General features: G+C 48.5%; 1 protein-coding gene across 7 annotated transcripts; it reads right to left on the bottom strand.

The window, feature by feature from the left end:
• Positions 1–22,383: 22,383 nt before the first annotated feature.
• Positions 22,384–120,271, bottom strand: FAM120B (family with sequence similarity 120 member B). 7 transcript variants are annotated; one of them, XM_055433095.2, is made up of 11 exons: positions 120,164–120,271; positions 99,455–100,672; positions 94,261–94,441; positions 77,087–77,188; positions 74,134–74,306; positions 68,979–69,071; positions 59,767–59,973; positions 58,399–58,507; positions 55,786–55,878; positions 49,526–49,577; positions 22,384–25,783 (listed from the first exon to the last, which is right to left on the bottom strand). In XM_055433095.2, the coding sequence occupies exons 2-10, from the start codon at positions 100,649–100,651 to the stop codon at positions 49,537–49,539; spliced, it is 2,196 nt and encodes a 731-aa protein (XP_055289070.2). In that variant the 5' UTR covers positions 100,652–100,672; positions 120,164–120,271; the 3' UTR covers positions 22,384–25,783; positions 49,526–49,536. The 7 variants fall into 7 exon arrangements, with proteins under 7 accessions (XP_055289070.2, XP_055289073.2, XP_055289067.2 ...); XM_055433092.2 differs by lacking the exon at positions 22,384–25,783 and adding an exon at positions 43,386–49,379; XM_055433093.2 differs by lacking the exon at positions 22,384–25,783 and adding an exon at positions 43,386–49,359.
• Positions 120,272–124,572: the final 4,301 nt, after the last annotated feature.

Below are 124,572 nucleotides of genomic sequence, written 5' to 3'. Positions count from 1 at the left end.
CATCACCAACTCAATGGACATGGGTTTGGGTGGACTCCGGGAGTTGGTGATGGACAGGGAGGCCTGGCGTGCTGCGGTTCATGGGGTCGCAAAGAGTCAGACATGACTGAGCGACTGAACTGAAGTGAACTGAAAAGATAATGATCATATTTTAAAATATAATCACAGTTTCATAATCATATTTTTAAAGATTAAATATAATTTCTTTAAACTTTTTTTTATTTTTGGCAGTCCTGGGTCTTTGTTGCCTTGTGCAAGCTTTCTCTAGTTGTGGGAACTGGTGCTACTCTTCACTGCGGTGCTTGGGCTGCTCAGTGTGGCGGCTCCTCCCCTGGAGCACAGGCTCTAGGCCCGCAGACTTCAGGAGTGGGAGCACGCAGATTCGGTAATTGCAGCTCGGGGGCTCTAGAGGGCGGGCTCAGTGTTTGTGGCCCACAGACTCAGCTGCTCTGTGGCATGTGGAATTTTCCCAGAGCAGAGATCGAACCCAGGACCCCTGTTGTGGCAGGTGGATTCTTATCTACCTGGGAAGTCTCTTAAGTTCAACTTCTTAACCAAATTTCCAGTCTCTGTTCAGATTTCGTCAGCTGTTCCGTGTTCACAATCCCTCATTCACACCTGGAACCAGTCTCTCCAATCTCCCTCTCTTGACAGGTCTCTCTGTGTGTCAATCTCTTTCAGTCTCTTTCTCAGTTTCTTGAAACTCGATTGTCCAGAAACCGGGTGATTTGTGCTGCAGAGTTCCCCACTTCCTGGTGGTTGCTGATTGAATTCCTATAGTTTATGTTTTTGTCTTTTCCTACAAATTGGCAGTTAGCTTTAGAAGCTTGATCACATTCAGTTCAATTTTTCATCAACAGAGTAATCTATTGATAAGTTTACATATCTTACCGTTGCTTAGATCGGCAAATTTGACCTGTTGCTGTTCAGTTCAGTTCAGTTCAGTTCAGTCGCTCAGTCGTGTCCGACTCTCCGCGACCCCATGAATCACAGCACGCCAGGCCTCCCTGTCCATCACCAACTCCCGGAGTTCACTCAAACTCATGTCCATCGAGTCGGTGATGCCATCCAGCCGTCTCATTCTCTGTCGTCCCCTTCTCTTCCCGCCCCCAACCTTTCCCAGCATCAGAGTCCTTTCCAGTGAGTCAACTCGTCACATGAGGTGGCCAAAGTATTGCAGTTTCAGCTTTAGCATCAGTCCTTCCAATGAATACCCAGGATTGATCTCCTTTAGAATGGACTGGTTGGATCTCCTTGCAGTCCAAGGGACTCTCAAGAGTCTTCTCCAACACCACAGTTCAAAAGCAGCAATTCTTCGGCGATCAGCTTTCTTCACAGTCCAACTCTCACATCCATACATGACCACGGGAAAAACCATTGCCTTGACTAGACGGACCTTGGTTGGCAAAGTAATGTCTCTGCTTTTTAATATACTATCAAGTTTGGTCATTTCTTTCCTTCCAAGGAGTAAGCGTCTTTTAATTTCATGGCTGCAATCAGCATCTGCAGTGATTTTGGAGCCCAAAAAAATAAAGTCTGACACTGTTTCCACTGTTTCCCCATCTATTTCCCATGAAGTGATGGGACCAGATGCCATGATCTTTGTTTTCTGAATGTTGAGCTTCAAGCCAAACTTTTCACTCCTCTTTCACTTTCACCAAGAGGCTTTTGAGTTCCTCTTCACTTTCTGACAAAGGGTAGTGTCATCTGCATATCTGAGGTTATTGATATTTCTCCCGGCAATCTTGATTCCAGCTTGTGCTTCTTCCAGCCCAGCGTTCCTCATGATGTACTCTGCATAGAAGTTAATTAAATAAGCAAGGTGACAATATACAGCCTTGACGTAATCCTTTTCCTATTTGAAACCAGTCTGTTGTTCCATGTCCAGTTCTGACTGTTGCTTCCTGACCTGCATACAGGTTTCTCTGCATACAGGTCAGGTGGTCTGGGATTCCCCTCTCTTTCAGAATTTTCCACAGTTTCTTGTGATCCACACAGTCAAAGGCTTTGGCATAGTCAATGAAGCAGAAATAGATGTTTTTCTGGAACTCTCTTGCTTTCTCCAGGATCCAGCGGATGTTGGCAATTTGATCTCTGGTGCCTCTGCCTTTTCTAAAACCTGCTTGAACATCTGGGAGTTCACGGTTCACATATTGCTGAAGCCTGGCTTGGAGAATTTTGAGCGTGACTTTACTAGCGTGTGAGATGAGTGCAACTGTGCAGTACTTTGAGCATTCTTTGGCATTGCCTTTCCTTGGGATTGGAATGAAGACTGACCTTTTCCAGTCCTGTGGCCACTGCTGAGTTTTCCAAATTTGCTGGCATATTGAGTGCAGCACTTTCACAGCATCATCTTTCAAGATTTGAAATAGCTCAACTGGAATTCCATCACCTCCACTAGCTTTGTTCGTCGTGATGCTTTCTAAGGCCCACTTGACTTCACATTCCAAGATGTCTGGCTCTAGGTCAGTGATCATGTTATCGTGACTATCTTGGTCATGAAGATCTTTTTTGTACAGTTCTTCTGTGTATTCCTGCCACCTCTTCTTAATATCTTCTGCTTCTGTTAGGTCCATACCATTTCTGTCCTTTATCGAGCCCATCTTTGCATGAAATGTTCCCTTGGAATCTCTAATTTTCTTGAAGCGGTCTCTTGTTTTTCCTATTCTGTTGTTTTCCTCTATTTCTTTGCATTGATCGCTGAGGAAGGCTTTCTTATCTCTCCTTGCTATTCTTTGGAACTCTGCATTCAGATGCTTATATCTTTCCTTTTTTCCTTTGCTTTTCGCTTCTCTTCTTTTCACAGCTATTTGTAAGGCCTCCTCAGACAGCCATTTTGCTTTTTTGCAATTCTTTTCCATGGAGATGGTCTTGGTCCCTGTCTCCTGTACAATGTCACGAACCTCCGTCCAGAGTTCATCAGGCACTCTATCTATCAGATCTAGTCCCTTAAATCTATTTCTCACTTCCACTGTATAATCATAAGGGATTTGATTTAGGTCATATCTGAATGGTCTAGTGGTTTTCCCTACTTTCTTCAATTTAAGTCTGAATTTGGCAATAAGGAATTCATGATCTGAGCCACAGTCAGCTCCGGGTCTTGTTTTTGCTAACTGTATAGAGCTTCTCCATCTTTGGCTGCAAAGAATATAATCAATCTGATTTCGGTGTTGACCATCTGGTGATGTCCATGTGTAGTCTTCTCTTGTGTTGTTGGAGGAGGGTGTTTTCTATGACCAGTGCATTCTCTTGACAAAACTTTATTAGCCTTTGCCCTGCTTCATTCCGTGCTCCAAGGCCAAATTTGCCTGTTACTCCAGGTGTTTCTTGACTTCCTACTTTTGCATTCCAGTCCCCTATAATGAAAAGGACATCTTTTTTGGGTGTCAGTTCTAAAAGGTCTTGTAGGTCTTCATAGAACCGTTCAACTTCAGCTTCTTCAGCATTACTGGTTGGGGCATAGGCTTGGATTACTGTAATATTGAATGGTTTGCCGTGGAAATGAACAGACATCATTCTGTCGTTTTTGAGATTGCATCCAAGTACTGCATTTCGGACTCTTTTGTTGACCCTGATGGCTACGCCATTTCTTCTAAGGGATTCCTGCCCACAGTAGTAGATATAATGGTCATCTGAGTTAAATTCACCCATTCCAGTCCATTTTAGTTCACTGATTCCTAGAATGTCTACGTTCACTCTTGTCATCTCCTGTTTGACCACTTCCAATTTGCCTTGATTCATGGACCTAACATTCCAGGTTCCTATGCAATATTGCTCTTTACAGCACCGGACCTTGCTTCTATCATCGGTCACATCCACAACTGGGTACTGGTTTTGCTTTTGCTCCATCCCTTCATTCCTTCTAGAGTTACTTCTCCACTGAGCTCCAGTAGCATACTGGGCACCTACCGACCTGGGGAATTCCTCATTCAGTATCCTATCATTTTGCCCTTTGTTACTGTTCATGGGGTTCTCAAGGCAAGTATACTGAAGTGGTTTGCCATTCCCTTCTCCAGTGGACCACATTTGGCTGTGGTCCATGTGATCAGATCGACTAGTTTCCTGTGATTATGATTTCAGTGTGTCTGCCCTCTGATGCCCCCTCGCAATACCTACCGTCTTATTTGGGTTTCACTTACCTTGGGCGTGGGATATCTCTTCACAGCTGCTCCAAGAAAGCGCAGCCGCTGCACCTTACCTTGGGCGAGGGATATCTCCTCAAGGCCGCCCCTCCTGACCTTGAACGTGGAGTAGCTCCTCTCTGCCCTCCTGCGCCCGCGCAGCCACTGCCTGTTGGACGTGGGGTAGCTCCTCTCAGCCGCGCCTCTTTGCGTGGTCGGTTGTGCCGCCGGGGCTGGCGTCTCTCGCGTCTGTTGCTGTTAGTTAAATAATAATCTACTGTGATGAAATATCTGAGTATCACTGCTTTTGTTTATGCCATTAGAAGATAAACTTCAGTTTCTAAAAAAGCCTTCTTTCAATCATAGGTCTCAAACTCAGACTGAGCAGAGCTTCAAAAGCCTTCTGCTTGTGCAGGTCAGATGTTTCTTTCCACCTGCCCTGGGGTGGGGGGGTACCTGGTCTTTGCACAAACTGCTCCAGGGATGGGGGTTCCTCCACCCAGCCTGGCCCCTGGGCCACAGGAGGCACCATCACAACATCTCAATTTCTCCTTCAGGGCAGTGCATTTTCTTCCAAGGTTTTTTTTGTTGGTTTTTTGTTTTTAAACAGGGTTTTTATCAAGTTACCCTGCTCTGTGTTAATAATGTAAATATCACTTGCTTCTCAAAGAACGAACTTCCCAGACTGTCTGTCCCCGGGTGGCCAGGCCCTGGACGGAGGGTGTTTTGCTCTTGTGGATCTCCTCACAGTTCAGTGTCCATGTCAGCACTCTGTCTCCGGGGCCTGCTTGTGGTCACCAGCTTCATTCGCAGAAGACAGTGCCCCCTCGGCCTTCACCCTCACTCTTCCTGTTGGGCTGTTTGGGGGGAGGGCCCCAGGGAACCTGCCATCTGAGTGTCTGTTCCGGCCCATGAAGACGGCTCCTCCGGGCGCAGGGGCAGAGAGTCCGTGTGACGGGTCCCTCTTATGGGAGGAGGCCCAGGTGATAAGGTTCCCTTTTAGAAATTTAAGTCCAGCTATTTGCAGTGGTGACTCCTTGAGCTCCAGCTGGCCGCCTGCTCCTTGATGGCAGGGCTCAGATCCCTCACGGCCTTAAAAGGAGAGTCAGGCAGTGGGCTGCACAGGTGGCTTCTCTCTGAAAGCGCCAAGGGGATGGTTTGAGAGAGTGAGAGGGTGGCCTCCCAGAGCTTGGCCTCAAAATAGCCTGGTCATCTTGAGCTTCCCTTAATAGCCAGCCATGAGTCAGTCATCCACAGTCTATGTAAAGCCTTTGTAAACCTATTTGTATTTGTTTGTGCCACTCTGAAGAGCAATTAAATTCAAACAATTACCTGATTATTCTCTTATTTTCCTTAAACTAAAGCCATCTTTAAATTTCAAGGGTATCCTCTTGTCTCTCTGATCTGGAATTGGGTGACAGGTGACATGTCACACCCGCCTGTGAATGTGCCTCAGGGAGGCCCCGTGACACCAGCTCATTGTCACCTTCACCTTCAGATGGAATCCTCTGGGGGACTGCTTGTTGCCCAAGTGACATCAGTTTCTGGGCAGAAACGAAGTGTCTCGCCTTCTGGAGTCTATTCCATCACTTCCCAGCCGTGTGGCTCAGACATCCTTACCTGTGAGATGTGTGAAATATTAGTGCTTCCGCCCCAGGAGGAGTAGGTGATGTGCGTGCTTAGCCCGGAGCCTGTTGTACGGCAAGTCCTCAGTGAATCGCAGTTGTGACTAAGCCTCAAGCTGTTCCCGTTCTCCGGAGGGCCCACAGCCCTACCCTGTCAATCTGCCTAGAAACTCTTGTCCTCCTTCAAACCCTTCGAATCCCGGCTCAGGGTGCCTCTGGGAAGCCACCCAGCCTTGCTCTGGCCTCCTCCGTCCCCTCATCTCCCCCTGCTGGGCTCTGCTCTGTGAAGGGTAACTGCTCACTGAATGGTGACTTCCGGCTGCTGCCCTGGAGGGCAGAGACCTGACCCCTCTGCACTCTGTCTGTCCATCCATGTCTATCACTACTGCTGAATAAATACTTAGCTTCCCTGGTGGCTCAGAGGTTAAAGCATCTGCCTTCAATGAGGGAGACCCGGGTTCGATCCCTGGGTCGGGAAGATCCCCTGGAGAAGGAAATGGTAACCCACTCCAGTATTCTTCCCTGGAGAATCCCATGGACGGAGAAGCCTGGTGGGCTACAGTCCACGGGATCGCAAAGAGTCAGACACGACTGAGCGACTGAACGGAACGGAATGGAAAATAATTAATTAAACTAACTCAGGGTTTTCTTGCATAAAACTTTCGCTGGAAGCTATAAATGTCTTTGATTCTTGAAGAATTCTTTGTTACTAAATGCAATTTTGTAAGAAAAAAACCTTCCCAACATAGGGTGTTGGGGGCATGGGGGTCAATGGGGGGATGGGGTGGAAAAGATAAAAAGAATTCTTGGTTGTAGGAAGTCTGAGGAGCTGCTGCACTGGCCTCTCCTCCCATCCCACTGGGAGCTTGACTCCAAACTAAGCACTTGTTTCTGAGCTTAGGCGGCAGCATCTGCCGCGCAAGGTTCGGGTGCAGGGCTTCCCATCTGACCAGGGCCTTCTGTCCGTCCTGGCCTCTGCTGGGCGTGTGCCCCTGCTGGCCTTCTGAGGACTAGCATGCCATCCCTGGACACTCTCTAAGGCACCTTGGAGTCCCTTTGTTGTAAATGGCCCTCAGATTTGGTACCAGCTCCTCTCACTTCTGCTGCTTGGCAGTTCATACTCTATGCAGAATTTATAAATGACCTGGCACGATATGGTAACTACATTTTCAGACCCCCAAACTGAGTTTGTCAACCTAAGATTGATTTTGAATTTGTGAACTGTTTTATACAAGAAGTCTTATAAAGTTACAAATATTAAATCATATTTTATGATGTTTTCTTTTCTTTCTTTTTTTTTAAATGTGGGCTATCTGAAGAAGACTCTTGAGAGTCCCTTGGGGAGCAAGGAGATCAAACAAGTCAATCTTAAAGGAAATCAACCCTGACAATTCACTAGAAGCACTGGACAAGAGCTGACTCACTGGAAAATAGCCTGACGCTGGGAAAAATTGAAGGCAGGAAAAGAAGGGGGCGACAGAGGACGGGATGGTTAGATAGCATCACTGGCTCAATGGACATGAGTTTCAGCAAGCTCTGGGAAATAGTGAAGGACAGGGAAGCCTGGCGTGCTGTAGTCCGTGGGGTCACAAAGAATTGGACACAACTGAGTGACTGAACAGCAACAGCAGCAAAAAGGAAGGAAAAAATCCCACTGTTAACATCAAATTTCAACGTTTTAATTTACTTCTTTTCAGGTTTCTGGATGTGTATTGTTTGCCTGTTTCATATTTTTACAAAACTCAAACCAAACTTGCCGTCTTCACCTCAAGTTTAAAATTTAATAGTGATTATGAGGCAGCGTGTCAGAAGAGCTCCCATTTATAATAGGGTTTGTGTGGGGATCCCTGGCAGTCCAGTGTTTAAGACTCAGGGCTCTCACAGCTAGGGCCCAGGTTCCCAGATTCAATACCTGGTCAGGTAACTGAGATCACCCCAAAAAAGGATATAGTGTGAATTTGTGGATCTGATTCCTGAAGCTTGAATATCTTCAGATCTGATTTTATCTGTGGGCCCTGTATTTTGGATATTCTGTATTGGTTCTACATTTAAATCATTGTTGTTGCTTAGTCATGTCCATCTCTTTGCGACCTCATGGACTGTAGCACACCAGGCTTCCCTGTCCTTCACCATTTCCCAGACCTTGCTCAAATTCATGTCCATTGAGCTGGCCATCCAACCATCCCGTTTTCTGTCATCACCTTCTTCTCCTGCCTTCAATCTTTCCCAGCATCAGGGTCTTTTCAAATGAGTCAGCTCTTTGCATCAGGTGGGCAAAGTATTGGAGCTTCAGCTTCAGCATCAGTCCTTCCAATGAACACCCAGGACTGATCTCCTTTAGGATGGACTGGTTTAATCTTGCTGCCCAAGAGATTCTCAAGAGCCTTCTCTAGCACCATAATTTGAATGCATCAGTTCTTTAGCGCTCAGGCTTTTTTATTGCCCCACTCTCACATCTGTAAATGACTACTGGGAAAACCACAGCTTTGACTGGATGGTCTTTTGTTGGCAAAGAGACGTCTCTGCTTTTTATTACCCTGTCGAGGTTTGTCATTGCTCTCCTTGCAAGGAGCACGTCTTTTAATTTCCTGGCTGCAGTCACCACCTGCAGTTATTTAGGAGCCCAAGAAAGTAAAGTCTGTCACTGTTTCCATTGTTTCCCCATCTATTTGCCATGAAGTGATGGGACCAGATGCCATGATCTCCATTTTTTTAATGTTGAGTTTTAAGCCAGCTTTTTCACTCCCCTCTTTCCCTCTCACCAAGGGGCTATTTAGCTCCTCTTCAGTTTCTGCCAATAGGGTGGTGTCATCTGCATATCTGAGGTTATTGATACTTCTCTTGGCAACTTTGATTCCAGCCTGTGCTTCATCCAGCCCGGCGTCTTGCATGATGTACTCTGCATAGAATTGAGTACTCCTTTCCCAGTTGGAACCAGTCTGCTGTTCCATGTCCGATTCTAATTGTTGCTTCTTGACCTGCATACAGGTTTCTCAGGAGGCATGTCAGGTGGTCTGGCATTACCATCTCTTGAAGAATTTTCCAGTTTGTTGTGGTCCACACAGTCAAAGGCTTTAATGTAGTCAATGAAGCAGATGTTTTTCTGGAACTCTCTTGCTTTTTCAATGATCCAAAGGATGTTGGCAATTTGATCTCTGGTTCCTCTGCCTTTTCTAAATCCAGCTTGAACATCTGGAAGTTTCAGTTCACATACTGTTGAAGCCTCGCTGGGAGAATTTTGAGCAATACTTTATTAGTGTGTGAGATGAGTGCAATTGTGTGGTAGTCTGAACATTCTTTGGCATTGCCTTTCTTTGGGGTCAGAATGAAAACTGACCTTTTCCAGTCCTGTGGCCACTGCTGAGTTTTCCAAAGGTGCTGGCATATTGACTGCAGCACCTTAACAGCATCATCTTTTAAGATGTGGAACAGCTCACCTGGAATTCCATCACCTCCACTAGTTTTGTTTGTAGTAATGCTTCCTAAGGCTCATTTGACTTCATACACCAGGATGTCTGGATGTAGGTCAGTGATCACACCATCGTGATTATCTGGGTTGTGAAGATCTTTTTTTGTACAGTTCTTCTGTGTATTCTTGCCACCTTTCCTTAAAATCTTCTGCTTCTGTCAGGTCCTTACCATTTCTGTCCTTTATTGTGCCCACCTTTGCATGAAGTGCTCCCTGGTATCTCTAATTTTCTTGATGAGATCTCTAGTCTTTCCCGTTCCACTGTTTCCCCTATTTCTTTGCACTGTTCTCTTCAAAAGGCTCTCTTATCACTTGCTGTTTTCTGGAACTCTGAATTTGGATGGGTGTATCTTTTCTTTTCTCCTTTGCCTTTCGCTTCTCTTCTTTTCTCAGCTATTTGTAAGGCCTCCTCAGACAACCATTTTGCCCTTTTGCATTTCTTTTTCTCGGGGATGGTTTTGATCACCACCTCTTATACAGTGTTACAAACCTCCATCCATAGTTCTTCAGGCATCTATCAGATCTAATCCCCTGAATCTATTTGTCACTTCCACTGCATAATCATAAGGGAATCAAGTTAGATCACACCTGAATGGTCTGGTGGGTTTCCATACATTCTTCAATTTAAGTCTAAATTTTGCAATGCGGATTTCATGATCTGAGCCACAGTCAGCTCCGAATCTTGTTTTTGCTGACTGTATAGAGCTTCTCCGCCTTTGGCTACAAAGAATAAAGATAATCAATCTGATCTCAGGATTGACCATCTAGTGACATCCATGTGTAGAGTTGTCTCTTGTGTTGTTGGAAGAGGGTGTTTGCTATGACCAGCGTGTTTTCTTGGCAAAACTCTGTTAGCCTTTGCCCTGCCTCATTCTGTACTCCAAGGCCAAACTTGCCCATTATTCCAGTTATCTCTTGACTTCCTACTTTTGCATTTCAGGCCCCTATGGTGAAAAGGACATCTTTTGGGGTGTTATTTCTAGAAGGTCTTGTAGGTCTTCATAGAACCATTGAACTTCAGCTTCTTTAGCATTACTGGTCAGGGCGTAGACTTGGATTACTGTGACACTGAATAGTTTCCCTTGAAAACTAACAGAGATCATTCAGTTGTCTTTAAGAGTGCACCCAAGAACGGCATTTTGGAGTCTTTGGTTGACTGTCAGGGCTACTCCGTTTCTTCTAAGGGATTCTTGCCCACAGTAGTAGATATAATGGTCATCTGAGTTAAATTTGCCCATTCCTGTCCATTTTAGTTCACTGATTCCTAAAATGTTGATGTTCATTCTTGCCATCTCCTGTTTGACCAATTCCAACTTACCTTGATTCATGGACCTAACATTCCAGGTTACTATGCAATATTATTCTTTACAGCATCAGACTACTTTCATAACCAGACACATCCACAACTGGGTCTTGTTTCCACTTTAGCTCAGCCTCTTCATTCCTTCTGGAGCTATTTCCCTGCTCTTCTCCAGTAGCATTTTGGGCACCTACCGACCTGGGGGTTCATCTCTCAGTGTCCTATCTGTTTGCCTTTTCATACTGTTCACAGGGTTCTCAAGGCAGGAATGATGAAGAGGTTTAACAATCCCTTCTCTAGTGGAGCACATTTTGTCTGCACTCTCCAGCATGACCCGTCTATCTTGGGTGGCCCTACACAATATGGCTCATAGTTTCATTGAGTTAGACAAGGTTGTGACCCATATGATCAGTTTAGTTAGTTTTCTGTGATTGTGGTTTTCATTCTCTCTGTCCTCTGATGGATGAGGATAAGGGTCTTGTGCCTCCTGATGGGAGGCACTGGCTGTGGGTAAAGCTGGGTCTTATTCTGGTGGGCAAGGCCATGCTCAGTAAGTCTTTAATCCAATTTTCTGTTGATGGGTGGGGCTTTGTTTCCTCCCGGTAAGTTTGGCCTGTGTTCAGTCTTAGTAGCTGCAGCAGAGGTTAATTGCTCCCTGATGTGTAAGATCATAGCTCCCTGACCAGGGATCAAACCTGTGTTGCTTGCATTGTAAGCCAGATTCTTACCCACTGGACCACTAGGAAAGTCCCTCCTTTTTGCTTATCTGTACTAATTTATAAGTAAGCAAAGACATTAAGAAAAATAAATAGATGCTGTTAAGCGGTGTCTGCCGCATAAGTTCTGGATGATACTGGGACCTGCAGCCACATTGCAAAGCACTGGTGTCTTTTCAGTTTTTTGCCTTTCTTCTCCATGTCTTTTCTTGGAGCCCTTGTGATGTTCTCTGTGCAGAATGCACAGCGCCAGCTGGTCTTACCCGAGTGCTCAGATTCCCAAGTCCACACTGGACAGCGAGTGCCCCCGTCCTCCCATGAGTCCTTCACGGGCCCTCCTGAGAGTCAGCCAAGACTTGTTCTGTGTGAAGACGATGCAGCATTTTCACCCTAAAAAGGAGCTTGCCTGTGTGAAGGACCCTACCCCTCTGAGGAGGGTGCTTGGGCAATGCTGCTGTGTGGCCCTGCTAACTTCACCACGCCTTCCTCCAGGTTGCCGACGGGGGCTCTGGCTTCAGGACAGCTCAGGGGAAGTCCTCTCTCTTAGACCCAATTCCAAAGTGAATAAAGCATTTCTAGCTAAGTTTTCACAAAGATGGAGGGGTGGAAGGCATAGTATATTAATCTTAGTGGCTGAGTCCCTCCCATATTCCACATCTTTCTATTATTTCTTACCCATTTCAAGTTCCCCACCAGTTAACTTGTAATTAAAGATTTTAATGAAAAAAATTATTTTCATTGGTATTTAATATCCTTATATTTAAATTATAAAATCATATTCTGCATCTCATAAAATCAATTCTTCCCAAACACATGGCTTTTTTTATTCTGATTGGCTGGATGGGAGAATTCACACCACACACACACACACTTCTATGGAAAAAAATCTATTTTCTTGGAAAGACCAAATCTATCTCTCTATTCTCGGAGAAGGCAATGGCAAGTCACTCCAGTACACTTGCCTAGAAAATCGCATGGACAGAGGAGCCTGGTGGGCTGCAGTCCATGGGGTCACTACTAGTCGGACACGACTAAGCGACTTCACATTCACTTTTCACTTTCACACATTGGAGAATGAAATGGCAACCCACTCCAGTGTTCTTGCCTGGAGAATCCCAGGGACGGTGGAGCCTGATCGGCTGCCGTCTATGGGGTCTCACAGAGTTGGACACGACTGAAGCGACTTAGCAGCAGTAGCAGCAGCATCTATTCTTAGTCCTAAAATAATCATAAGACTTATTGAAACTGCTTTTTCTTCCCTAGATCCATTGAAACTTAATTCCTAGTTCCTGCTTGTCTTGAACCCGGATGACTCCTGGGGTCTCCGCGCCAATCTCCAGCCCCCACGTCCTTGCTGGTCCTTCCCACCCTCCACAGACAACAGAAGCAATCTTCCTATAATGCAGTTCTGACCATGCCAGTTCCGTCCTTAAAATTATTTATTGCTTTTTGCTTTTTATTCACTTTAAGAATATTTATATTCAATAAATAAAAGTAACTCTTGTGGGATATAAATTAGAAGATAAATTTGGGATTAACAGATACACACTATTACATATAAAATAGGTGAAGAACTAGGGCCTACCGTGTAGCACAGGGAGCTGTAATCAATATACTGTGATAACCTAAAAGGGAAAAGAATCTGAAAAAGAATACACACATATATATTGATGAATAACTGAATCACTTTGCTATATACCTGAAACTAACACAACACTGTAAATCAACTAGGCCTCAATAACAAGACAAACAAAACATTGTATCTTTTAGGTGCGAGTCACTTTGTGTTTTGACAGATGCACACAGTTGGTAACTGCCATCACTACAGTCAAGGGGTGGACTAGCTGTTTCAACCCCTCCCCCCAAACCCCCTGCGAATCTGGCAATCGCTGATCTGCTTTCGGCTCCTTTAATTTTGCTTTTTCCAGAATACCATATAAATGGAGTCATACAGTATAATAGCCTTATTTTATAATTAAACTTGTTACTTTGAGGTAATCATAGACTCAACGGAGCTGAAGGAAACGACACAGAGACCTCAGGCCACTGACCCTGCTTGTGCTTCCAATCTCCCCTTCCCTGCGGGAGCTGCCTGCTGGCCTCACTCACACTGGAAGGGAAGCGCACTGTAGGGCCGCTGTCCATCTTCCCAGGTCTGTGCTCCCGTCTGAACCTTTCTTTCTTCACGGCATCCAGATAGAGCTGGGGAAGGTCTTCCCTCCTGACAAAGGCCAGTTTCACAGGTGTTTCCACCATCAGCTCTCACTGACCAGGGCTTCCCTCCTCCGTCACACTCTTCCATCCTGAACGCGATCATGCGTGGCACTTGATCATCCTTATGGCTGAAGAGCTGTGCTGCAGGGTCCCCATGTAAAGAAACGGGAGAAGCTCCCTGGCCTCCTCCTCCTGTCCAGCTACTGTTCCATTATCCTGGGCCTCTTTACAGCCAACGCGCCCCAAGCACGCTCTCTAAACACGGCTAGAGCCTTCCCTCCACGCACCCTCCTGCACGCTGACGCCGGAGTGCTCCTGTCACGGCACTGCGAATGCTCTTGGGCCAAATCTAACAGAGCTCCCTTGCTTGGAACACTTCCTTTTGCCTGTCTCAGCTTTGTGACGCTGAGTTCTCTGGAGTTTTCTCCTGTTTCATTAGTTGCTTGTTGGCTCTTGGGGCCCTGGATCCTTTCTCATTCTCTATCCAAGTTCTGGCTGTGGGTGTTTCTTAGGACTCTTGGAGGCCACTCTTGAAGAAAATTGGATGTCCTTTTCTTATTTAAGATTTTTGGGATTATACTATGCTACATGAATATATCTTTTAATTTAAAATCCACAATTACATAAAGAGTCAAAATTCCATTGAGTACTCACACCAGCCCCATTCTCCTCCACAACTAACCACGTCCCAGTCCTCAGGCTCTGCCAGCCCCTCTAGCCTTCCCCCCCCGCCAGACAGATGTCTTCACGCAGTTATGAAGAGCTTCCCTCAGCTCTTTGGCAGTTGGCTGTCATCTTTGTCATCTACCCTGTCTGAGTATTTATTCTTTTTCAGAGCAAAGCGATTGGTTTGTTCCTAGTAACTAGCGTAGTCTGCAACTGTCTACCGACCTCTCTAAGAGGGCAATCTTACTCAGTCTTTGCTGTGAGAACAAACCCTCTGGAGGCAGCGACTGTGAGCCCTCTAGTGTTTCAGTCCCAGTGCTTGGAGCGCACAGGGCACACGGAAGCAGCACAAAGCACACTGACAGCCTCAGTGCAGCCTACGCTTGATGCCCATCTCACACGCGCATCCCCAGAAACTGCAGGTGTGTGTACGTGTGTGCACAGTCACCCCCACTACCCATGGATCTTGTACTTGTGAATTTGTCCACTTGCTAAAAAGTTCCCAGGGAGGAGATCGGAGCTGCACAACCTCCCAGAGACAAAGGCAAGTGAGAAAAAAAGCACAGCAAGTGCACGCAGCTGCCACCAACACGTGAAGCGCGGCAGTGTGAGCACCGCGCTGATTCCCACGGTGGTGGTTGCTGCTCAGTCGCTCAGTCGTGTCCGACTCTCCGCCACCCCACGGGCTGTAGCACGCCAGGCCTCCCTGTTCTTCACCAGCTCCCGGAGCTTGCTCAAACTCCTGTCCACTGAGTCGATGATGCCATCCAGCCATCTCATCCTCTGTCATCCCCGTTTCCTCCCGCCTTCAATATTTCCCAGCATCAGAGTCTTTTCTAATGACTTGGCTCTTCACATCAGATGGTCAAAGGATTGGAGCTTCAGCTTCAGGATCAGTCCTTCCAATGAACACCCAGGATTGATCTCCTTGCAGTCCAAGGGACTCTCAAGAGTCTTCTCCAGCACCACAGTTCAAAAGCATCAATTCTTCGATGCTCAGCCTTTATGGTCCAACTCTCACATCCACACATGACTACTGGAAGAACCATAGCTTTGGCTAGACGGACTTTGTTGGCAAAGTATTGTCTCTACTTTTTAATATGCTGTCTAGGTTGGTCATAGCTTTTCTTCCAAGGAGCAAGCATCTTTTCATTTCATGGCTGCAATCACCATCTGCAGTGATTTTGATGCCCAATAAAATAAAGACTGTCACATTTCCATTGTTTCCCCATCTATTTGCCATGAAGTGTTAGGACCAGATGCCATGATCTTCATTTTTTGGATGTTGAGTTTAAGCCAGCTTTTTCATTCTCCTCTTTCAATTTAATCAAGAGGTGCTTTAGTTTCTTTTTGCTTTCGGACATAAGGGTGGTGTCATCTGCATATCTTTTACTGATATTTCTCCCAGCAATCTTGAGTCCAGCTTACACTTCATCCAGCCCAGCATTTCGTATGATGTACTCTGAACATAACTGAAATAAGCAGAGTGACAATATACAGCCTTGACCTACTCCTTTTTCCCCCAAGTTTGAACCAGTCCATTGTTCCATGTTGGTTCTAACTGTTGCTTCTTGACCTGCGCACAGGTTTCTCAGGAGGTAGGTAAAGTGACCTGGTATTTCCATCTCTTGAAGAATTTTCCAGTTTGTTGTGGTCTACACAATCAAAGGCTTTGACATAGTCAATGAAGCAGATTTTTTTCTGGAACTCTCTTGCTGTTTCTATGAGCCAATGGATGTTGCCAATTTGATCTCTGGTTCCTCTGCCTTTTCTAAATCCAGCTTGAACATCTGGAAGTTCTTAGTTCCTCTGCCTTTTCTAAATCCAGCTTGAACATCTGGAAGTTCTTAGTTCACGTTGAAACCTAGGTTGGAAAATTTTGCGCATTACTTTGCTAACATGTTAGATGAGTAATTGTGTGGTAGTTTGAGCATTCTTTGGCATTGCCTCTGTTTGGGATTGGAATGAAAGCTGACCTTTCCCCGTCCTGTGGCCAGTGCTGGGTTTTCCAAATTTGCTAGCATGTTGAGTGCAGCACTTTAACAGCACCATCTTTTAGGATCTGAAATAGCTCAACTGGAATTCCACCACCTCCACTAGCTTTGTTTGCAGTGATGCTTCCTAAGGCCCACCTGATTTTGCATTTCAAGATGTCTGGCTGTACATGAGTGATCACACCATCGTGGGTCATTCAGATTTCCCATGGTGGAGAGCCCCAAAACCTTTCCACATGAAGAAACCTTCATTTCTTTTAGCTTCAATAGGTCATGTTTCCAGAACTTTTTGTTGTCTTTTATATCCTTCAACAGTCTTATTTTTATTTGCTTATTTTTGGCTGTGCTGGGTTTTGTTGCTGTTCACAGGCTTTCTCTAGTTGTGGTGCGTGGGGACTACTCTTCGTTGGGGTGCACAGGCTCTGGAGCACTCAGAGCTCAGTGGTCATCACACATGGGCCTAGTTGGCCCGTTCCCCAAGGCATGTGGAATATTCCCAGACCAGGTGTCAAACCAGTGTCCCCTGCATCGCAAGGTGGTTTCTTAACCACTGGACCACCAGAGAAGCCCTAGACTTGCCTCTTTTAGAGGAAAGAAAAAGTGCCTAAGAATCTAGCTACTGGAGATCTAAGCTGGTGACACGTTTTTCTGGAATCTAGATATTCACAAATGTGGCAATGAGAGTGACGAAAGGCATGAAAACACTTGAGGACACGGGGGTCACTGCTCTCTCCCTTTCTGGGGCCCCCTTTCTCCCCAGGGGCCATGGGGGATGCTCTCAGAAGACATTTCTGGAAACTGACACACTTACTCTCCGTGGCGTGCAGATTAGAGGACTGTTCCAGATATCATCCTTCCCGCTGAGCGTCCTGTCCAGAGCACCTGCCAGGCTCCAGGCCCCTGTCCCCCTTCTGGGGGGTGGGGGCTGGGCCTTTTCCTGCTCTGCTGTAAACAGCAGGCACTCAGAGAGCCTGGGCCAGAAATACAGGGTAGGCTTCACAGTCACCAAGCTGGGAGAGTGGGGAGCCAGGTTCCTGCAAGCAGGCTGGAAACTGTGTGATGCCTTATGTGTGCTTGGAAAAGAGGGTCCCCTGTCTCTTTCTGGAGCACCAGCCCTCTGCCCTTGTTTCCTGCTGCGGTGCCTCTGCAGTGTCTGTGGGTTATAATCTCGTCCCCTTACTGACTGCAGCCAAAAGGTAAAGCTTCACCTGTCTTGCTCGCTTAGGTGGGTGCCTGGCACTCAGGGTTCTCAGCAAGTACTTTTGGTGAACAAGTGGGTCCAGACACTGGACGGTGTAGAGGCAGGAGGGTGGCGTCCAAGGGGACAAGGGCCCCCAGAGGGTTAGGGTCCTTACAGTCCCTTGTCAGCTCCTCTTAGCCTGGAGCCTCAGCACTGACCGGAGGGCCTGTCTTCTGTGAAGACTCACTCCATTTATCCTGAAGGCAGCCCATGCTTTGTCACACAGAGAAGCCTGGGACTCAGAGGACTTAGAGCCTTCTCCAGAGTCACAGCAGCTGGTAACGGGAAGAGGTCCAAGCTGAGTCCAAAGCCTAAAAGGTTACAGATCTCTTAGCTCCAGACCGTTCCCTGAAAACCGCGAAGGACCGCGGTTGCTGGGCGCTCTGGCTCTGGGGTGAGGACGCAGGGGAGACGCCTGTGCTGCCCTGTGCCTGTTTCCACGTCTGTGGAACGCTGCTCATGGTGACAGCGTCTGTGCACGGGGCCCAAACTGAAAACCACCTGATGTGGAGCCAGGGACCGATAGGCGTCGGCTAGCACTACTGCAAGTCACAGAGCTATCATTAATACAATCAGGATAAAACCCGCTTTTCCCGAGTCTCCTCGGACTCTGTTCCAGATGAAAAATCAGTGCGGGCAAGGTGCTCAGCGGTCAGTGCCGGGCGCCCATGCCAGTCCGGGGTCCCAGCTCACCAGCCTCTGGGCGAAGGAGAGCGAGGCAGCAGCGGGGTCATGCCCGTCACTGCTTCCAGCAGCACCTCGTTTCTCTCAAGTTTGGGGACTAACTCATCAAGCTAATTTGTGCAGCCACTTTGAAGAAGTGAGAAGGACCAGGGGGTCCTTTCTAAGGACCCCCCGGGAAAGCCAAGGGCCGGGGAGGCTGAGGGGTGGAGACTCAGCAGGTCAGCCTGAAGCTGAGTGCCTCAAAGGCCTGGAAGAGGCTCACCTGACGCTTACCTGGGTGCCGGGGCTCCTGTGGGTGAGGGGCCGGGCAGCTTTCAGACCCTGGGAGTTTGAGGAGGGACAGTCCCCGAGGACGCGGCTCCTCAGAAGGGCGGGTGGGGACCTGCGGCCCCTCGAGGGCAGCCCCTCGCCTGGACCCCGTGTACCTCCAAGCCCCCCTCCCCCAGTCCCTGCGCCTCGGCTCTGGTCTCAGCCGCCCACCTCCTGCCACCTGTCCGTCTCCAGCTCCTGCAGAGAAGCTGACCGTGCCCTCGGTTTCCCACCAGCCACACGGGCCTTCTGCCTCTCGGGCCAGAGGCAGACTCAAACGCGGTCCTTGAGCTACGGATGACTTAGGAAGAGCAGCGAGCACTGCTGGGGCTCCCGTGTGTGTCTCTTGGACAGCCAGCGCCAAGCGGTGAGGCCAGGTAGCAGGAGCACGACTGTCGGGGTGGAGCAGAGAAGAGGTCGAGAGAAAGAGGAAGAGGGACGGAGGGACAGACAGACAGACGCACGCAGGCGCAGAGGCAGGGGCGCAGGGAGGCGCGGGGAGGAGAGGCGCTGGTGCTGCTGGGGTCCCTCTGATCCCACACAGCCTCCTGGAAGGTAGGCCCCCAGTTCATGATGCGGAAACGGGGCAGCTGGCTTTGCTCAGCTTGTCTGGCCCCAGCCCTCTGAGTCTCCTTATTCTCTGGGAAGCGATGGAGGAAATTCAAAAGTAGGAAATTGCGAGCGCAAGCTTACAACGTTTGTGTCGGGCCTGAGTGCACGTGCAGAAGGTGACGGGAAGCGCCTGCTGTCTGAGGGGCTGTGTGTCCCCAGGCCAGTCAGCAGCGGAGGCGCCCGCGCGGCCACGATGGGGGTTCCTCGCGGGGGCCCAGGCGGTGGAGGCGGTGCTGTCTGTGTGATTAAATCCCACGGTGCGGTCTGGAGCAGGGGGCACTGCGGGAGATTCTGAGCGCATTTCACGGGGCCTGGCTGGGAACGCAGCTGCAGAGCTGAGCAGACACACAGGGCCCTCCAAGGGGCAGCTGTGGAGGAGGGCACAGACGGTGGCCCAGGAAGGCTTCTTGGGGCTCTGGGATCCCCCTCCATCTGGGGCCCACGTACTGAGGGTGCCCCCACCCCACCAGAGGGCAGGGAGCAACGCTAGGGAACCAACCAGGGAGCACAACACCCGAGACAGGTCTGAGACAGGTGGAGGGGAGAGAGGAACCCGCAGGAGGGAATTCCCAGCAAACAGCTCGGAAGACGGGGTAGACAGCCAGGCAACGGCGTCTCGATTGTAGTGCTCGTGTGTGTGACACGTGGAAGTGTCTGATCTCTCGTTCTGTTCTCAAGACCAGCCTTAGATGTAGTAAGCAGCTCCTGCCGTGACAACGCTGTGCACCAAGTCTCTCAGCGCCGGCTGGCTTGGACAGTAAGTGTCCTTCTTCACACAGAGTGTGCAGGCCGCGAAGGCAGCCCTGCTCTGGGCTGCAGGCAGAAGGCTGCAGGTTCCCTGGGGAGCTCTCAAGGCCTGGTCCAGGGTGCCAGGTCCACACTGATCCTCCTGTGAAGGGGAGGGTTCGGGGTGAGGACTTGCTGAGCAATAACTCAGCTTGTTTTACAGCTAAGACGAAACAAGGCCCGAGGGTGGACTTGTTCATCTTCACCCTCAGCAAGATTGGGCCAGCAGCCCCGTCAGTCAGTTCAGTCTCTCAGTCGTGTCTGACTCCTTGCAACCCCATGGACTGCAGCACGCCAGGCCTCTCTGTCCTTCACCAACTCCCAGAGCTTGCTCAAGCTCATGTCCATTGAGTCGGTGAGGCCATCCAATCATCTCATCCTTTGTCGTCCCTTTCTTCTCCTGCCTTCAATCTTTCCCAGCATCAGGGTCTTTTTCCAATGAGCCAGTTCTTCACATCAGGTGGCCAAAGGATTGGAGTTTCAGCTTCAGCATCAGTCCTTCCAATGAATATTCAGGACTGATTTCCTTTAGGATGGACCGGTTGGATCTCCTTGCAGTCCAAGTGACTCTCAAGAATCTTCTCCAACACCACAGTTCAAAAGCATCAATTCTTTGGTGCTCAGCTTTCTTTATAGTCCAACTCTCACATCCATACATGACTACTGGAAAAACCATAGGTTTGACTAGATGGAGCTTGGTTGGCAAAGTAATGTCTCTGCTTTTTAATATGCTGTCTAGGTTGGTCATAGCTTTTCTTCCAAGGAGAAAGCATCTTTTAATTTCATGGCTGCAATCACCATCTGCAGTGATTTGGGAGCCCAAAAAATAAAGTCTGTCACTATTTACACTGTTTCCCCATCTATTTGTCATGAAGTGATGGGACTGGATCCCATGATTATGGTTTTCTGACGGTTGAGTTTTAAGCCAATTTTTTCACTGTCCTCTTTCACTTCATCAAGAGGCTCTTTCATTCTTTGCTTTCTGCCATAAAGGTGGTGTCATCTGCATAGCTGAGGTTATTGACATTTCTCCCAGCAATCTTTTTTTTTTTTTTATAAGAACATATTTTTTATTTTTTTTTTTCAATTTTATTTATTTATTTTTTTCAAGTTGAACAGACTAAATTTCTTTAAACAAACTTACTTATACTCCAGAGTCCTTTAAAAACTTAATAGCATTTATACATTGAAGGTATTTGATTTTCTTGTAACTAGCACTTCAAATGCAACAAGCATTTGAAGCAACAAGCATTTGACCCAACAAGTAAAACTTTCTACAGTTCATAACTTTTATAAATAAAATAAATTAAATGTACAGTGAATAAGTTCTCTGAAATATTTCAATATTTCTGCAGGTTTAGTAACATCGTAAAATACATTTCAACTAAAATTCACAAATCTAAAAACCTGTTAGGCCTTTTTAGGCGTTTTAAGATGGAAATGAAGACCAATGTTACATCGTAATATGCCAATTACAAATAGTACTTCAAATAGCAAATACTACAGTTTGTCCCAAACTTTAAAAACTATTCATGAACTCAACACTGAACTATTGATGGCTATGAGAATTGTTTCCTAGCCTTTTTGAAAGTTTCAACCCATTTACGTTTAAGGTAATTATTGATAAGTACGATCCCGTAGCCATTTTCTTTATTGCTTTGGGTTCAAGTTTATACACTCTTTCTGTGTATCCTGTCTATAGAAGATCCTTTAGCATTTGTTGGAGAGCTGGTTTGGTGAGGCTGAATTCCCTCAGCTTTTGCTTGTCTGTAAAGCTTTTGATTTCTCCTTCATATTTGAATGAGATCCTTGCTGGGTATAGTAATCTGGGCTATAGGGTATTTTCTTTCATCACTTTAAGTATGTCTTGCCACTCCCTTCTGGCCTGAAGAGTTTCTGTTGAAAGATCAGCTGTTATCCTTATGGGAATCCCCTTATGTGTTATTTGCTGCTTTTCCCTTGCTGCTTATAATATTTGTTCTTTGTGTTTGATCTTTGTTATTTTGATTAATATGTGTCTTGGAGTATTTCGCCTTGGGTTTATCCTGTTGGGGACTCTCTGGGTTTCTTGGACTTGGGTGATTATTTCTTTCCCCATTTTAGGGAAGTTTTCAACTATTATCTCCTCAAGTATTCTCTCATGGTCTTTCTTTTTGTCTTCTTCTTCTGGGACTCCTATGATTCGAATGTTGGAGCGTTTAACATTGTCCCAGAGGTCTCTAATATTGTCCTCATTTCTTTTAATTCGTTTTTCTTTTTTCCTCTCTGTTTCATTTATTTCTACAATTCTATCTTCTAGTTCACTTATCCTGTCTTCTGCCTCTGTTATTCTACTGTTTGTTCCCTCCAGAGTGTTTCTGATCTCATCTATTGCATTATTCATTGTATATTGACTCTTTTTTATTTCTTCTAAGTCCTTATTAAATCTTTCTTCCATCTTCTCAATCCTTTTCTCCAGGTTATTTATCTGTAACTCCATTTTGCTTTCAAGATTTTGAATCATTTTCACCATCAAAATTTGAAATTCTTTATCAGGTAAATTCCCTATATCTTCTTCTTTTGTTTGTGTTGGTGGGCAATTATCTTGTTCCTTTACTTGCTGGGTATTTCTCTGCCTCTTCATCTTGCTTATATTGCTTTGCTTGGGGTGGCCTTTCCCTCTTCTTGCAGTTTGTGGAGTTCTCTTTATTACGTAGTTTCTTCGCTGTGTGTGGGGTTGGACGGGTGACTTGTCCGGGTTCCCTGGTTAGGGAAGCATGTGTCGGTGTTCTGGTGGGTGGAGCTGGATTTCTTCTCTCTCCTTTAGAAGACAATGGGCTGCTTTTCTGGGAGCCTGATGTCCTCTGCCAGTATTCAGAAGTTGTTTTGTTGACTTTACTCCGCGTTCAAATGTTCTTTTGATGAATTTGTGGGGGAGAAAGTGGTCTTGCCATCTTATCCCTCCGCCATCTTGTTCCTTCCTCCCCAGAACACTGGATTCTTATATTCCACTTGGTCGTGGAGTATCTCTTCCCAGCTGCTCCAGCAAGGCGCAGCCGCTGTACCTTACCTTGGACGAGGGGTATCTCCTCAAGGCCGCGCCTTCTGCTTTGAATGTAGATCAGCTCCTCTCGGCCCTCCGGTGCCCAAGCAGCCACCGCCTCCTGAACGTGGTACAGCTTCTCTCGGCCACCGCCCGAACCCTGGGCGCGGGGTAGCTCATCTCAGCCACGATTCTGCACGTGGTCGGTTGCGCCGGAGCCGGGCGTCTCCCGCGTCTGCGCCGCTGGAGCAGGGCGTCTCCCGCGTCTGCGCCGCCAGAGCCGGGCGTCTCCCCTCCCAGCAATCTTGATTCCAGCTTCTGCTTCATCCAGATCGGCATTTTGCATGGTGTACTCTGCATATAAGTTAAATAAGCAGAGTGACAATAAGCCTTGATGTACTCCTTTCTCTATTTGGAACCAGTCTGTTGTTCCATGTCCAGTTCGAACTGTTGCTTCTTGACCTGCACACAGATTTCTCAGAGTCGGGTCAGGTGGTCTGGTATTCCCATCTCTTGAAGAATTTTCCACAGTTTGTTGTGATCCACACAGTCAAAGGCTTTTGGTGTAGTCAATAAAACAGAAGTAGATGTTTTTCTGGAACTCTCTTGCTGTTTCTATGATCCAATGGATATTGGCAATTTGATCTCTGGTTCTTCTGCCTTTCCTAAACCCAGCTTGAACATCTGGACATTCATGATTTACATACTGTTGAAGCCTGGTTTGGAGAAATTTAAGCATTACTTTGCTAGCATGTGAGATGAGTGCAATTGGGTGGTAGTTTGAGCATTCTTTGGCATTGCTTTTCTTTGGGATTGGAATGAAAACTGACCTTTTCCAGTCCTGTGGCCACTGCTGAGTTTTCCCAGTTTGCTGGCATATTGATTGCAGCACTTTAGCAGCAGCATCTTTTAGGATCTGAAATAGCTCAACTGGAATTCCACCACCTCCACTAGCTTTGTTTGTAGTGATGCTTCCTAAGGCCCTCGCATTCCAGGATGTCTGGCTGTAGAGGAGTGATCACACCATCGTGGTTATCTGGGTCATATAGATCTTTCTGTGCAGTTCTTCTGTGTATTCTTGCCACCTCTTCTTAATACCTTCTACTTTGTTAGATCCATATCGTTTCTGTCCTTTATTGTGCCCATCTTTGCATGAAACGTTCCCTTGGCAGCTCTAATTTTCTTGAAGAGGTCTCTGGTCTTTCTGAGTCTCTTGTTTTCCTCTGTTTCTTTGCACTGATCACTGAGGAAGGCATTCTTGTCCCTCCTTGCTGCTCTTTGGACTCTGCACTTAAGTGGGTGTGTCTTTCCTTCCTCCTTTGCCTTTAGCTTCTTTCCTTTTCTCAGCTATTTGTAAGGCCTCCTCAGACGACTACTTTACCTTTTTGCATTTCTTTTTCCCAATTGAGGGAGTCTGGGAATTTTTGTCCCGGAGTTCAGCTACAGATACCTAGATCTATTTGAGCCGGTTTAAGAAGACTTAACTCAGGGGATGGTACTTCCAGAATAGTTGACACAAGCAGAGAGCAGGCTCTAGGGTTCGCCTCCAAAACAGCCCCTACCTCACCCGTCAGGATGGGCCCGGTGAGACAGCTGGCGCTTCTGCTTTCAGCAGTCGCCCAGCCACGCCTGGCTTCAGGGTTAGAATTCAGAAGCATCACGTGACGGTGGGCACACAGACCTCAGGAGAGGGCGCTGGTAGTTCTGGGTTTCTGGACAAGGCCTGCCTCCAGGGCTCTCCAGGCCCCACCCTCCTTGTTTTTTAAACAAAGAAGAGTGACTCTGGGGACTCGGGGCTCCTCTGCTAAGTGACAGCAGCAGAGTCTGTACGATAGGAGCAGAAACCCCAAGTCTGAGCCTGGACACTCGCTCTGTGGCCACTGTGCCTACATGAAGGTCTTCGTGCCTGGGCAGCCTTCTGGGCTGCCCTCAGCCATGAGCACATGCGTGGTGTGTGCATGTGTGTGCACACTTGAGCATAGACTTGGGTTTGGATTATGGCTTGGAATCGTAACCCACCATTTGTTAGCTGTCATTTTGGTCAAAGGACCAGCTTCTCAGACCTGTCTACTCACTTGGGAAGCAGTGTCTGCCAGTTCACCACGATACCGGGCCGCCTGAACAGGAGTCTGGGACTTTCCCAGGGACTGGGAGATGCTGTTAGGGTCTCCAAAAGGCCCCTGATGAGCAAAAGGCCCCTGACAAGGAGCCCTCTTCTGCATCTGGTTCAACTAGGATGAGACACCCGCCCTGGGTCCTGGGCCATCATGGGCTGTATGTAGCTCCAGCCACACCAGCACCACCCTCTGTGAGAAGACAAACCGCATCTTGTTGAGAACTGTGCTTAGGCTCACAGATACAGGGCTCTGCCACAGGGCTCCTGTGAGTGCAAAGGACACGGTAAACTCAAAGGCCAAACGGACGTGACTTGTGTAGGACTGACTTTTCCAGTGGGACGTGGGAGGACCTTTCACTGGGGAGGAACTGACTACAGCGCCACATCAAGGGGGTGCAGACGACCCACGCTTTGCTGAGTCTATCAAGACTGCCTTCCTCCTCTCCTCCCCATGGTTTCCTGAGTGCCGGGGTCATCTCTTCCAATCACATACCTGGGACACACCCCACCAGGTGGCCAAGGCGGGCTCTCATTCAACCTTTCTTTCGATGCACCACTGACTGTGCTTCGGACTTCAGCGGAAGTTTGGGGCTGACCAGTGAGACCTCACCTGCCAGCAGGGGGGGTGGGGGTGAGTCTGAGATTCCTGACTTCCCTGGGGTCACCTGAAATGCTTCACCTTGCCAGATCACCACGCAGCCTCCTCTGAATGTTTCTGAGTAGGATGAGAGGCCAGGACCAACGGTCCTCTTCCTTTTTTGCTGCCCCAGCAACTGGTCACTGACCAGCAGGACAGCTGCACCCCGGGCGGGCCTGATTGGCTGGGGAGATGAGAGAGGGGTTGACATCCCTGAAACTGGCCCGAAGCTCCCACTACTGAAGATCACAGTGCACTTTCAGGCATGGTCACTTGAGAGAAGAAAAGAAAAACAAAACAAGACAAATGAATAAAAACAATGAAAAGGAAAAAGGAAAAACACCAGAGTCAGTTATCTGCTATTCTTTCTCCCAGGTTGTCTAGTAAAGGTCATTCCCCCACCATGCTTTGAAAAACCAAGAAAAAGATTTCTCTGAATTCTGAGCGTTTGTGGCAAATTATTTAATATACGAAGGGCCGCACTGAACGAGTCGCCATGGTGAGCGTGTCTTTGCCGTTACTCAAGTCTGTGTCCTGTTTAATCCGCGCAAGGACTTTCACGTGCCTTTCCACTTGATTCCATGGTAATGTTTGCAGCAAAGGTTGCTGAATGTACCATTCAGCTTTTTAAAATGAGGAAACTGAGGGGATTCATAATTTGTCAAGGTCTCTTTAAGGAACTTAACTTAAAATTCATGGGGAGCCCATGAATTCTCACAGAAATACAGTGCAGACAGCGAAGAGAGGCAAGGAGGCTGGGGGTGCAGGTGCGAGCTGAACCCCAGGGTGACAGCTGGGGTGCAGCAGTGGCAGGGGCTCCCTGAGAGGGAGGAGCCGTGTCCCTGCGTTGGAAGAGGAGGACGCCAAGGGGCAGAGAGGCTAAGGAGTCTGTCCAAGGGCACACAGCCGGCACCGGCTCACACCGGGCCCCGTGCACTCCTCTGCCTTCCCCTTGCCCAGGAAGGGCCGGAGTGCGAGTGGGAGCACGAGCCCAAGAAGGTGGGAGAACATCGGGAACGAGGGCCTCTGGGGTCAACCGACCCCTCATCTTAGTCCTTTTTCTCCTGCCTGGTGGGCTCTGAAGGGAACCCCTGCCCACATCCTGGCATGAATCACCAAGGAGCCCTGGTGTCCCATCGGGCAGCTTGGACCAACCCCTACTGGCAGGAGGGGCCTTGGCCCCACGGGCTCTGGTCCACTCACGCAGTCTGCAGTCCTCCTGGCCGGGAGGGAAGGATAGAGGATGCACCTTCAGATTCAAGTTTCTACTCATAACCAAGTCCTCACAGAAGAAGGAAGAGGGACTCAGATAGCGCTGGGAATCAGTAACCGGATAGGGAGCTTTGAACCTGCACAGACCACCTGTGGGACTCTGGCCAGCCAGCCTGACAGCTGCTTGCTGAGGAGTGGTCTCACTTAGGGCAGAGGGGCAGCAGTGTCTGGTGCCCACCGTCAGCTGGTACCTCTGCTGAGAAGCGGTCAAGGGCCAGGGTGCCGGGCTGCCAGCCCATGCGCGTCAGTTCTGCTCCTGAGTCAGAGGAGCAGCTAGTGAGCGCCGGCCAGAGCAAAGCTGCCTCCCCGGGGCAGAGGCGAGAGCGTGCGGCCTGAGGCCTGTCCGGAGCGGGACCCGGCGTGGGTTGCAGGCGGGGGGGCCCCAGGGAATGGCTCAGATGCATAGTCGCTCTGTCCACTGCTAAAGGAGGGCTTCTTTGGAATTCTGTCCACTTGGCCTTCAAATCACTAAGACCGCCTTTGACAAGCAAAGATCAAGGGTAAACGGTGTAGCTGTGAGTCAGGCTTTAGAAAAAAATGTCAGAAACAAGTAATCTTGTGGAGGTATTTTTCAGGTTGGTAAATTTTGAATAGAAAATTGTTTGTTCTAGGGAGGGATTTCTGTTGACAACTATCTCACTAGTTCATGGTGTGTAGCAGACAATGTTGAGACACTTCTCATAGACAAAAATCAAGTTCTGAAATAGTATTTTTGCAGGATTTGGGCCACAGGGCTCAGGTGAACTACAGTTGCCTGCTGTTTGCTGGCTCTGGGAAAACTGCTCAAACAGCTCTGGGGGCGAAGCACCCAGCTACTCAGGTAACACTGCAAAGCAGTGATGGCAATGAGCAGAAACAACTAACATACATCATTCGGAGAGTTTCTGGTGAATTACCGTTCCATGACAGAGGCTAATCCCAGGAAGGTCAAGCATCAAATCATGTATTCAATGAACATTTATTGAGCACCGAGCACGTGCAAGCGATCCTGAGGGCAGTCGCCCTGCAGGAATAGGCACCCCCAGCCCCACACTCGGCACCGACTAACAGGCGGTTTTGGGTGACCGTGCTCATGTCTCCAGGGCTGCAGCGACACACTCCATGGCCAGTTCTTGGTTTCCCAACTGAATGGGAAACATTCAGGGAGTCTGGCTGCATGAACAAGTCCAGGCGCTCCAGCTACTGGATTAGGTCTTCAGGCGTCCGTGCGGCCGAGGCGCCCACAGCTCTCCCTCCCGTGTGTCCTCCTCTCTCTTATCCTTCCAGTCCTGGCTCCCTGTGGCAGTCTCACCAGTCAGCCCTCTTGCCTGGCTGGGGAGGGCGGCCCGGGGCGGTGCAGTGTGTGAAAAGGACTAGAAGCCTCAAGCCGAGTGCCTGTGAGGCGGGCCCGCTGCAGGGCAGACCCCACAAAAACCTTCTGTGCAGGAAGGCCCCTTTCATCTTGTCCTGGGAGTGGCTCCTGGAAGCCACTTTTGAAAGCTCAAACTTGTGCACCTTTTCGGTGGTGCCCCCTGTCATGGGGCCAGCCCCAGACAGCTGTGCATTGCCATCTGGGGGTGGCTCCTCTGATCTCAGACCCTCTTCAGGGTCATTTGTGCACTGAGATGGGGCCGCCTCACTTCTCAGCCTGCTGTTGATGGCTTAGTTCCCAGAGGTGCGGCAGGGAGCAACCCCAGAAGCCGAGAGCAGCCAGGCCCTGGTGTTGGCTCTCTCAGGGGGAGGCGGGCGAAGGCTGAAGCTTCCATTTGACACCTTCATACCCGGAGCTGCCTCCTGTTTCAACCCTTCTCTGGCTCCCGTGCACAGACTTTAGCGGCTTGTGAGGGAAGCAATCTAAAAAGCTCATTGGATCCAGTCCTCTGCTTCAGGAGAGACCACACGCAGGAGCATCGGGGACAGGCTGTGGAGGGGCAGCCCCGCTTGGTGGCCAGCCTTGCCGTGCCAGGTGGGGTGGCAGCTTTAGGCTCCTGCTGGCCCCTCTGTGCAGACCTGTGCTGGTGACCTGCACGCCCAGGCTTTGGGCCCTGGTGACAACTTCGGGCCTATAAGCAAAGCCATCCGAGAACATCTGCTTGCCTCTTGTAGGTTTAAAAAGACAGCAGGCACAGTGGCGAGGGCCCCTTCCCTCCTGCCCTGAAGCCTTGTCCTCTGGGGCATGGACACCGCTGTCTGCCCTCACCTCCCTCTGTGAGCACGCTGCCTGCAAAGGCAGCCCCTGGCTGATCTTGGTTTTGCTTTTAATACAAGTTTTGCCTGTAGAGCAATATAATTTGACATCTGTACACACTACAGCGTGCTCACCACCTCAAGTGCCGTTTGCAGCCGGCATGATACAGATGAGTACCTGTGAGCTTGCTTTTACTTTTCAGATTCCACATGAGTAAAATCACACAATATGTCTTTCCCCGTCCGACTTATTTCACTTAGCATAAGGTCCATCCATGTCACAAAAGGCACATTTCTTGCTTTTTTACGGCTGAGGGTATGATTCCATTTCATGTATGTGCCACACCATCTTTATCCACTCATCCACTGATGGACACTTAGGTTGCTTCCATGTCTCGGCTATAAAGACAGAAATAGAGCTCTACAAAAACAGAGCTGTGATGAGCACAGGGGAAGATATGAATTTTTGCATTGCTGTTTCTGTTTTCTTCAGATAAATACCCAGGACCAGAATTTCTAGAATATATGGTAGCTCTCTTCTTAGTTTTTTGAGGAACTTTCATCCTGTTTCCACAGTAGCTGTACCAATTTACATTCCCACCAACAGTGTAGGAGGGCTCCCTTCTCTCCACACCCTCTCCAACATTTGCTATCTCTTGCTGCTTTGATAGTAGCTCCCAGGCTGATTCCTGACTCCACTTCTGTAAGAATGTGGGGCACATGGGAAGTAACTGCCCCAGCCCCTTCTCCCTGAGCCCTCCTCCCAGTCCGGCTATGACACCAGCGTCTGCCCCTCTTCAGGGCACACTGAGCGACCTGTGGGCACAGGTGCTGCGATACTGTCCCCACAGGGCCAGGGAAGCCACTGTGAACCTAAGTGACATTTCTGGGGGCTGGTCTCTCTCTCCCACACCGTTCCTCTTCAGCCCTTAAGAAGCCCTGGCCGACTGGGTTGGGAGCCACCTCTGTTATGGGCAGGATACCCCACCTCCTATGTCAGGCTCCCAGGTCGACTCCCACAGCTGCCAGTTGCAGGCAGCCAGGGGACAGTTTAGGGGCAGAGAGAGAGGAGATTCTGTTACCAGTGGTGACATTTTGCATGTCATATTATGTGTGGTTTTTCTTAGAAAATAATGCAGCATTTCTCAGGGGCTGCTGCGGGCGCTGCTCTGTGCCAGGGCTGTGGGAGCACACACATGGACAGCCACCAGGCTGCCTGTGACACAAACAAGGAGGAGACGTGGACACGCCTCGTGGTCATTCTCAGTGACCACCCAGCTAGCTCAGCCCCTGTGGGTGGGGCCCCCTGAGCCCAGACTGCCCTGGGCCCAGGTCAGGTCCCCAGGACAGTGAGGGGGCCGGTGTGAGGCTCAGGGTCTCTGGAGGGAAAGGCCCTCCCGGATGGCCTGTTACCAGAGGCTCTGGGCTCGTGATGGGGGCTCACAGAACCACTGAGCATTCTGGGGTCACAGCCGCCCCAAGCCAGCCCCTCACACCTGTGTCCACGGATCTGAGTCTCAGGTGCGGACTCTGGTGGCCACGACGCTGGGCTCCGTGCTCTGCTCGGCAGGACTGTTTGGTGGGCAGGTGACCGCACCTGTATCGGTGAGTACAAGCAACCACACTGTGTGACTGTACCTGTGGACTACACCCACAGAAACAGAATTCTGAAGGACATGACCAAATTTTCTTCCCTTCAGAAGGGATGGATTTTGCATTGGCACCAAAGGCACAAGCGGCCCCCTGCCCTTAGCATGACTGAGAGGAACACGGTCACTCGGGAAGTTTTATGAGAAAAGCTGGGCGTCTTCTCATGTGTTTAAGGGCAACACACATCTCTTGCTCAGGTGAGCTCCTTGCCTCCTTTTCCTTATTGACCTACTAGTCTCTTTTTTATTGATTTATACAACAGAGAAACTATTCTTTGTTACTGATATGACTTTAAATATTTTTTACCACTTACCATGTCTTCTGATTGGCTTATGGTGAGGATTTTGATTAATGCAGCGTCTCTTTCATTCTTGGGTAAACTTTTTTTTCCTAACATTATGGCTTCTGGGTTTTGTGCTATATTTAGGCCTTCCACTGCTGTTAATGTGCTAAGTGGTGTCCAGTTCTTTGCGACCGCATGGGCTGCAGCACACCAGGCTGCTCTGTCCTCCACTATCTCTGGAGCTGCTCAAACTCACGTCTATTGAGTCGGTGATGCCATCCAACCATCTCATCCTCTTGTCGTCCCCTTCTCTTCCTGCCCTCAATCTTTCCCAGCATCAGGGTCTTTTCCAATGAGTCAGCTCTTCGCATCACGTGGCCAAAGTATTAGAGCTTCAGATTCAGAATCAGCCCTTCCAATGAATATTCAGGATTGATTTCCTTTAGGACTGACTGGTTTGATCTTGCAGTCCAAGGGACTCTCAAGAGTCCTCTCCAACACCACAGTTCAAAAGCATCAATTCTTTGGTGCTCAGCCTTCTTCATGGTCCAAATCTCACATCCATACATGATTACTGGAAAAACCATAGCTTTCATTATACAGATCTTTGTCAGCAAAGTGACATCTCTGCTTTTAACATGTGGTCTAGGTTTGTCAAAGCTTTTCTTCCAAGGAGCCAATATCGTTTTCATTTCATGGCTGCAGTCATCATCCGCGGTCATTTTGGAGACCAAGAAAAGAAAATATATTACTGCTTCTACTTTCCCCCTTCTATCTGCCATGAAGTGAGGGGACCTGATGCCATGATCTTAGTTTTTTGAATATTGAGTTTCAAGTCAGTTTTTTCACTCTCCTCTTTCACCCTCATCAAGAGGGTCTTGAGTTCCTCTTCACTCTCTGACATTAGGGTGGTATCATCTGCGTATATGAGGTTGCTGATATTTCTCCTGGCAGTCTTAATTCCCGTTTGTGACTCATCCAGCCTGGCATTTCATATGATGTACTCTGCATAGAAGTTAAAGAAGCAGGGTGACAGAGTGACAAGTACAGCCTTGACTTACTCCTTTCCCAAATTTGAACCAGTCCATTGATCCATGGCCAGTTCTAACTGTTGCTTCTTGACCTGCATACAGGTTTCTCAGAAGGCAGGTAAGGTGGTCTGCTATTCCCATCTCTCTAAGAATTTTCCAGTTTGTTGTGCTCACACTGTCAAAGGCTTTAGTCAGTGAAGAAATAAACATTTTCCTGAAATTCCCTTGCTTTTTCTATGATCCAACTGATGTTGGCAATTCGATCTCTGGTTCCTCTGCCTCTTCCAGCTTGTACATCTGGAAGTTCTTAGTTCGTGTACTGCTGAAACCTAGCTTGAAGGGTTTTGAGCATAACCTTGGTAGCAGGTGGAATGAGTGCAAATGTATAGTAGCTGGAACATTCCTTGGCATTGCCCTTCTTTGGGATTGGAATGAAAACTGACTTTTTCCAGTCCTATGGCCACCGCTGAGTTTTCTAAATGTGATGACATACTGAGTGCAACACTTTAACAGCATCATCTTTTAGGATTTGAAATAGCTCAGCTGGAATTCTATCACCTCCACTAGCTTTGTTCACAGTGATGTTTCCTAAGGCCCACTTGACTTCACACTCCAGGATGTCTGACTCTAGGTGAGTGATCACACCATCGTGGTCATCCAGGTCATTAAGACCTTTTTTGTATAGTTCTTCTGTGTATTCTTGTCACGTCTTCTTAATATCTTCTGCTTCTGTTAGGTCCATACCATTTCTGTCCTTTATCGTGCCCATCTTTGCATGAAATGCTCCCTTGATATCTCCAATTGTCTTGAAGAGATCTCAAGTCTGTCCCATTCTGTTGTTTTCCTCTATTTCTTTTCACTGTGCCCTTAAGAAGTCTTTCTCATCTCTCCTTGCTGTTCTCTGGAACTCTGCGTTCAGTTGAGCGTGTCTCTCCCTTTCCCCCTTGCCTTTCACTTCTCTTCTTTTCTCAGCTATGTGTAAAGCCTCCTCAGGCAGCCACTTTCCCTTCCGGCATTTCTTTTCTTTGGGGTGGTTTTGGTCACCGCCTCCTGTACAGTGTTACCAGCCTCCACCCATAGTTCTTCAGGCACTCTGTCTTCCAGATCTAACCCCTTAAAGTGATTAATCACCTCCACTGTACAGTCATTAGAAAGGAAAGGGAAGTCAATCAGTCGTGTCCGACTCTTTGAGACCCCATGGGCTGTAGCCTACCAGGCTCCTCCATCCATGGAATTTTCCAGCCAAGAGTACTGGAGTGGATTGCCATTTCCTTCTCCAGGGGATCTTCCTGATCCAGGGATCGAACCCAGATCTCCCACATTGCAGGCAGATGCTTTACTATGTGAGCCAGGGAAGCCCTGGTATAATCATTAGGGATTTGATTTAGGTCATACCTGAATGGTCTAGTGGTTTTCCCCATGGTCTTCAATTTAAGCCTGAATTTTGCAATAAGGAGCTCATGATCTGAACCATAGTCAGGTCCCAGTCTTGTTTTTGCTGACTGTATAGAGCTTCTCCACCTTCAGCTGTAATAATATAATCAATCTGATTTGAGTATTGACCATCTAGTGACATCCGTGTGTAGAGTTGTCTCTTGGGCTTGGAAAAGAGTGTTTGCTATGACTAGCATGTTGTCTTGACAAAACTGTTAGCCTTTGCCTTGTTTTATTTTGCACTCCAAGGCCAAACTTGCCTGTTTTTTTTTTTTGGTATCTCCTAACTTCCTATTTTTGCATTTCAATCGCTTATGATGAAAGGGGCATCTTTGTGTGTGTGTGTCAATTCTAGGTGTTACAGGTCTTCATAGAACCGTTCAACTTCAGATTCTTCACCATCAGCAGCTGGGGCTTAGACTTGGGTTACTGTAATGTTGAGTGGTTTGCCCTGGAAATGATCTGAGAGGACCATTCTTCATTTTTGAGATTGTACGCGAGTACCGCATTTCAGACTCTCTTGTTGACTATGAGGCCTACTCCATTTCTTCTAAGGAATTCTTATCCACAGTAGTAGATATAATGGTATCTGAGTTAAATCTGCCCATTCCCATCCATTTAGTTCACTGATTCCTAAAATGTCCATGTTCAGTCTGGCCATCTTCTGCTGCTCCTGCTGCTAAGTCACTTCAGTCATGTCCAACTCTGGGCAACCCCATAGATCGCAGCCCCCCAGGCTCCTCTGTCCCTGGGATTCTTCAGGCAAGAATAATGGAGTGGGTTGCCATTTCCTTCTCCAATGCATGCATGCATGCTAAGTTGCTTCAGTCATGTCCAACTCTGTGCGATCCTATGGACAGCAGCCCACCAGGTTCCTCTGTCCACGGGATTCTCTAGGCAAGAATACTGGAGTGGGTTGCCATTTCCTTCTCTGCCACCGTCTGCTTCATCACATCTGATTTACCTTGATTCATGGACCTAACATTCCAGGTTCCTATGCAATACTGTTCTTTACAGCATCAGACTTTCCTTTCACCACCAGGCACATCCACAACTAGGCATTCTTTCTGTTTTGGTCCGGCCACTTCATTCTTTCTGGAGCTGTTAATAAGTGCCCTCTGCTCTTCCCTGGTAGCATACTGGACTCTTTCCAACCCGGGGGGCTCATCTTCCAGTGTCATGTCTTTTTGCCTTTTCATATTGTTCATAGGGTTCTCAAGGCAAGAACCCTGGAGTGCGCTGCCGTTTCCTCCTCCAGTGGATCACGTTTTGTCAGAACTCTTCACTGTGACCTATCTGTCTTGAGTGGCCCTGCAAAGCATGACTCAGAGCTTCATTGAGTTACATAAGCCCCTTTGCCACAAGGCTGTGATCCATGAAGGGAAGGCCTTCCATACTTCCAACAGAAAAAAATCCTCCTGTGGTTTCTTTCTGTACATGTCTGTTTCTCTTTTGCATTTAGACTGTTGATCTTTCTGGAATTTACTCTGATGAGGTATAGACCTAACTTTTTAGTTTTCCATGATGTTTGCCCACATGACATCATTACAGGAAAATCATGTTGCCCAATGATTCAAACACTTTTTATCATAAATTACATGTATTTGGGTCTGTTTTTTGGAATTCCTAATTATTCACTGGCCAGTAACAGAAGTTTAAAATGTAACTTCATAATGTGTTTTAACATCTGATGGGATTAATTCCTCCATTATTTGTTTTTTCTTTTAGGTTTGTCCTGCCTACTTCTATTTTTTGATACAAATTTAGATTTAACCTGTCTAGTTAAAAAGGGTCAACACTTCAGCTGGGAGCGCACGATGTGTGCAGATGAACTTGCAGCAACTGGCTTCGCCACAACATGTGCTCCAGCTCCCGTGCACAGGCGCTGCTCCCTCTGACCCTGTGTTTCTCGTCTCTTTCTGAACAGCATCAGATAGTTTATCTTTTTTTTTTTTTTTTTGATGCTGTGATAAATGCAGCGTTTTTTTTCTATCATAGTTCCTAGTGGTTTCCAGACCGGCTGCTGATTAATTGTCAAATTCTCTTTTATTTTGTACATTTCCCCCTGGCTGCTTCTCTATGGTTTTCCAGATATACAATGAAATAATATATGAGACATCACTTTATCTCATCCTTCCCCATCATGGTACTTTGGTTCTTTCTTTCGACTAAACTGCACAAGCTGGAGCCACCAGAACAGTGTGAAGGTGGCCGCTGGATTGTGTGGGCCTGTCTTCTTTCCAATGTTGGGGTGGGGCTGTTTCCAGGGTCCCCAGTGTGCAAGCTTTCAGGCTGAGACAGCACTGATGACACTAAAGACATACTCATCAACCTCTATTTTATTAGAAGCATTTTAAAAGCACAGAGTGTGTGTGTCGAATTTCATTCAATGTTTGTCAGCATCTACAGAGACGTTATTTTAATCTTTTGCTCCACTAAATGGTGATTTATATCTAAAGACCTAGTATTGACCCATTCCTACTTCATTGGGAGAAAATGCTTAGTCACTCACTAGTATATAATCCTCTTAACACACTGCTGGATTCGGTTCTCTGATTATTTATTTAGGGTTTTCACACTGCTACTTATACATTAGATTAGTTGACAGCTTTCCTTTTGTTGATCTCTTTGGTGTCAGTGCTGTGTTTGCTTTCTTCCTATGTCTGTGATGGCTTAAACACTGTCGGAACAGACGGGCAAGCGGCACGGTGGGAGTTAGCCTTTTCCACCCAAGTGACCTGGAAATGGGTCTTCTATGTGCAGCTTTTGGACGTTAGAAGGTATGCAAGCTATGACAAAGAAATTTCTATTTTTAAATCAGGTGAGATAATAAAGTCTAAATAGGAGTTTTGCTTTTGGTAAAATTCCACGTTTGACTTGCTCATAAGGCCATTTGGTATCCAGCAATACTTGTTGGTTAACTTGGAAGCTGAAGGCCAGATTTTAATTTTATTTAAATAACACTATGCTCTCAAGCTGTAATGGTGAATGGCCAAGAAAACATAATTTATAAGCAGCCAAGCACCTGCTTTCCTGTGTCCAGAAAGCTGCAGGACTTGCCTGCTGGCAAGCACCAGGTGCTGCGTGTGTTGCGGGTTTCGGAGGAGGCGGGCGACCGGAGGTTGAAGGGCGGTGGGAAGGAGGCAGCTGGGGGCCGGGTCAGAGCGCAGCCACTGAGCCCTGAGCAGTGTGATGGGGAGGCCAGGCTGATGAAGCGGCCGTGGGGACTGAGACCTCGCAGTGACACCGAGCCCCTGAGTCTCAGAGGATGCCACGTTCTAGAGTCACAAGTGAGCCTTTGCAGCAGATTCTGTGAAACTCAGCTACTGGTGCACACCAGGCAGCCCAGGGCTCGAAGCTGGGCAGGCACTTCGGGACGGGCTCAGGGATGAGTCTGCCCATGAGATCACTCCTCCCAGAGGTGACTTCTCCTTAGCCCGCATGGACTCTCTCGGGGCCCTTGACTTCCCAGTGACTCACAAGATGCCCCAGGTCTTGCCTGGGCATCCACTCCTGCCCACACCAGATCCGGCCACACAAAGCACTGAAGGGTCCCAGAAACCCCAGCCTGGACCTCGTGCAGCCCTTCTGCCTGGTCCTGGCTCTGAGTGACCACCAACATAGAAAAAATGAGAGGGGCTGCCACGCTCTGCCCTCTTCTGATAAACCTGGGGGGTGGGCTCCACATGCAGTCTGAGCAGGGCCAGTGGCAGCACCATGGACACACACGCCCTTCCTGACGGACACAAGCAGCTGGAGGGCAGAGCTGGTCTCCCCGAAGAGAACCAGTGGGAAAAACAATCGACTCAGTGTCCCTCAGTTCTCAGGGCTCAAAAAATAAAGTAGCGAGGCAGACAGGGTGGGCTTCCCAGGTGGCACTGCTGGTAAAGAGCCCTCTTGCCAGCGCAGGCAGATGTGAGAGATGCGGGTTCAATCCGTGGGTCGGGAAGATCCCCTGGAGAAGTAAATGGCAACCCGCTCCAGTAGTCTTGCCTGGAGAATCCCACGGGCAGAGGAGCCTGGTGGGCTACAGTCCATGGGGTCACTAAGAGTCAGACACAACTGAAGTGACTTAGCATGCACGCACGCACAAGCAGATAAGGCAGGGATCCCAGGAGAAAGAACCAGGCATGGCTTTCTTACACAAGAAGCCAGTTTTGGCCCAAGGCTTTTGTGATCTGAGCCTGGACACAGTGCCTGACTTCAAACAGGTCTCGGTATTTAATGATCTCCATGAAGATGGGGAACGTAGGAAGCTCACCAGGAAAGGAACCCAGTTTGGGGGACTTAACAGAGGTCTGGTTTTGCCTCAGATCCCTCCTTCCCGCTGGGGGCTCTGACGCCCAGGTGGAGGAGGGCCGAGCCTTCTGTTGGGGCTGGGACCCCTGCACTCCCTTCAGCAGCATCTCAGTCCCACCTGAAAGCACCGACTCTCTCGGAAGCACCGCAGCTGCCACGACAGGGCCTATGAAATGGTCCTGCTAACGGCTGACGAAGCCCACCCATTGGTTCCATTAAACCAGCTCCCTGAACTGCACGGGTGGCAGACGTTCGCTGGCCGGGGGTCATTGTCCTGGCAGCTGGCGCTCTCCCTGCGGGCAGACACACCCTCAGACCCCGGCCCGAAATCTGGGGAACGGTCCACTCTGGAGTCACCTCCCAGGTGCCAGGTGAAGAGAAACACGCCGCCACCCAGCTCTCAGGTTCGCTAACTCCCAACTGTAGCTGCTCCGCACAGGGAGGGGGTGGGGGGGGCACTGAGGGAGGGGCCGGAGGCCAGGAGGCGGCCTGACCCCTCCCAGCCCCATTCCAGAGCACAGATAAAAGTGAAACCGGAGCCGGGAGTGTTTGTGTTGCCACCGCCAATCAAGGCCTCTGTCGTCATGGTAACAGGGACACTTCGGCAGCTCGAGCAGATGGTCAGTGAGCAACAGGCAGCATATGCTCCGCAAGCCCGGCCACGGCGCAGATGGAGGCTGGGGGGGCGCGCCTCGGAAGCCTGACGTTTCCTCCTCTGCTCCCCGTCACGGGGATTAGCGCTGTGTGCGCAGCTGGGCCTCAGTTAGCAGCGCCGGCCACTGGATGGCCAGGGCCCAGAGCCTCGTTAACAGTCCTGCCCCTCCTGGGCTGGTTCCTGTGGCCTTTACAGGAGCAACGCACTTCCCTTCTGGATGGGGTGGGGGGGGGCGGATTAAACACCTCTTGAAGCATTTCCAGGGCAGCAGTGGGGCAAAGACATTTCCTTGTGGGGACTTTTTAAACTCAAGGTTGGGAAGCATGTGGTGAGCCACTTGGCCACGAGCTGGTGCGACCCTGAGATTCTGTGTCTTCTGCTGTTTGTAAACATTCACTGCATTTTGTTATTAAGCCTCCTTTCTGGGAGGTTTAAGTATCAGCCTCCACCCTGGCCTACAGAATACCCCTGTGCCGGGGAGAAGGGGCCTCAGAATGGCTGGTGACGACCAACAGCGTTACAGCAATTGCCCTTCAGGGTGCGCTGGCTACACCCAGACACTGGAGATGCCTCGGGATGCCTGAGGCTGAGGCAGAGGCGAAGCTGGGATGGCCATGCGGGCCCCAGGGCTTAGGGCTATGGCCCGTCCTCCTGGACAGCCGCCTGGGCCCCTCCACCAGGCCTGGGCCGTGGTCACACCTGGTCCCGGGTCTCGTCTCCTGCAGCCTCAGCCCGGGGCGCACAGTAGTTGCTTATCTGTTGTTTAAGTCTGACCCTGTGACCCCACGGACTGCAGCCTGTCAGGTTCCTCTGACAATGGGATTCTCCCAGCAAGAACAATGGGGTGGGCTGCCGTTTCCTTTTCGGGGGATCAAACCCGCATCTCCTACAGTGGCAGGCACTATGAATGAACAAGTGTCCATCCTCAGGGTTCCTGGAGCCAAGCTTCAGGTAAAATTCGTTCAGAAGACGCTGAATTGGAAACACCCATCACTGAGAGAGATGTTCTGTGACTGAAGTAAAAGTTGTGGAAAGCAGACATGACTCAGGCACCCCGGCCACTGCTGTGAACTCACCGGGCCTGGAACCCTGCCTGGGCCAGAGGCAGGGGAAGAGCAGCCATCAGAAGGCCTGAGCGCCGCTGGCTACAAAAATAAACGATAACATTTATTCCAGGTCAAGAGGCACGTGTGGTCCCCGCGGAGAGGGAGACGCAAACAAAGGGACGGACAGACAGGAGACAGGAGGGAGCTGGACACCCACCAGCAGTCAGGGAGGGCCCATCAGCACGCGCTTGTAATGCGCCTCAGCGTCAGTGGTCTCAGGTCTCCATCACAGTTACCGAAGCTTGACTCTAAAAGCTGCTATAAGCTACTATACACTGGGTGACAAACGAGATCCTACTGTGTAGCACAGTGAACTGTATTCAATATCCTGTGGTGAAGCATAATGGAGAATGTGGGATAAAATGTATACCAACAGGTTAACAGTCACTTGGCTGTACAGCAGAAACAACATTGTAAATCAACTACACTTAAATTATAAAAGAAAAAAAAGCATGTGTTGCTTTCTTACCGGTTTGTTTTAAATGGTTATTAGGCTTTGCAAAAAAAAAAAAAAAAGAACCCACAAAAGTTTAACTAATATTCATCCCTAGTAAAAATGATGTAAATAAAATGCTTTGAACTCAGCAGCAAATGGGAGGAAGCAGTCTTGATGTGGCCGGCACTGGGGCGGGAGGCGGACTATTTTCTAGCTGCCATGGGGCCCGTGTGGAGGGGTGCAGGGCCCTCCACAACCAGACAGAAAACCTGCCCGAGGGCGAGCTCTCCAAGCAGAAGTGAGGACTGTGAAGGGCAGCAAAACCAGATGGATCTAAGGGCTGGGCTGTCATGGTTGATCTGCCTTTTTAGAAACAAACTTACCTGCATGAAAGTCTGAAGTCAGAGGTGGTTCTGAATCGGTTGCCCTGGATGTCTCATGTAACTTGATCCATTTCACAGCCCATCAAAGGTCCCTGAGCTTGGGCTGCATTTGCACAGAGGGAACCACGGCACAGGACGGTCACCTTCTGAGAACAGCCCCACTTCCTTCCTTGGCTCCTGTGGTTGAGGCCGCCGCTGGCGAGGCTTTGGGATGCCTGCTGCTCCTCCCTTGCCCTCAGTTCTGATGCTTTCTGGCTACAGAAGCCAGGCCGTGGGGGCTCTGACCACGGGCCACGGAACGGACTAGTGCGGTGTGGGCATGTCGGAGCCGAAGGGAAAGAGCCGACCCCACACAGCGGCCCTGCGACAGCACGCGGCCTCTGTGGACACGGCCCCTGGCAGAGTCACTGACTCCTACAGGCCCTGTTGAGTCTGCCCGGCGGCTGACAGGCCTCGAGTGCAGAGGGGATGAGCGGCCCCAGGCCAGGCTCAGAGGCAAGTCCCCTGGAAACTCCCGGTGGCCCCAGCACCTGCAGGGCGAACGGAGATAAAACCTGACCCCAGCGGCCCCACCTCAAGGGGCTCTGACACCTTTGCTTCTCAGACAGCATCTCTAAGACTCAGCTCTCCGGAGAAACTCTAGACAGCTGGGGAGCTCAGGTCTCGGGCGTCAGGGCTCCAAGGTCAGGTGTCAGCAGCCACCCTTCCCAAAGGTGCCCTGGAAGCAGAACACGCCACACGTTTCTCAGTTCCAGTTACTCTGAACACATCCTGAACCCCAAGTCGGACGCTCCCTTCCCTCAGGCTACCTGGCTCAGAAGCAGCTTTGCACAGGCAAGAGGAGAGTCAAGTCTTACCTGGACCCTGGGGACAGAGTCTCCCATACATGTCATGTTGGCGTGGCTGCCCACAAACGGCTGCACCATGCACGTGACCCACCGTGGTCCTGCGCCCTGGGGCTCCAACCCCTCCATCCAGCCTCCTCCAGGCTGCCCTGCGAGCTTTTGGCCCTTTTGTCACAATTTATACCCTAAACTCTTCCCACATTCCATCTCTAGAGGTCCTGAAGTTGTCATTTCAGGAAAGCAATACAAAAACAGTTTCATTGCCAATGATGAAATTTGAGATTTCAAGCAAAAACCAGAGTTCGGAGACCTTGTGAGCGCCACAGCTGCCAGAGGCTGTTCTGCGTGTGCTCTGCACGTGTGTCCAGGTGGACAGACGCATGCCCACACCCTCCTACATCTTCCCTGACATCACTCTCCTCCCATGAATTGTGGAATGTAGTACTTTCATCATTTCTAAAAGTCATTTTGATTTTTATTTCCTCAATAAAAATGTACTTGCCTGTCAAAGAGGGCGTGTGTATACAGAATGTACAGCAAGCAGAGCTGTCACCTGTGGCTGGGATCAGGGAGTGTGGGGAGCTAAGCAGAAAGGCCCGGGAGACCATGCAGCTGGTGGGGCCCGGGGCCAAATTCCTTGAGGCTGGTGAGCACTGAGTACATGGCAGGGCTGGCGAAGGCCACAGAAAGGGAGCGCGAGGGGCTAACATCAGGCTGCTGGAGGGACGACGAGTCAAGGCTGCTCAAATCATCCCAAGAGTCATGCTGGGAACACTGAGCCAGGAGCCCACATCCGCAGGCTCCGAAGGGCAACAGGAAGCGTGGTGGTGGGGTGGACAACACGAGAGCTGAAGTTCACGGGTTTTATGGGGGGCAGTGAATGCTCCATTAAGGAGACTATTTCCACAAAGGGTCACAGCGATACTCCTGTCTCCTATGCTCTTCCAGAATCCCACTCCTTTCCCACTGAGAGGAAAGTCTACTTCATCTCCACCTGAAGCTGGATTCCCTTCTGGCTACCTTATTGGACAGAATATGGCAGAAGAGCATGACTTACTAGGTGATAAAAGGTGACGTGGCTTCTGCCTGGTTCTTTAGACCGAGGGGCTCTTCCCTTGATATCCAGTTGCCATGCTGGGAAGAAGCTCAAACAAGCCCCTGCTTGTGCACGCGTCTGTGTGCTGCGTGTCTGCACGTGTGCCGTGCACGTGTCTGTGTGTGCTGTGTCTGTGCGTGTGCTGAACCATCACTTCACATGGTTATCATTTCTGTGTTTGTAGGGGGAATGAGAACATTCTCTTAGCAAATTTCAAATATATATTATATTATCATCAACACAGTCGCATGCTACACATCACACCCCAGGAACTCATTCATCTCATAACTGAAAGTTTGTTCATTTTGACACATATCCTCCCATTTCCCCAACCTTCCAGCCCCTGGCAACCACCATTTTATTCTCTTTAAAGTTCAACTTTTTTAGAGTCTACCTGTAAATGGTATCATGTAGTATTTGTCTTTTTGTGTTTGGCTTATTTCACCCTGGTGGCTCAGAGGTTAATGCGTCTGCCTCCAATGCAGGAGACCCGGGTTCGATCCCTGGGTCGGGAAGATCCCCTGGAGAAGGAAACAGTAACCCACTCCAGTATTCTTGCCTGGAGAATCCCATGGATGGAGAAGCCTGGTTAGGCTACAGTCCACGGGGTCGCAAAGAGTCGGACACGATTGAACGACGGAACGGAACGAACGGAATGACCTACAAGTTTATCAACATTGCCACAAGTAACAAAATTTTCTTTTTTTAAAAAAAGCTGGATAATATCCATCAAATGACTGAATGAAGGGTGCTTAGGTCACTCCCATAGCTTGGTTCCTGTGAACGGTGTGGAGATGAACACTGGAATGCAGATGTCTCTTTGCGATGCCGATTTAGTTTCCTCTGCATATGTACAGCATAACTGGGGCTGCCGGGTCACATGGTGGTTCTAGTTTTGATTTTTAGGAGACCTCTGTACTGCTTTCTACGGGAGCTGTGCCATTTTGCATTTGCAGCAGTGTACAAGGACTCCCTTCTCTCCACATCCTCAATGACGTTTGTGGTCTCGTCTTTCTGATGACAGCCATTCTGACAGTCGTAAGGTGATATCTCCTTGTGGATTTCATCTGCATTTTCCTGATGTCAGTAACACTGAACGGCTTTTCATATACCTGTTGTTCATTTGTATGTCTTCTTTTGATAAGTCTATTCGATTTCTTTGTCCATTTTTTCACTTATTTGCTTCCCTGCTGCTGAGTTGTGAGAACCCCTTATACATTTTGGATACTGCCCCCTCCCCCCATTAGGTACGGTTCGCAAACGCGTAAATCATTCTGGAGGCTGGCTTCTCATTTTCTTCACTATTCCTCCTGCTTTTGTTTGATGCACTTCCACTGGTTTATTTTTACTTTTGCTGCGGTGCTTCTTGGTGTCATATCCAAAAGAAAAAAAATGACTGCCAAGATGAATGTCAAGGTTATTACCTACAGTTTCTTCTAAGAATTTCAAAATTTTAGGCTATTAAGTCTTTAATCCATTTTGCATTGATTTTTGTGTATGCTCTAAGGGTTCAATTTCACTGTTATGAGACTATCCAGTTTTCCCAACATCATTTATTGATGAGACTTCTTGGAGACCTTGTGGAAGATTAGTTGATCATGTTTGAGGGTTTATTTGGGGGTTTTTATTCTGTTCTACTGATCTGTATGTCAGCTTTTATACCAAAACTGTAGTTTTGGTTACTTTAGCCGTGAAAGATAGTTTGAAATCAGAAAGTGTGACCCTCCGAGCTTTATTCTCATTTCTCAATATTGCTTTGGCTATCTGGGGTATTTTGTGGTTCCATGCAAATTTTAGGATTGTTTGTTCTACTTCTGTAAAATGCCATTGGAAATTTGGTAGAGACTGTATTGAATCTGTAAACCACTCAGGGAAGAATGGACATTTTAACAATGTTAATTCTTCTCACCCGCGAACATTGGATATCTTTCCACTTATTTGTGTCCTCTTCAATTTCTTTCATCACTGTTTTATAATTTTCAGTAAACAGACCTGCTACCTCTTGGTTAAACTTACTTCTGAGCACGTCATTCTTTTGATGCTATTATACACAGGATTGTTTTCCTAACTTCTTTTTCTGATACTCTGCTGCTGTTGTTGTTCAGTTGATAAGCTGTGTCCAGCTCTTTGCAACCCATGCGCTGCAGCACGCCAGGCTCCCCTGTCCTCCTCCACTGTCTCCCAGAGTCTGTGCAAATCTGCCCATTGAGTCACTGATGCCATCAACCATCTCATCCTCTGGCGTCCCCTTCTCCTCCTGCCTTCAACCTTTCCCACCATCAGGGTCTTTTCCAATGAGTCAGTTCTTCACATCAGGTGGCCAAAGTATTGGAGCTTCAGCTTCAGCATCAGTTCTTCCAATGAATAATCGGGGCTGATTTCCTTTAGGATTGACTGGTTTGATCTCCATGCACTCCAAAAGACTCTCTAGAGTCTTCTCCAGCACCACAATTTGAAAGCATCAATTACTTGGCACTCAACGTTCTTTATGGTCCAACTCTGTTGTCAGTGTACAGAAATCCAACTGTTTTTTTGTATGCTGATTTTACATCCTACAATCATTTACCAGTTCTAACACTTCTTTGGTGGAGTCTTTAAGGTTTTCTATATATGAGATCATGACACCTGCAAACAGGTTTTACTTCTTCCTTTCCAATGTAGATGTTTTGTATTTCTTTTTTCTTGCCTAACTACTCTGGCTACAAAGTCTATGTTGCATAGAAATAGTGACAGTGGCACCCTTGTCACATTCCTGGTCTTAGAGGAAAAGCCTTCAACCACTCACCATTATGTACGATGTTAGCTGTGGGTTTGTCATGTATGGCCTTTATTATGTTGAGGCACATTCCTTTTATACTTAATTTGTTGAAAGTTTTTGTCAGGAAAGGATGTTAAAATGGACATATATAAACAAATATAAATGTATAAACGTAAATATATAAGGAAAATATTAACAAAACTAAAGAGAGAGACAGATAGCAATGTAATAATATCATAACAGTACTGACAATAATAATTGCTTTTAAGAATGGGTAGTAGAATCATCCAGAAAGAAAATCAATAAACACTGAACTTGAACTGTTTTATATCAAGTGGGCTTAACAGACGTATATAGAACATTTCCACCCAATAGCAGAATATACAGTCTTCTTAGGTAAAAACAATATAATATTCTCTAAGACTGATATGTTAGTCCACAAAACAAATCTTAAAAATTTAAGGCTAATGTTACATCAAGTGTATTTTCTGATAACAATGGTTGTTGTTGCTCAGTCACTAAGTCATGTCCGATTCTTTGTAATTCCATGGACTGCAGCACACCAGGCTTCCCTATCCCTACCATCTCCTGGAATTTGCCCAAGGATAACAATGGTATGAAACTAGAAATCAATAAGAGGAGGAAAACTGGAAAATTCACAAATCTGTGGCAATTACCACATTCTTGACTAAGCAATAAGTCAAGGAAGAAATCGAAAGGAAAATCAAAATGTATCTTCAGGCAAGCAAAAACGGAAATACAACATACAAAAACTTAATGCAATAAAAGCAGTTCTAAGAGTGAAGTTTATAGCAATAAATACTATATTAAAAAAGAAAGATCTCAAACCATGTAACGTTACGCTTAAAGGAACTAGGAAAAGAACATACTAAGTCCAAAGACAGCAGAGTGTGTGTGTGTGCATTGTTTCAGTCATGTCTGACTCTGTGCAAGCCTATGGGCTGTAGCCCGCCAGGCTCCTCTGTCCATGGGCTTCTCCAGGCAAGAATACCAGAGTGGGTTGCCATGCCCTCCTTCAGGGGATCTTCCAGACCCAGGGATCGAACCCAAGTCTCTTATGTCTTCTGCATTGGCAGGCCAGTTCTTTAACACTAGCACCACCTGGGAAGCCCCAACTTACCAAGACTGAATTACAATGAGATAGACAGTCAGAACAGACCAATGAGTCAGTAACTAAAAACCAATGAGTCAGTAACTAAAAACCAATGAGTCCAACAAAAGCTCAGGACCAGATGGCTTCACTGGTGAATTCTACTAAACATTTAAAAAAGAATTAATGCTAATCCTTCTTAGACTTTTTCAAAAAACTGAAGGGAAAGGAACACTTTCAATCTCATTTTACAAGGATAGCATCACCCTGATATTCAAAACAGCCAAGGATATCACAAAAAAAGAAAAATCACAGGCCAATATCCCTAGTGACTATTGATGCAAAAATCCTCAACAAAGCATGTGTGTGTGCTCAGCCGCACATTCGTGTCCAACTTTTTGCAACCCTATGGATTGGTCAGTGCAGTGGGGGTGCAAGAAGTTGTGCAAAGGAGACGAGAGCCCTGAAGATGAGGAGCACAAGGGCCAGCCATTGGGAGTTGACCATGACCAGCTGAAAGCCACCACTGAAGGTGACCTTCTTACAACTACATAAGCAGTTGCTGAAGAACCCAACATCAACCATTCTACAGCCATTTGACATTAGCAAAGCGGGATGGTGGAAAACACGATAGAAGGGCGCCTCATGAGCTGACCAAAAACTAAAAAATCATCATTGTGAAGCGTCATCTTCTCTTATTCTGCACAACAATGAACCATTTCTTGGTTGGATTGCGACATGCGATGAAAAGTAGATTTTATACACAACTGGTGATGTGCTTCCCAAAGCCAAACTTGCACCAGAAAAAGGTCATGGTAACTGTGGTTTGCATTTACCATGGTGGTCTGCTGCTGGTCTGATCGACTACAGTTTTCTGAATCCAACTAAAACCACTATATATGAGAAGCACGCTCAGCAAATCGATGAGATGTACCAAAAACTGCAACACCTGCAGCCCACATTGGTCAATACAAAGGGCCCGATTCTTCTCCACGACAATGCCCAAATGCACATTGTACAACCAACACTTCAAAAGTTGAAAGAACTGGGTTTTATGAAGTTTTGCCTTACCCGCCATGTTCATAGCAGGTGAATACCAACCAACTACCACTTCCTCAAGCATCTCAACCATGTTTTGCAGGGGAAACACTTCCACAGCCAGTAGGAGGCAGAGAATGCTTTCTAAGAATTTGTCAAATCCCAAAGCATGGATTTTTTGCTACAGAAATAAGCTTATTTCTCACTGGTAGAAATGTATTTATTGTAATGGTTCCTATTTTGATGAATAAAGATGTTTTTGAGCCTAGTTATAATGATTTAAAATTCACAGTCCAAAACTGCAGTTACTTTTTTCAACAACCTGGTATTAGCAAACTGAATTCAATAGTACATTAAAAAGACTGTACACCTTCCCTGGAATTTATCCCAGGGATGCAAGGATGGTTCAACATTCCCAAATCAATCAATGTGATATACCACATTAACAAAATGAAAATGAAAAAGTATAAGATTATCTCAATAGATGCAGAAAAGGCATCTGACAAAATTTAACATCCTTTTTCTTTGCAAAGATCCCAATATATTGGATGGTAAAATGTCTTCCAAATAATTTTTTTTAAGTGAAATGACATTTCATTATGAATAATAATACTTTTATTTTCATTTTAAAACTGACATATGGAACCTTCATCAGAAGACTTAACTTATACCACCACCAAACTTACAAACAGAATCACCGCACTGGTTTCCAAACGCAGGAAAGATGTTAGCAACTCAGTGGCTTTGCTCAAGCATGCTAAAGGAACATAAATATCTTTCTGACAAGTTAGAAGTTACTTATGAAGGGGGGAAATGACATTCATGGAAGTCTACTCTTCCAGTCTAAGGAATGAGAGATTTATTTCTAAGTTATACAAATAAGCAACAAAGAAATGAAACTTCTAGAAGCAGCAGTGGTCTCAAATTAGCAAAAACAAAATGAATAGAATGTTAAAAATATACACAGGAAACCTATATATAAAAAAATTCTATTTCTAAACTGGGAAATAAGGCTATAGGTCCTACATGACTGCATGAAAAGTGACTAGACATGCAGATGTCCTGAAGAAGGACCTGTAGGAAGCGACTGGGAGACTGTATTTCTTTCTGGTACGTATCACCACATGGGATTCTAAAACAAAGTAAGGAGCCTGCACACAGAGCTGCCAGTCAGGCTAAAGCATCAAGTGCAAAGATACAAACTGCACTGTGATTTGTTTAGGGTTTATTTTGTTTTAATGACATCAGCTCAAGGACATGTCTGTGAGCTCCAGCAAGCACGACTCAGAGGTTCTCCTGGGTGCGGGTGCAGCCTGGAAGGTGGACTGGCAGTCACAGCAACTCCAGGGCAAAGGGAGACAGCTGCTAACCTAATCCCTAATCTAGATTATTTTCAATTATCAAAATACTCAGGGGCTGAGGTCAGGACAATTTGGGGCTTAAAATTTCAATTCTTAGATTATGTGAAAATTCTTTCATGAATAGACTGTCTCTGAACTTGGATTCATTTAGAATATTTTTTAACAACAAGAGCCCTTCAGGGCTCACAGATAAAGAGCAACAGATGTCCCACTTGTTAGCGGTGTCATCAATTAGGCTTCCTGACACTCAACTACTGCCTGTCTCCACATGGTTTGCAGGCTTCCTGTCTGATGCCTAATGTGTGCCGACCAGGTGTCTTCACAGGCACAGGCTCTGGGCTGGAGCAAATTCTAAATGAAAGGGTGACACAGCTGAAACAGACCCATGCGCCACAGGCAGTGTCAGGGCCATGCAGCCACCTTCCACCAAGAAGGCGAGAAGGGAGCTCGAACACCTTTCTCTGTGAAGGGACCACTGCAAACTTTACCTCTGGTTACAACTTACAATTAGTAAATAATTCCTGGAAAATGACCCAGCTTATTAGACATCACGTCTTGAAAGATAAGATCATCTGGGAAATATCCTCACAGTCTAGTATTAAAGTTAAAAAAAGTGGGATATAATAAGATTTCAGTTCATTAAAAGAATCAGCAGATGCAGACCAGCAGGAAGACGTTGTTAACCATGGCTGCTTGGGGACATGGGGTCAGGACGACGTCTATAAGTAAGCCCACAAAGGCCTTTTAAAGTTGGATGAGGAAGAAGGCTGAAACAGATGCTTTTCCTCTTGAAGCGACTCTGGGTCTGGAACCGCCGGCAAGCCCCTCCTCAGATGACCTCACTCTGAAGGAGGGCCCAGAGGGTCCAGAGGCCTCGCTCTGGTTTGACAGCCAGACTCTGGGCTGCTTCTGTGCACACATTTTCTGGAGAAAGCAAACTTACCCTGAAACCAAGTTGGGAGATTTTAACACCTGAATTCTTTTAAAAGTTTGGTAGTTGATATGAAAGATTTATGTTATAAAGACAGATGTTTTATGTCAATCTTTGATAGAACTGATTTATTCTGAAGATGTTAAGTGGTGGACTTACCCAAAAGATGACTAATATCTTCTCCACTGGTCAGGCTCATACTGTCTACTTCCTGCACCAAACAGATAAAAAAACAAAAAATAAGAATTAAATTTCTCTAAAAATCAAACAGAAAAAAATTACAGATTTCTAAGTATGTACAAAAACAACATCTGAGTTGTATTTGGGCCAGAACTTTATTCTCTTTTTAGTTGTGGCCACCTGTCATTAAAATTTTGTTCCATAATTATTCATTAAAGTAGGAAGCAATTAATTAAGAGGCAGTCCTGTTGGTGGAAGGAAGCACTGTCAGAACTGCTCCCTTCAACTCCAGGGCCACCGTCTGCAAGGTGTCTACATGGCCACTGCTGCCAGGGATGTTTGCAAATGGCCCTTCCTGTGCAGATGGTGCCTGGGATGTTCTGCCAAGAGCAGGAAAGCGCAAGGGTGGCTCCCTCTGCAGCAGAGCCCAAGGCTTCCCCACCCCTGCCCTCAGGGCTGCTGCCCACTTTCTGGCATTGCTAGGGTCAGAAAGAACCATTCTACAAGTAAAACAGGTGATGGCTTTTCACATTTAAAATGTAGCACTTTTCCAGCAAAAGTGATGGGCAGCCTTGTCACCTGCAACCCCCAGGAGGGTGACAAGAGAGGGTCACAGCAGTGGCCAGAATGAGGTTTCCAGGCAGCATCCTTGTTATCACAGATGATCAGAGGCAGCTTTACAACAGCCCAGGCCTCCTAGGAATCACCACTGAGAGGTGAAAATCTGAAGAAATCACAGGCAAATTTGTAGCTACCAACTGTGGAATTTAACACATCATTTCTCACAAACAGCAAGAAGAGGTTAAATGTTCTCACTTTAGCTGCCGGCTAGCATTTTAAAAGTTCTGAAAGCTTTGATGTTCACCCCTTGGTGAATAGAGGTTCACACCTCTGCTGGTCCCAGGTCCCCACCCCTGTCTCATTGGCTCCCAGACCAGAAAGGCTCCCAGCCCTCGGTTCTCACCTCTCTGCCCGGCCCAAATGGAGCGGCTCACCTCTCATCGGGTCAGGGGGCCTGGGGGCAGCCATGGGAAACCTGCTTGTTAACTCTGTCCTGAAAATAGTGACAACTTTCTGCTTGGACTGCTTGAGTATCTCCAAAAAATACTATAAAAGGGGCTCAAGAGTAGATAAAACACAGCAAACAATGTGCTGGCTAAGTGAAGACGACATCATTCAACCACAATAAGGAGGGGAAACATGGACTACCTGACCTGAAAAAGCATGTTCCTGTTCTAACAAAAGACTTAGTGTACACATGCGTGTGTATATAAAACATACTGTGTGTGGAAATATATGTGCACTGCAAACATTTTTTGAGCACCTTCCGTACCAGGCAACACGCAAGGACAGTCTGCTTGCTTGCATGTGTCCTGTCAGACCTTGCAGTTCCTCCCCATCCCAACTCCTAAATCCCTGTCAGACCTTCCAGTTCCTCCCCATCCCAACTCCTAAATCCCCGAGTCTGATACCAGCGCAGCACTCACCACGTTACTCTGCCTCCAACCTGAGACCCCCAGAGAAGTGTTTCAGCCCCAAACCCTCTGGCACTAGCACCCTTGGACTTCGGTGGGGCTCCTGCAGCCCCCACAGAGCAGGGGTTTCCTCAGAGACCACGTAGCAACTGTCTGTCCTGAGCCTGCAGGGAAAGCACCCCAGGGTGGCGGACCAGCCCAGGAACCACCAGCACCTGACCTCCGGCCTCGCTCGCAGAGCTGATGGCCCCTCAGGTTCACACGTCGACCTGGGTCCTGCGACCTATAGGAGGTTCAGCAGTGGGACCCGCGGGGCTCAGAGTTCAGGTCACCAGAGGAGCGGAAGGACTGGGGAGATGCCACATTCCCCCCAGGGCCTCTGCTCTGCCAAAGTGCTCAATGCCCGTGAGCGGGCTGGACGACTCACCAAACACACAGGCCTTGCTGGCATGCGTCCTCGAACCCTCTTGTCAGCCCGAAGTGGTGGCAGCCCTGGCCTTGTGCTCCGGCAGGTGACACCTCCTTCCCTCGCCTCCCAGACCTACCCCTTCCCAGAACCTCAGACCCTGCCAGACCAACGGGGAGACCATCAGGTACCAGCTGCCTGCCTGTCCTCTGGTCCAGGCCCTCAGCGTGACCTGCTCACTCTCTGATTTGCATCACCGACAGCACTCAGCCTGACCTCAGCCTCCACTGGGCCCCATCCATACACGCAGGACATGGTACATGGGCAGCCCCTGGGGCTGCTCCCCAAGGGGCCTGCTGTCTAGTTAAGAGGGCTCTCAGAAGACCCCTGCTGTCTAGTTATGAGTGCGGTGAGAGAAGACCCCTGCGGTCTAGTTACAAGGGCTCCTAGAGAAGACCCTTGCCGTCTAGTTACGAAGATTCCTAGAGAAGACCCGTGGTCTAGTTATGAGGGCTCTCAGGAGAAGACCCCTGCCCAGGAAGCCAGGCTGACATGAGGGTCTGCTCTTCCACCCTAAGGAAGTCTGTTTTCTAATTTGCAAGAGGAGAGATTCCTAGACACCATTGTCTGCCAACAGAATCTGAAGAGACTGTTTACTGTAGATCCAAGGAAAACAGTTCCTCCTTTGATGTTAACACGCCCCTGACAGCTCTGCCGTCACAGGGAAGTAAGGAGGAAGCCAATATTCATGCCTTTTCTTCCTTGGCCGGTGACCAGAGGAAACTGACCAGGCTGAGGGCAAGGGCCTGGGGAGGGCCTGGTGTTTAAGAGATGGCTTCTGGTAGCGTGGTCAGTGACGGCTGAAACCACACAGGCCAATCCTGCAGTCAATGTGCTTTGTTTCCTTGCTTTACTTTATAATTAAAAGACAGCTTTAACTGAGGTATAATTGACTTTGCTTTTTAACAGAAAAAACTCTAATAGGACAGGTCAATGTAAAAATATTAAGAGAAACTCTAGAGTCAATGCAGGAGAAGAGCAAGATCAACAAGAGACGACTGTGACCCGTGGAGGCCCAGGATATCAGTCTCTTCCCTCCAGGTCAGAGGTTAGGGAGAGCCCTGGGATTCCAGGCAGCGTCTACTTGTCTGGACCTGAGTGAAGTAAGAAAAGAAAGCCTGTAGCATGCACTGTTCTACAGACTTCGAATTCAAGGCCCACCAAGTCCAAGTCTCCTGGCGTGGGCAGCACAAAGCCTGCTCCTGACGGTGTGTCCCCAGGACATGGCCTGCCCCCCTCACTCACCCTGCAGGCTTGCCGTCCGGCCGCAAAACAGCAGCAGCAGAGACCTTGATGCTCGAGCAGAAGGACCCCAGGGCATCAGGCTGACTCCCAGGCGGCGCAGGAGTGGGCTGAGGGGAGGCCCATCAGTGGGCTGCTGGGGTCGGCCATGCACGACCACAGGCACTGTGGGTCACGGGGGTGCATGTGCCCCGCAGTCATGGCCTTGCCCACTTGTGCCCAGCTCAGCCTGCAGCCTCCCCACGGGGCTCTCCCAAAGCCCGAGTCAAGGAGTGAGGAAGGCGGCTGTTCTCACGCACTCGACCGGAGCTCGATTGAGAGACGGCCAGGCAGGCGCTCTGGGCGGCCTTCCCTCCATGGGGGACGTGGGGGCACAGGCTCTGGAGGAGGGCCGAGCCGGCTGGGCTGGGTTGGGCAGTGGAAGACGATGGTGGCCCCTCCATGCTCCGCCGGGGCTGGTTCTGCGGCGGGGGGCGGGGGCGGGGGGGGTGTTGGCATCTCACTGGGACAGGGATGGGATTCGGCACCGCCACTGCTCCTCAGCCCACCGCACTCCCCAAGGACCCCGGGCCAGCACAGAGGCCAGGTCCAGTGAGGACTGCGTCTCCTCCGCACGCTGCACCGTGGGCTTTAGGCATGACCGACCGCCACCTCTCCCGTGTCTGCCTGGGCCCCACAGCAGCAGCGACGGCGGTTCCCGCCCCAGGCCATGGCCCCGCCCCCACCCCTCTCTTCACGGCCTGTCTCCTCAGAGCCCCTCTCCTCACGGCCCGTCTCCTCAGATCCCCTCTCCTCACGGCCCGTCTCCTCAGAGCCCCTCTCCTCACGGCCCGTCTCCTCAGAGCCCCTCTCCTCACGGCCCGTCTCCTCAGATCCCCTCTCCTCACGGCCCGTCTCCTCAGAGCCCCTCTCCTCACGGCCCGTCTCCTCAGAGCCCCTCTCCTCACGGCCCGTCTCCTCAGATCCCCTCTCCTCACGGCCCGTCTCCTCAGAGCCCCTCTCCTCACGGCCCGTCTCCTCAGAGGCCCTCTCCTCACGGCCCGTCTCCTCAGAGCCCCTCTCCTCACGGCCCGTCTCCTCAGAGCCCCTCTCCTCACGGCCCGTCTCCTCAGAGCCCCTCTCCTCACGGCCCGTCTCCTCAGAGCCGTCTCCTCACGGCCCGTCTCCTCAGAGCTGTCTCCTCATAGCCCATCTCCTCAGAGTCGCCTGAGGTGTCAGAGGCCAGGGTAAGCCCCGCCTTTCTCTTTCCGGGCCTACACGTCTCCAGGTCCCTCTTTCTCTCAGAAACCCCTTCCCCAGACTTCCCTGCTGGTCCAGCGGTTAGAATCTGCCTGCCAATCCAGGGAAGTGGGTTCAACTCCTAGTCTGGGAAGACCCCACGAGCCGCAGGGCAGCTGAGCCCATGAGCTGCAACTAGAGAAAGCCCTCGTTCAGCGACAATGACCTAATGTAGCCAAAAACAGATCAATGAAATTCAAAACCAAAACCACCTCGCACTGGCTTCCCTGAGGAGGGCCGTCGGTCTTAAGTTGCCAGCTGAGATTCTCCACGCACCACTGCCAACTGGGCGCCGTGTCCCACACGCTGTGCGGGTTTGGGGACAGAGACCCGCCTCCGCCCACCCCCACGTCAGAGCGCCTTGCCCTCAACTGGGAGCCCACAGCACGGGGGTCCCCCTCCGACCAGGGTGCACACAGACCTGCCTACGTGTGGGGGCCCTGTCTGTGGTTTAGTCCCGTCAACCTCAGCCCCTTCTCAACTGGAAATCCCCTCAGACACACTTGGAGCCATGGAAAAGCTGCTATCTCCCTACCCTCGGTGACACTGCGCTACGTAACCATTCAGACTACTTGGCTGGCACCGGGGCAGGGAATCCGCGCTTGCCCCGGTCGGCAGCTCCTCGGGGGTGGGCACCACCGACTGCTCAGCCAGCCCATCTGGAGGCCTCGGGAGCACCGGGCAGCGTGACTGGGGAGCAGAGGCTGAAGGGGAAGTGGGGCCAAAGGAGCAGCTGGAGCAACTGTGAGTAACTGTGGGGGCTTCTCTCTCCTCCAGGGATGGGGCCTCATGGAACCCTACTGTGGACCCCAAATATCTGCCAAGTGTGCAGGTCCTTCAAGAACCAGCAGGAGGAAAGCAGCCCTCACAGGCCACCCGCGGGACCAGGGTCACACCGGGAGTCCTGGGTCGCGCCGCCGTGATGACTGGCAGCAGTCACACACAGCAACGAGAGGCCGGTGCAGGGCACGCATCTCAAAGGTTGCAAAAGTAACAGGAAAATTACAAGTGTTTGCATTTGGAAAGGTAGAATTAGAAATCTTAGGTAATTCAAAAGAGTTTGGCTCTCAAAACTGCAGAGAATCTGAATTTAAACACTGATATGAGGTTTTCAGTGTATTAAAAGTGTAAATTACTATATACGAAATTCATCCTCATATTTTAAACCAGGCGCCTGTATCACACATGCAGGAAAAGACTCACCCTGCTTCCCAGGTCACATTCTGACGCTCCTGGGTTCCTCACAGGACGTAAGGAAATGCTGATACTGGCAGAATGCTACTTCCTGCATTATTTCGTTAGAAGGATGTACATGTATATAGGGGCTTCCCAGGTGGCGCTAGTGGTAGAGAACCCATCTGCCAATGCAGGAGACTCGGGTTCCATCCCTGGGTTGGGATCCCCAGGAGGAGGACACAGCAGCCCGTTGCAGTAATCCTGCCGGAGAGTCCCATGGACAGAGGAGCCTGGCGGGCTGCAGTCCACGGGGTCACAAAGAGTCGGACACGACTGCGGTGACTTAGCACGCATGCACGCACATGTGTATGTCACCTTCACAGGAGCTTTCTTTTGAGTAAATTACGAAACTGGATCTTGGACAGCTGAACGAATTGACAGATGAATCAGGCAGCAGGCTAGCACCCAGCACGGCAACTGCCTCTGCATTTGAGTAGGCGGGGCTCCCAGGCCTGTGTATTTTCCTGCTCACTCGCTCGCAAACACACGACCTACTCCCAAGCAGCCACGAGGCAGGCCCAGAATGCCCATGGGCCTCTTACCTGGCCCCTGGTCCCTCCAGTGCTGTCTGTGGCCAGACCGGCTGTACCCGGAGCTTGTCCCGTGGGAGCTGGATCCCTGTCGGCCCCACCGCCCTGTGGGGACACGCGATGGCATGTCAGCAGCTACACGCGCCTGACCCCAAGTGGCAGTTGTTCTTAGGAGTGAGCAAGGTGGCCCTGGGCTGGTAGCTTTCAAACCCCTGACGTCCCTTCCATCACAGGGAAAGTACACAAAAAATGCAGGCTCTGGGGCCGGCCTGGGTTGGGGCTGCTTTAAACCTATGCCCAGAAGAGTCTGTGTTGGCAATGAGCAGGGTGTTCTGTTAGGTGCCTCAAAGCAGGGCCTCCTCGGTCAGCTGCCCTGGGCAGTGGACCAGACGTTGCTGTGCCTGGAGCTAGAAGCCCAGGCCCGCCCTGCTGGTCAGCAGCACGCAGACTCTGGGACACAGTCAGCCTGAGCAGGCCGCCCTCTCCCAGCTCTTCACGAGCTTCATCGGCACGCAGCCCGTTCACTCTCACTTCCTCTCCTAAGTCGTAAGCCCTGCTGCCCTGTTTAAGTCTCCACTGGACGCAACACCAGCAAGTCTAAGTGCAAATTCAAATGTGATTTCAAACAGTGTCTTGGTACTTCCTGCTGCTCTATAAAGAAAGGAGGCCGAGCCTGCCCAGTTCCAGCCCCAGGGTGAACCAGCCCCAGGTGGACACAGGTGGGCGGCCCCTCGCTGGCCCAGCACCATGACCGCTGCCCTCCACATGCACGTCTGGGCGCTGCCTGGAAGGTACCAGGACAAGTGTCACTGGAACAGCCCTGTCCAGGAGGAGGAGGCAGCGTTTGGTACAGGTGACTGAGGATGCTGGGCTGGGTTCAAGGGGCTGAGTTCTGCCACCAAGACCCTGCGTGGTGTTGGTGGGTCACTGGGGCCCAGGGGACTGAACCAAAGCAGCTCTTTTAACAGTTAACCTTCTTTAACAGTTAAAGGCTGTTAACAGTTTCCTCCATGACCTGGGATAACACGACAGGCCTGCCCCGGTCTGCCATCTGTATGGACACTTCACCAGAGAGCACTCACAGTGTCCTGTCCCTACCAGGAGCCACTGGACGACAGCTTTAAGAGCACACCTGACATCTGTGAGACCACAGGATGTCTTAGGGCCTTATAAACAAAACCTGTCCCACATGTGGGCCTCCTGGGCCCGAGCACCCAACTCTAACATGCAGAAAGAGGTTCAGGAGTTTGCCTCCCAGCAAGCACCATGGCTGAAGCAGGCTGCACCCTGCCATCTGCATGTCTGTAGCCAGCCCGCCCCTGCTTTGCAGACAGCCGCAACACTGAGGGGATCCTGGGCCGGGGCTCGCAGGGCACATGGTCTGAGTGATGCTGCTAAGAGATGCAGGGAACAGGAGATGCAGGGAGAACACTGCCTATTTACTCTGCAAGGAATCAACTTCTGCTCTGCTCCAGGCGGCAGGAGAAAGGTCACAGACGGCGGGAGGGTGAGGCCGGGGGGGTCTACCCCACAGGAGCTGGGGGGGCCGAAGCCGCCGCACACGGCGCCGACGGGCAGGAGCAGGACGCGACCCCAGGCCATACTGACCTCAGGGCACAAAGTCTCTCGGAGCAAAACTGCAAGGCTGGTGTGCGAACCAGGACAGTCTGGGGGTAGGAATTTGGGGTAGTTCTCTTATTCCGTCACCGAAGTACCAGGATTGCGATAGTGACAGTTACAGACCCTGCCCAAGTGAGGACACGGGAACATGATTAAACTGAGCTCATTAACACAACAAGTTACTGAACAAGATGCCCAACTTTACTGATAAAGAAGCACTCAGTGAAGGAGACAGGCTTTTTCATCTGTCAAATTACTGAGAAAAGCAAATGGAAGTGATGTCAAGGATGCACCCAACGGAAACTCTTAATCCTGCTGGTGAAGGTGTGAAGTGACCATGTGCTTTTAGAAAACAAGTTGGCAACGTTAATCTAAAATCCAACTATGTCTGGATCTGTAATTCTGTGAACAATGGAGCTCTACCCTAAGGAAACACACACACAAAACCATCATGTGTAAAAAGAGAAAACCGGAAGCTTGAGGCAGGGAAGCTATTAGGCAAACGCAACACGTGCAGAGGTGGGGATTCTGCTAAGGGGAGCCTGAGCGCCATGACTGCGTGCTGGAAGGTGAGCGCCCAGGAGGAGAGGGCACACGCCGAGCACACTCACAGTGAGACAAACACAGAGGCACTGCCAACAACGAACATCTGGTACCTTCAGGGACAGAGTTAAAGGCTGTTTCGGTTTCAGTATAATTAAAACAACCCTTTTTGGTTATGTTCTTTATATTCTGAGTTCTGCTCAGATCATGAGAAAAAATAGACCCAAACCTTTGTCAAATAAAGACCCATTAACCCAGTGGTGCACACTCTAGGGCCTCCTGGAAGAGCAGGCGAAGCTCCAGGGCAGGGCCCTCAGCCCTCTGCACACGCGGCCTCTGCAGACTCTCTCCTGCGGGGCCAGAACCTAACCGCTCAGCAGCGCATGAGCACCTCAGTTCTGCTTCTTCCCGCTGCTCCAGCCTCCCTGGAACTGCATGCAGGGCCGAGGGGCCAGGACTCACCTGCATGGTGTGGACGCCAGTGCCGCCTGCTGACAATCGGTCTGCTCTCCTTCCCACAGGCCTTGCACACGACCGACTTCAGGGTGTGGAATCTGGTGACATGGGACCTCTGCAAACAGATGAGATGGCAGAGCAGCGTCAGACACAGCAGGCACTTGGGAGACACAGCGCCGGGCAGGGCAGCGTCTGCCCGCCATGCTGCAGCCAGCAGGGGTCCCAGAAGCTGGTCCTCGCCTGCGCGACCTGATGGTGACAGCGGCACACCTGTGTCTGCAGTGAGACAAGTGTCTGCAGAAGGGCCTCGGGTCTGCGGGGCGTCTGTGCCCGACCACCGACTGCACCGAGGACGCCCCTGCCAGCTCCAAGGCAGCAGGCAGACAGAGCGATGCCGCCGACAGCGCAGGGACGGGCGACCTTCCTCGCCGCCTCTGGACGGCTGGTGCTCACTCCGTCTGGCGGCGCCTATTGTGGAGCAGTGAGTGCAGCCCCTGACCATCTGCACTGGCTCCAGACGTGAGGGGGGTCTGCGGGGGTGACGTGCAGGCAGTGGCGTGAGCCTGTCCTACTGTTACCTTTCACTGATTCGGTACTAAAGCCACAGTCATGGGACATTTTCACCCGTACTCTGCTTTTTCTGACTGTAGCTAATTTTGGCTGCTTCTAAATTCTGAATACTTACACTCCTGTGACGCCCTGAATTGTCTCTATGCGTGAAACAGCAATGCAAACACATCAACGTTTTCTGTCTGATGCTTAAGGCGTGGAATGCCACCGTGTCACTGACCGGTCAGCTCTCGCCCATCACAGGGTCCTGTGGGTACTGACACTTGTTCCAAACAAGCCAGGCTGTAGCCTGACTTGGAAATCTTCCAGGAACCATGCAGCAACTGTACTTACAGAGCCAGGGTGGTGGCGAGCAGCCCCACTAAACTGCCGGCCTTCAGGGAACACACCAGCACCACGCTGACTGAATCAGCCTGACACCTGCACAGGGAGGTCTGCAGGGAGTGCACGCTCTTCATTCAAATGGGGAAAAGGAGAAAAGGCGCTCAGAAATACAGAACGTGTAAGACAGTGGATGCCGCTCGCCCGCCTCCACACGAGCTCAGGGAAGCTGGCGATGTGATCCTTAGGCAGGGGGCACAGCCGGACCCAGCGGCCGCCAGCAGCCTCGCCAATCTCTGGGTCAGTTTCAGAACTCCTCAGTGAGGGTTTCTGGGGTCTGCCCCTGAAGGAGTGACCATGAGGACAGACAGTGCTGCTGACCCCTGTGACCTCCAGCCAAGGACCCTGAGTTTTCACCATGCATTTGAACAACTGACTTCAAACCTACTACCTTCTCTAATGTGAAGAGGACTGTGGACTCACGTTCTGCTCCACGAGCACCTCCGCGGTGTACCCTTTCTCAGACTGCAGGTACTTCTGATGAAACAGCTTCCCGTCGAACAGGTGCCAGGGCATGAAGTCGGCCATGTCCCAGGGGGAGCCGCAGGCACTGTTGACCAGCACCAGGGTGGTGAGACCACGCACCAGGAGGGTGGCCAGCTGCACAGCTCGGGGGTCGATGTGGTCGAGCTGCGGAGGCAAGATGTGGGGAGAAGGTGAGAAGGCAGCCCTCGCACGGGGAGCCAGAGCTCTCCCCACGCAGCTGGTGGCTCAGGCACTGCGCCCACAAGGCCAGGACCAGCTCTCCACACAGACACCCGCAGGGCAGCAAAGCTCCGTCCTGCCAGGAAGGTGACGGGATCACAGCCTTGGGCCCACTGGGAAAATTTCTGTACAAGCAAAGGCAGGAACTTCCCTGGTGGCACAGTCTGCCTGCCAATGCAGGGAACATGGGTTCAATTCCTGGTCAGGGAGAGTCCACACGCTGCCGAACAACTGAGCCCGCACACTAGAGCCCGAGCTCCACAGCAGGAGAAGCCACCACTGTGAGAGTCAGCACATGCGACAAAGAGCAGCCCCTCACCATGAATGAAGGAAGCCTGTGCACAGCTATGAAGACCCAGCACTGCCAAACATAAACACGAAAAGCAAACAAACTTTGCAAGGGAAAAAAAGACAAGAAGAAGAGGTGGAGAGGCCAAGCCAGGGCCACTCTGGACACTGGTGCACCACTGAGCTCTAGCTGTGAGTGTCACGATAAAAACTTCACACAAACGTCTGTCGTTTAAGAACACGATCGCTTATTCCTGCACAGGGCTGACGCACTGGTTCAGCTCAGTTGCTCTGTGGTGTCCCCCACTGAGTGCAGCCCCATGGACTGCAGCACACCAGGCCTCCCTGTCCATCACCAACTCCCAGAGTTTACTCAAACTCATGTCCATTGAGTCAGTGAGGACATCCAACCATCTCATTGTCCGTTGTCCCCTCCTCCTGCCTTCAATCTTTCCCAGCATCAGGGTCCTCCAGTGAGTCAGTTCTTCCCATCAGGTGGCCAAAGTATTGGAGTTTCAGCTTCAGCAGCAGTCCTTCTAATGAATATTCAGGACTGATGTCCTTTAGAATGGACTGGTTGGATCTCCTTGCAGTCCAAGGGGCTCTCAAAAGTCTTCTCCAACACCACAGTTCAAAAGCATCAATTCTTCAGCACTCAGCTTTCTTTACAATCCAACTCTCACATCCATACATGACGACTGGAAAAACCAAAGCTTTGACTAGACGGACCTTTGTTGGCAAAGATGGGCTGGTACTTCTTACAAATTAACATCACACCCATACAAAATTTTTATTTTGTCAAACCTCCTTCCTGTTCTTGGACACTGTGGGGGCTCCATATGGTAGAGACCTGCAGAGATACCGTTCACCTCAGTCACTCACGTTTCTGGCATTTGTGGTCTGTGCTGACCATAAACAGTGAACTGACCACAAGCAAGTGTCCACAGGGTTTTATTAATAAGGGAAGTTCCACTCAGTCTGTTAGCATCAGATGGATCTGTGTTGTTCAAAGTAAACAGCAGTGATTGTCAACATCCTTACATACCTCACGTAGTTCACAGAACTGAAATAAACCAGGAAAAAGACTGACGTTTCATCCCTTTTCTAAGTCATGTTTCATTTCCCTACTGGAAGAAATGTGGTCGCGACCCCTCAGTGGATCGGGGTCTCCCCAGGCTACTGAGCCCTCGCTGCCATCAGCATTCTGCCCCCACCGCCTATTTCCAGCCACAGAGCCCCTGCCCTGTGTGCCCATACACGGTACTGTCCATCTCAAAAGGCACTGCCCAGGCCAACAGCGGGGCCCCAGGTGGGGCTTGAATTTAAGTGCAGTAAGGTTAATTGCTCCATTTCTCAGATGCCCCAGCCATTTCAAGTGTTCAGAAGCCCGCCTGACCCTGTGGGACGGCTGTGGTCGGGGCCCTACTCTCTCCACCTCCTGCAGCCCCTGCAGTGCCTGGCCCCAGGGAGGCACTATGGGCTGTGTGAAGGAGGCAGCTCAGCCCAGGCCAGCGCACCCACCAAGGCTGCTCGAGATCTGCTGAACCGACGCAGACATTACGTACTGACTGAGGGCTGGCGGCAATTCTCTTGTGAAGTAGGTTTACCTGTAAGAGAGTCAATTTCTTCAGTTCTTATACATTTCTCTGTCACTTTTATAAAGTAAATTTTAATAGATGTAAACCACCTCCCAAAGCAGAGATCCTCTGCAGACCATCTGAATTTTCAAACAAACCAGACGACAAGCACCTGGGCCACAAAGCAAGTGGCATCAGCACCGCAGAAGCTGCCAGTCATTCCCACAGCCCGAAAGTGGTGTTACACAACGACTCAAGTGTGCATGGGCCTGCTCGCCAAAAAGGTCCAACAAACTACAGCACACACAGGCCTGGGCTTCTCGGGGCTGAAGCTGGAGTGGTTGTTCACCCTCTGCGCTGTTACACACCACTGTATGCAGTGCTGGGGTTTCTAGGTTGTTCTCCTTCTGCGCTGTTATACACCACTGTATGCAGTGCTGGGGTTTCTACACTGTTCACTCCTGTGCTGTTATACACCACTGTATGCAGTGCTGGGGTTTCTACACTGTTCACTCCTGTGCTGTTATACACCACTGTATGCAGTGCTGGGGTTTTTACACTGTTCACTCCTGCACTGTTATATACCACTGTATGCAGTGCTGGGGTTTCTACACTGCTCACCCTCTGCGCTGTTATACACCACTGAATGCGGTGCTGGGGTTTCTACACTGTTCACTCCTGTGCTGTCATACACCACTGTATGCAGTGCTGGGGTTTCTAGGTTGTTCTCCCTCTGTGCTGTTACACACCACTGTATGCAGCGCTGGGGTTTCTATACTGCTCACCCTCTGTGCTGTTACACACCACTCTATGCAGTGCTGGGGTTTCTAGGCTGTTCACCCCTGTGCTATTATACACCACTGTATGCAGTGCTGGGGTTTCTACACTGTTCACCCCTGCGCTGTTACACACCACTGTATGCAGTGCTGGGGTTTCTACATTGCTCACCCTCTGTGCTGTTATATGCTGCTGTATGCAGCGCTGGGGTTTCTACACTCTTCACCCCTGTGCTGTTACATACCACTGTGTGCAGTGCTGGGGTTTCTAGGTTGTTCACCCCTGCGCTATTATACACCATTGTATGCAGCGCTGGGGTTTCTACACTGTTTACCCCTGTGCTGTTACACACCACTGTATGCAGCGCTGGGGTTTCTACACTCTTCACCCTTGTGCTGTTACACACCACTGTATGCAGTGCTGGGGTTTCTACAATGTTCACCTCTGCGCTGTTATACACCACTGTATGCAGTGCTGGGGTTTCTACATTGCTCACCCTCTGTGCTGTTAAATGCTGCTGTTTGCAGCGCTGGGGTTTCTACACTGTTCACCCCTGCGCTGTTATACACCACTGTATGCAGCACTGGGGTTTCTACACTGTTCACCCCTGCGCTGTTATACACCACTGTATGCAGCGCTGGGGTTTCTACACTGTTCACCCCTGCGCTGTTATACACCACTGTATGCAGCGCTGGGGTTTCTACACTGTTCACCCCTGCGCTGTTATACACCACTGTATGCAGCGCTGGGGTTTCTACATTGCTCACCCTCTGTGCTGTTAAATGCTGCTGTTTGCAGCGCTGGGGTTTCTACACTGTTCACCCCTGTGCTGTCACACACCACTGTATGCAGCACTGGGGTTTCTACACTGTTCACCCCTGCGCTGTTATACACTACTGTATGCAGTGCTGGGGTTTCTACATTGCTCACCCTCTGTGCTGTTAAATGCTGCTGTTTGCAGCGCTGGGGTTTCTACACTGTTCACCCCTGCGCTGTTATACACCACTGTATGCAGCGCTGGGGTTTCTACACTGTTCACCCCTGCGCTGTTATACACCACTGTATGCAGCGCTGGGGTTTCTACACTGTTCACCCCTGCGCTGTTATACACCACTGTATGCAGCGCTGGGGTTTCTACACTGTTCACCCCTGCGCTGTTATACACCACTGTATGCAGCGCTGGGGTTTCTACATTGCTCACCCTCTGTGCTGTTAAATGCCGCTGCATTCAGTGCTGGCTGGGACACTCTTAGCATGTAATCAGTCTGGAGACAGTGGCACCTTTCAACAGGCAGCCTGTTCTCACTCAGAAGTGCATTGTGTCAGCACAGCTTTATGGCTCTCAGAGTGGGATTCTGTCCCACTGCTGCTTTTCCTAAATGTTTCGCTTTTTTCCTTTGATGTTAAGCGTAAACACAGCAAATGTGGTGGTCATCTTTACTTGTTTGTTTTTGTAGAATATACCTGAATTATGCCTGTCAACTCTGCACTAGCCCCCGATAAATCTGTGTAGTGAGTCTAATCATCGCTCTATAGATTTGGATTCCCGTAAACACAATCACACCACCTGTCAATACTGACAGTTTTATTCTATCCTTCAATGTAAGGCAAGTTGGTGAAAGGTGGCACCCCTGACTCACACACACCATAGTGGAAAAGCTTCCACTATTTCACTATAAAGTCTGACTTCTGTTGTAGACACTCTTTCTCAGATTAAGAAAACTCTTCCAGTCCTAGTCTGCTGAGACTGTTCACCACAAACAGTAACTGAATTCAACCAATACATTCTCTGCAAAATGCATGGTGCTAATGAAGGCAATCACACTGGTTTTCAAATGTTAAACCAAGCCTGTACTCCAAAAATAAATACTTGTTTGTGTCAAAAGAGCAGAATGAAAACATGAGGCTTGAGGGCCTCTTCTGGCAACTGGGAGAGCCACACAGCAACTCTTCTTCCTGAAAGAACCATGACCTGGGGACAAGTCAGTGTGGCAAAAGGCTGGCCCTGAATCCAGAGTCAGAGTCGCTGGTGAGCATGGATAATTCCATGTGGCTAAGGTAAGGCTTCACCGATAAAATGATAGAGGATATGACCCATGTTTAGGAAGTAGGAGTTAAGCATGTCTTCATGCTTTGGAATGAAGACAGGGAGGAGCTGATTCCTGAGCACTTCCTGCTGAGGTGGTGGACACAGACACCAGAAAAGCCAGCTCTTCTGCTGCAAAGCCTCAGGGTGAACACTGAGCAGCGGATACTCCCCTGTGTGGCGGTTATCACAACTGGGGCTCACTAGCAGTTATGCATACACTGAAGCCCCTAAATCAGCTGTTTCAGGCATTGCTTCACCAGAGCGACTGTCTTAAAAGCAGGTGGAAACCCAGGCAGGGGGAGGAGAGAACTGCAGACATGTCACCACTCACCAGAAAACAAAACAAGAGCACACTCTTGAGTTTCCCTGGTCTGAAAGGCCAGCTAGACTTTATAGGTTCTACACCAAAGTTCTCTGTGGCTGCGGTTGGGCACGACTGTGCCACACCAGCCCGAGGGGCCTGAAGCTCACCAGCAGGCACACAAGGAGCAGCGGCTGCTCGCAGCCCTTTGGACTGGATAGGGTCACACAGCTCCCAAGGGCAGAGGCCGCCCAGCCAGCGAGCTCCTCCCTGGAGGCTTCTCACGTTGCACCTATCCTCCTCCTTACACGTCTCATTCTCCAAAGAAGACTTTAATTGGCTGAAGGACACTGTCTGGCACACGCCCACCTGTCTGTGTGTGAGTCACACTCAGACACTCTGTCCTCAACAGGGGGCACACGGGCTAGAAAATACTGCTGGCTCGAACCAAACACTGGTATTCTCCTGGAGCCCAGCAGCTCCCCAGCTTAGACTTCCAAACCTCCCATCCCTGTTCGGTGCCGCCCATACCATGAAACGGGATGTGACATGGTGAGAAAGCGGCGTCCACAGAGGGAGGAGGTGGCCTGAAGCGGTGGGGCCAGTGGCGGGCGTCTGAACTCCAGTCACACAGCCATGGCCTAGCACGCATCCTCAGGACAGGGAGAGTTGTGGGCCAACAGGCAGGTGTGTGAACACGCAGGAGACAGGTTCATCTGTGTGACATGTGCAAGAGTGTGCAGGGGAGGAAGACGGGAACCAGCAGAGCAAAGCCCACGTCTGCCGAGGACCTGGACGTGACACGGTGGGCCCTGAGCCACGTAACTGTGAGTGGGGAGTAACTCGCCCACGTTTCTCTGACACACAAGCCTGTGAGAACACGGTGGGGCAAACGTGTCAGCCAGTGGGTACTTTAAAAATAGCTGTTGGGTTCACATGCAAATAAGTGACACGTGAAGGCTATGTGGGGAAACCTACCATCTTCTGATCCTGTCTCAGAGGGAAAAAGAAATCAGATCGAGGTTTGGTTTAACAAGGAACCCAGCAGAAGCGTGTCCAGAAATCTCTTCTTCCTCACAAGGCACCGGGGCAGGAATGGGTCTGGTGAACATGGGGCCTCCATGAAGGACAGGTGCTGCGGTGAGAACGCTGAGGCCTGGGCGGGCGAGCACTTGTTACGTGGCTCCTGCCCCCAGCGAGCGAAATAAAAACCAGCTCTCCTCTGCGCAGTCTGTTCCCATCCAAGGTCACTTTTATGTTTCACCTTTAACGCAGGTGAATGCAAACTGTGTTGAGATACACTCCTAGAATTTAAATGGATACTTGCGAGCAACAAAAGGAGGAGAGGGTAAAATGAAGTAAGAGACACACTGGCAAGGGCTGCCTGTCATAGGACTGGGCTGGCTGCTACACCCTGAAACATCACTAAAATACCATAGTCCCAGCAGAAACAACTGCAAGTTTTCTGAACTCACCATGTGCAGCAACAAAATCTACCCCCAGCCAAGGTTAGTGGCTGTCTCAGGCAAGCTGGGTCTACCAGGACTGACAGGCCTCTCAACTGTAACTGCCTTATCTACAGCCTGATGGCGCAGGACACTGAGGAGGCAGCCTCTGAACACACACATGACTTCCAACTTAGTCCTGACCCATGTCTGAGGTTCAGAATGGAGGACCCTGGATAATAAACAGGAAAAACAGATTCTACTGGAGTGTCTGCAGCTTATAGAAAGAACCCAGGAATGCAGGAAAGAAGAGCGCGTGCAGTTCGGCCTGAAGCCAAGTGTCTTCCTCATGAAAAACTACATGAAGGAGGAAATGACTCTGGGAGCAGCAAAGCCCATGCACGTCCTGCGGCACGAAGCCCGCCGTCCCGACCGTCTCCTCAGCCCGGCTCTGACGCGGTCACCCGGACACACACAGCGGCCTAGGGCTTCAGAGCAGGACTCACCTCCTCCATCACCTCATCCCAGGCAGCTCTTCCAGCCTCACGTGCCCCAGTCAGAAGGCAGGCTGATCCATGGCCATGACCACCATGAAATCTACCATTAGGTTTACAAGTAGAGAGTTGCAGAAAGGACCCAGGACTCAAAGGATGGCAAAAGGCAAACCTTTACAAGCGACATAGTAAGATCAAGTCTGAAGCACTAACCATGATCCCACCCTCCTCCCCTCTCTTTCGTCACCTAAGACTTGGCACCGTCAATAAGCACATGGGACAGGGAAAGGTAAACCTGTCAAGTTCTGGCCTCTGAGTTTCAAAAGCCTCACCCCTGGGAGAACCTGAGCTACCTCGGATCTGCCCCAGGTGTGAAGAGTCTGAGCAAAAGGAAGGGGCAGGAGCACATGCAGATCTGAGCTCAGAGCAGCAGGACCAGGCAGCCAGTGAGCCCTGCCTCCAGCCCTGGAGCTGGGAAGAGGCTCTGCACGGGCTGTGTGGGCTCTGCTGCCCAGCTGGCCTGGGAACAGGCATTCCACAGGGCAGGGGCTGGGGAACAGGTGCCCCCAAGCAGAGCGAGTGGGGCATGGCGTCTTGGGATGCCCAGTTGCCCACCCAGGACACGCACCACAACCTACGGGTGGGGTTTGTAAAAGAAACAAGTGAGGGCACCTCAAGCTAAAATGCTTTTGCAGATTAAAAGGTACCAAAAAAAAAAAAGATACGAACTACTTCATACAAAGATAAATAGGCTACAAGGATATATTGTACAACACAGGGAATAAAGCCAATATTTCACAGGAACTATAAAAACCATAAGTGGGATATAACCTTTAACACTGCGAATCACTGTGGTGTATGCCTGTAACTTATATAATGTCGTACATCAACTATACCTCATAAAAATGAAAACAAGAAAAGGAAAAAAAGGCTTCTGCACAGCAAAGGAAACCATCAACAAAATGAGAAGAAAACGCACTGAATGGGAGAAATTATTTGCAAAACATTTGTCTGATATTCAAAATACATAAATACCTCATACAACTCAACAACCAAAAAACTGAACAATCTGATTTAAATTCAGCAGAAGACCTGAATAGACCTTGTTCCAAAGAAAACATGTAGATGGCCAACAAGCAAATGAAAAGATGCTCAATGCTGCTAATCATCAGAGAAATGCAGATCAAAACCACAGTGAGCTATCACCTCGGATCTGTTAGAATGGCCATCATGAAAACAACAAGAAATAACAAATGCTGGAGAGGAGGTGGAGAAAAGGGAAAGTGCCTTATGCACTGTTGGTGGGAATATAAAGTAGTGAGGTCACTGTGGAAAACAGTACGGAGGCTCTTAAAACTTAAAAACAGAAATACTCTATGATTCAGCAATTCCACTCCTAGGATTTACCTGCAAAAAACAAAAAGACTACCGTGAGGAGACATGCACCCCCATGTTCACCGCGGCACTACTCACAACAGCCAAGACGAGCAGGACGGCCTAAGCATCCATCAGTGAGCGCAATGGATAAAGCAACTGGCATGTGCACACGTGTGTGCGTGTCTGTGCATGCATGCACGCACACACACACATGATGGAACATAAGAAAAGAATAAAACCTTGTTATGTGTGACGACATGAATTGAGGGCATGATGCTATGGGAAATAAGTCAGAGAAAGACAAATGACACGCTTTCACTTCTATGTGGAATTTGAAAACAAGACAAAAAACAAACAAAAAACCACAAACTCACAGATACAAAGAACAGAGTGGTGGTTGCCAGAGGGAGGGGGAGGAGATGTGCCAAATGGGTCAAGGGGATCAAAAGGCAAACTTTCCAGTTACAGAGTGAGGGAGTCATGGGACCTTTCCTGTGGAACACCAACCAAATTTACAGAACGCTGGCCAGTGTGCCGGCCTGTGGTCAGGCGGGCTGTCCCCAGGGTGATGACAGTCAGTACCTCCAAGTCTGCCAGCTCCACAGTGGGCTTTCCTTGGAGGCACAGGGCCTGCGCAATGAAAGCGTGCAAATCTTCCAGACAGAGAGTGTCCACCTGCATGGAGAGAAAGCCAGCATCAGCCGTGGGAGAACACAGGCACAGGACAGCACGTGCACACACACAGACGCACACGCACGCTTGGAGGCAAAGTGCACACACACACAGGGCTGCGTGTGCGCATGTACACATGCGCGCACACACACACATGCATGCACGCTCAGAGCAGCAAAACACACACACGCACGCACTCAGGGCAGCAAAGTGCACACACAGACAACAGTGCATGCACATATACACACAAACACATACACGCGTGCACGCTCAGGGCAGCAAAGTGCACACGTCCACACACACATACACATACATGCGTGCACGCTCAGGGCAGCAAAGTGCACACGTCCACACACACATACACATACACGCGTGCACGCTCAGGGCAGCAAAGTGCACACGTCCACACACACATACACATACACGCGTGCACGCTCAGGGCAGCAAAGTGCACACGTCCACACACACATACACATACACGCGTGCACGCTCAGGGCAGCAAAGTGCACACGTCCACACACACATACACATACACGCGTGCACGCTCAGGGCAGCAAAGTGCACACGTCCACACACACATACACATACACGCGTGCACGCTCAGGGCAGCAAAGTGCACACACAGGACACTTCACATGCACACACACACACACATGCATGTGCACCCATACCACATGTGCTTCCTAAGGGCAACAAAGTACAAATGGAGGGCAGTGCATGCCCATGTACATGCACACACAATACACATACATGCGTGCATACTCGGCAGCAAAGTGCACACACAGAGGACAGCACGTGCACATGTACACACACACACATGCGTGCACGGTCATGGCAGCAAAATACACACATGCACAGGACTGCGCATGTGCACATATATATACAAATAGAGACACATGCAGGAGAAGGCGATGGCACCCACTCCAGTGCTCTTCCCTGGAAAATCCCAGGGACGGGGGAGCTTGGTGGGCTGCCGTCCATGGGGTCACACAGAGTCGGACACGACTGAAGCGACTTAGCAGCAGCAGCAGATACATGCACGTGTGCACATGCTCAGGGCAGCAAAGTGCACACATATACACACACAGGACAGCATGTGCCCACGTGCACACACACAAACATGCACACTCGTGGTGGCAAAGCACACACACAGGCTCTGGAGAGCACATGTGTGCATACACATACATGCGTGCACGCTCAGAGCAGCAAAGCAAACACACCTCCCTGGGGCAGCAAGGCACACACACACTCTCACATGAACAGCTGAGCATGCACGTGTGCACACACACACACACACACACACAATGGGGGAGGCAAAGCACAGACAGGCTCAGGGCAGCAAAGCACACACACAGGCCCAGGAGAGTGAATGTGCACATATGTGTGTGTACACACACACACGCCTGTGGCAGCAGAGCACACACGAGCATACACACACACGCACATATCCAGGACAGCAGGGCACACACACTCTCATAAACACACACACACGCCTGTGGCAGCAGAGCACACATGAGCATACACACACACGCACACATCCAGGACAGCAGGGCACACACACTCTCATACACACACACACACGCCTGGGGCAGCAGAGCACACACACTCTCATACACACACATTCACACCAAAGGCAGAAGAGACATCCCTGGAGGTGGGTGGGGTCTTTTCTCCCCCAATCCATAGTCCCTGGTGTATAAATCTCCATGTCAACCAGAGCCAGGCTGGGCAGTAGAGCCTGGTACTCATGAGCAAGGCAGAACGCTCCAGAACTCCTGTGGGAAGCCTGTGCTATGGCCAAATCTGAGCCTTGGAGCAATGTAGGTCCTCAAGGGTTAACACAAATTTCCAGAGCTGACAATTGCGGGGTTTGCAGACAGAAAGCACCCACAGCTAGCCTGACCTAGGGTGATCAGAGCTGGGACAAACACCCATGCTTGTGAGCCCCAGATGTCAACTGTGTCTTTGGATCCCCATTTACAAGAAACCAGGATTCCCCAAATATGCATCTCTTCCCATCCTTTGCGAAATCAGAAAGTCCCACCGAAGTGTGAGTGAGAAGCTGGGAGAGACAGAGACACCTAGCCTGGGAATGAGGGGGCAGAGCCCACAAACGGGTGGGGCCCGGCCCCAGCAGCACCTCCACGCCCTCCTTACAGGGTCGGGGGCTCAGCCAGCAAATGCTGCACTGGTCCCGTCACCATCCATCTCCACCTTTATTCCAAAGCAGTTGTTGCCTTTGTATAAATGAAGCTATAATTATGTCGCAGAAAAAGCAAGAAATCTACAAATGTGCAGCACTCATGACCAAGAAAAAGATCTCAACCTACAAAAGCAAGACCAAGTGGAGAATATTTTGCTTTAAACTCATAAGCCCTCACCACTCTCCTAGACAGGTTTGTTGGCATATAGTTACTACTACTTCTTGCCATTAGCATCTTTTGCAGAAAGCTGATTTTAAAAAACCAGCCTACAAAAAGAGAATCACTCCTGGACTTCCCTGGTGATCCAGTGGTTAAGACTCTGTGCTACCCCTGCAGGGCACATGGGTTTGATCCCTGGTTGGGGAACTAAGATCCTGCATGCCAACAATGCAGCCAAAAAAAACCACACATTTCATCATACTTTTTCAGTTTATCGATTTCATACTCTGCCACTATCTTTGTAATTAGCAAATCTACGCTTACTCCTTGGAAGGAAAGTTATGATCAACCTAGACAGCTTATTAAAAAGCAGAGACATTACTTTGCCAACAAAGGTCCATCGAGTCAAAGCTATGGTTTTTCCAGTAGTCATGTATGGATGTGAGAGTCGGACTGTAAAGAAAACTGAGCACCAAAGGATTGATGCTTTTGAACTGTGGTGTTGGAGAAGACTCTTGAGAGTCCCCTGGACAGCAAGGAGATCCAACCAGTCTACCTTAAAGGAGATCAGTCCTGAGTGTCCATTGGAAGGACTGGTGTTGAAGCTGAAACTCCAATACTTTAGCCACCTGATGTGAAGAGCTGACTCATTTGGAAAGACCCTGATGCTGGGAATGATTGAAGGCTGGAGGAGAAGGTGGCAACAGAGGATGAGATGGATATCCACCGATTCAATGGACATGAGTTTGGGTAAACTCCAGGAGTTGGTGATGGACAGGGAGGCCTGACATGCTGCAGTCCATGATGTCGCAAAGAGTCGGACACAACTGAACGACTGAACTGAACTGATAACATATCAGAGGAGACAAGATTCTTAGTAATACCAATTTTTTTGAAACTTCACATAGTGGAGATTATTATGATAAAGTATTTGCTCTACCATGATTATAAAAAATATGCAAACTTTCTATGATGCAAAATTACCCTTCCAGAAAAGTTTCTCAAATAAGCCTCTAATAAAAAATGTTAACTTGGAGGTTGGACTCCAAGTGAAAAATGAGTTAACCAAGTTAAGACTCAAAAGTTAACCAATGAGGGTTTTGTTTCTTTGTATGCTTTGTACACTAAACAGTATGCATTTATCCTGCATGGCACCTAATTTAAGCTTAACTATACAAAAGTATACTGCTGCTGCTGCTAAGTCACTTCAGTTGTGTCCGACTCTGTTTGACCCCATAGACGGCAGCCCACCAGGCTCCCCCATCCCTGGGATTCTCCAGGCAAGAACACTGGAGTGGGTTGCCATTTCCTTCTCCAACATGTGAAAGTGAAAAGTGAAAGTGAAGTCGCTCAGTCATGTCTGACTCGTAGCGACCCCACGGACTGCAGCTTACCAGGCTCCTCTGTCCATGGGATTTTCTAGGCAAGAGTACTGGAGTGGCTTGCCATTGCCAGCCTTATTAATCTAAAGAGATTATAGTTATTAATCTAAAGAGAGAATAGTTATCTTTATGAATAACAACACAGTATAGTACCTTTTACTCTAAGGGATAACACTGATGCATTGATTTGTTTTCTATTTTAAAAGTTCCAGTTTGAATGTATCCTTTAAAGTCAACCAACAATGAGTCTATCTCATGCTGACTTACACTAAAAAGATCTCATTTAAAAGGCAATTACTAGTAGTAAGAAGGTAAAAGTGGAAATTTTACTTCTGGTACTTGTCTAGCCTCAGGTTTATACAAATACTTGACATGTAAAGTGACTGTTCTGTGATGGGGGATACTTTCCTGCTGGAAGTGAATTTTCATAGCCAACAGTCACTTGCACAGCTGACAAGAAAGCAGAGCTTTGTCAAGTGACTGCGCAGGGGCTCTAGGACCTCTCTCTCCTGCTGGAAGAAGAAATGCAAAATGCAGCCCTAATGCTAACACAAGGCTACCCAAGGACACATCCATTTCCATATAGTCACACACAGTCCTGAGAAGAAAACTCAGCTGCTGGCCACTGACCGGCTCCCAACCCCCACTGTGTCCACCTTAGCACCTGCAGATTCATGAACAAGGGAAAGAAAGCACTAACCGATAATACACGCACGCGCATTTAGTAAAAGCAGTAAAAGAAACGTATTTTCGTTTAAACAGTAAACAACCCTGCGATCATTTACTGATACATAGTTTGCTGAGTCTGGTGCAAACAAAGTTCTACTCAAAACAAAAGCTCGTCCTGGTGCATGTGAAACCAGTGAGGAGGCAGTAAAATTAAAACTCACTAAGGGAGGCCTGGCGTGCTGTGATTCATGGGGTCGCGGAGAGTCGGACACGACTGAGCGACTGAACTGAACTGAACTGAAGGGTGGCTTAAATACACCATGTTTGTGGTAACCACCATCCAAACAGGGACACAGGACAGTCCACGCTCTACAAAGCCGGGCCATCTTGAGCAAAGTGCACCAGGGCCTGGACCTGTCAGACACCTCAGGCTTCTATCACAGGTAGGTGCAGAGCCCACTTCTATGCTGGCAGCTGACAGGGCTCCTCAAATGTACGGCCACACAGAACCCTCACTTTTTATGAAAGACACTGGGCAGAGACGGGGCAGGGGACCAGCCCTCAGTGCCACCCCAGACCACCACACCCCCCAAAAGTCAAGGGCCAGGAGCGAGGGGTGGCTGCAGCAGCCACAGCCAGGGGTGAGGCTACCTGCACGAACAGGTAGACCAGGAGGCAGCAGAGTGCCTGAAAGGGGCGCTCAACCGCCTGCAGTTCTTCTCGCGAGGATGAGAGGTCAAAGCAGGCCAGCAGTGTGTCCCAGCGCTGGGCCTGGGCTCCCGGCTCGTGGCTCAGCCACAGCTGTCTCAAACTAGGCGCTCCCCCTAGTTAAAAAAAAAAAAAAAAAGTCCATTTACCATTTTTCTTTGTACTAAGCAAGTTATAACACGCTTCTCAGAAACAAAGAAATAAAGGGCACTGACCTCTTTCCTTGCTGACTTCCTTGGGCTTTTACACTTAAAGCAACTGGAAAGTAAACATTAACAGAACTTCCTGGTTTAAACAAGCAGAAATCCCAAAAGGTCAGCATGTATGTATTTCCTTGAAAACATCCCTCTTTCTCTAAATGGCTACACTGTGTGGGAAAGGGGGGCTTTTTCCTCCTGTGCTCAGCTGTGCCGTCCGAGGGAGTGAGACGGACGTGGCTGTGACGGGGTGCTTGGCGAAAACACCACCCGTCTACTCTGGTAGTTGGCTCTTATTTTCCTGGACTAGAGGGTTTTAAAGTACACTGTGCAAAAGAAACAGCTGCCAAAACTGTGTAAGATCCATTTTCCTGGGTTTTATATGCAGAAATTATGAATAAAAGATTTTCACATTTTTAAATAGTCAGAAGCAGCAAAATGGAAACATGTCACGGTGTGAGACAGTCGCGGGACTCTGCCAGGAAGGATTAAGGGCGGCCCCCACGTTTCACCCAGAGTTCCATGGGCAGCTGGGATTTCGTCTATAGGTCCCAATTGCATTGCTCCTGAAACAGATCAGCTTCAAAAGTCAAATTATGTCACTTGGCAAAGGCTTCTGTGTGAATTCACGGACAGGAAAGTCTCAGAGCTTCTCAGAAATGAGCAAGCCCCAGAGTGCTGCCCAGAGGGACAGGGAAGGAGGTAATTACTGTGAATGACAACTTGTTTCATTTTATAAAACAATCATCTAAGAGGATCTGCAAGGTGCTGGTAAGTCACCTCTTTATACAGCCAAGAAATACTAAGCCTACTCTCGGATACTTGAATGCTTTAAAAATCATTCCAGATGGACAAACTACCAATTAGATGTGTGCAATCAGCTTTCCGAGGTTTATAAAATAAGGATATACTTAAAATGACCAAAAAGAGGCTCTGCAAAGACAGAAAAAATCACCTACATGTTGCCTAAAGAAGAATCTCCAGTTTTGGAGATAAAAAGCTATGTCAGATGCTTGCCTGCTGTGTGGTCCGAGACTTGCAGCACAAAATGCAGCGTGTGTCAGTAAGGGAGGCGGCTGGGGGTGATGCACAGAGGCAGGGACCCTGTGAGGGGCAGGTTGGGGGAAAGGAAGCCAAATTTCAAGGTACAGCCTTCCGAGGGCCTGTGGAAGGCGAGGGTCAAGCAGCAGGAGTCCACTGCTCTTAACATACACATTGTCAGGGTGATGGAAAACCATGAGATAGGCACCTGGATGATCCAGCTTTCAAATGAGTCTACAATAAAAACCATCTGGCGTTTTTCTTCATGGATATAGAGAAGATATATATATATATATATAAATCCTATTATTTTGTATTGTTATTAACATAAGTGTGAACACAGTCATTTATCTGAATCACCTGCAACACAAGTTCAAGAGCCCACAAACAGGGTCCCAGTGACAGCAGACGCATGCCCACCCTCTGTAGGTGGGGGGGCTCCCACTCCTGGAAGCACAGGCCCCGTGTGCAGTCCCGGTGTGCAACACGCACACACCTGCAGCTAGCAGTGCCAAGGAGCACGTGCCCACAAGCCTCAGAAGCAGTCTCTCCAACAACTGAGTGAACTTTAGAGTTTACTAAAACCTTATATTGAGCGGCCTCTAAAATTAACTCATAATATAATAATGAAAGGCCAAATATTCCCTTTCTACATTATTTCTGGAACGATACTATAAAATGAAAATTACATATATATTAGACATTTCTGGGAAATGATTTTGGGTATTCTTTAAAAGTACTTCTTGCTGTAAAATGCGTCAATTCATCTTAAATTGTCTTTGTGGTAAGTACCTTTAGGTTTGAAATTCTAAAACACTAATATTTAGGTTTGAGTATATCACTTACCAACTGAGAGAATTAGGGAACATTCCCTCCACTTCACTCCTTGTACAATTCCACTTATAAGAAACATGTTTCACAATGTTTCTTATTTGGAAAATTATAGGCTTGTGCGACAGAACACAATAGTGACTTGAGAGAATTAAAAGCACATAAAGATGGAATACAAAATAAAAATTTTGGAGAAGTATTTGTTTTGTGAAACAAGAAGAAAGGCCACTAAAATAAACCCTAACCTCTGTCCTCTCTGCAAGTGTCTGTGTGTAGAACAGTCTCCTATAGTCAAACACACTTGACCGTCTTCAGATACTAGGAACTCACACGAAGAATTTACTTCAAATAATGTTTAGGAGAACTCTGTTTTCTCCTCCCCTCCCACTTTGTGTTTTAAGATATGGCCCTTGAAAAAATCTTATTTTTACAGTTAAACACTTTCCTTCACCTCCTCTTCCCAGTTCATCAAGCCCGCTTTCAATCATGGAAGCAAGACAAGAATTGACCTAAGCAGAGCAGCAAGAATCCAACTGTGCTAATTTGCAGCTGCTTACTAACGGGGTCCTGGTTTCCTTCTCCCCCTGGCATGGACCGTGGGCAGCAGGCAGGGGAGTGAGGCAGGGTGATTCAGCAAACTGGGCCTGGGGAGGTCTGCATAATGCCCTGTCCTCTGCTGTATTAAACTTCACTAGGTACACTGCTCCTGGGCCCATGGTAGAAATGAAAATCAGTGTGTGTGCAGTTCTGGAAAGGTATGTTTCCACAGATATCGTTACTGCATCATGTGGTGAACAACTCTGACATTTAATCAAGGCTGTCTGTACCTGGAATGTTCATCTGCAGAGGCCTGACGAGGTCCGGCTGCCTCAGTGGGTTCCCGGCGTACACAAACCACTCCTTGACAGCGGGGCCGGTGCTGGAACCACCTGAGTAAAGACAGCTGCGTCAGTGGACGTGTGTACATCCATCACCAACACTGCACAAGAGACCCCTCGGCAGGACCAACTCCATGCCGGTGAGCACAGTGAGTTCACGAGAGCCCCCTCGGCAGAACCAACTCCACACCGGTGAGCACAGTGAGTTTTCACCTCCATGATCACCAAGGGGTCTCAGGCATCCAGCAGTGGGTCTCCTACCCTCTGATCGGATGGTCATCCGTCCATTCTCACCAGAACGATGACCGTGGGTAGGGGCTGGCAGGACAACCTGGACAGGTGATCACTGGGGGCAGAGGTGACCTCAGTCACCACCAAGATGGCTCCTGTAGCACCCCGCTTTCCTTCCCCACCACCCTCACGCCGTTCCAGAGAACATTTAGGGAGCAGGAATATGACAGTTCTTTCTGCTCTTAAATTCACTACTTTACGCAACTATTAAGACTAGTGTTATGTCAGAAAAATCAGAAAGCTGGTAGGAATAATCTAGAATAAAGGCACTTCTGTCTGTTGCTAGATTACTAACTGCTAGGGAAGCTCAGGTGGCTCAATCAGCTACAGAGGTCCACTCAGCCGCACGCTCACCTTGCCCTTTCACACCTCTGCGTTTGGGCCACGCTCTGCTCTGCCCCTGCTCCCCCAGCCGGCCGCAGACACCCACCCGCTGTGCCCACTCTGGTGAGCCCCCTCCCCTTCCTCTCAACTGAGCCTCCCATGCTCCCCAGCCACTGCGCTGCACTCAGCCGTCACTCTGGCTGGAGTCCTGAAAAACTGAGCTCCCTAGAGCAAAAACCATTCTCCATAAAACACAAGGCCCAGAGCAAATACTCACTGACTGCAGGTTTAGCAGCAAGTTCATCTTAGCCTAAATTTCTACACACAGAAAAAATTTTAAAAAAGAAAGAAGATCTGAGTATTCTTAATGTTGTTAAAAATAAAACAGCCCAATTTCTATGTAACCGTCTTAGCCAGGGTTTCCATTACATTAAAAAATAGCCAACTGAGTGAATGCTGCCCTCCTTACTCCAAGAGACAAACGTTACTAGGTTCTGTACTCCCACTCAACCACTGCTATTGAGGGACCTAGCCTGCCAAGTGACTCCTTGGGAATCACTAAAACATTCTCAAAACCCACATTTGACACTGCGTGGAAGTGACCACCTTTTACCTAACTGTTCACAGCACAGAGGCTCAGAGGCAGAGCCTCAAAGCTTTACCTCTCAGCGAAACACAAAAGGCAGAGAGGGGCTCACGGTGGGCACCGGTGCCTCATCCAGACAGACCTGCCAGTCCTCCTGCCCCTCTGCTAGGACCGAGGGAAGCAGGCTGTGGACCAAGATTCCAGAGACACACAGCATCATCTCAGCTCAGTTCAGCCGCTCAGTCGTGCCCACCTCTCTGTGACCCCATGGACTACAGCACCCCAGGCCTCCCTGTCCATCACCAACTCCCGGAGTTCCTCAAACTCATGTCCATTGAGTCAGTGACGCCATCCAACCATCTCACCCTCTGTCGTCCCCTTCTCCTCCTGCCTTCAGTCTTTCCCAGCATCAGGGTCTTTTCCAGTGAGTCAGCTCTTCGCATCAGGTGGTGAGAGTACTGGAGCTTCAGCTTCACCATCAGTCCTCCCAGTGAATATTCAGGACTGAGTTCCTTTAGGATGGACCAGTCTGATCTCCTTGCAGTCCAAGGGACTCTCAAGAGTCTTCTCCAACACCACAGTTCAAAACATCAATTCTTCAGCGCTCAGCTTCCTTTATGGTCCAACTCTCACATCCATACACGACCACTGGGAAAACCATAGCCTTGACTAGACAGACCCTTGTCAGCTAAGTATTGTCTCCGCTTTTTATTATGCTGTCTAGGTTGGTCATAGCTTTTCTTCCAAGGAGAAAGTGTTTTTAATTTCATGGCTGCAGTCATCATCTGCAGTGATTTTGGAGCAAAAGAAAATAAAGTCTGTCACTGCTTCCATTGTTCCCCCATCTATTTGCCAGGAAGTGATGGGACCAGATGCCATGATCTTAGTTTTCTGAATGTTGAGCTTTAAGCCAACCTTTTCACTCTCCTCTTTCACTTTCATCAAGAGGCTCTTTAGTTCCTCTTTGCTTTCCGTGACAAGGGTGCTGTCACCTGCATATCTGAGGTTATTGATATTTCTCCCAGCAATCTTGATTCCAGCTTGTGCTTCATCCAGTCCAGGATTTCTCATGATGCACTCTGCATATAGGTTAAATAAGCAGGGTGACAATATACAACCATGATGTACTCCTTTCCCAATTCTGAATCAGTCCTTTGTTTCATGCCCAGTTCTAACAGTTGCCTCTTGACCTTCATACGAATGGAGGCAGGTAAGGTGGTATGGTATTCCTATCTTTCTAAGAATTTTGCATAGGTTGTTGTGATCCAAACAGCTAAAGGTTTTAGCACAGTCAATGAAGGAGAGATAGATGCTTTTCTGGAACTCTCTTGCTTTTTCTATGATCCAATGCATGCTGGCAATTTGATCTCTGGTTCCTCTGCCATTTCCAAATCTAGCTTGAACATCTGGAAGTTCTTGGTTATGTAATATTGAAGCCTCACTTGGAGAATTTTGAGCATTACTTTGCTAGCATGTGAGATAACTGTGCAGTAGTTTGAATATCCTTTGGGCATTTGGGATACGAATGTAAACTGACCTCTTCCAGTCCTGTAACCACTGCTGAATTTTCCAAATTTGCTGGAATACTGAGTGCAGCCCTTTCACAGCATCATCTTTTAGGATTTGAAATAGCTCAGTTGGAATTCTACCACCTCCATTACCTTTGTTTGTAGTGATGTTTCCTAAAGCCCACTTGACTTCACACTCCAGGATGTCTGGCTCGAGGTGAGTGATCACACAATCGTAGTTATCTGGGTCATTAAGATCTGTTTTTGTATAGTTCTTTTGTGTATTCTTGCCACCTCTTCTTAATATCTTCTGCTTCTGTTAGGGCCATACCATTTCTGTCCTTTATTGCGCCCATCTTTGCATGAAGTGTTCCCTTGGTATCTCTAATTTTCTTGATGAGATCTCTAGTCTTTACCATGCTATTGTTTTTCTCTATTTCTTTGCACTGACCTCTTGGGAAGGCTTTCTTATCTCTCCTTGCTATTCTTTGGAAGCATTCAGATGGATATATCTTCCTTTTCTCCTTCGCCTTTCACTTCTCTTCTTTTCTTAGGTATCTATAAGGCTTCCACAGACAACCATTTTGACTTTTTGCATTTTTCTTCTTGGGGATGGTTTTGATCACCACCTCCTGTACAATGTTACAAACCTCTGTCTATAGTTCTTCAGACACTCTATCTATCAGACCTAATACCTTGACTCTATTTGCTACTTCCTCTGTATAATCAAAAGTGATTTGATTTAGGTCATACTTGAATGGTCGAGTGGTTTTCCCTACTTTCTTCATTTTAAGCCTGAATTTTGCAATAAGGAGCTCATGATCTGAGCCAGTCAGCTCCCTGTCTTGTTTTTGTTGACTGTATAGAGCTTCTCCATCTTTGGTTGCAAAGACTATAATCAGTCTGATTTCAGTATTGACCATCTGGTGATGTCCATGTGTACAGTTGTATATTGTGTTGTCGGAAAAGTGTGTTTGCTCTGAACAGTGCGTTCTCTTGGCAAAACTCTGTTAGCCTTTTCCCTGCTTCATTCTGTACTCCAAGGCCAAATTTGCCTGTTACTCCAGGTATCTCTTAACACCCTACTTTTGCATTCCAGTCCCCTATGATGAAAAGGACATCTTTTTTTGGTGTTAGTTCTAGAAGGTTTTGTAGGTCTTCACAGAACCGTTCAACTTCAGCTTCTTTGACATTAGTGGTTGGGGCGTAGACTTGGATTACTGTGATACTGAATGATTTGCCTTGGAAATGAACAGAGATCATTCTGTCGTTTCTGAGACTGCCCATAAGTACTGCGTTTTGGACTCTTGTTGACTATGAGGGCTACTTCATTTCATCTATGGGATTCTTGCCCACAGTAGTAGATGAAATGGTTATCTGAATGAAATTCGCCCATTCCAGTCCATTTTAGTTCACCAATAAAATGTTGATGTTCACTCTGGCCATCTCCTGTTAGACCACTTCCAATTTACCTTGATTCACGGACCTAACATTCCAGGTTCCTATGAAGTACTGTTCTCTACAGCTTTGGAGTTGGTACTTCTATCACCAGTCACATCCACAACTGGGAATTGTTTTTGCTTTGGCTCAGCCTCTTCATTCTTTCTGGATCTATTTCTCCAATCTTCCCCAGTTGCATATTGGGCACCTACTGACCAGGGGAGTTCATCTTTCAGTGTCAAATCTTTTTGCCTTTTCATGGGGTTCTCAAGGCAAGAATACTGAAGTGGTTTGCCATTCCCTTCTCCAGTGGACTGCATTTAGCCAGAACTCTCCACCATGACCTGTCCCTCTTGGGTGGCCCTACATGGCATGGCTCATAGTTCCACTGAGTTAGGCAAGGCACCTCAGCATTACCTGCCCAGCTACAATCCGGGAGGACGGTGCTGCCCACGGAGAGGAGTCCAATAGTAGCAGCAGGCTTAGTGGGGAAAACAGGCTCAAGAGCAGGGCCAACACCAGGAGCTCTTCTCTCAAACTTTAGACCAGCGCATAACCCACCCGTTTCCTCATTACGCAGACCAGCACTGATGCCAAAGTCCCTCTTTTCCCCCTAACTTGGACAAGAGAGGGTTTATTTTCCTGGGCTCCAAAATCACTGCAGATGGTGACTGCAGCCATGAAATTAAAAGACGCATGGTCCTTGGAAGGAAAGTTATGACCAACCTAGACAGCATATTAAAAAGCAGAGACATTACTTTGCCAACAAAGGTCTGTCTAGTCAAAGCTATGGTGTTTCCAGTGGTCATGTATGGGTGTGAGAGCTGGACCATAAAGAAGGCTGAATGCCGAAGAATTGATGCTTTTGAACTGTGGTGTTGAAAAAGACTCTTGAGAGTCCCCTGAACTGCAAGGAGATCCAACCAGTCTAAAGGAGATCAGTCCTGAATATTCATTGGAAGGACTGACGCTGAAGCTGAAGCTCCAATACTCTGGCCACCTGATGAGAAGAGCTCTTCTTGATGCTGGGAAAGATTGAAGGCAGGAGGAGAAGGGGATGACAGAGGATGAGATGGTTGGATGGCCTCACCGACTTGATGGACATGAGTTTGAGAAAGCTCCAGGAGCTGGTGATGGCCATGGAGGCCTGGCGTGCTGCAGTCCATGGGGTCGCAAAGAGTCAAATACCACTGAGTGACTGAACTGAACTGGGGGTTAAGTGCATATTAATTTCAAAGTATTTTTTAATTAACAAACTAAGAAAAGCTTTTGCTTTTTAAAATGATTAACTGAACACCCGATGAGTTCAAATGATCAAAGAGTGAACTTTGCTGCATAAACTGTAGCACTTACAGCTATTTACTTACAGAGCCTTGAATAGGAAACTCTTACCTTTCAAATAAAATTAGCCAGCCAGAAGATGAAAAGTTCAACTGGAACTGCTAATCTTAATTTTCATTTCCTAAACAAAATTTTATCAGAAACTGTGGGGAAGGATACAGGAAAAGAGACACAAGTGAGCATCCTCTCTGAAGCGGAGGCCAGGTGTCTGCAGCTCTTCTGCTCCTGCCCCGCCCCTGACGGGCAGGCAGGTGGCAGGGACGCTCAGTACGCCTGTTCCCTCCTTCTGCCAGGCGAGGGTAAAGGGCAGCGCACAGTGGCCAGAACAGCCTATCAACGTGCAAAGAATAAGTCTGTAGTCTGAATGAGGTCTCTGTCCAGACCGAAACATTCATTTGGAAGCATTTTCTCTGTTAATTCAGATTATCCCTACCATAGACATAGTTACAGCTCCGCGCTTCTTCCAAAAGCCACAGCTAGACACAAAGTGTTACCTGAAATCTTCTTAAATGCATTTTGCTGGAAAATTAGCCCATTCTCTGGTTGTTGTTGTTCGGTCACTAATTCAAGTCTGACTCTTGCAACCCCTTGGACTTCAGCACACCAAGCGCCTCTGTCCTTCACTATCTCCAGGAGTTTGTTCAAGTTCATTTCCACTGAGTTGGTGATGCTATTTAACCATCTCATCCTCTGCTGCCGCCTTCTCCTTCTGCCTTCAAACTTTCTCAGCAACAGGGTTCAATGAGTCGGCTCTCCAGATCAAGTGGCCAAAGTATTAGAGCTTCAGCTTTTGCATCAGTCTTTCCAATGAATAGTCAAAGCTGATTTCCTTTAGGACTGACTGGTTTGATCTTGCAGTCCAAGGGACTCTCAAGAGTCTTCTTCAGCACAATTCAAAAGCATCAATTCTTTGGCACCCATCCAACCCTCACATCTGTACATGACTGCTAGAGAAACCACAGCTTTGACTCTATGGACCTTTGCCAGCGAAGTGATGTCTCTGCTTTTTAACATGGTGTCTAGGTTGCTCATACCTTTCTTTCCAAGGAGCAAGCGTCTTTTAATTTCATGGCTGCAGTCATTTTTGGGGGGAGCCCCCAAAAAGAAAATCTGTCACTGCTTCCACTTATCCCCCTTCTATTTGCCGTGAAGGGATGAGACCAGATGCCATGATCTTAGTTTTCTGAATGCAGAGTTTCAAGCTAGCTTTTTCACTCTCCTCTTTCACCCTCATCAAGAGGCTCTTTAGTTCCTCTTTGTTTTCTGCCATTAGAGTGGTGTTATCTACATATCTGAGGCTGTTGATGTTTCTTCCAGCAATCTTGATTCCGGCTTATGATTCATCCAGCCCAGTACTTAGCGCGAAGTACTCTGAAAGAAGTTAAATAAGCAGGGTGACAGTATACAACCCTGTCACTTTCCACTCCTTCCCCGTTTTGACCAGTCAGTTGTTCCATGTCTGGTTCTAACTATGGCTTCTTGACCTGCATACAGGTTTCTCAGGAGGCAGGTCAGGTGGGCTTGCATTCCCTTCTCTTTAACGATGGATTTTCCAGTTTGTAGTGATCTACACCGTCAAAGGCTTTCGTGTAGTCAATGAAGCAGTTGCTGTTTTTCAGCTACTCAGTCGTTTCTGAATTTTGTAACCTCATGGACTACAGCATGCCAGGCTTCCCTGTCCTTCACTATCTCCCAGAGTCCACAGGAGAAGGGAATGGCAAACCACTTCAGCATTCTTGCCTTGAGGATCCTATGAACAGTATGAAAAGATAATGAGGCAGAAGTAGACGTTTTTCCAGTCCTCCCTTGCTTTCTCCACGACCCAACAAATATTGGCAATTTGATCTCTGGTTCCTCTGCCTTTTCTAAACTCGGCTTACACATCTGGAAGTTCCCGGTTCATGTACTGCTGAAGCCTAACTTGAAGGATTTTGAGCATGATACTGGCTAGCATGTGAAATGACTGCAACTGTACAGTAGCTGGAACATTCTTTGGCAATGCCCTTCTTTGGAAATGAAATGAAAATTGAGCTTTTCCAGTCCTGTAGCCACTGCTGAGTTTTCTCTGAGGTACCACATATTTTCAGAGGTTTAATCTGGCATGTATTTTGAAATAGCAGAAATGTTTGCAGTAATCTAGTCTGTCTGAATTAAAATAAAATAATCTTCTTAAATGCCTACATATGAAAAAGAGAAGAGGAGATTGAGTTTGATAATTCCTAAAAGGAAAGCTTGATTTTCTCATTTGAACTTTCGATTTGCTGGTTTCTGAGTTCAAAGAGCAAAGTAAAACGCAAGTGAAAGTTCTTTGCTAGGTTTACTCTCTATTCATACTATAACGTTTTACACGGAAAACAAAAAAACAACAACCAAAGTTATCATTCTGCTATTTCCAAAGGACAGACACATTATACCATTTATAAAAGCTTCTGTGTATAACTAAGAAATGTTCCCCTGGGAGCAAAAATGTGGGTCTGTATACATGTACAACCTTTCTCCCATTAAAAACTCTTGATTATTCCAACACACAAACTCTCAAAAGTGCCCACTCCTCTCACACGATCTGGCAGGTCTGTGAGCACTGGGAGGGGAAGAGAGTGAGCAGAAGCAATGTCAACTATAAGCTCTCAATCACGGGGATTTTCAAGTTTGATAACAACTCTCCAGGCTTTAAAAAGTATATATTTGTCTTTATGATCCTACATTTTTTATTGCTGGATTAATCTATAATTATGTGTGGCTTTATTCCTTAAAAAACAGAAAATTCCCCCAAACTTTCTTTTTTGTATCTATATTTCGGAAAAAGGATTACTTTTCAGGTCAACCTCTAGGACTCAGAGGAGCTGAGGCCCTGCAAGCGCTTTGCAAAGGTGCCTGTCACGAGTCTGTCAGCCTCCTGCAGTTCCCACTGGGCTCCGAGAATGTCTGCATGGTGAAAATGAGGGCAAAGTGACAAGGAAAAAGGACAGTTAATAGTAACTGTTCAAGGCCACCGGCATGGGCCGTTCTGAGCTGCGAACCAGTGAGATGGGAGGATAGGGCAGACAGTCTGCCTTCTTGCACCTTTCTGAGTTTCTTTTATTTCTTAAAATGCATCAAACTTCCCGATGATTTTATCTAATGTTATCACTAGGGAGAATAAAAAAGTGTTAAAATCAGTGGTAAGAACAGGCATGAAGCCAAGGACGGGCTGAGGACTGAGTGACTTCAGGGTTCCTCCCCTGTTTTGGCCATGATGTCACTGAGCTGTCTGAACACCATATGCTCAACTACATAAATATGGGAGGAGTGACAGTGACCAAGCACTCCCTAAAGAGGCGCCCTCCAACACTCCAGATGAACTGGAGCATCCAACAGATCTGTTATCCAAATCGTGCCCATAATTAGGAACTTTGAGGGATGAAGTCATCAATTTGGTGCCATGCTTTGGCTCAGACCTCCAGTGTCCACAGCTGCACACCTGCAGGAGCTCTGGTGCAGACAGTCAATACTGTGGAGCTAAAGGCACCTTTGATTCTAAACCTCACTCCAAACAAGCAGCTCCCGCCTGCCCATCAGGCAGGGCTGAGAGGCAGCTGCTCGTGCAGTGGCATTTGAGGGACCATGGCTCTCCCTCAGTGTCTGAAATTCAACCATCAGAGTAATCCTTTTCCCAGGAGTGCCTTGCTAAATGCAAGCACTTCTGAAGAGAAAGTATTTTAAACACACTATCGGTCACTAATTCACGCTGAGACATCTGCTAGGTGCAGCAGGATGCCTCTGACCAGGCCCTGCGCAGTCCAGTGGGGAGGCAGCCCCGGACGACGGCGTACCTCTGACCAGGCCCTGCGCAGTCCGGTGGGGAGGCAGCCCCGGACGACCCGCACGGGCGAGTACAAACCGTGATCTGCTGAAGAATGAAGAGCACACGGTGGCGACAGAGAGGAAATTACTTCTTTTCCAGGGAGGGAGAGGAGACACTGGGTCAGTGGCCCTCTGGGGCACCTCCTTCCTCCCCCGCTTCCCCACCCAACCACCCCTCTCCCACATGCAAGATGGTCCTAGTGAGTGACGGGAAATCACTTTTGATGAGGGAAGAAGGGAGGAATCTGGGGGAGTTAGTGTTTAAGGGCCTGAGGGATAAAGAGAACTGACCAGAAGGATGGCTTGAGTCGGAATATGTATTTTGCATCTGTCAACATGGATCTGATTCTTAAAGCAATGCCAGTGAAAGAGAGAACCTGGGTATAAAGGCGGCAAACCCAGCTCTGCCAGCCTCCCGCCAGCGAGGTTCAAGGCTTCCAGCAGGAAGTCCACTTCCAGGAGAAATGTCAGGGAGATGAGCGCGGTCTCAAAGGAGAGAGGAATGAGACAGGAAGAAGAGACGGAAACCTCTCAAAGAGCTGAGAATGAAGTGGTGAAACGTTCCCCAAATGCAGGAAACACAAACTGGAAAAAAGGATGAAGAAGCAGAACATCAGCTCAGGAGGCCCAGCATCATCTCTGAGCAGCTCTAATGACGGAAAACAGACACACGGATGGCAGAAAAATGTACCAACATGCAGGACAGAACTCTCCAAGGGCAAAGAAGGGCCACAAGAAAGGTACAAGCACCACACCAGCACTCACCTCCGCTGGCACCTACGGCAACAGAGGAGGGTGGGTGTGGCCGAGACAGGGACTGCGGGGCTGCAGCCATGACCCTTCCCATACTGAGGACCCAAGAAGCCCCAGCACTCTCAAGCGGACGGTCTTTACCCCAGGGCACCATGCAGATGGCAGCTGAGGCTGTGAGAGCCCAGCAGAGCAAGAGAGGAGAGCAAAGCAGAACAAAGCAGGGCTCAGAGAAGACAGGCTGTCCTGACAGCAGGGCTGTGAGCAGAACCAGAGCTGGTGCCACGCAGAGGAGCGCCCTGAGGTCCCAAGGGATGGAGCGCAGCACGCCCAGGGCAAAGCTCAACGAGGCCAGGCAGACGGCCCCAGGCCGCGTGACCCTAGGGCCGCACAGAGCCACGACGTGCTGGGGCCGTGTCAGACGCAGGCACTCGGTGACAACCCAGGAAGCCCCGGCCTCAGCAACAGGGCCCCTCTATCTCCTGAGGTTCCCCAGACCACCTAACAAGGCTTCAGGCAAACCCTGCAAGGACCAGGTAAATGACCCCTTACAGGACAAAAGGCAAGACTCTTCACAGATCCAAAACCTTCTAGTGTACAGTAAAATATTGGACACGAGAATAAGCAGAAACATGCAGACCCACCAGAAGGAGAAAAGTCAATAAACAGACAGGCCCAGCAACGACAGGGATAATGGAATTAGTAGATAAGGACTTGAAAACAGATACTGCAAACAAGTTTAAGGATTTAAAGGAAAACATGAAGACAGGGAAGAAAGAAATGGAAGATTTTTTAAAATGCTAAAAACACAATATCTGAAATGACAGTTTCACTGGACAGGCTAGTAGCAGACTAGACACTGCAGAAGAAAGGCTCTGTAAATGTGAAATCAGAGCAACAAGAGGGATCCAAATTGAAGCACAGAGAGAAGAGGCTTAAACATGAACCTTGGTGCCTGAGGGGCACTGTGAGGCGTGAACCAGGTATGTGGTAGGGGCCTAGAGTGACAGAGAAACACAGAAAACAGTGCTCAGCGAAACGGTGCTCTCTCACACTCAACAGGGAATAGAAACTCACAGACCCAAGGAGCTCCAGAGCTGCAAGCAGAATAAACAGGGAGGAAATGACTCCAAACTTCAGCTTAAACAGGGGCTGAAAACCAGCAGTCAGCAGAAAACCCTAAGGATAGCCAGAGAAACACTCACAACCTGTGGGCCCAACAGTTAGAAGGACCACGGTCATCTCAGGAGAAACACAAGCTAGAGACAACAGAATGACACCCTCAAAGTGCTGGACAAAAGTATCTAAAATTCTACCTCCAGCAGAATTATATTTCTGCAATAAAGAGCACCAGAAACGGCACACACAGCAGACATTGACTCACCGATGAACTCCTTTCCAAAACAACCGAAAGCACAGCTCAGAGGCCAAATCTGTCTGGCTTGCTTTTATTCAGTCTGAAAGCTAATAATGCTTTTCATACTGCTTTAAATGATTAGAAAATTACTAAAAGAAGAATATTCTGTGACACAGACCAATGACATAAAATTCAAACTCTGCGACATGGGAAAACTAGACAAAGCTTCAGTGGCACAATCATGCCCTTCTGGATTTGTGTCTAGGGCACCCGCCTCAGTAGAGCTCATTAGCTGTTACTGACTGTGGGGCCCTCAAAGCCTAAACTATTTATCATCTGGTCCTTCACAAAAGTTTGCCAACAGCTTAAAGTAAAAATAAGAATCATGTACTTATGCTTAAAACATATGCATAATCACAAAAAGCTACCTACTATGTTTCCATTTATGTGACATTCTCAACATGACTGAAGTGATGAGTTGGAGGACCGACCACTGTTCACCAGGGGACAGGGACAGAACGCGGGTATGAAGAGGCAGCAGAGGGAGAGCACCTGTGGTCACGGAACACGATGTGTCTTGTATGGATAACACACCCATATCTGTCTATGGATACCTGTGTGTCCACGCCTGTGTCTTTCATGGATAACACACCCATATCTGTCTGTGGATACCTGTGTGTCCACGCCTGTGTCTTGTATGGATAACACACCCATATCTATCTATGGATACCTGTATGTCCATGCCTGTATCTTGTCTGGATAACACACCCATATCTGTCTGTGGATACCTGTATGTTCATGCCTGTGTCTTGTATGGATAACACACCCATATCTGTCTATGGATACCTGTATGTCCATGCCTGTGTCTTGCATGGATAACACACCCATATCTGTCTATGGATACCTGTGTGTCCACGCCTGTGTCTTTCATGGATAACACACCCATATCTGTCTATGGATACCTGTATGTCCATGCCTGTGTCTTGCATGGATAACACACCCATATCTGTCTATGGATACCTGTGTGTCCACGCCTGTGTCTTGTATGGATAACACACCCATATCTGTCTATGGATACCTGTATGTCCATGCCTGTGTCTTGCATGGATAACACACCCATATCTGTCTATGGATACCTGTGTGTCCACGCCTGTGTCTTTCATGGATAACACACCCATATCTGTCTATGGATACCTGTGTGTCCACGCCTGTGTCTTGTATGGATAACACACCCATATCTATCTATGGATACCTGTATGTCCATGCCTGTATCTTGTCTGGATAACACACCCATATCTGTCTGTGGATACCTGTATGTTCATGCCTGTGTCTTGTATGGATAACACACCCATATCTGTCTATGGATACCTGTATGTCCATGCCTGTGTCTTGCATGGATAACACACCCATATCTGTCTATGGATACCTGTGTGTCCACGCCTGTGTCTTGTATGGATAACACACCCATATCTGTCTATGGATACCTGTATGTCCACGCCTGTGTCTTGCATGGATAACACACCCATATCTGTCTATGGATACCTGTGTGTCCACGCCTGTGTCTTTCATGGATAACACACCCATATCTGTCTGTGGATACCTGTGTGTCCACGCCTGTGTCTTGTATGGATAACACACCCATATCTGTCTATGGATACCTGTATGTCCATGCCTGTGTCTTGCATGGATAACACACCCATATCTGTCTATGGATACCTGTGTGTCCACGCCTGTGTCTTGTATGGATAACACACCCATATCTGTCTATGGATACCTGTATGTCCACGCCTGTGTCTTTCATGGATAACACACCCATATCTGTCTATGGATACCTGTGTGTCCACGCCTGTGTCTTTCATGGATAACACACCCATATCTGTCTATGGATACCTGTGTGTCCACGCCTGTGTCTTGTATGGATAACACACCCATATCTATCTATGGATACCTGTATGTCCATGCCTGTATCTTGTCTGGATAACACACCCATATCTGTCTGTGGATACCTGTATGTTCATGCCTGTGTCTTGTATGGATAACACACCCATATCTGTCTATGGATACCTGTATGTCCATGCCTGTGTCTTGCATGGATAACACACCCATATCTGTCTATGGATACCTGTGTGTCCACGCCTGTGTCTTGTATGGATAACACACCCATATCTGTCTATGGATACCTGTATGTCCACGCCTGTGTCTTGCATGGATAACACACCCATATCTGTCTATGGATACCTGTGTGTCCACGCCTGTGTCTTTCATGGATAACACACCCATATCTGTCTGTGGATACCTGTGTGTCCACGCCTGTGTCTTGTATGGATAACACACCCATATCTGTCTATGGATACCTGTATGTCCATGCCTGTGTCTTGCATGGATAACACACCCATATCTGTCTATGGATACCTGTGTGTCCACGCCTGTGTCTTGTATGGATAACACACCCATATCTGTCTATGGATACCTGTATGTCCACGCCTGTGTCTTTCATGGATAACACACCCATATCTGTCTATGGATACCTGTGTGTCCACGCCTGTGTCTTTCATGGATAACACACCCATATCTGTCTGTGGATACCTGTGTGTCCACGCCTGTGTCTTGTATGGATAACACACCCATATCTATCTATGGATACCTGTATGTCCATGCCTGTATCTTGTCTGGATAACACACCCATATCTGTCTGTGGATACCTGTATGTTCATGCCTGTGTCTTGTATGGATAACACACCCATATCTGTCTATGGATACCTGTATGTCCATGCCTGTGTCTTGCATGGATAACACACCCATATCTGTCTATGGATACCTGTGTGTCCACGCCTGTGTCTTGTATGGATAACACACCCATATCTGTCTATGGATACCTGTATGTCCATGCCTGTGTCTTGCATGGATAACACACCCATATCTGTCTATGGATACCTGTGTGTCCACGCCTGTGTCTTGTATGGATAACACACCCATATCTGTCTATGGATACCTGTATGTCCACGCCTGTGTCTTGCATGGATAACACACCCATATCTGTCTATGGATACCTGTGTGTCCACGCCTGTGTCTTTCATGGATAACACACCCATATCTGTCTGTGGATACCTGTGTGTCCACGCCTGTGTCTTGTATGGATAACACACCCATATCTGTCTATGGATACCTGTATGTCCATGCCTGTGTCTTGCATGGATAACACACCCATATCTGTCTATGGATACCTGTGTGTCCACGCCTGTGTCTTGTATGGATAACACACCCATATCTGTCTATGGATACCTGTATGTCCACGCCTGTGTCTTTCATGGATAACACACCCATATCTGTCTATGGATACCTGTGTGTCCACGCCTGTGTCTTTCATGGATAACACACCCATATCTGTCTGTGGATACCTGTGTGTCCACGCCTGTGTCTTGTATGGATAACACACCCATATCTATCTATGGATACCTGTATGTCCATGCCTGTATCTTGTCTGGATAACACACCCATATCTGTCTGTGGATACCTGTATGTTCATGCCTGTGTCTTGTATGGATAACACACCCATATCTGTCTATGGATACCTGTATGTCCATGCCTGTGTCTTGCATGGATAACACACCCATATCTGTCTATGGATACCTGTGTGTCCACGCCTGTGTCTTTCATGGATAACACACCCATATCTGTCTATGGATACCTGTATGTCCATGCCTGTGTCTTGCATGGATAACACACCCATATCTGTCTATGGATACCTGTGTGTCCACGCCTGTGTCTTGTATGGATAACACACCCATATCTGTCTATGGATACCTGTATGTCCATGCCTGTGTCTTGCATGGATAACACACCCATATCTGTCTATGGATACCTGTGTGTCCACGCCTGTGTCTTTCATGGATAACACACCCATATCTGTCTATGGATACCTGTGTGTCCACGCCTGTGTCTTTCATGGATAACACACCCATATCTGTCTGTGGATACCTATATGTCCATGCCTGTGTCTTGCATGGATAACACACCCATATCTGTCTATGGATACCTGTGTGTCCACGCCTGTGTCTTTCATGGATAACACACCCATATCTGTCTATGGATACCTGTGTGTCCACGCCTGTGTCTTGTATGGATAACACACCCATATCTATCTATGGATACCTGTATGTCCATGCCTGTATCTTGTCTGGATAACACACCCATATCTGTCTGTGGATACCTGTATGTTCATGCCTGTATCTTGTATGGATAACACACCCATATCTGTCTATGGATATACCTGTATGTTCATGCCTGTGTCTTGTATGGATAACACACCCATATCTGTCTATGGATACCTGTATTCCACACTTGTGTCTTGCATGGATAACACTGTACAGAATTACACACATACACAAATGAATAGGTGTAAAAAATGCTGACAAGTGAGTAACATCTCTGGTCTGCTTCACAGTATTGTACTGATGTTAAGTTCCTGGCTTTGATATTATACTTTATTATATACAATGTCATCTTATAAAGGGTACATGAAATCCTATATGCTATTTTTTGCAACTCCCTTGAGTATGTAATTATTTCAAAATAAAATCTTTAAAATATACTGAATAGCAAAAATGATGGGGGGAATGCAAGTACACTGTTGTAAGGTTTTTACAGTATGCCTTACATGGTAAAATACTAAAGTCAAATTCTGACAAGCTAAAGACATATATTATAAACCCTGGAGCAACTGCTAAAAAAATAAGCAAACACATTAAAACAAGTAAATCTAATAATTCAAGTCCAACAGTAAGCCAATGTAAAGCAAAATACTAATAATTATTCAACTATTCCAAAAGAAGTCAGAAAAGGGGAAAATAGGGAAAAGAAGACAGAGCAAAGGGCACAATGGAGACGCAATCCCAGCCACGCCAGCCGGCACTGCAAACGTCAACAGCCCAGACAACCCAACTAAAAGACAGAGACTGAAAGACTGACATGCTGCTTAAAAGAGAAACGCTTCAAATATTAAGAAACAGTTTAAAAGTAAAAGTATAGAAAGAGGATACACCATAATCATAAGGAAACTGCCTTCTAATAACAGACACATGCTACACTACACTTCTACAGGAGGAAAGGGTTTCCAAATTTTTCAAATTTCTTAAATCCTTTTAAAGAATAAAAATACAACCACTGTACAACAGAAACAATGTACTTCTCTTTCAATGAACTCTGGTCAACTGCTTGCTAATCAGATATATAGACATCCCATGCTGCTGCTGCTGCTGCTGCTGCTGCTAAGTCACTTCAGTCGTGTCCAACTCTGTGTGTCCCCATAGACGGAAGCCCACCAGGCTCCCCCGTCCCTGGGATTCTCCAGGCAAGAACACTGGAGTGGGCTGCCATTTCCTTCTCCAATGTATGAAAGTGAAAAGTGAAAGTGAAGTTGCTCAGCCGTGTCCGACCCTTAGCGACCCCACGGACTGCAGCCTACCAGGCTCCTCCATCCATGGGATTTTCTAGGCAAGAGTACTGGAGTAGCTTGCCATTGCCTTCTCGGAGACATCCCATGCATTTACCCTTAATCCTGAACAGATGTGAGTGGCATTTTCCATTTCAGACTTTACAGAGAAACAAATCCTGAGTCCTGAATCCAACTGGCCAGTTCTCAGAACCAGCTCCAGGCGCACGGGCCCTGGAGACCATGACTCACCGCCGCTGCCCCCCAGCAGGAGGGAGTAGACGCGCTGCCGCACAGGGCGGTAGACGAAGGCCTGGCTGGGCAGGGCCTGGTCCGTGGCGTCCTCCAAGCTGTTGCTGCACTCCACCTCGCCGCTGCTCATCACGCTGTACACCAGGTAGCTCTCTGCCTGGACATGCTGTGCTCTGGCGACCTGCCCAACAATTAAATGCAACTGGTTTCTCCTCAAAAACAATACCATGACCTTCAGCAGGAAATTCAAGGCCTTCGAGGGCTCAGAGGTAGAGTAAATGCCACTCAAACTCAGGATGACAAGCTGGCCTCTGTGCTTCCAGTTCAGAACTTTCTGTTACTGCTTTCCTCCTCCAATTTCCACCCACCAACCAGACCTGTGACTTACCTCTGCCGTCATTCAACATCCTGTCCACCCGACAGGGAGAGGGGCTGCCCAGGGCTCCAGCCGTACCCCTCCAGGCTCTCCAATCCACCCTTCACCCCAGTGACACTGTCTTCCTGGAAACAGAGGCCCAATCACTGCCCTCAGGCCGGCTACCAGACTCTTCAGCCTGAGTTGAAGAGGCCCTGTGAAGACCTCCATCTCCTCCCGGGCACCCCTTGTGGACACTCTGGAGCCCAATCTCCATGATAGAAACTAACCTCTTTCAGCCCTTCCCAAAAGCCACTTCCCGGTTTCTGCCCCATGAGGTTCCCCTGAAGTGTTATCTCCCCAGAACCCTGTCAGCCTCTGAGAACAAGAACTCACCTCCTCGACCTGAGGGGCTCGACTCACATTTACCACCACTCATTACTTTGCCTCATCTCTCCTGTTAAACCATAAATTCCTTGGGATTAGAAACTGCATCACTTTCATTCACCTGTTTAGTACCGTTTTACTGAGCAGAAACTGTGCCCGAGCACTCGCTTCTTTCTGCTCTGAATGCAGTGGGAGGTGATGAGACGGATGATGTAAATGGATGCCACACTCCCACTCAATGAGGAGTTGAGATCAGATGGTCTGCAATAAGCAACATACAGGTTTCGTGTTTCCGCAAAGAGCACTCTTACCACTGCACGATTACTCCACGACAATTTAAAGCTACCCTACCCCGATGGCACATAAAATGCGCTCTGACAGCAGCCTGGAGCATCGGAACCTCTGCCCATCGGTGTCCTGCTACTGATGCACGCGATGCGCTTGGTCAGGCCCATTCACTCCAGTGACCTGAGTCTTAATACCGTCAACGCCTGCTTCCTTCACACGTAAAATACATTTAACAAAGGTGCTGTCCTCACAGAACTATCCATGAGGATTAAATGAGCTAATACAGAGGCTGGCAAATAGTGCATGGCCAACAGGCGGCCACGACTGCTCTCTGGCTGGACATACTCCAGGGTCTATTCTTGGCTAAATGCTTCTTTAAATCAGGATGGCAGACAAGCTAGCAGCTTTAAAGTCAGCAAGGATCCCAAAAGAGTTATCACTTGATGCTCTAACCAATGAAAGATCATTAGAAGTAACATATTTCTCTATAATGCCCCTTTTGATACAGAATCTATTGGAAACAATACGGTTAGGTATTTCATGATTCTTTTAGTACAATACCCTCTCATGGATTTTCCTACCTTCTTAAGTTTCTTCCTCTTTTTTTATTTCAAAAGTTAGAATTTTGACAAATTTATCAAGTCATAACAAATTATATATTCACTCTATCAAAAAACCTTCAATTTTGGCAGCTGTACAGAGTTGAGATGTAAATTCTTTTCCGGGTGTACACAGGGTTTTCAGAGAAGTTTTCCACAATTATAATATTAATTCACTAACCAGGTCATCCCCACAGCATCTTTTATCTCTGCCCTTACTGCAGATATTACATAGCATTCCACACTTTGAAAAACTTTAACATATTCACCTAATCTGAAAATTCTAAAGCAAGAATCCAGTTTAGCCAATTGCTGGAGGAAACAGCAATGGTTGTGTGCATGCACCCCGGTAATTGCTACATTCAGCTACTTGGCACCAAAGGACTTCTAGGGTGACTACATGTGGCCAAAATGCACGTTTGAATTCTGATTATTGTCAGTGCTGGAAGATACTACTGCAAAAAAAATTTTAAGGAATTTTTAAGGGGAATTTAAGAAACTTCCAAATTATTTTCGAAGTGACCTCTAAGCTCAAGACGTCTGAGTGTCACTGAGGCATGGAACACACTCTGTCCTTCCCCCTGCACCCGCTCACAGGCCCAGGAGACTCTGCTGGGCTCTCCGCCAGACTTCCAGAAAGAGCAAGCCCATCCCCAGCCTCTGCCTTTTTTGCCTCCAAATTGCCACATTCCTGTACTCTGACCTCCACCAAGCCCATGGGTGACCACACCTCTGTAGGCCCCCTGATCCGCCTGTGTGCCAATCCTGACGACCTCCGAGCCCGGCCACGGCCGTGGCGGCATCGGGCAGACCCGCCTCCCTTCTCGCCCATGAACCTGCCTCCCAGGGCCCTTCAGGCTGCTCTCACCGCGCTCTCCTCCCCCTCGGACGCCCTTCACCCCTTAGGGCAGCCCTACTTCTACTGGGAGGGTCTCCACTACATGTAGAGCACACATTTTAAGCATCAAATGGTCCCTGTGAAGCCTTCCTTCTGTTCAGCTCAGGCCAACCCTCACCCCACCAGCCTGAGCACAGGAGCTTCACCTGCACAGCAGGATTCTCTTCTGAAACGCTGCCTGAGTTGCTTCTTTTACTCCAGTCCCACTCCCCTAATCCTAGCTCATAGCCACACCGGTTCATTCTCTACTGTGCTTCAGAAAACAAGTATGTCTGCTCTCGCCACACCTCTGCTTGCTATCCCATGCCTCCTACAAGAGGCTAAGAACGAAGTCCTGAACTCTCTCAGCACACACGTGCTTGCCCTCTGTGGCTGGACCCGACTTCCCTGAACTTCCCTTGGAGGAGACTGGGTGAAACGCCAGGCTCCCCCCCCCCCCCCCCCCCGTGAACACAGTGGACGCCAGTGGGTATGGGGCAGGCCCAGCGAACGCAGCCAGGGTGTGAGAGGCGGAGCCCAGATGGGACAGGGGCGGGGCACACAGACCAGCAGGAACCAGAGCGAAACAGAAGCGAGCAGAGAGGGCCTGGGATGGTGCTGGAAGTGTGGCGTGGGACTTCTCGGAGTCCTGGGCTGGACAAAAAGCAGATGCTGCCCAACTCTCGAATGAGACTCCAAGCAGGGCGGCTCCCTTTCAGACTCTTCTATTCTCCCACTCCCCCACTCCCGACCACGACACTTCCCTCTTCCAGTGCCGATGGACTTTCCAACCCCAGCGAAGGTGGGTGCAATCTTGCGAAGCGTGGAAGACTTGGGCTCAAACGCGGGGTCTTCAAGAACTAGCTGTGTGACCGCTGCAGACATGTCATTGAGGCTTTGCACACCCACGGCCTCACGTGAGCGGGAGACCAGGACGTCCAGCAATAGAGCTGTGTCAGCGGAGACAGTGAGGAACAGCCGAGAACCAGAACACCTACGCAGAGGCGTGTCTCGGAGAGCCAGCGGCAGAGCCAGAGCGAGCGCGGAAGCCGGCGCAGACTGGGCTCCCTGTCCATCCTCTGCTCTCCTTTCTCCTCGGGCTGCGCTGAGGCCCGCCCGTCTCCAGGCTGACATGTTCCACACCCATCCCACTGCTCGTCAGGACCTCCACGTGCAGGTCCATCTCCAACCCTCCTCGAATGTCCACTGACATTCTTTTTCCGAATGTTTCCAGGTAGAATTAACGTCTTAATACTTTTTCACGTATAACTCTCCTGAAACGTACCACGTCCTACCTCTCACTGTCATTTCCTATGATAGATAAGAAGCTACCCCCTCTGTTACAAGGCGAGGCGTGTGACAGACAGAGGGGAAGACTCCCTGCAGCTGTGCGGGGGGGAGGGGAGAGGTCACTGACAGAGAGCGGAGAGACACCGGAGGCCGAGGACACTCCCTGAGAGCGCGGCGGGGCGGGGCGGGGCGGGGCCGGCAAGGCCAGGCCCTCCCAGGACCGCCCCTCCTGGAAGGAGAGAGCTGAACCAGAGAGGGCATTCCAGGGGCACCTGTGGCAGACATCGGCCACTCAAACAGGGTGGGCGGCCTCTCTGGGTGTGACAGGAAAGCCCAACAGGCACCGACCAGCAGAGGGGCCCAAGGGCCGTCCAGGAGAGGGGCAGGCGGGAGGGGGCAGGGACAGCTGGAGCAGAAGGCAGCAGCCCGGAAGGCGACCCGCTTGGTGCAGGTCACCGCTTCCCTCCAAAGAGCTAGGAAATGCAAATCAGGGCTTTATTTCTCCGTGCAGCATGACAAAGGGGCTGCAAGGGGCAAAAGTCTGTTTAGGAAGAGTTCTCAGATGTCTACAGTCATCCACACAGGGTGGTAAGAGCCACTGAACAGATCAAAGTAAGAAGACTTAAGAGAGACAGGTTGTGAAAAATGGGAGATGTTTCTAGGTTTTTAACTTGGAAAGATGGTGACACTCAATGCAAGAACAATGGAAAGCTGTGAGTAAAGTCCTATCTGGCGCTGCACTTGCTGAGATGCCTCAGGGCATTAGTGTCCATACGCACCCCCGCTGTAACCCAAGGGGGATGAGAGGTTTCGATGAGATAATAGATACACTGCAAGCAGACAGACCCTACACAGAGCAGGCAGTTCAGGAACAGTGGCCCTCCTTCAAAACTATCAAGGCTCTGTATCACTTTCAGGACTACATTCAAACCCCGAGGGTGGCATGCAGGAATAGCCACTGTCTGGCTGCATCTGTCCTTCCCAATTATCTTCTCCTTACTTAGCTCTTCACACCCCAGGCCTCAGCTACTTGTCCCAGAGCTCTACTGAGGGCACAGGTCCCATCTTTGCCTGTTCACAGCAAACCTTGGGCCCAGGAAGGCTTGGCTCCACTTGTAACTACTCCTCTGGGGACTTCTCTCTGTCCTTAACCCACAGTGGTCATGCTCTTTCAAATCCCTAGCACGCTGTAACAGCCATGGAACAACACGAGACAGAGCTCACAGTGTACATTTTCACATGTATTGTGAAGCTGCTAGCTAAACTCAAAGGTTCGGCTCTGTGGCCCCCACCGTGTCTTAACCACTGCATGCAGTCAACAAATATTCACTGACAAATCCATCACTGGGTACATTTTCAATCATGACACTTTATATTCGGGTGGGCATGTCCACCTACCTTTAAGAGTTCAGGATCCGAAACCATAGTTACTTGATGCTTGGCTTCAGGCCCCATATTTACAGGGTCTTCTTGTTTAACTTCAGTGTTTGTACACATGGGTGTTTCTAGGTTAAATTCAGGGTCTGTACCTACAGGTAATTTCTGCTTGGATTCAGGGTCCATACACATGGGAACTTCTTGCTTAGGTTCAGGATCTGAACTCATGGATAGTAGCTGATTGTCCAGGGTTACTACATCTTTAGGTTTTTGGATAAACCATGGAGATTTCTGTCCTGGCAAAAGATACGATGCTACTCCTTTATAAAAAAGAGCTTTGTTTGGTCCCAAAGGCAGCATTTCTTCCAGCGTTTTCTCACCTTGATGCAACCGAAGAACTTGGGATATGTGGTCTGCTACAGCTGCGATAGCACTGCCTTTCCTGTCGCGGTTCTCTCTCACAGAGGCACAGGAAGCCAAGCACTGGTACCGAAAGCTCTCGAACATGCCTTCTGGGACGACGTCATTGCCAAGCAGGCAGGCCAGCAGAGGCAGGTCGGCCAGGCTGAGCCCAAGGCTCTCACAGAGCCTCTCCCGGCAGAGCATGACGGTGTCCAGACTGTCCAGGGAGAGCTCGCTGATTGAAAAGTAGGGGCAGGTGTCATAGATCAAGTAGTCGGTATCTTCTCCAAGAATCCCAAGACAGTTGTTCTGGAAGCCATAGGAGGCCACCTCGTAGTCCGCCTCCTGTAACGAGCACAGAGTTTCCTGACCCAGGGCCTTCAAAGCAAACCGTGTAAATATGGCCAGCCCCGAGGGGATGAAGAACATGTTTCTGCCTGGCTGCTCCCTGTGGGACTTGATGTAGTGGAAGATCTTGGCTATCTCCCTATTGTTCTTGAGTCTGCGTTTCACCCACTCATCTCTCTTGGACTGCTCCACCATGCCATCGAAGAAGAAGACCAGCTTGATGCCAACAGCGGTAAAAGCTCTCACGAATTCTCGCAAAGAAGAATAGTACTCCCGCCACTGTCCGCCGCAGACCCAGGACTCCGGCGTGTACCAGTACCTGAGGCAGCACATGGCGTCGACCACGACGGCGGGTGTCCCTCCGGGATGCCGGCTCCGGTGGCGTTCCGCCAGCTCCTTGAAATTTACCACCGTACATACGTGTGGGCAGCTACTTGCCACAAACCCATGCAAACCTCTCACACCCATAATGGAACTCCTGGGAAGGATCTGAAAAGGAAAAGAAATGAGTAAATACGGTGTCATCATCAGACACATGGCGCCTTTCAAAGCAAACACAGTCAAAGCTTCGTATTCACTCTGTCATCATAACACAGGGACTGTCATGCTCAGGAGCCCGAGAGCCCTCCTCGCACATACCTGCGGGACTGGGCCTGAGGGAGGCGCTGAGTCGGACTTCGACCAGGACAATGCAGGGCAGGGCTCTCTCAAGATTTTCACTATGACTATTATTCAAAAGATTTCTCAACAAAGTTTGAAAACAGGTTAACAGTTTCAAAGAAGTAATGCTTCCCATCTAGGAGTGCAAACAGAAGTCAATTTTGAAAACTTAAAATGTAAAACTGATACGTGCAACACTGATGTTTCTCAGAATAATTTTTCTGAGTGAAGGAAGCTGGACCAAGACGTGCACGCTGCTGTCAACACCTAGCCACCTGAGCGCCGAGCTGCCGCAGGGGCCAGAGCCCTGGGGCTGTCTGCGGTGGGGCAGGAGGAGGTATAGACACTGCGGACGCAAAGTATAGACATGTTCACTACCTTGGCTGTGGGGCGGTTTCATAGGTGAACACAGGCTTGAAGTTTCCCGCATATCAAGTATATCTCAATAAAAATGTTAAAAAGACTAAGTGAAAATTCTCTAGGCCAAATATCTGCAACATTTGAGATGATGACTGAGTGACTTTAGAAGAAAAACTATCTGTTCTAAAACGTAAACACACACAAAATAGTTCAAAGAGTTAGAATTCACAATCTGGAAAAAAAAATCTAAGCAGAGTCCTTTATATAAGTGTGATGTCCTTGTACATAATAAAAGACACCCATCAGTGGTCAGACATCTTTTAACATCCTATTCTTCTCATCAAGGCTTCATGTCCTCTAATAAAACAAAACAAAAGAATCCTTATCACACAAACAGCAGCAGAGAGAAAACGGCCCTCTCCCAGGCCACAGGCTGACGGCAGCCACCCCAGCTACCCCCACACAGCAGAACCAGCTCCTACCCACCACCTGCCAGACATCACTGGGCACTCAAAACACACGTCTCCACTCTTCAAAACCACCTTGGTGGGTAAAAATTGTAAGCCCTATTTCACAAATGAAGACATTATAAGCAAATTACTAGGCTGGGAAAAGGCCCTTGTGGCCCCCTTCTAAGAATGTACAGCTGTTAATGCACAGTGGCCTCTAACAGAATTTAAAACTACCTACTGAATTGCTACTAATAATAAACATAGGGCTTCCCTGGTGGCTCAGACAGTAAAGAATCCACCTGCAATATAGAAGACATGGGTTCAGTCCTTGGGTTGGGAAGATCCTCTGGAGAGGGGAATGGCTGCCCACTCCAGTATTCTTGCCTTGCCTGGAGAATTCCATGGACAGAGCAGCATGGTGGGCTACAATCCATAGGGTTGCAAAGAGTCAGCCATGACTGAGCGACTAACACTTTCACTTTTCACTGGTGTCTGAGCAGTAAAGAATCTGCCTGTCAATGCAGGAGACACGGGGTCAATCCCTGGATCAGGAAGATACCCTAGAGACGGAAATGGCAACCCACTCCAGTATTCTTGTCCGGAAAATCCCATTGACGGAGGAGCCTGGCAGGCTATATAGTCCACGGGGTCACAAAGAGTTGGACATGACTTAGTGTCTACACAACAATAATAAAGAATATCTAAAAACTGAGTGGACACAAATAGCACATTTAAGCTGAAACCGAGTGAGGCCATCTCAGTAAGCTGTCAGACACGATGGACCCACATATCCCAAACCACTGCAGACCTCCTGCTGGCACTGGGCTGGCCTGGGAAGGCGTGTGTGCTTCTGATGCAGAAGATGGACTTCACAGAACAACCAGCTCAACCACAAGGAAGTTTCCCAGGCAGGCTCCTGGGCCTGGCGGGAAAGCAGATATGTTTCAGAACACAAAGAAGGGCTGTCAGACTGGACAAAAACCAAACTGGAATTTTTTTTAAAAAAGGATTGTGGACGATGAGAGGACCCAAGGCAGACCTTACCCAGCGGGAGTTTGACTCTTTCTCTGCTGTGAAAGGAGACCAGCTTCTTCCTCGGCCCGTGTGGGGCCTGAGGACCCTCCCGCCAAGCCCGCGAGGAGACACGCAGGCGCGCAGGCCCCAGGCCGCCTCCTCTCCCGTTCGCACACGCAGCCGGCTTGTCCGGCAGCCCTGCCTCGCTGGCCTTGGCTGCCTTCCCTCACTCAGAAAAAGACATTTTTGTTTCAAGCGTTTTTCTACTAAAACTGCAAGTGACAACACCGAGTTTCTTGAAACACTCTCCTCTTTATTTTGCAAGAAGTCGGGCTCAGCCTCTGCTTTGATTTCATTCAAATGATTTTCCTCCTCGCTTACCCCAGTAGTAAAAAGCTCACTATTTTTTAAAACAGGTACTGGTTTTTCCTGTATTTTACACTGCCAATTTCTCAGTTTGAATCACAAATTATCTCAGGAATGAGCTCTTCTATGGTATTTACAAAGAAAATTTTGGATAGGCAAAGATTTGGGAACTTGGGACATTAGAGGATGCCTTCTGGCATTTCAGGTCTTCAAAGTGTGAATGTAGTCTTAACCTGCCATCAGCGCAGTGTGTGGTGTGAAAAGAAATGCTTAAAAAGAGACTCTGTGAGTATTACCTTGTTAAATAACTTTCTTCTGTTTTTTAAGCCTTTTATTTCTAACAGTATATAGTAAGGATTTATATTCTTTTAAAGGTAGTTTTTAAGATGACTGCAAATATATATAATATATAAAATACATATTGTAAAATTACATATATATACACACATACACATATATAAAGTTTTACTTATTCTACCTGCAAATTATACAGGAAACTGCCATTACCTAGATAACTATTGTTTGGAAAGAAAACAAAAGTTAGTCTCATCAGGGAGGAGTCTTACTGCCCAAAGGAGAATCTGGGGATCCTGCTCACTAGTGTGGGCCTCAGAGCAGGGGTCACCCCGTCAGATCCCTAACACCCAGCAGAGTCAGGTACGTAAGGCCTGGCAAGCATCTGTGAGGGAGCAGATGGATGAAGGCATCACAGGGTAGGCACATAAAGAGAAGCCAGGAACCAGAAAGTTTACAGACTCAGCTGTGGGCAAAGAAAGACTGCAAACCGGAGTCTGACCGGAGAGAAGACGTCAGGGCCGGGGAGTTTAGGAAGAAGCCACGCAGGCGCACAGCAGGGCAGGGCGGGGGCTGCAAAGGGGGACCGGGGGAGCCTTCCTCTGCTCAGTCCAGCCCAGTCCCGAAGTCCAGAGCGACCGGTAACTGAGGCCTGGAGAGAAGCACCGAGAAACCCAGAAACTCCTTTATCCACCATCTTTCCACTGACAGCACTTAGAGAGATGGAGAGGCAGGCCTCAGCAAAAGACATATGCTCTCCTACCTGCCACTGAGACCAAAGGTGATGCATGGAGGGCCACTCAGAGCACAAGCACAGGACAGTGGGCCCACGACAGCCCCAGACACACCCCCGCGGACGGCGGACAGCCCCGGGCACACCCCCGCGGACGGCGGACAGCCCTGGGCACACTCATGGACCATGGACATCCCCGGGCACATTCCCACGGACAGTCCAGGGCACACCCCCGGGGACGGCGGACAGCCCCGGGCACACTCCCACGGACCGCGGACAGCCCCGGGCACACTCATGGACCATGGACAGTCCAGGGCACACCCCCATAGACCACGGACAGTCCAGGGCACACCCCCACGGATCAAGGACAGTCCAGGGCACATACCCACAGATCACGGACAGTCCAGGGCATACTCCCCACGGATCAAGGACAGTCCAGGGCACGCACCCATGGATCACGGACAGCCCAGGGCACACTCCCCATGGATCACGGACAGTCCAGGGCACTCTCCTCCATGGACCCATGACAGCCCAAGGCACCCCCCCAAGGATCACGTACAGCCTAGGGCACACTCCCATGGACCATGGACAGTCCAGGGCAAACACCCCACAGAAGAGTGCAGGACAAGCAGTACCAGCAGTTGTGGCTGTGTACGGTACACTCGGCATCCCAGAGGTTCAGGGCATAATAGTCAAAGGTGAAAAGACAACACCTGTGCAAAGGCAAATTAATGAGGGAGACTGCGACACAGGAAGCTGGTTCTGAGCGCATCTGAAAAGCTGGCTGGCTAAGCTGAGCTTTTTAAAGCTGGAGACAAATCAGATTAATATTCTACAGAAATAAAACCATAACCTCTTGATAGATCTGTATCAGACGAAAATAATGTCTCTAAAAGACAAAAATCTACAAATTAACATGTAACATCATGATATTTGGGCTGCATCAAGAGTAAACAGCAAATTAAAAGAGAAACGGACATTCTCTTAGAAAACTGAATTATCTCGGGTGTATCTCTTGGAAACGGCCTAGGATTCGGAAAAGGATGCACAGTACTCCTTTGCGCTGGCTTTGTGTCTGAGTCTTGGGTAACTGCTCTCAGCGGGAATCTGCTGCCTGGGCCCATGCCCCCTCATGAGGCCCCCAGAGGTTGAAGTGGAGGGTCTGAGGTCCACTCTCTCCTCTTCTCCCCGTGAGCCCCAGCTAAAAAGAGGAACTTAAAGTGACCCTTAGTACACAGCAGGGTTTAAGAAAAAGGACTGAAAATTCAGAGATGAAAATGTGTCCCAGGCCAGCACAAGACAAGGCAGTTGCTCAGCGTTCACCAGAATTCACAAGCACAGCCTCAGGGCAGCCCTGGGCGGTGGCTCGGCTCCCAGGCGGGTCTCCTCAGTGGAGGCTCCACACAAGACACAGAACAACTGGCCAAGCCAGCACCCCTGTCGCCACTCCAGTGGACGTGAGCCAACCGAGACAGACAGGGTCCTGCCTTCAGCAGCTTACACTCTGGCAGGAAAAGCCCCAGCAAGCGGTCATCACTGGGGCATCACTTCAGGGCAGAGAAAAGCAGACAGCATGAGGGAAGGTCAGCAGGAAGACACAACCCATCCTGGGATCCGCAAGGGCCATCTGAGGAAGGGGCTGCATCTGGGGAAGGGGGTGCCCAGGGTCCTGACAAAGGCAGACGGGGTGGGTGGTGCAGCCAGAGGGAGTGGGAGGGCAGGCGGACGGGAGGCACGAGGCAGAGCGACAGGGAAACCTTTTTATTTAGGTCCATAGGGTGTCTTTTTATATTAAATCCATGTTTCTAAGGTGCTTAAAATATCTGTTCCATTACGCAGTTTAACCTGCAACTTCACTTAGCATATTATAAATGTGTTCTTCAACATGGAAAATGGGGGACAAAAAAACCCAAATGCCTGGGCCTGGCCAGAGCCTCTGCTGGAGGGAAGAGTGTGGAGATGTAGGTGGCTGCAGGGACAGGGGCTTCCAAACCCACACACACGTGCACTCTCGGTCCTGAGGGGAAGTAGGTGTCACGCAAAGCTCTTCAGCAAGTGTATTTTGGAAGCACCGCCTTGCCTGTGCTGAGGAGGAGGGATGGAGGCAGGCCAGACATCCAAAGCCCTCTCTCACTGGGAAGAACCCCAGTTCTGGAGGGATGCAAAGCCCTGTGTTCTACTGCAAGACAGAGAGGCTAAAGACAGCCTCTGTAGCCTCTTCCCCCCAGTACACCGAAGGCATGAGGTCCAGCAGCTGTGGACACAGCAGCGAGCAAGACAGACGCCTAAGACGTGCACCTTGAAAGGAGCGAAGGCTCAGGGTCTGTTGGGAGAGAAGCAGGCCTGGGCGTGTGCAGACATGTCCGAACGCACCAAGCCACACACTGTGAACCGGTGCCCGCAGTGGACGCCCCCTGCAGCCCCACTGGTGCACTGTGTGGTTTTGTTCAGACTCCACTGTGAGGCCTGCCTGCCTGCCAGCAAAGAAGGCAGGAAGAGCCGGCAGCTGGGGGCAGTCAGCAGTGTGCAATCACCTGCTGAGGTCACAGACAGTAACAGCACAGCCAGCTCCTCTTGCGAGGGGCTGCCCACCCCGAACATCACACTTCAGAGATCTCGTGGTGGCTGGGGCCACAGGGAAGACCACCCCTGGCAGAGCCAGTCCTGGGGCGCTCATAGCCACAGCGCTCCTTTCTGGAGGTGCTCCCAGCCCCAGGGGCCCTAATGGACCAGAGGGACTGAAGGGGCACCCAGAGGCTTACAGGTCAATGAACTCAGAAAAGGAAAATGCCTGCCACCTATAAAAACTTACGCCTCATTGATTCAGAATTCAGAATAAGACTCCAATGTAAGTTTCAAAATTCACAAGTAAAATTGAAATAATTTATTCATAAGAAACTTCTCGGGTTCTGATTTATCATCTGCGAATCACTCTTCTGCATGATTCTAACAATTAGCTCCGAGTCCACAGTAATGGAAAGGGCGTAAGACAGGCGTGCCCATGCTGACAAGGGTCAGAACCTCTGACAGCTGACCTAGGAAACCCAGGGGACAGGAAAACACCACACAAACAGCAGGGAAAACTGGCACACGTGCCTCCACAAGCCCTAACCCTATTCTCATCACAACAAGGTGTGTTTACAATGTTTACTTGAGATCATATCACAGGGATTAGGGAAAGTTCCTATCACATACAGCACCTTCTATTAAGAAAGCAGGGAATGGTGGCTCAGTGGTGAAGACTGCAATTCCAATGCAGGGGACCCAGGTTCAGTCTCTGTTTCGGGAACTAAAATCCCATAAGCTACAGAGCATGGCAAAAAAAAAAAAAATTTTTTTTTAAGCAAGCAGGCAAATCCTCTATTTTAGAAAGATTTCTATTCTAAATGTGAGATTTTTCTGCTTAATGGGCAAAAATCCAAAATTAAATTATCTGGAAAACTCTGCTGTTCAGAGCTAGTATCCCCTTGTCCCGATGGCAACCACTCTACCATACACGACTTACAGTAACTTACATGAGTCTGTACTGGGCTAACTGTCCGAGCTAAAGTACTAACAAGGAGAGCACCCGTCACTACTTTGTGCCTTCCAGAGCCCAGCGAGCATTCAGGCGTGCAGCTGGACAGCTGTGTGTTTAAGAGCAGGTGTTCCACAGTAAGAGCCGACATCAACGGACTCCTTGAGTAACACTTGTTTATAAGGAAAAGGGTGCGGAGGACCTGGCTTTTTAGCTAGTAATGGCTCTGACTTACTGGCTGACTGAAGAGGAGAAATCACTGACTCTTTGTACACCACTGACTTCTTCATTTGCACAAATAAGACAATGGTTTACCTCTCAATTTGGCGGATTTTAAACTAGTACTATAAACTCCTTTAGTAGTTTATATTATTATATGTATACAGATAATTTAAACCTTAAGTAACATGTTTTAATTCTCTGAAAACTTTTCCAACAGAACACCTTACAAAGAAATAGAAATTTACTTATAAAAGCAAATGAAAATGTAAGTTACTCACACTTGTTCCTTTAAGAAAGTAACTGATAGTATAGGATGCCTCACTTTCAAACTAATAAAATTAAGATGAAATTAATCTCTCTGACTGAATTCCCAGTGTGTGACCCTAATTTCAGTGGAGGTAAGAGCTGCTTTTATGATCTTAATTAAGTGGACTTCCCTTACTTTCAACCTTTTCTTGAAGGAGGTGGCAACGCAGTAGCAATGAAGCAAACCAAATACACACACTGCTGCAAATGTTCTGCCCCCGAGCTCAGCTGTCGATCTGTGACCTCGTTCTTCCTGACGCAAGAGCAAACTAAAGCTACGTTACAACAGGAATGTGACCAGCCCCACTCATTCACATTTTCTGTTTGGCATCATTCAGCTGCTAAGCCATGTCTGACTCTGTCACCCCATGGACTGTAGCACGCTGTCCTTCACCATTTCCTGGAGTTTGCTCAAATTCATGTTCACTGAGTCAGTGACGCTATCAATCCATCTCACCCTCTGCCTCCCCCTTTTTTTGCTTTAAATCTTTCCCAGCATCAGGGTTTTTTCCAATGAGTTTGCTCTTTACATCAGGTAGCCAAAGTATTGGAGTTTCAGCTTCAGTCCTTCCAATAAATATTCAGAACTGATTTCCTTCAGGCTTAAGTGGTTTGACTTCCATGCAATCCAAAGGACTCTCAGAGTCTTGGCAAATACCAGTTTGAAAATATCAATTCTTCAAAGAAGGTGCTCAGCTTTCTTTACAGTCCAACTTTCATATCCATACGTGACTACTGGGAAAACCACAGCTTTGACACACAGACTTCTTTGGCAATGTCTCTGCTTTTGAATACACTGTCTAGGCTTGTAATACCTTTCCTTCAAAGGAGCAAGCATTTTTTAATTTCATGGCTCCAGTCACCATCGGCAGTGATTTGGGAGCCCAAGAAAATAAAATCTACCACTGTTTCCATTGTTTCCCCATCTATTCGCCAGGATGTGATGGGACTGGATGCCATGATCTTAGCTTTTTGAGTGTTGAGTTTTAAACCAGCTTTTTCACTCTCCTCTTTCACTTTCATCAAAAGGCTCTTTAATTCCTCTACCTTTCTGCCATTAACGGTGGTGTCACCTACATTATCTGAGGTTATTGCTATTTCTCCCAGATATGGGGATTCCAGCTTGTGCTTCATCCAGCATGGCATTTTGCATGATGTACTCTGCATATAAGTTGAATATGCAGGGTGACAATTACAGCCTTGACATACTCCTTGCCCAATTTGGAACCAGTCTGCTGTTCCATGTCCAGTTCTAACTGTTGCTTCTTGACCTGCATACAGGTTTCCTAGGAGGCAGGTAAGGTGGTCTGGTATTTCCATCTCTCTAAGAATTTTCAACAGTTTTTTGTGATCCACACCATCAAGTGTTTTAGCATAGTCAATGAAACATGTTTTTTCTTGAATTCTCTTGCTTTTTCTAAGATCCAACAAATGCTGGCAATTAGATTTCTGGTTCCTCTGTCTTTTATAAATCCAGCTTGAACATCTGGAAGTTCTTGTTTCATGTACTGATGAAGCGTAGCTTGGAGAATTTTGAGCATTACTTTGCCAGCATGTAAGATGAGTGCTGCTGGACAGGGAGGCCTGGCGTGCTGTGATTCATGGGGTCGCAAAGAGTCAGACAGGACTGAGCGACTGAACTGAACTTAAAGATGAGCGCAACTGTGCGGCAGTCGGAACATTCTTTGGCATTGCCTTTCTTTGGGGCTTCCTCTGAGGCTCAGCTGGTAAAGAATCCACCTGCAACGTGGGAGACCTGGTTTTGATCCCTGGGTTGGGAAGGTACACTGGAGAAGGGAAAGGTTACCCACGCCAGTATTCTGGCCTGGAGAATTCCATGAACTGTATAGTCTATGGGGTAACAAAGAGTCGGACACGACTGAGTGACTTTCATTCACTTCTTTGGGACTGGAGTGAAAACTGACCTTTTTCAGTCCTGTGGCCACTGCTGAGTTTTCCAAATTTGCTGGCATATTGAGTGCAGCCCTTTCACAGCATCATCTTTTAGGATTTGAAATAGCTCAGCTGGAATTCCATCACCTCCACTAGCATTGTTTGTAGTGATGTTTCCTAAGGACCTCTTGACTTCCCATTCCAGGATGTCTGGCTCTAGGTGAGTGATCACATCGTCGTGATTATCTGGGTCATTAACATCTTTTATGTATAGTTCTCTGTATTCTTGCCACCTTTTCTTAATATTTTTTGCTTTTGTTTGGTCCATACCATTTCCATCCTTTATTGTGCCCAGCTTTGCATGAAATGTTCCCTTGGTATCTCTAGGTTTCTTGAAAAGATCTCTAGTCTTTTCCATTCTATTGTTTTCCTCTATTTCTTTGCATTGATCACTTAGGAACACTTTATCTGTCCTTGCTAATCTTTGGAAGTCTGCATTCAGATTAATATATCTTTCCTTTTCTCCTTTGCCTTTCACTTCTTTTCTCAGCTACGTGTAAGGCCTCCTCAGACAATCATTTTGCCTTTTTGCATTTCTTTTTCTTGGGGATGGTTTGATCAACGCCTCGTGTACAATGTTACAAACCTCCATATATTGTCTCAAGCACTCTATCTATCAGATCTAATCCCTTGAATCTACTTGTTACTTCCACTGTATAATTCCACTGTAAGGGATTTGATTTAGGTCATACCTGAATGGCCTAGTAGTTTTCCCTACTTTCTTCAATTTAAGCCTAAATTTTGCAATAAGGAGCTCATGATCTAAGTCACAGTCAGCTCCCGTTCTTGTTTTTGCTGACTGTATAGAGCTTCTCCCTCTTTGGCTGCAAAGAATAAAATCACTCTGATTTTGGTATTGACCATCTTGTGATGTCCATGTGTACAGTTGTATCTTGGTTGTTGGAAGAGGATGTTTGCTCTGATCAGTGCGTTCTCTCGGCGAAACTCTGTTAGCCTTTGCCCTACTTCATTCTATACTCCAAGGCCAAACTTGCCTGTTATTCTGGGAATATCTTGACTTCCTATTTTTGCATGCCAGTCCCCTATGATGAAAAGGACATCTTTTTTTTGGTGTTAGTTCTAGGAGGTTTTGTAGGTCTTCATCATTTCAGTTCAGTTCAGTCGCTTAATCGTGTCCGACTCTCTGCAACGCCATGAACCACAGCACGCCAGGCCTCCCTGTCCATCACCAACTCCCGGAGTTCACTCAAACTCATGTCCATCGAGTCGGTGATGCCATTCAGCCATCTCATTCTCTGTTGTCCCCGTCTCCTCCTACCCCCAATCCCTCCTAGCATCAGACTCTTTTCCAGTGAGTCAACTCGTCGCATGAGGTGGCCAAAGTATTGGAGTTTCAGCTTTAGCATCAGTCCTTCCAATGAACACCCAGGATTGATCTCCTTTAGAATGGACTGGTTGGATCTCCTTGCAGTCTAAGGGACTCTCAAGAGTCTTCTCCAGCACCACAGTTCAAAAGCATCAATTCTTCGGCGATCAGCTTTCTTCACAGTCCAACTCTCACATCCATATATGACCACGGGAAAAACCATAGCCTTGACTAGACGGACCTTGGTTGGCAAAGTAATGTCTCTGCTTTTTAATATACTATCTAGGTTGATCATAACTTTCCTTCCAAGGAGTAAGAGTCTTTTAATTTCAAGGCTGCAATCAGCATCCGCAGTGATTTTGGAGCCCCCAAAAATAAAGTCTGACACTGTTTCCACTGTTTTTCCATCTATTTCCCATGAAGTGATGGGACCAGATGCCATGATCTTCGTTTACTGAATGTTGAGCTTCAAGCCAACCTTTTCACTCTCCTCTTTCACTTTCCTCAAGAGGCCTTTGAGTTCCTCTTCACTTTCTGCCATAAGGGTAGTGTCATCTGCATATCTGAGGTTATTGATATTTCTCCCGGCAATCTTGATTCCAGCTTGTGCTTCTTCCAGCCCAGCGTTCCTCATGATGTACTCTGCATAGAAGTTAAATAAGCAGGGTGACAATATACAACCGTGATGTACTCCTTTTCCTATTTGGAACCAGTCTGTTGTTCCATGTCCAGTTCTAACTGTTGCTTCCTGACCTGCATACAGGTTTCTCAAGAGGCAGGTCAGGTGCTCTGGTATTCCCATCTGTTTCAGAATTTTCCACAGTTTATTGTGATCCACAGTCAAAGGCTTTGGCATAGTCAATGATGTAGAAATAGATGTTTTTCTGGAACTCTCTTGCTTTCTCCATGATCCAGCGGATGTTGGCAATTTGATCTCTGGTGCCTCTGACTTCTCTAAAACCTGCTTGAACATCTGGAAGTTCACGATTCACATATTGCTGAAGCCTAGCTTGGAGAATTTTGAGCATGACTTTACTAGCGTGTGAGATGAGTGCAACTGTGCAGTACTTTGAGCATTCTTTGGCATTGCCTTTCTTTGGGATTGGAATGAAGACTGACCTTTTCCAGTCCTGTGGCCACTGCTGAGTTTTCAAAATTTGCTGGCATATTGAGTGCAGCACTTTCACAGCATCATCTTTCAGGATTTGAAATAGCTCAATTGGAATTCCATCACCTCCACTAGCTTTGTTCGTCGTGATGCTCTCTAAGGCCCACTTGTCTTCACATTCCAAGATGTCTGGCTCCAGGTGAGTGATCACGCCATCGTGATTATCTTCGTCGTGAAGATCTTTTTTGTACAGTTCTTCTGTGTATTCTTGCCACCTCTTCTTAATATCTTCTGCTTCTGTTAGGTCCATAGCATTTCTGTCCTTTATCGAGCCCATCTTTGCATGAAATGTTCCCTTGATATCTCTAATTTTCTTGAAAAGATCTCTTGTTTTTCCTATTCTGTTGTTTTCCTCTATTTCTTTGCATTGATTGCTGAGGAAGGCTTTCTTATCTCTCCTTGCTATTCTTTGGAACTCTGCATTCAGATGCTTATATCTTTCCTTTTCTCCTTTGCTTTTCGCTTCTCTTCTTTTCACACCTATTTGTAAGGCCTCCTCAGACAGCCATTTTGCTTTTTTGCATTTCTTTTCCATGGGGATGGTCTTGGTCCCTGTCTCCTGTACAATGTCACGAACCTCCGTCCAGAGTTCATCAGGCACTCTATCAGATCTAGACCCTTAAATCTATTTCTTACTTCCACTGTATAATCATAAGGGATTTGATTTAGGTCATATCTGAATGGTCTAATGGTTTTCCCTACTTTCTTCAATTTAAGTCTGAATTTGGCAATAAGGAGTTCATGATCTGAGCCACAGTCAGCTCCTGGTCTTGTTTTTGCTAACTGTATACAGCTTCTCCATCTTTGGCTGCAAAGAATATAATCAATCTGATTTCGGTGTTGACCATCTGGTGATGTCCATGTATACAGTCTTCTCTTGTGTTGTTGGAAGAGGGTGTTTGCTATGACCGGTGCATTCTCTTGACAAAACTCTATTAGCCTTTGCCCTGCTTCCTTCCGTGCTCCAAGGCCAAATTTGCCAGTTACTCCAGGTGTTTCTTGACTTCCTACTTTTGCATTCCAGTCCCCTATAATGAAAAGGACATCTTTTTTGGGTGTTAGTTCTAAAAGGTCTTGTAGGTGTTCATAGAACTGTTCAACTTCGGCTTCTTCAGCATTACTGGTTGGGGCATAGGCTTGGATTACTGTAATATTGAATGGTTTGCCTTGGAAAAGTACAGAAATCATTCTGTCGTTTTTAAGATTGCATCCAAGTACTGCATTTCAGACTCTTTTGTTGACCATGATGGCTACTCCATTTCTTCTAAGGGATTCCTGCCCACAGTAGTAGATATAATGGTCATCTGAGTTAAATTCACCCATTCCAGTCCATTTTAGTTCACTGATTCCTAGAATGTCGACGTTCACTCTAGCCATCTGCTGTTTGACCACTTCCAATTTGCCTTGATTCATGGACCTAACATTCCAGGTTCCTATGCAATATTGCTCTTTACAGCATCGGATCTTGCTTCTATCATCAGTCACATCCACAACTGGGTATTTGTTTCACTTTGGCTCTATCCCTTCATTCTTTCTGGAGTTATTTCTCCACTGATCTCCAGTAGCATACTGGGCACCTACCAACCTGGGGAATTCCTCATTCAGTATCCTATCATTTTGCCTTTTGATACTGTTCATGGGGTTCTCAAGGCAAGTATACTGAAGTGGTTTGCCATTCCCTTCTCCAGTGGACCACATTCTGTCAGACCTCTCCACCATGACCCGTCCATCTTGGGTGGCCCACACGGCATGGCTTAGTTTCAGTGAGTTAGACAGGGCTGTGGTCCATATGATCAGATCAACTAATTTTTTGTGATTATGATTTCAGTGTGTCTGCCCTCTAATGCCCCCTCCCAATACCTACTGTCTTATTTGGGTTTCACTTACCTTGGTCGTGGAGTATCTCTTAACAGCTGCTCCAGCAAAGTACAGAGACGCCGGCTCCGGCAGCGGCACAGACGCGAGAAACGCCGGCTCCGGCGGCGGCGCAGACGCGAGAGACGCCGGCTCGGCACAACCGACCACACACAGAAGTGCGGCCGAGAGAAGCTACCCCACGCCCAAGGTCAGGGCAGTGGCCGAGAGGAGCTGTCCCACGTCCAAGAGGTGGTAGGTCTTCATAGAACCGTTCACCTTCAGCTTCTTCGTCATTAGTGGTTGGGGCATAGACTTGGATTACTGTGATACTGAATGATGTGTCTTGGGAACTGAACATAGATCATTCTGTCATTTTTGAGACTGCGCCCAAGCTCTGCATTTTGGATTCTTTTGACTATGAGGGCTACTCCGTTTCTTCTAAGGGATTCTTGCCCATAGTAGTAGATATAATGGTTATCTGAATGAAATTCGCCATTCCGGTCCACTTTAGTTCACCAATTCCTAAAATGCTGATGTTCACTCTCGCCATCTCCTGTCTGACGACTTCCAATTTACCTTGATTCATAGACCTAACATTCCAGGTTCCTATGCAATACTGTTCTTTACAGCATCAGACTTTACTTCCATCACCAGTCACATCCACAACCGGGCGCTGTTTTTGCTTTGGCTCAGCCTCTTCATTCTTTCTGGATCTATTTTTCCACTCTTCTCCAGTTGCATATTGGGCACCTACCGACCAGGGGAGTTCATCTTTCAGTGTCCTATCTTTTTTCCTTTTCCTTCTGTTCATGGGGTTCTCAAGGCAAGAATACTGAGGTGGTTTGCCACTCCCTTCTCCAGTGGACCACGTTCTGTCAGACCTCTCCACCATGACCCGTCCATCTTGGGTGGCCCCACACGGTGTGGCTCATAGTTTCACTGAGTCAGACAAGGCTGTGGTCCTTGTGATCAGTGGACCACGTTCTGTCAGAACTCTCCACCATGACCCGTCTGTCTTGCGTGGCCCCATACGGTGTGGCTCACAGTTTCACTGAGTCAGACAAGGCTGTGGTCCTTGTGATCAGTGGACCACGTTCTGTCAGAATGCTCAACCATGACCCGTCCATCTTGGGTGGCCCCACACGGCGTGGCTCACAGTTTCACTGAGTCAGACAAGGCTGTGGTCCTTGTGATCAGTGGACCACGTTCTGTCAGAACTCTCCACCATGACCCGTCCGTCTTGGGTGGCCCCACACGGCATGGCTCACAGTTTCACTGAGTTAGACAGGACTGTGGTCCTTGTGATCAGCTTGGTTAGCTTTCTGTGATTGTGGTTTTCAGTCTGTCCGCCCTCTGATGGAGAAGGATAAGAGTCTTGTGATGCTTCCTGAGGGGAGGTACTGGCTGTGGAGGAATCTTGGTCTTGCTCTGATGGGCAGGGCCATGCTCAGTAAATGTTAATCTGATTTCTGTTGATGGGGGGGGGGGCGGGCGCTGTGTCTCTCCCTGTAGTTTGTCCTGAGGTCAAACTATGGTAGGGGTAATGGCAACCTCCTTCAAAAAGGATTTATGCCAGCATGCCAGGACTCCCAGGACTGTCGTATTCAGTGCCCCTTACACTGCAGCAGGCCACTGTCCATCCACACCTCTGCCAGAGACTCCTGGACACCCACAGGCAAGTTTGGCTCAGTCTCTTGCGGTGTCACTGCTCCTTTTTCCTGGGTCCTCGTGTGCATAATGTTTTGTTTGTGCCCTCCAAGTCGGCTTCCCCAGTCCTGTGGAAGTTCTGTAATCAAATCCCACTGGCCGTCAAAGTCAAATTCCCTGGGGGCTTTCAGTCCCTTTGCAGGATCCACAGGTTGGGACATCTGTTGTGGTCCCTAGAACTTTGGCAACAGTGCATGAACTTCTTTGGTATAACTGTTCTCCAGGTGGTGGGTCGTCTTCCCAGTGGCTCTGCAGTGGGGCTAATGGCGACCTCCTCCAAGAGGACTGATATGACAAGCTGCACCACCCAGGTCTGCTGCAGCCAGGGCCCCTGTCCCTGTGGAAGGCTGATCTGTGCCTTCACAGGAGACACTCAAACACACAAAGGCAGGACTGGCTCAGTCTTGTGTGGCTCACAAGGTTTTGTTTGAGCCCTCTGAGTATTTCTGGCGGGTATGTGGCTTGATTGTAAACACAATTTCGCCCCTCCTACCATCTTGACAAAGAATGAGATGGCTGGATGGCATCACCGACTCGATGGACATGAATCTGAGTAAACTCCGGGAGTTAGTGATGGACAGGGAGGCCTGGCGTGCTGTGATTCATGGGGTCGCAAAGAGTCGGACACGACTGAGTGACTGAACTGACTGACTGACTGACCATCTTGTTGGGGCTTCTCCTTTGCCTTTGGACATAGGGTATTTTTTTTTTTTTTTTTGGTGGGATCCAACATTCTCTTGACGATGGCTGTTCAGCAGCTAATGGCAATTTCAGAGTTCTCATAGAAGACGAGCACACATCTTTCCACTCTGCTATCTCGAGAGTATCTGAGCCACTAGGGAAGTCCCCAATGAAGCAGAAATAGATTATTTTCTGAAATTCCCTTGCTTTCTCCATATTCCAAGGAAGGTTGGCAATTTCTGGTTCCTCTGCCTTTTCTAAACCCAGCTTGTACATCTGGAAGCTCTCAGTTTACATAAGATGAGGCGTAGCTTGAAGGATTTTGATCACAGTCTTGCTAGCTTGCAAAATGAAAGCAACTGTACACTACTTGAAACATTATTTGGCATTGCCCTTCTTTGGGAATGGAAAGAAAGTTGACCATTTCCAGTCTTGTGACCACTGCTGTTTCCCCAATTGCTGATATATTGATGCAGCACTTTAACAGCACCCTCTTTCAGGATTTTATCAGCAAATAGCTCAGCTGGAATTTACTCTTTGTTTGGAATTTAATCACCTCCACTAGCTTTGTTTGTAGTAATGCTTCCTAAGGTCCACTTGACTTCAATCTCTAGGATGTCTGGCTCTAGGTGAGTGACCACACTATCATGGCTATCTGGGTCATAATACCTTTCTTGTATCAGTCTTCTGTGTATTCTTGCCACCTCTTCTTAATCTCTTCTACTTCTGTTAGGTCCTCAGTGTTCCCGTCCTTTATCATGCCCATCCTTGAGTAATACGTTCCCTCGACATCTTCAACTTTCTTGAAGAGACCTCTAGTTTTTCGCATTTTCCATTGTTTTCCTCTATTTCTTGGCATTGTTCATTCAAGAAATCTTCTCTCTCCTTGCTATTCTCTGGAACTCTGCATTCGGTTGGGTGTATCTTTCCCTTTCTCTTCTCTTTCCTCAGCTATTTGTAAGGCCTCTTCAGACAACTGCTTTGCCTTCTTGCATTTCTTTTTCTGGGGGTGGTTTTGGTCACTGCCTTGTGTACAGTATTATGACATTCCATCCTCAGTTCTTCAGGCACTCTGTCTACCAGATTTAATCCCTTGAATCAATTCGTCACTTCCAGTGTTTAATCACAAGTGATTTGAGTTAGGTCATACCTGAATAGCCTTGTAGTTTCCTCTACTTTCTTCAATTTAAGCCTGAATTTTGCAATGAGGAGCTCATGATCTGAGCCACAGTCAGCTTCGGGTCTTATCTTTGCTGACTGTATAGAGTTTCTCCATCTTTGGGTGCAAATATAATTCGATTTTATAATCGACCATTTGGTGATGTCCACGTGTAGAGTCGTCTCTTGTGTTGCTGGAAAAGGTTGTCTGTTATGACCAGTGGCTTCTCTCTCAGCCTCAATAAGAAGCACACAAGGAGGAATGGGAGGTGGGGAAGGGAAAGTAAAGGGCAGGAACACAAAACCAAGACAACAGGAGGTAACTAAAGGGGTCCAAGCACTGTGAGGGGCTGAAACTTAATAATTTGAGGCCCTTCTTTAAAAAACACACACACAAAAGTATAGATTAAAGACCACTGAGGCCCTTCCCAGTGCCTTGGAAGGGGCCCATGAAAGTGAGGACCCTGAAGTCTGAACTTTACTAGCTTTACAATAAAATCTGCCCCATGAATGGCACTGATTCAGGCTTGGGGAGTAGGCAGAACCTCAGAATAGTAACAACTGAAGGTGACCTCAGCCATCACCTACTTCAGTCTTCTCATTTCTCAGGTGAGAAATCCGTTGGCCAGAAGTGATTAGATATTTTGTGTCTGGAAGGCTGAGTGGTTAGGAGTTACACAAAGCAACTGGGAGGTAAGGTAGTTAGAAAACAGTACGTGTGGCGATGAGCAGTGTGACACAACCAAGGAGTTCTCACTGCTTTCCATGAGCACAACACACTAAGGAAAGCACTGCTAGATTTCTGAGAGTGAAGAATGGCCAGGTTGGGAGAAAGCTACTCCAGTGAGTTGAGAGATGGCAGATGCTGGGGAAATAAATACACAGAGAATGTGTGAAGCTGTGGTGGGGCAGGGGATAGCTCCCAACAGCAAGGTCCAAACATGCGCAGGTCAGAGAGCACGTGATGGTGGGAGGCCATGGTTCAGAAACAACAGTGACAGAGCACAAAGCACAAGGCTCACACTAGACACCGAGGACTCACAGAGCATAATACATTTGGGAGGTGAGAGGCGTGGAGCCTGACACTATAGACCTGCCTCCCATTCTCTGAATTATGTCAAGTGCTCAAGTCAAAAATGTGGAAATCACTTGAAATACCACCTCCTTTTTCCTGCATCAAACTCACTTCCAAGTTTTCCCCACTACCATTTCCAAATTTTCAGTCCTAAAATTTCTCTTCCCTAAATGACTATAAATGCCATCTTATCACACGTAGTCATCCCAGACCACCAGCAGTACACCTGCTAGAGGACTCTTTTAACACTAAGATCTGATCACTTATTTGATCACATCTCTTGTTGTTCCTAGTTCTCCCAAAGGGGACTCCCTGGTGGCTTAGTGAGCCTGCAACGCAGGAGACTCAAGAGACATGGGTTTGATCCCTGGGTTGGGAAGATCCCCTGGAGGAGAAAAGAGCAACCCACTGCAGTCTTCTTCCGGGAAAAATCCCATGGATACAGGAGCCTGGCTGCCTGGAATACCCCATGGACAGAGGAACCTGGCAGGCTATAAGTCCATAACGTCGCAGAGTCAGACAGGACTGAGTGAGCACAATTCTCTCAAGCTTCCTGCCAACTCCAACTCTAAGCAACCTATATTTTCCAGAATATGTCCTACAATCTCAAACCTGTATGTGGTAAGCACCGTTTCTGCTGCAGTAATGAATGGCCTCTTGCCAGCAGCACCTCTCAACTTCACTTATTCGAAGCTCAGCTGGACTCCCCCCTCCATTACATAGACTTCTGTCCCCTCCCTGGCCGTCTAAGACAAACCAAGTTCTCGGCCACCTACGCGTCATTCCTCCGGTCTTTCCCCCCCACCCCCCGAGGGCATGGTGCTTGCTGGGTGCTGGAGCCCCAGCTCAGGACTGACGGGTGACTGGGGGGGAGGCGCCCAAGTTCGGAGACGCACGTGCAGCGGTCAGAGGACGCCTCCCCGAGAGACGGCGGACGGGGTCACCGGGGACCCGGAGCCACACGCCTCTTCCCTGAGAGGGGTCGGGCCAGGGTGGCGCCGCGGGGAGCAGGCAGGGCGCACAGCTGTGGGGTCGGGCGGTCAGGGACACGCGGCTCAGGGACCGCGACGGCGCCGAATCGCGAGCGCACCCTCAGCGCCGAGGCGACAGCCCCGCAGGCCCAGCCCTACCTAGAGACGCGCCGGGACACCGCAGCCGCGCCCGCGCCGCCCTCGGCCCTCAGCGGCCCGCACTTCCGCTTCCGTCGCGAGAGCGCCCCGCCCGCGGGAGCGGGCTGCGCGGCCGGCCGGGAGGCGGTGGGAGCGCCGCGCGCAGGCGCCTGGGAGCGCGGGGCGGTGCCGCTCGGCGCCCGTTGCCTCGGAGACCGCGCGGCGCTTCCGCGGGCGGGGTTCCGGCTCGCTCGGCCTCCGCGGCGTGCCCGCCGGAGCTGAGGCGGCGCGGCGGTGCTGCGCTGCGTCGGTGGGAGCGCTGAGAGGGCGGGTGAGCTGCCGGAAGACGGCAGGCTGGACCTGAGCCCCGGGCCTAGAGGAGCGGGCGGCGGGCGTCCTGAACGGGAGGACTTGCAGGCTTGGCGCTCTGTCCTCCTTGCCGTCTGTCCGGGTGGGAGGAGCCGGCGCTTCCCCGCTGGGGCTGAGCAGGGACACAGGGGAGCACTGCAAGCCCTAGTGGAGAGCAGCCGCGCTAACGTGGCTGTGACGGCGACGGCCCCCGAACTGCTCTGGAGCCTGCGGGTCTTCGTAGGCAGACCTGCGGTCTGGAATGGCGAGAGCCCAGGGCGGCCTCCAGGGCAGGGGAGGAAGCGAGGATGCGTCTCACGTTAAGGAATTTGGACTCTGGAAGCCGTGTTGTTGTTTAGTCCGACTCTTTGTGACCCCGTGAACTGCAGCAGGCCCGGCTTCCGTGTCCTTCACCGTGTCCTGGGAGCTTGCTCAAACTCATGGCCATTGAGTCAGTGATGCCATCCAGCCATCTCACCCTCTGTGTCCCCCTTCTCCTTTTGCCCGCAGTCTCTTCCAGCATCGGGGTCGTTTCTAGTGAGATGGCTCTTCGGGAGCCAGTGGCCACAGCATCAGAGCTTCAGCATCAGTCCGTAAAGAAGGCTGAGTGCTGAAGAACTGATGGTTTTGAATTGCGGTGCTGGAAGAGACTCTTGAGAGCCCTTTGGACTGCATGAAAGTAAAACCACTCAATCCTAAAGGAAATCAACCCTGACTATTCATTGGAAGGAAGCTGCCATCTCAAACTTTTGGCAGCTGCTTTGAGGCCGCTAAGGTTCATATTAAGGACATGCTCCCCTGGGCTGGGAGATAGGCAACCTTCAGATTATACACGATTCCCATTCCTCTAGTCACAACACCAGTCTTTTATTTACAACCAACAGAACATTTTGGTAGCCAGGTGTGATGACAGAATAACTTTGAAACCAATCTAATTTATTTTTAAATACTTGGCAAATTTCAATTAATAATCTCAAGTTACTTAAGATGCATCTCAAAACCTATCTTTACACATGACGTATCTCAGGAGGGTTGCTGCAAGCCCCAGAGAGCTTACTTTTCATCTGGGAAGTAAGGTGGTCAGATATTGTTCCTGCTGAGTCTCTTGCAGATCAAGCACTCAAAAAACATTAACAAATTGATGGGACTCCCCTCGTGATCCAATGGTTCGCCCTCTGCTTCTACTGCAGGGGGCACAGGTTGGATCCTTGGTCAGGGAACTAAGATCCCAAATGCTGTGACATGACCCCCCAAAAAAAAAAATTACCAAATTGAAGTAACACCATTCAGTTCAGTTCAGTCTCAGTCGTGTCCGACTCTTTGCGACCCCATGAATCACAGTGCGCCAGGCCTCCCTGTCCATCACCAACTCCCGGAGTTCACTCAAACTCATGTCCATCGAGTCGGTGATGCCATCCAGCCATCTCATTCTCTGTCGTCCCCTTCTCCTCCCGCCCCCAATCCTTCCCAGCATCAGAGTCTTTTCCAGTGAGTCAACTCTTCGCATGAGGTGGCCAAAGTATTGGAGTTTCAGCTTTAGAATCAGTCCTTCCAATGAACACCCAGGACTGATCTCCTTTAGAATGGACTGGTTGGATCTCCTTGTAGTCCAAGGGACTCTCAAGAGTCTTCTCCAACACCACAGTTCAAAAGCATCAATTCTTCGGCGATCAGCTTTCTTCACAGTCCAACTCTCACATCCATACATGACCACGGGAAAAACCATAGCCTTGACTAGACAGACCTTGGTTGGCAAAGTAATGTCTCTGCTTTTTAATATGCTGTCTAGGTTGGTCATAACTTTCCTTCTAAGAAGTAAGCGTCTTTTAATTTCATGGCTGCAATCGGCATCCGCAGTGATTTTGGAGCCCCCCAAAATAAAGTCTGACACTGTTTCCACTGTTTCCCCATCTATTCCCATGAAGTAACACCGTAGATATGTATTAATTTAGGAAGGGCTATCTCCATTCCGTCTACAAGACTTTCATTTCTTGTTGATATTTTTCCTAAAATCAAACAGTACTTACTCAGCACCTAATACTGGTTGGGTGCCATAGGGTCAGACAAACAGTATGTGAAATGGTCTCTAGTCATGAGTGCATGTGTAGCTGGGGAGACCAACACTTCAAATATCAGGGAACAAGCGAAAGAGTGGGTTTTATAGCGTGTGGATGAAGAAGGCAGCAAGGAGACAATGTGAGAGTTGAACCTGGAAGGGAGGGTAGGATCTGAAGCTGGATGAGAATAGGAAGGACTTACAGGCAAAAAGAGCAAACCCAGGAAAGAGAGGTGGCAGGGATTCAATTCAGGTTTGTTGGGGAGCAGCCAGGAGCCCCGAACTTCAGGAGCAGGAAACTCACACAGTGCAGACGCGGGACCCGACTATGGAGGCCAAAGCAGCAGGCTGACCGAAGCTCCCTCTCACTGCCCTGTGTCAGTCCTTACCACTTAGCAGTACTTGGTTATACCCCACAGAACTTGAAATAAACACCTCTGCCTCCCTCCTAATACAGATGATCAAGGGTCAACAGACATTTGAGAAAGACGGGAAGGAAAAAGGAAAAAACAAACTTGGAAGAGGAAAAAATATTAAAAAGTTTATTATCTGCAGCTTTTGGAGATAATATATCAGTGAAAGAAAAAGAAAAGGTATATGAAGGAGCAGTCAGCAAATAGCTGTTGAGAATTTTTTAAAAAGCAATAATTTAAATGTTAAAAATTGATTCAAGAGAAGATAAATTTGATGATGACTCTTAGATAATAGAACAAAAGGAAAAAGAGAGAAAGAGGAAAACATAAGAAAGAGATCCAGCAAAGCCCAGCACAACAAACCCATGAAGATTCACAGGATGGCACAGAGTCACAAATGTCAGGACACCAGGGACAAAGGGCCTTAAAGAGCTTCCATAAGGAAAAACAGGCTATATTTAGGGATTGAAAACCAGGATAGGATGGAAAGTCTCAATAGAATTCCAGGAAACTGAAATTCAGTGGAGTCCTAAGTTTCAAAATTCTGAAGAAAATAAAACATGGAATTCTACTCAAAATCAAAATATTATAAGTATGGGGGTAAAGATTTTTTCAGATATACAGTTCAAAAATATTATCTACCAAATACTTTATCTCAGATACCTGCTGGAGGATACTCTCCAAAATTTAAGAGGCCAAGAAAAAGGAATATTTAGGATCCAGACAGTAGGGAATCCAAGTGAAGAGAGGTGGGAAACCTCAGGACAAAATCTAGACACACATCTCCAGGAAAAGTCAGTCCATAGAATGCCTAGGGGGTTTGAGTATTTTAAGAGGAGATCTACAGAGTTTGGTGACAACACGTAATAGACACATAGAAAAGTCAATAAACTGGGCAATTGTTGAATCCAAATTGTAATTGTACAAAGAAGAAAATGTCATCATAGCATATGCCTCAGCTGTGAATAATGATTCCATAATTTTAATGAGGTAAGTAATGGTGACCTAATGAAAAGGGTGCTGTAGCTTTTTGAAGAAATGAGCGGTGACTGTCTGTGGATTCATAACCGTGTGTCTAGGAAGCCCTGTGGAAGTGCTCACCCTTGTTTCTAGAGCTGGACGTTTACAGACAGTGCGCAGCTGAATCAGATGCAGCATTAGCGCTGCTTCCGAAGAAACAGGAGTGAAGCGCAGACAAAGTCGCTGTGCGGTGAGCAGAGAGGGGACACTGAGAGTGGGGATGCACGCTGTGCGAAATGCCTACGTTTCTGTTGGAAGCCCCAAAGTACTATGTGGATTTTAAAATCTGTAGGCATATTACATTGATAAAAGGGAAATACATTAAGTTTTAAAGAGTGAGCTGCATGTACATGATAGTAAGTTGCACCATTATTACTCAAACTCAAATCTGTCTAAATTCTAACAGTTTCTTAAAATTGTTTATGACTACAATACATTACAGTTAAGGGGAGGAGAAGCCAAAGATTATTTCCAGGTCTCTTTTCTGGGATATTAAAAGAAAAATTGTACATAGAAATCAGTGTAAAAGGAGCACAAACATTTACATGTGACTATTCGCATCCTTTTCCCGGCCTTCTGCATCATAGCACCTA

The sequence above is a fragment of the Moschus berezovskii genome, chromosome 10, assembly GCF_049115385.1.
Source record: "Moschus berezovskii isolate FMDL1 chromosome 10, NW_MosBer_1.0, whole genome shotgun sequence".
In the NCBI taxonomy this organism is placed as follows: domain Eukaryota; kingdom Metazoa; phylum Chordata; class Mammalia; order Artiodactyla; family Moschidae; genus Moschus; species Moschus berezovskii.
The sequence above is the reverse complement of the archived record's forward strand: the minus strand, read 5'-3'. Positions and strand labels throughout refer to the sequence as shown.

Bases quoted from the DNA above. Each gene is read 5' to 3' on its own strand.
- FAM120B (XM_055433095.2), bottom strand. From the start codon at position 100,651: ATGGGTGTGAGAGGTTTGCATGGGTTTGTGGCAAGTAGCTGCCCACAC. The intron at 74,307-77,086 runs GTACAGACAGCC...TTTTTTAACTAG, and splicing joins TCTGCAGATGAACATTCCAG to GGGGAGCGCCTAGTTTGAGA. The intron at 58,508-59,766 runs GTGAGTCCACAG...ATCTGTTTGCAG, and splicing joins AGGTGCTCGTGGAGCAGAAC to AGGTCCCATGTCACCAGATT.